Source organism: Podarcis tiliguerta (assembly GCF_965153285.1).
Source record: "Podarcis tiliguerta genome assembly, chromosome: 18".
NCBI lineage: Eukaryota > Metazoa > Chordata > Lepidosauria > Squamata > Lacertidae > Podarcis > Podarcis tiliguerta.
In genome coordinates, this window is record NC_139551.1 from 3,643,149 (window position 1) to 3,784,463 (window position 141,315).

Consider the following 141,315-nt stretch of genomic DNA (forward strand, 5'->3'; position numbering starts at 1 on the left):
TTCGAACCGCCGACCTTCGGATTGGCAAGTCCTAGGCTCTGTGGTTTAACCCACAGCGCCACCCGCGTCCCTATATCTTTCGATTTACATCTCCACAATTAATAGGGACTAGAGACTTGGTTGTTGTTTTGAAAAGAAGGGAGACTGGGCATCCGGACTGTCTGGCATCTCGCTGCTAGCAAGTTGGCGTCCGTTCTTCAGAGATGGCTGCTGGGCAATCGCCATGGGGAGACTGAGATTCTTCTTGGGTGCCTCATCCTTCACCCTGAAACAAGCTGGACTTCGGGTCTAGGTTCCTTTTAAAAGAGAGAGAGAAAGAGAGAGATCGGTGGAAGATAATGTATTGTGCATGCCAGGTGTGTAGCGGCTGGCTGTGTGTGCGCGCTCTAGACATGCTCAGAGGCACTATTGTTTATTGAGATCCTAAAATTATCTTCGCTATGATAGATGGAGAGCAGGAGGGGGAAGAATGAGGGCCCATATTACCCAGAATCCCTTTCCCCCTCCTCTATAATAAGAATACAGTGGTACCTCAGGTTACATACGCTTCAGATTACACACTCCACTAAGCCAGAAATAGTGCTTCAAGTTAAGAACTTTGCTTCAGGATGAGAACAGATATTGTGCTCCGACGGCGCGGCGGCAGCAGGAGGCCCCATTAGCTAAAGTGGTGCTTCAGGGTAAGAACAGTTTCAGGTTAAGAACGGACTTCCGGAAAGAATTAAGTACTTAACCCGAGGTACCACTGTAATGAATGAATGAATCTTTATTTGCGTCAGCCGTTGACCATAGCAATAAAAGAACAATACGATATACAAAGAACAGAAATAAAAAGTCGATTACCGTATTTTTCGTCCCATAGGACGCTCCGTCCCATAGGACGCACCTAGTTTTTTGGGGGGGAAATAAAGGAAAAAAAAATTTCCTTTATTTCCCCCCCAAAAGCAGGTCCGGGAAACCGAACCAGGTCGAGGAACAGCGGGGTGGCGGCGCTGCGCCTCCCTGCTGTCCCCCGAGCTTGTGGGGCTGGCCAATGTCTGCCCAGCGTGAGGGGCGCCCTGAAGCAGAGCGCCCCTCGCGCCAGGCAGCAGGCTGCTATCCGCAGAGTGGGGAGCGCTGCAGGGAACTCCTGGAAGGCTCCCCACGCTGCGGGTGTCTGCCTGGCGCGAGGGGCGCCCTGAAGCAGAGCGCCCCTCGCGCCAGACAGCAGGCTGCTATCCGCAGCGTGGGGAGCGCTGCAGGGAACTCCTGGAGGGCTCCCGACGCTGCGGGTGTCTGCCTGGCGCGAGGGGCGCCCTGAAGCAGAGCGCCCCTCGCGCCAGACAGCAGGCTGCTATCCGCAGCGTGGGGAGCGCTGCAGGGAACTCCTGGAGGGCTCCCCACGCTGCGGGTGTCTGCCTGGCGTGAGGGGTGCCCTGAAGCAGAGCGCCCCTCGCGCCAGGCAGCAGGCTGCTATCCGCAGCGTGGGGAGCGCTGCAGGGAACTCCTGGAGGGCTCCCCACGCTGCGGGTGTCTGCCTGGCGCGAGGGGCGCCCTGAAGCAGAGTGCCCCTCGCGCCAGGCAGCAGACTGCTATCCGCAGCGTGGGGAGCGCTGCAGGGAACTCCTGGAGGGCTCCCCACGCTGCGGGTGTCTGCCTGGCGCGAGGGGCGCCCTGAAGCAGAGTGCCCCTCGCGCCAGGCAGCAGGCTGCTATCCGCAGCGTGGGGAGCGCTGCAGGGAACTCCTGGAGGGCTCCCCACGCTGCGGGTGTCTGCCCGGCGCGAGGGGCACTCTGCTTCAGGGCGCCCCATCCGCCGGGCGGCAGGCTGCTATCCGCAGCGTGGGGAGCGCTGCGGGGAACTCCTGGAGGGCTCCCCACGCTGCGGGTGTGTGCCCGGCGTGAGGGGCGCTCTGCTTCAGGGCGCCCCACCCGCCGGGCGGCAGGCTGCTATCCACAGCGTGGGGAGCGCTGCAGGGACCTCCCGCAGGGCTGCCTAGGCTGCTGATGTCTTCCTGAAGCCTGGAGAGCGAGAGGGGTCGGTGCGCACCGACCCCTCTCGCTCTCCAAGCTTCAGCGAAAGCCTGCATTCACCCCATAGGACGCACCCAGATTTCCCCTTCATTTTTGGAGGGGAAAAAGTGTGTCCTATAGGGCGAAAAATACGGTATATAAAATACATTTTAGGGTTTTGAATCCTTAGTGGATCTGATTCTGATTGCCCCAGCTAAAAACCTTGCCACCTTTGCTGTCACCTGCTCATCTTGATCTGCCAAGAGAAATTACCGTATTTTTTGCTCTATAAGATTCACTTTTCCCCTCCTAAATTTATTTATACCCTGCCTATCTGGCTGGGTTTCCCCAGCCACTCTGGGCTACTTCCAACAAAATATTTAAAATACAATAAAACACCAAACATTAAAAACTTCCCTAAACAGGGCTGCCTTGGGATGTCTTCTAAAAGTCAAATAGTTGTTTATTGCCTTGACATCTGATGGGCCACCACCGAGAAGGCCCTCTATGGGGACATTCTGTGGGAAGGAGCCCAAGGGGTTAAAGGAAGTGGGGCATCATCTTCTCACAGGTCCTACTATTGCCCCACCCACTTTTCCCTTGACCCCGCCCCCTGCTGCTCAATACCTCCCTGTTAGCCCCGCCCCTCTCCTTCTGACCAGCGAGTCGTCAGGGTGGAGCTTCCTGTCCAGGCTAGCTGGGCGTTTTCTCGACTTCCTCTCGTTTCGCAGGCGGCGCTGCCCCCTAGTAGCAGGAGGGCAACACCGCCCCCTAGTGGCAGGAGGGCGACACCGCTCGATAAATGGGGCAAAGAACCTTGAAGTGTGTTTTAGGGAGGTGATGTGGAGATATGGGGAATGGGCGTACGTTGAGGAGAGAGGAGGGGGAAAAAGAGGGAGAGCAAGGAAGAGTTTTCAGAAAAGCCCTCAATAAATCCTACCCAGGGCGGCGAGTTTACAAGCATTTCACGGCGATTAGGCCTGGAAGAAGAGACCTAATTAATTTTAACAACAGGAGAGCATTACAAGCCCTTTAAGCTCCCGACTCTTCAGAGGCTGTCCGCAGAATTTCAAAAACCATCCCTCATCACCATTACGAGCAACCTTAAACCTTAACAAAACAAAATAATTTACTGGAAGACTAAACGGCTGCAGGTGGGGACATGCAGAGCGCCGTAGGCTGGGTTCAAAATAGCAGAAGCAATGGACCAGGAGGAATCTCGAGTTGCCAACTTTCCGTCCTGGGCTCTGCTCTCCCGGCAGGGCATGTGATTTTACGGAGCAAACCTTGTTGATGTTGTTGAGTCGTTTAGTCATGTCCGCCTCTTCGTGACCCCCTGGACCAGAGCACGCCAGGCCCTCCTGTCTTCCACTGCCTCCCGCAGTTTGGTCAAACTCATGCTGGTAGCTTCGAGAACACTATCCAACCATCTCGTCCTCTGTCGTCCCCTTCTCCTTCTGCCCTCCGTCTTTCCCAACCTCAGGGTCTTTTCCAGGGAGTCTTCTCTTCTCATGAGGTGGCCAAAGTCTTGGAACCTCAGCTTCACGATCTGTCCTTCCAGTGAGCACTCAGGGCTGATTTCCTTCAGAATGGAGAGGTTTGATCTTCTTGCAGTCCATGGGACTCTCAAGAGTCTCCTCCAGCACCAGAATTCAAAAGCATCCATTCTTCTGCGATCAGCCTTCTTGATGGTCCAGCTCTCACTTCCATACATCACTACTGGGAAAACCATAACTATATGGACCTTTGTTGGCAAGGTGTTGTGTCTGCTTTTTAAGATGCTGTCTAGGTTTGTCATTGCTTTTCTCCCAAGAAGCAGGCGTCTTAATTTTGTGGCTGCCGTCACCATCTGCAGTGATCCTGGAGACCAAGAAAGTAAAATCTCTCACTGCCTCCATTTAAGGGTCTTCAGGGAGGTGTCTTAAAAAATACAGTTTTGGGTGTAAGGAATGCAAATCTGCTATTATTTTTGTGATTGGGTGGCATTTTGCTTGGTATGTCCACATTTGACAAAGACGTACATAAACAGCTTTCGGGGAGAGAGAAGGCTTTTAATTTTACCTTCCTAAAATGTCACGTAATGCTAAATAATAATAATAATAATAATAATAATAATAATAATAATAATGGAACACGTACTTGGCAATCACTTTTAATAATTGCTATGCAATTTAACACACATTTTCCTTACCAAGGGAAAACTAAAGTACCATATTTTTCCGTGTATAAGACTAGGTTTTTTTCCTAAAAATAATGTCAAAAATTAGGGGCCGTCTTATACTCTGGGCCATCTTCCCCGTTTTCTTAAATCTGAGTCCCCCCAAATATGGGGCGTCTTATACATGGGGGCGTCTTATAGACAGAAAAATACATTTATGCATCTTATACAGTGGGGGCGTCTTATAGACGGGAAAATACAGTATATATTCATAGAATCATAGAATCATAGAGTTGGAAGAGACCACAAGGGCCATCGAGTCCAACCCCCTGCCAAGCAGGAAACACCATCAGAGCACTCCTGACATATGGTTGTCAAGCCTCTGCTTAAAGACCTCCAAAGAAGGAGACTCCACCACACTCCTTGGCAGCAAATTCCACTGTCAAACAGCTCTTACTGTCAGGAAGTTCTTCCTAATGTTTAGGTGGAATCTTCTTTCTTGTAGTTTGGATCCATTGCTCCGTGTTCGCTTCTCTGGAGCAGCAGAAAACAACCTTTCTCCCTCCTCTATGTGACATCCTTTTATATATTTGAACATGGCTATCATATCACCCCTTAACCTCCTCTTCTCCAGGCTAAACATGCCCAGCTCCCTTAGCCGTTCCTCATAAGGCATCGTTTCCAGGCCTTTGACCATTTTGGTTGCCCTCCTCTGGACACGTTCCAGTTTGTCAGTGTCCTTCTTGAACTGTGGTGCCCAGAACTGGACACAGTACTCCAGGTGAGGTCTGACCAGAGCAGAATACAGTGGCACTATTACTTCCCTTGATCTAGATGCTATACTCCTATTGATGCAGCCCAGAATTGCATTGGCTTTTTTAGCTGCCGCGGCACACTGTTGGCTCATATTAACTGAACCAAAGCGAACTTTGAACTCACAAGTCACGTTACAGCTTTTCTGCACTCCTTGCTTTTTGGAGTGGGAAAGTTGAACAATCCAATGCGCCAAGGGGATTTTCCAACATTTTTATTGATGGCTTAGCTCATGGGTAGGCAAACTAAGGCCCGGGGGCCGAATCCGGCCCAATTGCCTATTCAATCCGGCCCACGGACGGTCCGGGAATCAGCGTGTTTTTACATGAGTAGAATGTGTCCTTTTCTTTAAAATGCATTTCTGGGTTATTTGTGGGGTATAGGAATTCCTTCATTTTCTCCTTCAAAAAAGGTGACCCGGGGCCAGTCACCACCTCACAGGGTTGTTGTGAGGATTAAATAAAAATGGGGAAGAGAAACTTGAACCCAATACCTCGAGCTCCTTGGGTTTGTGGCACGGGAGGGGAGCGGATTATGAATGCAGGTAACAACAAATAATATTATTTGTTAAAAAACGAAGATCATGGCTGCTGGGCCCATCACCTCCTGGCAAATAGAAGGGGAAGAAATGGAGGCAGTGAGAGATTTCACTTTCTTGGGCTCCATGATCACTGCAGATGGTGACAGCAGCCACGGAATTAAAAGACGCCTGCTTCTTGGGAGAAAAGTGATGACAAACCTAGACAGCATCTTAAAAAGCAGAGACATCACCTTGCCAACAAAGGTCCGTATAGTTCAAGCTCTGGTTTTCCCAGTAGTGATGTATGGAAGTGAGAGCTGGACCATAAAGAAGGCTGATCGCCAAAGAATGGATGCTTTTGAATTCTGGTGCTGGAGGAGACTCTTGAGAATCCCATGGACTGCAAGAAGATCAAACCTCTTCATTCGGAAGGAAATCAGCCCTGAGTGCTCACTGGAAGGACAGATCCTGAAGCTGAGACTCCAAGACTTTGGACACCTCATGAGAAGAGAAGACTCCCTGGAAAAGACCCTGATGTTGGGAAAGATGGAGGGCACAAGGAGAAGGGGACGGCAGAGGACGAGATGGTGGGACAGTGTTCTTGAAGCTACCAGCATGAGTTTGACCAAACTGCGGGAGGCAGTGGAAGACAGGAGGGCCTGGCGTGCTCTGGTCCAGGGCATCACGAAGAGTCGGAAATGACTAAATGACTCAACAACAACAACATTATTATAATTGGAAGGGTGTGTTTGCGCGTGTGTGTGTTAATCACCAGCCCCCAAATTCTTGTTTGCCCTTGATTTCAGCATTTAAAGACTCCTTTAAAGAAAAGGATTCCGCCAGCACGGGATAGATTAATACAACACTGACCCCTCCTGGATTCCTTGATATAAGGCACGATTTCCCAGTTATCTCCCTTCCGCTTAAAAAATATCCTTCTGGGATTTTATTTTGGCAGTGGGGCTCCTATATTAAGCATTTAGTCTGGATCCACTACCCGTCTCCAACTTGCTTTTCCATGGTATCTTCATAATGTCAAAACTCTTTCAGGATTTCCCTGTGGTTAGGAGATGTGGGAGGTTGCGTTATTCTAGAGGTTAGTGTCTGGGATGGATGATGGGGGTGGAGACCCTCTGTTGGGGATACTGGACCTCAGGCCATTTAGGGCTTTCAAGGTCAGCACCAACACTTTGAATTGTGCTCAGAAACATCCTGGGAGCCAATGTAGGTCTTTCAGGACCAGTGTTATGTGGTCTCGGCGTCCGCTCCCAGTCCCCAGTCTGGCTGCCGCATTCTTGATTAGTTGTCGTTTCCGGTTCACCTTCAAAGGCAGCCCCACGTAGAGCGCATTGCAGTAGTCCAAGCAGGAGATAACTAGAGCATGCACCACTCTGGCCAGACAGTCTGCGGGCAGGGAGGGTCTCATCCTGCGTACCAGAGGGAGCTGCCCTGGACACAGAACTGACCTGTGCCTCCATAGACAGCTGTGAGTGCAAGATGACCCCCAGGCTGCGCACCTGGTCCTTCAGGTGCACCGTTACCCCATTCAGGACCAGGGAGTCCCCCACACCCAACATAATACTAAAATTAATATTAATAATATTAAAAACATGACAAAAGAGCAAACATTAAAAGCTTCCCTAAACACAGCTGCCTTCAGATGTCTTCTAAAAGTCAGATAGTTGTTTTTCCTTGACATTTGATGGGAGGGCGTTCCACAGGGTGGGCGCCACCACCGAGAAGGCCCTCTGCCTGGTTCCCTGTAACCTCACTTCTCGCAATGAGGGAACCGCCAGAATGCCCTCGGAGCTGGACCTCAGTGTCTGGGCTGGACGATGGGGGTGGAGACGCTCCTTCAAGGATACTGGGCCGTTTAGGGCTTTCAAGGTCGGCCCCAACACTTTGAATTGTGCTCGGAAATGTCCTGGGAGCCGATGAAGGTCTTTCAGGATTGTTCCTGTTTGTTGCTGTGTTGTGTCTTTTTGTGTTTCTACATTGCAAACCACCCCGTGGTCCTTGGATGAATGGAAATTAAGCAAACAAACGTCCAAGTCAATCATTCTCACATCAGGAATGCAGATTTTTTTTCCCTAAAAAAAATTGTTTAGGGGTACTCTCCTTTTGACACAAGTAAATCACCATTTTATAGTTCAAATTGGGAAAAATAAATACAGTAAAGAAACACAAAAATACACAAGACAGCAACAAGCAGAAACAATAATACACCACCCCATAGTTGCAGCGCGGTGTTGTAGCGTAAAACTTATTTTTTTGCAGCAAAACTTCACTCTCTCGCTCTCTCTCCCCCCCCCCCCTGAATAGTAGAGGTTTTGGGGGAGTTTTTAAACATTGTTTTTGAAGAACTGATGTGAGACCTCTCCCTCCCCCCCAACAACACCTCCCTTGAAGATTTGCCAGCGGAGCGGAAGAGTAAACCGCGTAAAATGGAAAGGCACCCGAGTGAAGCAAGGAGGTTTGCGAGGACTTGGGAGGTGTGTATTTTTTATTTTTTTGGGGGGGGGGAGGAAATAAGACCTGGACGAGCCCTGCTCACTCAGCAAGAAGCTGCAGCGGTGGAGTTAATCCACTTTGAATTGCAACAGCCGAATCGAGCCAGGAGCGCCTCGTGTCATATCTGACAGCCTGACAGCGCCTGACTGACAACCCCTCAAACGGAAAACAACTCAGATGGAGATGAGTGGCGGTATTTTAAAGCAGCGTCTTGACAGGATCGGGGTGTTTCTCCCCCTCTCTCCTCCTTTCCTTTCTTCTTTCGCGTGGCTTGGGAGGCGGCGGCAGAATGTGCCTTGCTTCGTTTCCCCCTCAGAGGCGGTTACAGTGTTATCTTGGTTCTCAATATCCTTCTGAAATTGTGGCGCCCAGAACTGGACACAGGATTCCAGGTGTGGTCTGAGCAATAATAATAATAATAATAATAATTTATTTATACCCAACCCATCTGGCTGAGTTTCCCCAGCCACTCTGAGAGGCTCCCAATCAAGTGTTAAAAACAATACACCATCAAATATTAAAAACTTCCCTAAACAGGGCTGCCTTCAGATGTCTTTTAAAGATAGGATAGCTGCTTATTTCCTTCACATCTGGTGGGAGGGTGTTCCACAGGGCGGGTGCCACCACCAAGAAGGCCCTCTGCCTGGTTCCCTGTAACCTCACTTCTCGCAATGAGGGAACCGCCAGAAGGCCCTCGGAGCTGGACCTCAGTGTCTGGGCTGGACGATGGGGGTGGAGATGCTCCTTCAGGGATACTGGGCCGTTTAGGGCTTTCAAGGTCAGCACCAACACTTTGAATTGTGCTCGGAAATGTACTGGGAGCCAATGCAGATCTCTCAGGACCGGTGTTATGTGGTCCCGGCGGCCGCTCCCAGTCCCCAGTCTGGCTGCCGCATTCTGGATTAATTGCAATTTCCGGGGTCACCTTCAAAGGAAGCCCCACATAGAGCGCATGGCAGTAGTCCAAGCGGGAGATAACCAGAGCATGAACCACTCTGGCCAGACAGTCTGTGGGCAGGGAGGGTCTCATCCTGCGTACCAGAGGGAGCTGCCCTGGACACAGAATTGACTTGCGCCTCCATGGACAGCTGTGAGTCCAAAATGACTCCCAGGCTGCGCACCTGGTCCTTCAGGCGCACAGTTACCCCATTCAGGACCAGGGAGTCCCCCACACCTGCCCGCCCCCTGTCCCCCCAAAACAGTCCTTCTGTCTTGTCAGGATTCAACCTCAATCTGTTAGCCGTGGGACAGTGTTCTCGAAGCTCCAGCATGAGTTTGACCAAACTGCGGGAGGCAGTGAAAGACAGGAGGGCCTGGCGAGCTCTGGTCCAGGGGGTCACGAAGAGGCAAACACGACTAAACGACAACAACCACAAAAGGCCAGGGCAATGGATGCAAGTTTTAGCTTTGCGCAATCGGCTGGCTGGTTTCGACACACACTCGCCCGCCTCCCTCTCTGCCCCGCTTCTGGGCAAGTGGGATCCGAGTTCGAGGAGATTGCAAAGTGCTCTGTATGTGCTTGAAATCTACAGTCTGCACATCACAAGGAGCAGGCTTCCTGAGGAGGCTGTGCCCGCGGGAGACTATCTCCTGCAGAGCTCAGTGAGCGATTGGGTACCTAAGCATTTAAATCTTAGCATTTATATAGCTTTTTTCCTCACCGCCGCAAGATGCAGAACTCTTCTTACACATTCTCTGATTGCAAAGTTTGCAAGGATAGAATTGTAAAAGCGGAGAGGGGAGTTAGAGGCCATCCGAACCCAACCATCCCATCATTCCACGTGGGAATCCTGCAAATTGCAGCGCCCCCGACAGGTGGGCCATGAGTCTGCAGCTTAACTGCCCCCGGCGAAGGAAAATCATCAGGCCCACAAGGCCATTGGTACTTTGGCTGGTTGTACTGTTGCAGGAAACTCCCCCGCCCCCATCATTCAGTTTGTACAAACTCGACACACACACACAAACACACAAACACAACATACGCGATGCTTCTGTTATAAATTCATAGAAAATCACCCCTACATCTGATCTGTAGCGTTCCACTTTTATTTTGCTCCACGAAGGAAGGATTTCTGATTTCCTTCCGAATGGAGAGGTTGGATCTTCTTGCAGTCCATGGGACTCCCCATAGTCTCCTCCAGCACCAGAATTCAAAAGCATCCATTCTTCAGTGATCAGCCTTCTTTATGGTCCAGCTCTCACTTCCATACATCACTACTGGGGAAACCAGAGCTTGAACCATACGGACCTTTGTTGGCAAGGTGATGTCTCTGCTTTTTAAGATGCTGTCTAGGTTTGTCATTGCTTTTCTCCCAAGAAGCAGGCGTCTTTTAATTTCGTGGCTGCTGTCACCATCTGCAGTGATCATGGAGCCTCAGAAAGTGAAATCTCTCACTGCCTCCATTTCTTCCCCTTCTATTTGCCAGGAGGTGATGGGCCCAGTGGCCATGATCTTCGTTTTTTTGATGTTGAGCTTCAGACCATATTTTGCGCTCTCCTCTTTCAGCCTTATTAAGGCTAAGCCTAACATTTTACCCATGCTCAGTTCAAAGCTTTCTATCGGCCCACCCCTCACTTTGGGTTTGATTTGTTCATAATCTCTCATTTTAAGACTATTATTTTCTTTTCCAGTTGTTCTTTTTGCAGGAATAAATTTGCGGCTCCGTTTAAATTCAGAGGCCTGCTAGCACCACCCTTCCTTCGACATCCCTTCCACACACCCAAAAAATACACCGTGTTTTAAACGTTGCCCCAAAAAAGAAGAAAACTCCCTCTGGCCTTCATTAAACCTCACAGTCCCGACATAATATGCAATAATGGAATCATTAAACAGAAAATATTGTATTCCTGAAGCGTCCGCCGGGGACCTGCCCGTTTTTCCTTGTCTCTAAATATAACAGCATCGTTCTTAGGCAAAGAGCTGCTTCCGATCCCGCGGGGCTTTGTTATATTTTCACGGGCCGGGTTTGTAATAGAGAGGCTCCTCCTGGATCCATGTGCCCCTGATTCCCTTACTCATCTGCGGGTGGAAAATCAAATCGGGTAAGGGGAGGTAATGGTCCCATCACCTCCTGGCAAACAGAAGGGGAAGAAATGGAGGCAGTGATAGATTTTACTTTCTTGGGCTCCATGATCACTGCAGATAGTGACAGCAGCCACGGAATTAAAAGACGCCTGCTTCTTGGGAGAAAAGCGATGACAAACCTAGACAGCATCTTAAAAAGCAGAGACATCACCTTGCCAACAAAGGTCCGACTCTTCATGACCCCCTGGACCAGAGCACGCCAGGCACTTCTGTCTCCCGCAGTTTAGTCAAACTCAAGTTTGTAGCTTCGAGAGCGCTGTCCCACCATCTCGTCCTCTGTTGTCCCCTTCTCCTTGCGCCCTCCATCTTTCCCAGCATCAGGGTCGTTTCCAGGGAGTCTTCTCTTCTCCTGAGGTGGCCAAAGTCTTGGAGCCTCAGCTTCAGGATCTGTCCTTCCAGTGAGCACTCAGGGCTGATTTCCCTCAGAATGGAGAGGTTTGATCTTCTTGCAGTCCATGGGACTCTCAAGAGTCTCCTCCAGCACCAGAACTCAAAAGCATCCATTCTTCGGCGATCAGCCTTCTTTATGGTCCAGCTCTCACTTCCATACATCACAACTAGGAAAACCATAGCTTTAACTATACAGACCTTTGTTGGTAAGGTGATGTCTCTGTTTTTTAAGATACTGTCTAGGTTTGTCATTGCTTTTCTCCCAAAAGCAGGCATCTTTTAATTTCGTGACAGCTGTCACCATCTGCAGTGATCATGGAGCCCAAGAAAGTAAAATCTCTCACTGCCTCCATTTCTTCCCCTTCTATTTGCCAGGAGGTGATGGGACCAGTGGCCATTATCTTCGTTTTTTTGATGTTGAGCGTCAAGCCATATTTCGCGCTCTCCTCTTGCTGTTTTAGGGGTTGTTTTTAAAAGTCTGAAACGGGTTAATCCGTTTTGCATTCCTTTCTATGCCTTGGTTTTGGAACGCTTTGGTTTTGGAATGGAATTTTCAGAACGTATTGAGAACCCAGGGTACCACTGTAGTATTCATTCTCTGCCATATTCCTGATCGTTACCACAGTTTGTATTCAAACCGTGAGGACTGGAGAGTTAATTTGCCTTTTGAGAGCATCTAGGAAATGCAAAACTGGCTCGTTTGGTTGGATCCTGCTGGTCACTTGCAAAAGTTGCATCTTTCGCACTCGTGTCCTGCTGGCCGACTTCCAACCGGTGCACCTCGTTGGCCACTGTTGTGAGAACAGGATGCGGGCCCAAATGAGTCCCCTCTGGCCTCATCCTGCAGTCCTTACGTCAGCCCAATGCCACGACGCTCCAGTTTCCTTTAAAGAAAAAACCCAAGTTTCTAGTCCGTATTAATGGAGGAGATATACAGCCAGGCATGTGGGCAGGATTCTACCCGATTCCTCAGTCAGTCAGATCCGACTTGGGGGCTTCATTTGGAGGGCATCTGACAAGCTTCCTGATTCCACATAAGCTCCACCTACATTGGGCAGGGCATGTCCTGCGAGGGGAGGGGCTACAACATAGCGCACAGTGTCGCCCCGCCCCTTTTGCAGCGCTAGGGTAGCGTTTCCTCTTCAAAAACCCCCCAAAAAGGTCTTTATTTAAAAGTGGGGGAAATAGGATTTTTGTGGACGGCGGTTCTGGGGCCGCCACCTTTGAATTACCGTATTTTTTGCTCTATAAGATGCACCAGACCACAAAACGCACCTAGTTTTTGGAGGAGGAAAACAAGAAAAAAAATATTCTGAATCTCAGAAGCCAGAAGAGCAAGAGGGATCGCTGCGCAGCGAAAGCAGTGATCCCTCTTGCTGTTCTGGCTTCTGGGATAGCTGCGCAGCCTGCATTCGCTCCATAAGACGCACACACAGGAAAACAAGAAGAAAAATATTCTGAATCTCAGAAGCCAGAAGAGCAAGAGGGATCGCTGTGCAGTGAAAGCAGCGATCCCTCTTGCTGTTCTGGCTTCTGGGATAGCTGCGCAGCCTGCATTCGCTCCATAAGACGCACACACATTTCCCCTTACTTTTTAGGAGGGGAAAAGTGAGTCTTATCGAGCAAAAAATACGGTATTTTGCTGCAGGGTCTCTGGGCCAGAAAGGCGTAGTAGCATAAAGCAGAATATAATAGCAGTTTAGCCTCTCAGCCGGGAAGTTATTTGACTCTAATAACCTTTACCTTTGTGCAATTCCACTTTGCGGGGGGAGATGAAAAAGTGTTAGCGGCCCAGGGGGGGCCGGGCGCGTTTTTTTCCGTAGCTCCGACTTCACAGGCTCATTACGACACCGCCGCAGGATCTGGGGCCCCCGGGGACCGGGTGCGAGAGAACAGCAGGCTCTGGTTCCTATGGCGACCGGGAGGCTGTGGATCTCTACGCCTGGGGCTGTGCTTTGGGTTGAAGCAGATCAAATACGGCCGGGGGGGGTTGGGGGGGAGAATGACATGTGAATATTCGCAGGCGAAAGTGCGGTGGAAATGAAATGGCTTGAATTAAGAGCCACGGTGCAGATAATGAGAACTGTAGTTTCTCGCCCACCTGGCGCTACGGTTCCCGGCGCCCGCTGTGAGCTATGGTTCCGGGGCGGCTCTGGCGGAAGCCACTGGTTTTTAAACGTAGGGCAGTGGCGTCCAAACTTTTTTTCAAAGAGGGCCAGATTTGATAAAGTGAAGCGCTGTGGGGGCTGACCAAAATTGTTGACTTTTTTTAGGATGCAAATTGAGCTTTTTTTAGAAAATAAATGGCCGGATAAATGGACTTTGGACATGTGGGTTTGGCCGCACAATGCCAGGAACTTTGGTTCATATATATATATATATATATATATATATTTGCTTTCGTAGATTTTCACGGGTACAGGAATGCAGGTTTTGGTGTCCTCGGGTGTCTTCCCGTGTAAAAGTTGGGGTGTCTCGGCGACGTTTCGACGAGGTCTCACTCGTCATCTTCAGGCTGGTGCTTTCGGCTTCTTGTTACTGGAACAGAGCAGGATCTCAGTGTTTGAGTTCCTATAAATACTGTTGAGGAGGTGTGGTGTATAGCCTCCAATGTTCTGGGCAGAGAGGAGGTTCCCAGGCTAGTGTGCCTTTTCTTCTTTTGTTCCTTAATTACTTGAGGGATATCTTGAGTGATTTCTTGAGTGATTTCCTGAATCCCACTTAGGTGGGTCATTAGGTGTGGATTAGTTGCTAAAGCCTTCGTGTCTTGAACTCTTGAACTTTGTGAAGAGTTTTTCTGAGAAGATGGCTGTACTGCACTTGGTTGTGCTCTGGCTTGGCTTCGTGTATAGGGGCGAGCTGTGGTTTTGTGGCCTGTGCCAGCCAGATCTGTGTAGGGATTGCAGGGGGGTGCAGCATCCGGAGGTGCCACCCTGGTTTGGCTACTGGATGGTGTCTGTAATTTATCTGTGGAGAGGGTCTGGGTTTGGGTCTGGTGTGGTTGATTGGTGATGGCGTTCTGTGTGCCTCTGGATCTGGTGTCAGATTTTGTGGGGAGGGCTAATTTCCAGATGTCTGGCAAGCGGGATGTGTCGTCACGCTTGTTCATGTTGTGAGGGTGTTTCTCTATCTCGATGGCTTCCATGATTATTCTCTTGTGGTGATGTTCCATGTTAAAGAGCAATTTGGAATCTGCAAAATTAATTTCGTGTCCTGTTTCTTTCATGTGTTGGAAAAGAGAGGAAGTTTTTTCTTCTTTTTTGACGGCATTCTTGTGTTCTGCGATACGTGCATTTATTCGTCTGTTTGTTTGTCCAATGTACGTGGCTGGGCAGACTTTGCAGGGTATTTCATAGACCCCTTGGTTTTCCAACTGAATTTTATCCTTGGGGTTTCTGAGGATATTGGCTATTTTTTGGTTGGTGCAAAAGGCTGTTTTGATATTGTGTTTATGGAGGATTTTGCTAATTTTATCTGTAGTGCCCTTGATATAAGGAAGGAGGGCTATGCCATTGTTTTCTTCTGTGTCTTGGTTTTTGGGGGGTGTTTCTTTTTGGATTAGCTTCGTAACCCTGTTTTGCTGGTATCCATTGGCAATTAACACATTTGAGAGATTCTGTAACTCAGTTGTCAAGTGGTCTTCGTCAGCCAGGCGTTTGGTTCTGGAGATGAGAGTCTTGGCTACGGAGTTTATTTGTGCAGGGTGGTGGTGTGATTGTGCATGTAAGTAGCGGTTGGTGTGTGTTTTTTTCCGGTAGATAGTGTGTCCTAGGGAGCCATCAGGTTTTTTGTAGATTAGGACGTCAAGGAAGGGAAGTTGGTTGTTGGCTTCTATTTCCATAGTGAATTGTATTTGAAACAATGAACACTTTGAAACCAATGCTTTAGACAAGTCAGAACACAAACCCAAACTTTGGCTCAGATATGTTGACGACACCTTTGTAATTTGGCCACACGGGAAGGAAAAACTGGATAACTTCCTCACACATCTCAACAGCCTACACCCCAAAATACAATTCACTATGGAAATAGAAGCCAACAACCAACTTCCCTTCCTTGACGTCCTAATCTACAAAAAACCTGATGGCTCCCTAGGACACACTATCTACCGGAAAAAAACACACACCAACCGCTACTTACATGCACAATCACACCACCACCCTGCACAAATAAACTCCGTAGCCAAGACTCTCATCTCCAGAACCAAACGCCTGGCTGACGAAGACCACTTGACAACTGAGTTACAGAATCTCTCAAATGTGTTAATTGCCAATGGATACCAGCAAAACAGGGTTACGAAGCTAATCCAAAAAGAAACACCCCCCAAAAACCAAGACACAGAAGAAAACAATGGCATAGCCCTCCTTCCTTATATCAAGGGCACTACAGATAAAATTAGCAAAATCCTCCATAAACACAATATCAAAACAGCCTTTTGCACCAACCAAAAAATAGCCAATATCCTCAGAAACCCCAAGGATAAAATTCAGTTGGAAAACCAAGGGGTCTATGAAATACCCTGCAAAGTCTGCCCAGCCACGTACATTGGACAAACAAACAGACGAATAAATGCACGTATCGCAGAACACAAGAATGCCGTCAAAAAAGAAGAAAAAACTTCCTCTCTTTTCCAACACATGAAAGAAACAGGACACGAAATTAATTTTGCAGATTCCAAATTGCTCTTTAACATGGAACATCACCACAAGAGAATAATCATGGAAGCCATCGAGATAGAGAAACACCCTCACAACATGAACAAGCGTGACGACACATCCCGCTTGCCAGACATCTGGAAATTAGCCCTCCCCACAAAATCTGACACCAGATCCAGAGGCACACAGAACGCCATCACCAATCAACCACACCAGACCCAAACCCAGACCCTCTCCACAGATAAATTACAGACACCATCCAGTAGCCAAACCAGGGTGGCACCTCCGGATGCTGCACCCCCCTGCAATCCCTACACAGATCTGGCTGGCACAGGCCACAAAACCACAGCTCGCCCCTATACACGAAGCCAAGCCAGAGCACAACCAAGTGCAGTACAGCCATCTTCTCAGAAAAACTCTTCACAAAGTTCAAGAGTTCAAGACACGAAGGCTTTAGCAACTAATCCACACCTAATGACCCACCTAAGTGGGATTCAGGAAATCACTCAAGAAATCACTCAAGATATCCCTCAAGTAATTAAGGAACAAAAGAAGAAAAGGCACACTAGCCTGGGAACCTCCTCTCTGCCCAGAACATTGGAGGCTATACACCACACCTCCTCAACAGTATTTATAGGAACTCAAACACTGAGATCCTGCTCTGTTCCAGTAACAAGAAGCCGAAAGCACCAGCCTGAAGATGACGAGTGAGACCTCGTCGAAACGTCGCCGAGACACCCCAACTTTTACACGGGAAGACACCCGAGGACACCAAAACCTGCATATATATATATATATATATGTGTGTGTGTGTGTGTGTGTGTATAAAAATAATGAATGGAAAATGTTGTTATATTTAAAAATCTTGGAATTATATTATATTATATTCCAAGATTTTTAAATATAACAACATTTTCCATTCATTATGACATCAAATTACCATGAGTAGCTTAAGGTAAAGGGACCCCTGACCATTAGGTCCAGTCATGACAGACTCTGGGGTTGTGGCGCTCATCTCGCTTTATTGGCCGAGGGAGCCGGCGTGCAGCTTCCGGGTCATGTGGCTATCATGACTAAGCAGCTTCGGGCAAACCAGACCAGCGCCACTTAAATATTAAGGCTTAAATATTTGTTCCAGATTTCTTCATATTTATCCATTCTTATTTTGCGTCGACATGCAATTCATTTGTATGAATGAATCTGATCTGTCCATGTTATCAATCCATGTGCTCAACGGAATCTTTTTGCGGCTCTTCCAATGCATGAAAACAAGTTTTTTTGCTTCCAATATAGCACGGTACACCATTTTTTTGACCCCTTGAAATCTCCCACGTTTCCGGAATATAATTTAGAATTAAATTCAGTTTCCCTAAATATCAATTTCTTTTTTTAAAGGTAAAGGGACCCCTGACTATTAGGTCCAGTCGTGGCCGACTCTGGGGTTGCGGCGCTCATCTCGCTTTAGTGGCCGAGGGAGCCGGCGTCCAGCTTCCGGGACATGTGGCCAGCAGGACTGAGCCTCTTCTAGCAAACCAGAGCAGCACACGGAAACAGCGTTTACCTTCCCACCGGAGTGGTACCTATTGATCTACTTGCACTTTGACGTGCTTTCGAACTGCTAGGTTGGCAGGAGCAGGGACCGAGCAATGGGAGCTCACGCCGTCATTGCGGGGATTCGAACCGCCGACCTTCTGATCGGTAAGTCCTAGGCTCTGTGGTTTAACCCACAGCGCCACCGTGTCCTTCTTTTTATTACTCTTGCTATAAATATCCTCACCTCGCACCAAAATGATCTTATCATTGGGCAGTTAATTGTTTTTTGCATTTTTACTCCCACATCTCCAGCAGTTGTCTGGGGGTGGGTTGGACTAGATGACCCTTGAGCCCCAAACACAAAACGCTCACAAGCACAAAACACACAAAACGCTCACAAGCACGCACACTTTCCATTCAACCCCATGTGCGTTGTTTAAAAAATAAAAAAATAAACCCTGGCTATGCTCGCCCCGTCCCCCCTAGGCTCAAAGCTTATTCTCCCAGCTTCAAAAGGTTTGCACTAATTACCCTAATGAGGTCAGGGGAGACCTGGGATTTCTGCCATTAAAAAAAGACAGGAACGAAAACGTGAGTGAGCGAGCGTTGGAAAGGGAGAGAGCAAGAGAGAGCAGTCTGATGGCTGCTTTTATTATATTTTTTAAAGCCACATCTGTCCGCGGAACGATGGAGCCTGTCTGAATTTCTTCACGCCCCCTTTTCACCCCAAAGCTTCTTACTTTTAACCTTTTCTAAAAAAAAAAAAAAACCATTGGCAAAAGGTAAATATACTTTTCCCCCCGAGAGAGCCAGACACACGCTTCTTTCCTTCCTTCGCAGAATTTCCTTTCTCCCTGTCAAATGCACAAATCGAAACCACCCCACCCACGAAGGGGGTCAGAAATTAGTGTCAGGGTAATTGCGGAGGCTCCGCAAGGTTAATGCACCATTAGCAACCGGGTCTGGCGTCGCTAAAAGCCGGAAAGAGACAGGTTGTCAAAGGCCGGCCGGGAGATTAAAGAGCTGCCCTCTTCACGGCTGTATCCCCTAGTGGGTGCTCTTTAAATAAGTGTGTGCTTTTGTCCAAGCGCGTAACTGTAGAAAGGAAGCCGGCGGCCCCCACTTTGTGCCAGAATTCCCCGCAAATTCCCCTGGAAAGAAAACAGCTCCGACCTCTTTAAAAGCGTCGCTTGTTTGGGGGTGTAGATTAATCAACCTGCAGCGGACTGGTTGCAGGTTGATTAACCGCTAAGATCACGGGTAGGCAAACTAAGGGCTGGGGGCCGGATCCGGACCAATCGCCTTCTCAATCCGACCTGCGGACGGTCCGGGGATCAGCGTGTTTTTACAAGAGTAGAATGTGCGCTTTTATTTAAAATGCATCTCTGGGTTATTTGTGGGGCATAGGAATTCATTCATTTCCCCCCCCCCAAAAAAAATATATATATAATCCGGCCCCCCACAAGGTCTGAGGGACAGTGGACTGGCCCCCTGCTGAAAACGTTTGCTGACCCCTGACTAAAATGTTTGCTGCTGCTGCTGAATATCCAGCGTGTGCAGGGCCGGATTTAGGTTTGATGAGGCCCTAAGCTACTGATGGGACGCGGGTGGTGCTGTGGGTTAAACCACAGAGCCTAGGGCTTGCCGATCAGAAGGTCAGCGGTTCGAATCCCCGCAATGACGGGGTGAGCTCCCGTTGCTTGGTGCCTGCTCCTGCCCACCTAGCAGTTTGAAAGCACGTCAAAAGTGCAAGTAGATAAATAGGTACCGCTCCGGTGGGAAGGTAAACGGCATTTCCGTGCGCTGCTCTGGTTCGCCGGAAGCGGCTTAGTCATGCTGGCCACATGACCCGGAAGCTGTACGCCGGCTCCCTCGGCCAGTAAAGCGAGATGAGAAAATAAGAATGGATAAATATGAAGAAATCTGGAACGAGTATTTAAGCGATAAGGCGGGTGGGTAGTGGGGGGAAGTGGGGGGGGGGAGAGGTGGGGAAATATTGTTTTAAAAAGGTGTGGTCCTATGTATATCAGTGTATTCAAATCTGAATTGTCAAATTGTGTTATTATTGTTATTGTGGTTTTTGTTGTATGTGTCTTTTGCGGTTGATGTTTGTATCGAGAAATTGATTAAACAATTTTTTTTTTAAAGGAAGCAAAAGTTAAAGGAAGGTTCGCTGGCTTAAAGAGGGTGCAAAAAAACGTCCCAAGGTAACCCCGGCCCATGCTCGGTTTTAAACAGTGAATTTTGAAACAGAGAAACACAGGCGAGGATAGAATGTTTATTACGTATCAGCCGGAGGGTTGGTTTTTCCAGAACTACCGAAAGAGGGAAATAACATCCCTGCAATGCATCAGTCAAGAGTTTTAATAAAATAATTGTTCTCGTATTTGTTTCTCAAACTGAAATTTTCAGGTTTGGAACCAGAGTAAAACTGCACGAGTTATCTTCCCAGAATTGTTTTACCAGGCCCCTCCGTACACAAACACACAGCTGCTGGTCCCAAATCGAAGGGCGAGCCCCGGTTTCGTTCTGACAGTCCCGTTTCTCAAATATTGCCTTGCCTTATTGGTCCCCAGGGAAAGGAGATCCGTTTCGACACAAAGACACCTGCGGCCCACCAAGCAAGCCGTGTTTTCTTGCCGGCTGGTTGTCCCATTTGGAAAACTCTTGGGCTATTACGGCCAATGTTAATCCTACCCAAAGTAGGCAAAAATGACATTTATGAGGGTTGGTCGACTCTGAACAGGGATGCATTTAGAAGCAGGCTGGTTTGTAGCATACGATGCCACAGGAAAGAGGAAGGAACTGCAAATCGTTTAGGGGGAATGCTGGCCTAGATTGACTTCCTGGGGTGAGGAAGGAAAGGGGGGGACGATTCTTCCTTCTCATCAGTAGCACGGAAGGGAAAGAACCAACGGCTTTAAATAGCCGCGGTTCCCCCCTTTTAGCCTGACCTGCGGCACAACCTACACCGTTAGGCGATATTGTCACGGAGCGGGCGGTTCTGTCGAAACGGCATTTCCCGGCTGCCGTTTTCCTTCGCCAGCGAACAATTGCGATCTGTTGCGACGCTGCAAAAGAGCTGTATGCGGCAATGCTACCTGCTTAAGCGGTAAATGGATGAGTCCAAAGTTAGGGTCATCGCTTGGATGTAAACAAAACAGAAACGAAACAAAAAACGGGTCTGGAACCTTTAGGACATCCAAACCCAAGTGGGTCTACAATTCCCCTCATCCTAAACTGACCGGGACTGATGGGAACCGGAGTCCGACGAAATCAGGCCAGTCCCTCGCACCTTTCCAAATTCCTTAAGCGCCAGCACTGGGTTTTTCAGCACCCCCCTGAGCTGCCACCAGTCCTTGCTGAGGCTGTATTTCGAAAGCAGTTTGTGGAACGCCGCTGCAGGGGACCCCACGAAAGGGCGAGGCGATACCGATGTCGGGGAGAGGATAGAAGAACCGCGTGGTTTTCCCGCTCGGCGGCGGAGGCAGGTGGCGGAGAAAGGGGGTGGGTTTAAACAGCGGCAATCTCGTTCCGGTTTGCCACATCTGGACCCAAGAATAGCAGCCGCAGCAAATGTCGCTGATGGTCCCCTCCTTCTCAAGGAGAGGAAATTCCTGGCCCCTGAGCTGCGGCGGATTGTTGACGTTACACCGGTGACGCGACCCCTGCCCGAAGCTGGAATTCTGATTGTCCTGCCTGTTTTTAGGAATGTGGAAGGAACACAGTCCTGGACGGCTTGGCGATTCGATCTCCAGAGTCACTACATTCGTCTCGTCGGCCGCGGGGCAAAGAGGAGACGCCAGCTCTCCTCTCCAAGAGCCCCGGGAGGGAAGTTTGTGTGGGGCAAAGCAGCGTCAAAAGCAGCTCCAGGTAACAGGTTTTTTTTAAAGTAACAGTTTTTTAAAAAGAAACAGAAAGGGAATTGATAAAAGTGGCTTCCGATGATGGCTCTCCACCTCCTCTGGTCACTTCAAGGCCGTTGGTCCCGTCATCACCTAGAAAACGGAAGGAAAATTACAGGGAATCTGCCAGTTGCTCTACGGGCTCAGGTAAAGGGTAAAGGGACCCCTGAACATTAGGTCCAGTCGTGGCCGACTCTGGGGTTGCGGCGCTCATCTCGCTTTACTGGCCTACGTGGGGCTACCTTTGAAGGTGACCTGGAAACTACAACTAATCCAGAATGCGGCAGCCAGACTGCTGACTGGGAGCGGCCGCCGAGACCACACAACGCCGGTCTTGAAAGACCTACATTGGCTCCCAGTACGTTTCCGAGCACAATTCAAAGTGTTGGTGCTGACCTTTAAAGCCCTAAATGGCCTCGACCCAGTAGACCCGAAGGAGCGTCTCTACTCCCATCGTCCAGCCTGGACTCTGAGGTCCAGCTCTGAGGGCCTTCTGGCGGTTCCCTCATTGCGAGAAGCAAAGCTACAGGGAAGCAGGCAGAGGGCCTTCTCAGTAGTGGCACCTGCCCTGTGGAACGCCCTCCAATCAGATGTCAGATAAACAACTACCTGACATTCAGAAGACATCTTAAGGCAGCCCTGTTCAGGGAAGTTTTTGATGTGTGATATTTTAGTGTTTTTTGGTTTCTATGGAAGCCGCCCAGAGTGGCTGGGGAAACCCAGCCAGATGGGCGGGGTACAAATAATAAATTATTATTATTATTATAGTATATTGTCAGGGAATTGGAGGCAGAGAAGGGGGAGAGAATGGGGACTTACGGAGATCAGGCTCCGTTAATTAGCAGCTGTTCTTCCTCGGACAAGGAAGGTGACGAAGGGCTGTCAGGAGGCAATGAATCTGAGGGGGGGGGCACTTCCAGGGCCCAGCCACTCTCGTAACAGAGGAAGGAAGGGGGCTGGGCTCAGGAAACGGATATGCTGGGGGAAACGGAAAGCTCCTTCAGTCGAGGCAACTGACTCGCCATGATGGAGACGGGCTTTTGAGCTCTTGTATATAGCAAGAAAAAAACCAATAAATCTTTGTAAATATGGCTAGATTCCCGGACTCATATCTCTACTAGCACCCACCAATCGTTCCTGACATATATATACATACATTATTTTATTTGCAGGCCGCCATCCCAGGCTCAAGGCAGCTTACTAAAGAATGAAAAAGAAATACACAATTGCAACATACGAAAGTTGGTAATAAGCAATCAAAAACACGCAACCGAATCAAACCGTTTCCACATAAAACATGGTAAGATGTAAAGATAAAAAGTTAATGTAGACGACAACCCCCAGTACCCCGACCGAACAATACCCCAGCCCAAGAGTGCTGAGGACCGAAGCGCTAATATCTGCACCGGCCCTTGTGAACTTGAAGATGGCGGTTCCCTCACTGTGAGAAGTGAGGTTACAGGGAACAGGGCAGAGGGCCTTCTCGGTGGTGGCGCCCTCCCTGTGGAACACCCTCCTGTCAGATGTCAAGAATATAAGCAACTATCCTACTTTTAAAAGACATCTGAAGGCAGTCCTGTTTAGGGAAGTTGTTAATGTTGTTTTATTCTATTATTAGTGATCTGTTGGGAGCCTCCCAGAGTGGTTGGGGTAACCTAGCCAGATGGGCAAGGTATAAATTATAAAATTATTATTATTATTACAGTGGTACCTCAGGTTAAGAACTTAATTCGTTCTGGAGGTCCGTTCTTAACCTGAGGTACCACTTTAACTAACGGGGAGTCCCGCCACCGCCGCACGATTTCTGTTCTCATCCTGAAGCAAAGTTCTTAACCCGAGGTACTATTTCTGGGTTAGTGGAGTCTGTAACCTGAGCTTACCATTTTATTATTATTATTAAAGGCTCAGGAGTAAACCCTACACAAATCCAGAGTCCCTAATATGGTTGGATAGCGCCTTGTACGCCTCCTTCCGGCATCTCCTGCACTTTTTAATGCTTAATGCTGTATTGTGTTTTTAATATTTGACTGGGAGCCGATCAATTATTATTAAAGATACACTCACCAGATGAACACACCCCATAGAAGCAGGGGAAGTTAAACACATCCTTGGCTGTTCAACCTTGATATACCGTATTTTTTGCCCTATAAGACTCACTTTTTCCCTCCTAAAAAGTAAGGGAAATGTGTGTGCGTCTTATGGAGTGAATGCAGGCTGCGCAGCTGTCACAGAAGCCAGAACAGCAAAAGGGATTGCTGCTTTCACTCCACAGCGATCCCTCTTGCTGTTCTGGCTTCTGAGATTCAGAATATTTTTTTCCTTGTTTTCCTCCACCAAGAACTAGGTGCGTCTTGTGGTCTGGTGCGTCTTATAGAGAGAAAAATACGGTAATCCTGCAGCAGGACTTGGGTGTCACCAGCCTAACACCCGCAACCTGAAGGGTCATTCGTACTTGGCACTCACCGTCTCAGATTCCGAGTTTCAAACAGGGTATCTTCGTCGCTCTCGAGGGAGGCCATCTCCATGGGGTCTTCCGAGTTGGAAAGGAGCCCGTACTTTTTCCGTGGCGGTTTCCTCGTCCTGCAAAAAAATGGTATGCGTTCAGCTACAGTTTGTGTGTGACGTTAAGCAAGCCCAGAGCAGAGCCATATAAATTTGCGGAGGCTTTCAGCAGGTCTACTCTGCAGTCTGGGACGCAGGTGGCGCTGTGCTCTAAATTTCATTCTGAGTGAAATCAGCCCTGAGTGCTCACTGGAAGGACAGATCCTGAAGCTGAGGCTCCAAGACTTTGGCCACCTCAGGAGAAGAGAAGACTCCCTGGAAAAGACCCTGATGCTGGGAAAGATGGAGGGCGCAAGGAGAAGGGGACGACGGAGGACGAGATGGTGGGACAGTGTTCTCGAAGCTAACAGCATGAATTTGACCAAACTGCGAGAGGCAGTGGAAGACAGGAGGGCCTGGCGTGCTCTGGTCCAGGGGGTCACGAAGAGGCGGACACGACTAAACGACTAAAACAACAATTTCCACACACCCCTGGAACGTACAGCCCTTCCCTCCAGGCGAGCAAAGAATCCTGGAATCACAGCGTTGGAAGGGGGACCCCAGAGGGTCATCTAGCCCAACCCATTGCAATGCAGGATTATTATTTTTGCCCAGACTTGAACTCATGACCCCAGGTCTAGTGCTCTGCCACCCGAGTGACCCAGGGTATTAAAGGGCAATGACAGTTATTGCGATAATAGGTAAAGGTAAAGGGACCCCTGACCATTAGGTCCAGTCGTGGCCGACTCTGGGGTTGTGGCGCTCATCTTGCTTTATTGGCCGAGGGAGCCAGCGTACAGCTTCCAGGTCATGTGGCCAACAGGACTAAGCCGCTTCTGGCGAACCAGAGCAGCGCACGGAAACGCCGTTTACCCTCGGGTCCCTCCCAACTCTACAGATTCTGTGATTTTACGAAAGTCTCTGCCCACAGAAACAGGAACGGGGGGTTTCATAGAATCATATAGTTGTAGAATTGGAAGACACCCCAAGGATCATCTTGTCTGTCTTGCGAAATAATGCACGTCCAAAAAGTGTGTCGCCAACATGGAAAGTTTGGATAGGTAAAGGTAAAGGGACCCCTGACCATTAGGTCCAGTCGTGGCCGACTCTGGGGTTGCGGTGCTCATCTCGCTTTACTGGCCGAGGGAGCTGGCGTACAGCTTCCGGGTCGTGTGGCCAGCAGGACTAAGCCGCTTCTGGCGAACCAGAGCAGCGCACGGAAACGCCGTCTACCTTCCCGCCGGAGTGGTACCTATTTATCTACTTGCACTTTGACATGCTTTTGAAGTGCTAGGTTGGCAGGAGCTGGGACCGAGCAACGGGAGCTCACCCCATCATTGCGGGGATTCGAACCGCCGACCTTCTGATCGGCAAGCCCTAGGCTCTGTGGCTTAGCCCACATCCCATTGCGATCATAAGCAAGGCAGAAAATGGAAAAGGTGGGGAGTGGGCGTGGCTTCGTGGGAAGGTTCTGGGGGCCGGGGGAAGGGGCCTGGGGGCCGCATCCGGGTCCCAAGCCGGAAGTGCCTTCTTGGGGGGGCCTTCCTCCTCCTCTTCCTCACCGCAGCGCTCTGCCCCCGAGGTAGTAGAGGAGGCCGATGCCGGCCACGCCGGCGATGACGTAGAGCGCCCGGTGAAGCGCCGGCATATGCAGGCCCAGCAGCCCAGAAGACGACGAGGAAGAGGAGGAAGAGGACCCGGATGTCGCCGCCGCCGTCGGCGCTGCTTCCGTAGCCGCGGGGTCCCCGGCCGGAGAGGTCTTGTTCCCCGCCGCCGTGAGAGTCAGCAGCGCCGCCGCCGCTACCCAGACGAGCCTCGCCGCCGCCGCCATCCGGGGCTCCGCGGTACGGGTAGGCCGCGCCGGAAGTGGCGGCGGGGAAGCGGTGCAGCGACGGACCGGCTTCCGGTCGGCCGACGAGAGAGTTTGGGAGAGCGGCGCTCCTCCGCTCCTGGTTTTTCCCCTATGGATCCGAGTTAGGGAAAGGCCGAGCAGAAGCTGGAATTTGCTTTAAGAGTAGAGGGGAAACCGGTAGAAGTCAAACAATAACAGTGTCTTTCGGGGGGGGGGATGGGACTACAGTTCCCATGTGGCATAGCGGGGGAGGCGGCGCCCGCCAAGAGTTCGGCCGCCGGCGCGGTGACTGATGGGAAATGCAGTCCTGATGCTCGCAGTGCATTATGGGGGGCAGCAGCGCCTGAGGAGAATGAAGGCGGCCATTTTTAAATATCCGCTTCAGGTGTGGTGGCTGACGGGAAATGGAGTCCGGAATTCGCGGGGTTTTTTAGCTGCCTATGAGGAGGCGCGGTGGCTTCTGGGAAGCTTTCCGTCAGCTTCCGCTCCGCGCGGTGCATGCCGGAACCTGTAGTCTCCGGCTTCTCCCGGCGCCTTCCTTCCCCGCTGCTCGTCTCCGCTGTGCCCTTGGCGTCGCCATGCTCCCTCTCGGCCGCTTCCTCGCCCGCCGCGCCTGGGCCCTGGGCTCCCGGGCCCACGCCAGGCACTATGCTGAGGCCGCCCCTGCCGGTCAGGCCCAGATGGCCTTCACCTTCGCCTCGCCCTCCCAGGTAGTCGCCATGGCAACCAAAGTGGGGGGGGAGGATTTTGGGGGGGACTTCTTTAAAGACTGGATTTTAAAGGGTTAACTTGCAGTAGTGGGGGGGGGGGAGCCTGTGGAACCTCCAGCTACGTGACAAGCTGCCAAATTGTTAGTCCACAAGGTCGCTTCATTGGAAGGGGGAAAGAGGTTTTAAAGGGTTAATTGAAAGAGGTTTAAAGGGTTAATTGAAAGAGGTTTCTTTTTTTTCAAATAATATTTATTATTTTCAGTAGATAAACATAATGAAAAAGAAGAGATTAACAATAATAAAGACAAACAAAAAACAGGAGAAAAAAGATACATACCGCATATTACCACTTAATTAATTTTAATTTAAAGAGGTTTAAAGGGTTAATTTAAGGAGGGGGGTAGTATGTGGCTCGTCAGCCTGCTCCAAGTTGCTACTCCACAAGGTCACTCATGACTTCAATTGTTTATTCTAAAGGATTTACATTATAATGATAATAATATTTTTAGTTATTCTAAAATAAAAAGCAGCAATCCCTCTTGCTGTTCTGGCTTGCTGTTCTGGCTTCTGGGATAGCTGCGCAGCCTGCATTCGCTCCATAAGACGCACACACATTTCCCCTTACTTTTTAGGAGGGAAAAAGTGAGTCATAGAGCAAAAAATACGGTAGCTTCTTGAAATGACCAGCAAGCTCAGGTGAGTCTGACCTCTCTGCTTCTTCTCACACGCTCCCTGTCCCCTTTTTTCAGGTTTACTACAATGCGGCCAACGTGAAGCAAGTCGACGTCCCCACGCTGAGTGGAACCTTCGGCATCTTGGCCGCCCATGTTCCCACCTTGCAAGTCCTGAAGCCTGGAGTTGTGACGGTCTTTGCCGAGGACGGCTCTTCCACAAAATACTTCAGTATGTTTGGAAACTGGGGCAGGGTTGCGGGAGGCGGTTTCGGGTCCTTTGCATCGAGACCCCCAGTGAACCATTGTGGCCGCAAATCTATAGGATTCACTTTTTCCCCTCCAAAAATGAAGGGGAGATGTGTGTGCGTCCTATGGAGCGAATGCAGGCTCCTTGGCTTCAGCGAAAGGAACCTAAAGCCTCCGGAGCGCAGTGGGAAATTGCGCTGCGCTGCGAAGGCTTCAGGGATAGCCACTACGCTCCGGAGGCTTCGGGTTCCTTTCGCTGAAGCCAGGAGAGTCTTGCTCTCCCGCTGTGCTCCGGAGGCTTCAGGCGGCTATCCCTGAAGCCTGGCGAGTTCATTCAGTCCAGAAACTGAGGGCCTTCTGGTGGTTCCCTCCCTGTGAGAAGTGAAGTTACAGGGAACCAGGCAGAGGGCCTTCTCAGTAGTGGCGCCCGCCCTGCGGAACGCCCTCCCACCAGATGTCAAAGAGAAAAAGAACTACCAAACTTTTAGATGACATCTGAAGGCAGCCCTGTTTAGGGAAGCTTTTAATGTTTAATAGATTATTGTGTTTTAATATTCTGTTGAAAGCCGCCCAGAGTGGCTGGGAAAACCCATTCAGCTGGGCGGGGTATAAATAATAAATTATTATTATTATGTGCACCATCTTTCAAGTTCCTTGGATGAAACGGAAGGAATAAAGAATGGTTCATGGCCCTGTTCTCAGCTAATTCTTTTGTGTGTGTTTTCCCCCACCTTCCTTGAAATTTTGCAGTTAGTAGCGGCTCTATCACAGTGAACGCAGACTCTTCGGTCCAGCTGCTTGCTGAGGAAGTGGCGATGTTGGATCAGCTGGATGCTGCGGTGAGTGGCGTGCCTGCCCTCTCTTTCCTCTTCCCCCAGAGACTTCCTAAAAATATCAGAAGTCTGCTCCACGCTTGTCAGGGAACTGCCATCAGTGTCCGAGGGAGAGAGCAAGCTCTGAAGGGATCCCAGAGAGCGTCCCAGGAGTGGGAGGGGCAGCCCATCTTCTGGGGGAGAGAATCAGCGTAGCTCCAGTGGAGAAGGGGGGCAGATGGGGGAAGCGGCAAGGCGGTCCCATGACTCCTTGCCTGGGACCAGCGGGGAGAGTAGGGGTCCTCCGCTGCCTACGCCCTCCTTGCGCAGAAGGCTTCCGCGCAGGGAGAGTCGGAGGAGACTAGGTGTCAAAGAACTTCTTTGCTGGAAGAAGCTTAAGAAACGTCCACTGACGGATTCTGCCAGCGATTGAGACGGTCACGGGCGAGTGGCTGCCCGGACAGGAAAGGTTCACTCAGGCAACCCAGCCAGACGTTGAGACAAGCTTACGCACGAGCAACCCCTAGAACCATTACAACGGTCATGCAGAGATTCTGCTAATTTGAAAACACTTCACATTTTTCTGTTCAGTGTGTGGCATCAGCGACATCACAGGCAGGAGCATGACTTATTCCCCATCTGTAGCCCAATTTTGTGCTGGCCCGGGAGGTTTGCCATTTTTAGAAGAGATTTTATCACTTTGACACCTTAGTTCGAAGTATACCCTGCGGGCGTGAGCTTAATCAGTAACGTAAACGGCGTTTCCGTGCGCTCTGGTTTCCGTCATGCGCCAGAAGCAGTTTAGTCCTGCCGGCCACATGACGCGGAAAGCTGTCTGCGGACAAACACCGGCTCCCTCGACCCGAAAGCGAGATGAGCGCCGCAACCCCATAGTCGCCTTTGACTGGACTTAACCACCCAGGGGTCTTTTACCTTTTCATCTGTAAGGTGAAATATTTTCCAAGTTTGTTTAGACGCCACTGGGATGACTGCATGCAGGACTTAACAATTGTGCGTGCATTGCTTTTTTGAAATTTTCGGCAGGGTTTGAAGTAAAAGAATACTTTATTATAAAGTAACAGTCCAGTAGGAAAGGAAAAAACCAGGGTTCACAGCCATTATTTCAAAAAACACAAGTGCATTCTCAAGAGGGAGCACATTGAATTAGATGTTGCCACAGAAAGAGACCCGGCGCAGAGAAAATGCAAAACAAACATTATAATTACAGAATGAAAATGTACTTGCCTCGGAAATTGCTATCCATGTGATTGGCCTGTCTTTTGCCTGCCAAACAGAGGCAAAGTCTATAGATATCCTTTATTGAAAAGTTACTGTACTTTTCCGTCTATAAGACGCCCCCATGTATAAGACCCCCCCTATTTTGGGGGACTCTAATTTAAGAAAATGGGGGGAGATGGCACAGAGTTGTGGAGGTTTTGCCTTTTTTTTCGGAGGATTACCCAGGGATGCAGGTGGTGCTGTGGGTTAAACCACAGAGCCTAGGACTTGCCGATCAGAAGGTCGGCGGTTCGAATCCCCGCAACGGGGTGAGCTCCCGTTGCTCGGTCCCTGCTCCTGCCAACCTAGCAGTTCAAAAGCACATCAGAGTGCAAGTAGATCAATAGGTACCACTCCGTCAGGAAGGTAAGCGGCGTTTCCGTGCACTGCTCTGGTTTGCCAGAAGTGGCTTAGTCCTGCTGGGCACATGACCCGGAAGCTGTACGCCAGCTCCCTCGGCCTATAGAGCGAGATGAGCGCCGCAACCCCAGAGTTGGCCACGACTGGACCTAATTGTCAGGAGTCCCTTTACCTTTACCTTACCCAGGTTGGTTGAGCAACCCCCACTTTTTAGCATGATTTTTAAAGGAAAGAAACATAGTCTTATACACAGAAAACTACAGTGGTTTCTCTGAAATGAGAACAAACATTCCCATGTGGAACCGAATCGTTTAAAGAAAAACCCAGACACCCTTTCAAGCCCTGTGACATGCTCAGATGATAGCATTTTGTCCCCATCACCCCCTCCCAAAATGGCCTCCCCGGCAACTGTCACATTGCACCTTTTCCCCTCTTCCGGGTCTGATCCCAATAACCTTTGTCCCCCCCTTCCATTCGCAGACAGCCAAGTCAAACCTGGAGAAGGCCCTGTCACAGCTGGCGTCCGCCTCCGACGAAGCGGCCAAGGCGGAAGCACAGATCAGCGTGGAAGCCAACGAGGCGATCGTGAAAGCTTTGGAGTGAGAAGGGTAAGCCCTAATAATAATAATAATAATAATAATAAATTTTATTTATATCCCGCCCTCCCCAGCTGAAGCCGGGATCAGGGTGGCTAGCAACAATACAATAGTACAACATTTTAAAATCATTTCATTGTAAAAGTAATTCAAATCAAATTGATGGCAACCATTGGGCCAAAGTTCTGTGAGGATTGCCAAAAGAGGGAGTCAGCCTGTGCCCTGGCCAAAAGCCTGGTGGAACAGCTCTGTCTTGCAGGCCCTGCGGAAAGATGTCAAGTCCTGCAGGGCCCTAGTCTCTTGTGACAGAGCGTTCCACCAGATTGGAGCTACAGCCGAAAAAGCTGGTTGAGGCCAGCCTAACCTCTCTGTGGCCCAGGACCTCCAAGATGTTTTTGTTTGAAGACCGTAAGGTCCTCCGTGGGACATACCAGGAGAGGCGGTCCCGTAGGTACGAGGGTCCTAGGCCGTAGAGGGCTTTGAAGGTTAAAACCAGCACCTTAAACCTGATCCTGTACTCCACCGGGAGCCAGTGCAGCTGGTATAGCACCGGGTGAATGTGATCTCGCAGCGAGGACCCCGTAAGGAGTCTCGCCACAGCATTCTGCACCTGCTGGAGTTTCTGGGTCAGTCTCAAGGGCAGCCCCACGTAGAGCGAGTTACCATAATCCAGTCTGGAGGATTCCACGCTCTAACCATCACGCCACGCTTTCCCAGAACTCCAGTTCCTGGCACTGAGGGTGGTTCGAAGCGGTGAGAGAGATTTGTTGCTTCAGACAGATTCCTGCCGCTAGGTGGCACAGAAGGGCTGGCGGACAAATCTATCTGGTGAGCTTTCAAGCTCCCTTTCCGAAGCCAGGGTGCATTAATTGGCTATTCCGTGACATTGCTTCTGTGCCGCTCAGCTGACATCTTCCTTTTTTGCCTTCCATCCTGAAAAGGGGAAATGATTGCTGCCTTCTTTTTTTGAGGCCCCCAGTGGGAGAAAGGCCACTGTCTCCGCAAATCTTTGCGTCAAGGAGGACCGAAAGAGTTCCTCTCTAGCCCCTGCCCACTGAGCTGCCTGCTTGCTCTCAGGAGTGAACCCTATACAAATCTGGAGTGGAGTTGCTAATGCGGTTGGACGGCGCCTCGTACGCCTCCTTCCCGCAACTCCTGCAGCCCGGCTTGTGCCAGATACCTTGCTCTGATTTCCTTTGGGCCATATCAGTGAGGCTGAGATGCAGGTCTTGTCGGCTGGGCAGCCCGGGACCTCCAGACACCCATCCCAGGCTTGCACCCCGGAGAGGTTGCTTCAGTGCTGCAAATTCAGCACCCCCCTTGGCTTCTCATTCTCCTTGTCCGCCTGCCAGGGAATCCTTAGCTGCGATTCCTGAATTGCTTGGTGGGGTGGACTGGATGACCTTTGGGGTTCCCCTCCAACTCTCTGATCCTATCGTTTTCTCTGTTGCAGGAATACCCCGCCGCTTTCTGGAAACGGCCCTGTCTCTCTTTTCCCTCTGGACCTCCTTCTCTTTGTCCGTGCAGATGGTTTGGGTAAACCCCGTCAATTTAGCTTTTGACCAATTAAAAAACGGGTGGAAAAATCTGCGAAAGGCCCCTCTGCACCTTTGTCCTTGTCTGCATTCTTGCCTGCGGCTTCAGAGCCCTTGCGCCATTTGCAAAACTGTGCGCCTGCTTCAGTTGAAAGCCCTTGTTAGCTCGGTAGAGCATGAGACACTCAATCTCAGGGCACGAGTTCGAGTCTCACATTCCTGCATTGCTGAGGGTTGGGCCAGATGACCCGCCATGTCCCTTCCAACTCTACAATTCCATAAATCAGGAAGGTTCCCCCTCAAAGTCGCCCCCACAAAATCCTCTGGAAATGCCAGCGAGCCTAATCTCCCAGGTACTGAATTCCCAGGTGAGCCCCAAAGGCCAGCTAAGCTGCTCATCCGTGGCAGGCTGTGGGGCGAGCTGCTGTTGGGGTCCAGGGAGGGCAGGGAAGCATCATTTTGAGAGTGTTTTAAGGCAGGAACCGGCCTGTGGGTTTAGGGAGAGCTCAGAGACAGGCCAGGACATTTGCAGTGGCGGACCTTTGGGCTCTCGAATACCGCCTCTGACATTTGACACCAGGGGTGGACGTCTTTTAGGATGCAGCTTACATCTGCGGTTGCATTCGAACTAACATTGCATTTTCATCGTCGTAACCCGCCCTGGGACCTTGGGGTGTGATCGCAGGTTAAAAGGTATAGGTACCCCTGACCGTTAGGTCCAGTCGTAACCGACTCTGGGGTTGCGGCGCTCATCTCGCTTTCCTGGCCGAGGGAGCCGGCGTACAGCTTCTGGGTCATGTGGCCAGCAGGACTAAGCCGCTTCTGGCGAACCAGAGCAGCGCACGGAAACGCCGTTTACCTTCCCGCCAGAGCGGTACCTATTTATCTACTTGCACTTTGACATGCTTTCAAACTGCTAGGTGGGCAGGAGCAGGGACCGAGCAACGGGAGCTCACCCCGTCATTGCGGGGATTCGAACCACCGACCTTCTAATCAGCAAGTCCTAGGCTCTGTAGTTTAACCCACAGCGCCATCCGCATCCCTGAAGGGCAGATAATTAATCATAATTATGATAACCGGGGGGCCCATCCAGGCACCGAGAGAAGGCTCTGCTGCCAGGTGGTAGCAAGGGTAGGTAACTGGGGGAGAGCTGTGTTGATTTCCCTGCTCTCCAGCGCCCCCGTCCGCTTATCTCGCTTTCTCACCCAGGTGTGTTGTTTGGCCGGCAAATGATCCCGCTCCCCTGCTTTGGCATTGAGCCTGGCAACTCCTACGTCACAGTGGGGGGGGGGGGGGGCGGGAAAGAATAATAAACCCACAAAAACAGCACCCAGCACAGCAGCAACTTGTCTAAATGGAACGGACTCCTTTGGAAAGGGGGGGAACTCTCCTTCAGTTTTTTAAGCAGAGGTTGGACAGCCACCGGTCACGGTTGCTTTAGTTGAGATTGGGGGTTGGACTGGATGACCCCTGGAGGTCCCTTCCAGCTGTACGATTCTGCGGCTGGTAGCAGAAGAGCTTGGCTGCTGGATCTGGCCGGGGGGGGGGGGGGAACTGTCTACTCCAACATCCTGCGCAACGGATTCCACTCTCCCCTCCGGTGATTGCCATCAGGGACCTTGGTTTGCCACCCGGGGCATCTGGAAGTCTCCTGTTGGGGCACAACTTTGGGGGCAGGATCGAGGAGGGTGGGGCAGCGCCAAGCCCCCTTCTGAAAAGCGCTGTTTCCCTACCACCAGTCGGAGGGAGCAAGTGCTCTTCGGATCTCAGCCAGACCCAGGACCCCACGTCTTCAGCCCCACTTCTTAACCCCTTGCCCCACCATTCTGCGTGCTGACAGGCCTGGGGGGCAGTTTGCGTCCGTCCCGGGCCTTGATGCATCCCGGTTGAGTGCCTGTTCCTCACTTGTGCACCGTATCGCTGTCTGCGTCCATCGTCGTCCTCTGAAACCGTCCCAGTTAACATATGAACGTAAGGAGAGTTTGCTGCCTCAAGCCAGTGGTTCATCTATTCCAGTCTTCTCTTCTCACAGGAACCAACCCGATGCCCCAATTTCGAAGCCTGCAGGCCGGATTACCCTCCTGCGGTTTCCAGGAACTGGGGTTCAGAATCATTGCTGCCTCCGACTGTGGGTGCGCAGAGCCCCACATTGGTCAAGAGATTTCTGCATCTCCAGGGATGAGCGCCATCGCCGTAGCTGCCTTGCCAGTAAAGTGGTTGCGAACGTGATCCCTGTGGGAAGCACGTTCGCAACCCGCAGTGTCCGCAGCGCCACGTCTGCGCACGCGAGGGTCGCAACTCGGCGCTTCTGCGCATGTGCAAAGCTCAATTTAGCGCTTATGCGCAAGTGCCAAAACCAGGAAGTAACCCGTTCCGGTACTTCTGGGTTTGACGCGGTGCGCAACCCGAAAATCGCACAACCCGATGCCTCTGTAACCCGAGGCATGACTGTACAGTGGTACGTTGGTACTCGAATGGCTCAGCTCCTGAACAAATCGACTCCCAAACGCCGCAAACCCGGAAGTGAGTGTTCCGGTTTGCGAACGTTTTTTGGAAGCCGAATGTCCAGTGCCTTGGTTTTCGAACAGCCGTGCCTTGGTTTTCGAACAGTTTCAGGAGTCAGAACGGACTCCCGGGACGGATTAATTTCGAGAACCAAGGTACCGCTGTACTCTGACTCATCTACTAATTTATTTTTTGAATGGCTTGAAAAAAGAATGTTTTCATCTGTTCCGATTGGATCCGCAAGCCATCTTGAGTCGCTGTCTCGGGGGGAAAGGCAGAATATACCGTATTTTTTGCTCTCTAAGACTCACTTTCTCCCTCCTAAAAAGTAAGGGGAAATGTGTGTGCGTCTTATGGAGCAAATGCAGGCTGCACAGCTATCCCAGAAGCCAGAACAGCAAGAGGGATTGCGGCTTTTGCTGCGCAGCGATCCCTCTTGCTGTTCTGGCTTCTGAGATTCAGAATATTTTTCTTCTTGTTTTCCTCCTCCAAAAACTAGGTGCGTCTTGTGGTCTGGTGCGTCTTATAGAGCGAAAAATACAGGGTGTGTGTATATAGATATATATCCGTAACAAGGGAGCTTGGGAGTTGTAGTTCAGCAAAATCAGGCTCCCCACACCCACCCAAGTTTCTTTGGGTGGCCTTCATTTCTGCCTCCTAGCCATCTGGAAGCCCCTAGACTCTTTCATACCCACCCACTGTCAAGCCGCCCAACTTGTTTCCCTGGGCCACGCTTTCAGAACAAAAAATGCCCTTGCGCCGCTCCGAATTTTTCAAAGGAAGGCATCGGGAAAGGAAGCAACAAATAGCAGTGCTTCGTTTGCAGCGTAGAACACGACTGCGTTACGATACCGTCCTTGCACTAGGCATCGCTTTTCCCCGTTTCGAAGAAAGCGCCTATCCGTATTCTGCAGATAAAACTTTAAATCGTTTTGATTTGACGCTGTGCTACTCTGGAATGCTTCTTTAATTGCCCTTGAACCCAGAGTTTAAAACAGTTGACTTTCTGCGTGAAAACGCACAGAGGTGTGTTCGGGTTTTTTTAATCCGCCCGTCCCTGGCACCGCATCTAACTAACTACATAATTATGGAGCGGCGTTGTAAAGGGTTGTGGACTAGGAACTTCGCTTGCGAAGCTGTTTTCGGACCTCTTTTCCCCCACGCAGCCTAGCTCCCGGCTACTGCTAGATTTCACGATCCAATAAGGCCGCTGCTCGTTAAATGTTGCTTCAGAGCTGCCAGGCTGAGTCAGGCACATGGGAAACTGCCTTCTATGCAGTTGCTCAATATATCCTTCACTGACCGGCAGAGATGGTTCCCAGATTGGGAGCTTTCTGCCCCGGCCTTACCCACAAAGCAAACTCCATGCATCCTTTTTCTTGGAAACAAAATAAGATCTTGGATTTTCCAGCTGCACCTCTCACCCTAAAGCTTCATATGAGATCCCAGTCCTCGTGGTTCTGAATTCAGGGCTGGTTTAAATTGGAAAATAACAACAACAACAACCAGTGCTTTTTCTAGGGGTTTGCAAGTGTACGCAATACCGGCACTGATGATAATAATCATATTTATCTGACAGGGTTGCTCCAGCCACTCTGGGCGGCTTCCAGCCAAATAATAATAATAAAAATAAAAGACTCTTAATCTCAGGGTCATGGGTTTGAGTGCCACATTGGGCATTTCATGGGTTTGGACTAGATGACAGCTCTACAATTCTGTTGCTCTACATTAAAAACTTCCCCATACAAAGGTCTTCTAAAAGTCTGGGGGGGAAATCATCATCTTGACATCTGGTGGGAGGGCGTTCCACAGGGAAGGTGCCACCACCGAGAAGGCCCTCTGCCTGGTTCCCTGCAACCTCACTTCTCGCAGGGAGGGAACCGCCAGAAGGCCCTCGGAGCTGGACCCCAGTGTCCAGGCAGAACGATGGGGGTGGAGACGCTCCTTCACGTATACTGGGCCGTTTAGGGCTTTCAAGGTCAGCACCAACACTTTGAATTGTGCTCGGAAACGTCCTGGGAGCCTTTAGGGCTGGTGTTATGTGGTCTCGGAGGCCGCTCCCAGTCACCAGTTTGGCAGCCGCATTCTGGATTAGTTGCCGTTTCTGGGTCATCTTCAAAGATGGCCCCACGGAGAGCGCATGGCAGTAGTCCAAGCGGGAGATAACCAGAGCATGCACCACTCTGGCCAGACAGTCTGCGGGCAGGGAGGGTCTCATCGTGCGTACCAGATGGAGCTGCCCTGGACACCGAATTGACCTGCACCTCCATGGACAGCTGTGAGTCCAAAATGACCCCCAGGCTGCTCACCTGGTCCTTCGGGGGCACAGCCACCCCATTCAGGGCCAGGGAGTCCTCCACACCTGCCAGCCCTGAAAGAGCCCTTCTGTCTTAGGAATCAACCGCAATCCTGGCAGAGACCATTGCACCCCCCTTGCTCTTCAGCGTGCAGCCCTACCCATGGGACATTCCTGCCTGCAAAGCCGGAGCTCTACCATGTGAGCTACTGACCTGCTCTTCAAAGCACCCATTTCGCAGGCGGGCAAACCGAGGCCAGGCGCCTTGAGCGAGCCGGGGGCCTCCCCTCCTCCTGCTCTTCCCCCTCTCCTCCTCTTCCACCTGCCCATGATCCAAACTCAGCTCTTCGCCTTCTCTCCTCCCTCCCGGGGGCCGTGACGCCTTCCCCACGTCATCCCTGGCTCCTTGCGGGTTATTTTGAGCCTTCGCCACCCAGGATGTCGTCTTTGCTGCTTTCGGTGCCAAGCGCTTCCCACCCCCCCTCCCCAACCAACTCTCTTTTTATCGCCGGCGATCAAAAAATAGATTCCCCGGCATTAAAAGACACAATAAAAGAAAGACAGCTTCCTTGCTTTAAGGTTTATTAATAGCCTCTGAATGGTTATGGGAAGCACTGCGGCTGCTTCCTCCGCCCTCCCTCCTCTCACTTCCACCCCACACCAAGGGGGGGGAGGAAAAAACAGCTATCCACTCTGGTCTTTTCCATCTTCTTTAAAGGTCAGCTGCTGCAGCATGCAATGGAGCCAGGATTGGAGCTGGGACTAATTTAAGCATCCGCAGGGATAACCAGCAACAGACCCAGTCTTCCGAGCCCTTTCCTTCCTCCCCAGTCTCTCTGCCCCCCCCCCACCACAGAAAAGCACCCCTTTTCTCCCTTGTACTTCCCACATGCGGGTTTTGATGCAGGCAAGGAGTGGGTCTCCTTATTTCAACATCTTTTTGCTGTCAATGTGTTTTGGGTTTTTTTTATTTAAACAACGACAACAACAAGGAAGCCATAAGCCGGCAGAATGGTAGAAGGGGAAAACCAGGCTTTCCTAAACTTAGGGAAGGCGCCGTTTTTCCTAAACCAGTATCGAGGTTCTGAAATTCTGCATCTCCGCAGTTTGAAGAACCCGGAGGCCCGGGGCGGGGTTAGACTAGATGAGCACGTGGGGTCCCCATACAGTTCTGTGAACCTTGGCCTTGCAAAGCTGGAGAAAGATTCCCACCCTCCCTTCCTCCTTGACACCCTACATTTCCAGGAGCGAGGGTTTTCCAACCAGCAACGCAACGCGAAATGATTTGTTCGATCCAGAAAATTCATACGCCGCTCGATTGCAAAATTGGACGACGACCCTCAAAACGGTTTGCAAAAAGATGGAAATCGGGAACGAGTGAAATATATTGAGAGGGTACCTCTGCGTTCGAAAGCTAGTGTATCTGCCCAGCAGCCTTGATGAGCTATGTTTCCAGGAGCAAGGATTCACCCCTCCCTCTCCACATGGAAGAATTTGATCGCATTTGCCCCCCCAAACCTCAGTGAGTCTAGACACAGTTCTGCCGCCGTGAAATAAAATAATTCTGAATGGGGTTACATCTACCTAAAGTTGTTTTCTATAAATATCCTACCTTTTATATCCTACAAGGAGCTCAAATGTTAGAATAATAAGACTGGAGTTTTAAAGGGACCCTAAAGGTAAAGGGACCCCTGACCATTAGGTCCAGTCGTGGCCGACTCTGGGGTTGCGTCGCTCATCTCGCTTTATTGGCCGAGGGAGCCGGCGTCCAGCTTCCGGTTCATGTGGCCAGCAGGACTGAGCCGCTTCTGGCGAACCAGAGCAGCGCACGGAAACGCCGTTGACCTTCCCGCCGGAGTGGTACCTATTTATCTACTTGCACTTGGTCGTGCTTTCAAACTGCTAGGTTGGCAGGAGCAGGGACCGATCAACGGGAGCTCACCCCGTCGTTGCGGGGATTCGAACCGCCGACCTTCTGATCGGCAAGTCCTAGGCTCTGTGGTTTAACCCACAGCGCCAGGACTCACAAAAGGAGCCCCGATCCAGACTGAGCCTCTGTCTGCCCCCCACCCAGAATATCTTTCCAGGAATCAGGCCTCTCCCCCTCCTCTCCACACTTCAGCTGATCTAAGATGGCTTTTCTCCGGCTAATGAGGTAGGAAGTTTGGAATGTGGGCGGCTGGCAACGGGGGGGGGGGGGGCCGAGAGGCCGGATGGGGCTTGGAAACAGCAGCTTCTTCCAAGCCCCACACGCTCAAAAACACCCCTCTCCTTTTCCTTTTAAGGCTTCCTCTCCCTGCCTCTCCGGCTTGGCCTATCTTCTTTGCAGAGACGGAGCCCCATCGTCTTGTGGGGCGGACTGGCAAATTCACGTTTGCGCAGGAATGCGTTTGTGTGCATTGCGGGCACGGAGGGGGGGAGTGGCGCTTAGCCGGGACGTCGCAGGCTGGGCTAGGATTTCAGCTTCCTGGCTCCTGGGCAAAACAGGAGGCTTTCGGGTTTGGAGCCGAGAGGGGGGGAGAAGCTGTACACATCTGCGGTTTTTTGATGTGGGGGGGGAGCAAACGCCGCCGGAGATTCGAAATGACCTGTGCAGAACGCAGTGCCCAAGCTAAGAAGGAAGAATTTTAGCCGGGGCAAAATGTCAGGTTCTACACTTGTTCAGGAAGAACCAGACGTACAAATATAAGATTGGGCGGGACACCGGGCTTACTGGCAGGACATGCAGAAAGGATCTGGGGGTCTCGGTGGGCCATGAGCCCGCAGGGCGATGCAGCAGCAAAAAAGGCTAATGCTATTCTTTCCCCCCCAAAAAATTTTTTTTATTGATTTTCCACATTTATCGCAAAAATGACATAACAAAACACTCAACAAAGAAAAACGCATTACACAACAATAAACTAAACACAGAAAAAAATGTTACATTGGTAACAGACATCCTTGAATCCCCTCAAACTGAAGTTCATTATATCACCTATACAACAGTTCTCCAAATTCATATTTCTAATAATATTAACTCCTTTCATTTACTAACCTCTTCTCCTTTATTAATATTTTAATCCTTAATGTTTACTGTCATATATTCTTGTTCTACCCCGAAGCCTATTTATTATTTCCAATAATTTTCTATTTATCTTATATCGCAATATTGAGCTAAATATTCTTCCAATCCTCTTGTATCTCCTTTCTGGTCGCAGATTCTTCCAGTCATGTCGGCCAGCTCCAAAAAGTCCAACATCTTCATCTGCCATTCTTCTATTATTGGTATTTCTTGCGATTTCCAGTTTTTGGGTAATAAATGTCTTGCCACTGTGGTGGCATACAAAAATAGTCTAACATCTGTTTGGGGAAATTTCAATCCTAGTATTCCAAGTAGAAAGGCTTCTGGATTAAGGCTAGGTAAAGGTAAAGGTACCCCTGTCCGTACGGGCCAGTCTTGACAGACTCTAGGGTTGTGCGCTCATCTCACTCTATAGGCCGAGAGCCAGCGCTGTCCGAAGACACTTCCGGGTCACGTGGCCAGCGTGACAAAGCTGCTCTGGTGACCCAGCGCAGCACACGGAAACGCCGTTTACCTTCCCGCCAGTAAGCGGTACCTATTTATCTACTTGCACCCGGGGGTGCTTTCGAACTGCTAGGTTGGCAGGCGCTGGGACCAAGAAACGGGAGCGCACCCCACCACGGGGATTCGAACCGCCGACCATGCGATCGGCAAGTCCTAGGCGCTGAGGTTTTACCCACAGCGCCACCCGCGTCCCTTTGGATTAAGGCTAATGCTATTCTAGTGTCCAGATCAGAGAACAGAGTCCTGCTCTGTTTTGCCTTCGTCAGACCACACCTGGAATAAGGTGTTCAGTTCTGGGCACCACATTTGAAGGTGGGTGTTGACAAGCTGGAAGGTGTGTAGAGGAGGGCGACCGAGGTGCTCAAGGGCATGGGTAGGCAAACTAAGGCCCGGGGGCCGGATCCGGCCCGTGGATGGTCCTGCAATCAGCATGTTTTTACATGAGTAGAAGGTGTGCTATTCTTTAAAATGCATCTCTGGGTTATTTGTTGTTGTTGTTGTTTAGTCGTTTAGTCGTCTCCACCTCTTCGTGACTCCCTGGACCAGAGCACGCCAGGCACTCCTGTCTTCCACTGCCTCCCGCAGTTTGGTCAAACTCATGTTCATAGCTTTGAGAACACTGTCCCACCATCTCGTCCTCCGTTGTCCCCTTCTCCTTGCGCCCTCCATCTTTCCCAACATCAGGGTCTTTTCCAGGGAGTCCTCTCTTCTCATGAGGTGGCCAAAGTCTTGGAGCCTCAGCTTCAGGATCTGTCCTTCCAGTGAGCACTCAGGGCTGATTTCCTTCTGAATGGAGAGGTTTGATCTTCTTGCAGTCCATGGGATTCTCAAGAGTCTCCTCCAGCACCAGAATTCAAAAGCATCAATTATTCGGTGATCAGCCTTCTTTTTGGTCCAGCTCTCACTTCCATACATCACTACTGGGAAAACCAGAGCTTGAACTATACGGACCTTTGTCGGCAAGGTGATGTCTCTGCTTTTTAAGATGCTGTCTAGGTTTGCCATTGCTTTTCTCCCAAGAAGCAAGCGTCTTTTAATTTTGTGACTGCTGTCACCATCTGCAGTGATCATGGAGCCCAAGAAAGTAAAATCTCTCACTGCATCCTAGCCAGGCCAGAACACACAGAGACAGTCCGGAGAGCCTGTGGCCTGGGGAGGGTTCCTGGGGCCACAGGGAGAGGTCCCGAGGGCCACATTGGGCCGAATTCTGCCCTGGGGCAAACTTTTGCTCAGGTCCGAGCAGGAAAGCTAACCTTGCATGGCCTCTGAAGGACATTTTCCACCCCCCACCCCATTCCTCTTCCACCTCCGTCCTGTTATTCCCAGCTTTTAATGAGTAACCCTCGGCTTGGCTAATTGTTCCGATCGCGCAACTTCCCCCCGTCCCCTGCCTCTGCCCGCAGTTTCCCGCGGGGGCGGAAAGGACATTATCCTGCGCCCTGTTGCCCTTGGGCTTAGATAACCTCGTTCCCACCAGGGCCCCTGCAGCCTCTGGCCCGAACCGGCTTTTCGGCCTCGATCCGCTGAGGTGGCGGCTCGTGCGTAAAAGCAGAACCTGTGACCCGCAAAGTCACCCATTCGCATTCTTTCTCTGTGCATTTTCCCTGCTGGTCTGTATGAGCATGGTTGTCCCCAACCCCACCCCCAAATCACCCAGTAGATGGTGTTTTTATGAATTTTCCAAATTTATAATAACTAATAATAATAATAGGGACGTGGGTGGCGCTGTGGGTAAAAGCCTCAGCGCCTAGGGCTTGCCGATCGAAAGGTCGGCGGTTCGAATCCCCGTGGCGGGGTGCGCTCCCGTCGCTCAGTCCCAGCGCCTGCCAACCTAGCAGTTCGAAAGCACCTCCGGGTGCAAGTAGATAAACAGGTACCGCTTACCAGCGGGAAGGTAAACGGCGTTTCCGTGTGCGGCTCTGGCTCGTCAGAGCAGCGATGTCACGCTGGCCACGTGACCCGGAATTGTCTCTGGACAGCGCTGGCCCCCGGCCTCTTGAGTGAGATGGGCGCACAACCATAGAGTCTGTCAAGACTGGGCAGGGGTACCTTTACCTTTACCTTTAATAATTTATTTATACCCCGCCCATCTGGCTGGGCTTCCTCTTTCCAGATGTTGCGAATTCCCCCACAAAATTGGCCTGTTTTCTTGGAATTGTGGAGTTGGACGGGACACTCCGGAGGTCATCTATCCCAGCCCTCTGAAATGCAGGAATCTCAGCTCAAACATCTGTGACCGATGGCCTTCCAAGCTCTGCTTAAAAACCTCCAAGTAAGGAGAACCCGCCACCTCCCGAGGGAGTCGGCTCTGCTGTCAAAATGCCAAACTTTTACGTTGCTACTGTTTTTTAGCCGGAATCTCGCTTTTTGGGCCCTGCCCTCTGGGGCAGCAAGAAAGAAGCTTGCTCTTCGGGTATTTGAAGATGGGCATCATATCACCGCTCGATCTCCTCGTCTGCAGGCAAAACACACCCAAAAAATGATAAAAAAGAGGAAACAGGCAGGAATCCAACCGGTGCAGTTTCCTGGACGCACCTCGATGTTTTCCGGGGAGTCGCCGTTTGAATTCCTGCCTGCTGCACAGACAGGAAGGACACAGGCGCCTTGGGGTTGGGGGATGGCTCCAACCAGCAGTTAAACCCAAGCGGGACCTGGGTTCGAATTCACACACACGTTCTTTTTCTCAGCTTACCCCGCAGGGCTGTCATGCGCCGAAAAGCCGCAGCGAGCCGCGCAAGCTCCGCCGGGCACAAACGAAACTGGGTTTTTTTGGCTCTGCTTCGTTCCACGAAGGGCCAGTCCGGATCGTGGGACCCGCCGGGGCGGGCGAGGGCAGCCTCTGAAGTCGCCGCCCTGCCTAGGCCGGGCCTGGGTGTGCCGCGCATGGCGCCCGGTTGGCGTGGCGTTGGTAGCGGCTGGCAGGGCCGTGCCCAGCCGGTACCAGGCGCGAGGGAGTGGGAATGAGAGCACACCCGGCGCAGATGCCTTATTAAGAGCAGGAGCGAGAGGGGGGCCAGATCAGGCCCCAGATAGGGCAGGCGGAGACGCGCAGTCGACGCCACTTGCGCAGGGCCTACCTCGAGGGGAGGGCGTTGGAGGCGCATGGCGGAGGCGCAAACGGCAGGCTTTGGGGAGAGAGGTGTGTGGGGAACATCTCTGCCGAGGCCTCTCCTCCTTTCTTGACAGCCAGCCACAGACGGGAGGGTGGCGCATGGAGTATTTGGCCACAGGCCAGATTCCCACAGAGGCATCCCGGGCTGGCGGCGGTTGCCGCGGCAACTGGCCGGCTGCCACATTCGGGAGTGCGCAGGAGGGAGGCCAGGGCCAGGTGTGCGCAGTGGAAACAGAGAGGGGGAGGCGCAGCCGTGCGCTTGTGGGGGAGAAACTGGTGCAGGGAGCAATGCGCAACCCCCACCAGGGAAGGGCGACGTCGTGCGTTCGAGGACAGGGCTGTGGCAAGGGGTGGTGGGTTTGCGCATCGCAGAGAGAGAACAAAAGGTGCACATAGCGTTGATTCCTTGCTATTTATTCCGCGGAATTGCAGCATCGTCAGAGTGGGAAGGGACCACTCCTTTAGCGCAACCCCCTTTGCGGGGTTCGCGGCGGCGCATGCACGGGCCTCCTTCACGGTTGAACGGCGGAACTCCCTGCCACAGTAGGCAGCGACGGCTTGATGGGCCATTCTCATGCGCAGAGGCCCTTTTAGGTCTGCTTCCTTGCGCATGCCGAATCAACATCGCTCTAGGAAAGGCGCCACAGCGTTTGAGCGAGACCTGCATTGTGGTCCAGCCATGCCCCAAAATACGACTTGGCTGCAGCTGAGCACGGGTTCGATTTCCGGCAGGTGGCACAGGGGAAACCCTGCCTAGTTGATGCTGCCAGTCAGTGCAGGCGGTGGGACTGTCTCAGCATAATGTTTAATAAATCAGCCCTTTGTTCTCCACCATGAGGACTACAGTCTTGATTTGAGGGATGGGTCGTATAGGCAGCGCACCCACTTTTGCAAACATCCTGGCTTGAAACCCCAGACAGCTGCTGCCGGTCAGAGCGGCCGATATGAGATGGACTGTGTGCATATGTCAGCTTCGTACACAAATCAAACTTTTCGCCAACCTCATGCTCTGCTTTTAAGGGCCATAATTCAAGGGTAAGAACGCTTTTTTGGCAGCTTCTGTTGGTCAAGCGTGAGACTAGTGAGGTCACGGGTTCGAGTCCTACCCCGGACGGAAGATTCCTGCATTGCAGGGGGTTGGACTAGATGACCCTAGAGGGCATCTAGGCGATGGCTTTGCACGTCCATGGTATACTGGCAACGCCTACGCCGGCAACCCTGTGCGGCGGCTGCCAGTCAGGGTTGGCATCACTGAACTAGGCGCACCCCGAGAGGTATAGGTCAGCTTCTCAGGGCAAGCAGAGCCTCGGCGCACCCAAACGCCTCTCTGGGGCTCCCAGCCAAAACTGGCAGCCGCCTGCCGCCGGGCCAGCAACGGGTTTAGGCGGGTCCTGTTCCCCGCGGGCAAGATGCCAAGGCTGTTCATTTTACAGCCAGTTCTTTTTCTCTTCCTCTCCTTCCACCTACTGCACCCAGCCTGCGATCCAAGAAGGCCAACCCGAGAAGGTTTGGGGGCAGGCGAGGTTGTAGGGCACCCTATAGACGTGCCATATGGTGCAGGAGATTTTCTGTTGTAGAGGCCACAAGACCTTCCTTCTCCCCAGCCATAAATGTTGTTGAGTCATTTAGTCGTGTCCGCCTCTTCGTGACCCCCTGGACCAGAGCACGCCAGGCCCTCCTGTCTTCCACTGCCTCCCGCAGTTTGGTCAAACTCATGCTGGTAGCTTCTAGAACACTGTCCCACCATCTCGTCCTCTGTCGTTCTCCTTGCGCCCTCCATCTTTCCCAACATCAGGGTCTTTTCCAGGGAGTCTTCTCTTCTCATGAAGAGAAGTCTTGGAGCCTCCGCTTCAGGATCTGTCCTTCCAGTGAGCACTCAGGGCTGATTTCCCTCAGAATGGAGAGGTTGGATCTTCTTGCAGTCCATGGGACTCTCCAGAGTCTCCTCCAGCACCATAATTAAAAAGCATCCATTCTTCGGCGATCAGCCTTCTTTATGGTCCAGCTCTCGCTTCCATACATCACTACTGGGAAAACCATAGCTTTTACTATACGGACCTTTGTTGGCAAGGTGATGTCTCTGCTTTTTAGGATGCTGTCTAGGTTTGTCATCACTTTTCTCCCAAGAAGCAGGCGTCTTTTAATTTCGTGGCTGCTGTCACCATCTGCAGTGATCATGGAGCCCAAGAAAGTCAAATCTCTCACTGCCTCCATTTCTTCCCCTTCTATTTGCCAGGAGGTGATGGGACCAGAAGGGCAGATATAAATAGACAGCCGTAAAAGGGCAGCCTGTGGTTCTTGAACTCGGCACTCTCCCCACCACCACCACCCAAAATTCCCCACTGGGGGAGGGCTTGAAAGGGGCCTTTGTATTCTCCCATCCAAAATATCTCCATTCCCTCTCCTCTGAACGCGGTTTCCTTTTTCCCTCAGCCTGGGTTGCTGCAAAGGCCGCTGAGAGCCTGTCGCTCTGTTGCTTTGGTGGCAAAGAGGGTGTCGCGGGTCACGTGCAGAGTTCCTTTCCTTCTTTTTTTAAATAATAAATTTTATTAGTGTTTTCCATGCAACATGAAAAATATCAAAAAATAACAAAACACACAAAAAAACCCCACAAATCCATATCTTACAAGTTAATAATATAAACACACACAAAAAAAAAAACATTGACTTCCGCCAATCCCACAGCACCACCTCTCATTGTTTCTTCCTGTTTTCTTGTTTTCCTTATCATCTCTAGCCTAGCCTCTAGATATAAATCCCTCTTTTGTTCCTTTCACTTCATAATAATAATAATAATTAAAATTTTATTATTTGTACCCTGCCCATCTGGCTGGGTTTCCCCAGCCACTCTGGGCGGCTTCCAACAAAACACTAAAATACAATAACCTCTTAAACATTAAAAGCTTCCCTAAACAGGGCTGCCTTCAGATGTCTTCTAAAAGTTTGGTAGTTATTTTTCTCTTTGACGTCTGGTGGGAGGTCGTTCCACAGGGAGGGCGCCGCCACCGAGAAGGCCCTCTGCCTGGTTCTCTGTAGCTTTGCTTCTCGTAATGAGGGAACCGCCAGAAGGCCCTCGGAGCTGGACCTCAGTGTCCGGGCTGGACGATGAGGGTGGAGATGCTCCTTCAGGTATACTGGGCCATTTAGGGCTTGAAAGGTCAGCACCAACACTTTGAATTGTGCTCAGAAACTGGGAGCCAATGTAGGTTTTCAAGACCGGTGTGATGTGGTCTCGGCGGCCGCTATGGCTTGCACGGGCTGGCAGCATCTCTCCCCTTTCCAGACAAGGGAGCTTTCTCCAAGACGCCAGCGGGGGTTGAAGGTGGGGCATTCTGCACGCTCCCTCTCCCCCTTTCTCTCCCCGCCCCCTTTTGCTCTGCCCTCTCCCTTCCGAGGCCCACAGGGTGTGGGTGCTGCCGGCTGAGCCCTGAGCAGCTGCCACCCAGTAGGAACTGGCTGGGAGAGATTCGGTGCTCCCCACCCATTTAACCCCTGCCCTGCCTCTCTCTCTCCCACCCTCCAACGCCTCTGCTCCAACTCGCCCTTCCGTGGGCGCTGCTCAGGGAGACGGGGTGTGCCTTCTGCAAGTGGCCTGCCCCCCAACAATTAACATTCCCACCCACCCCCACAAAAAAAGAGAGGGGAAAAACCAGCCGGGGCTGAATCACCCCACTCCCATCCCTAGAATTTCTCCTCCAGGAACAAAAGGAGAGTGTTGAGAATGTCGGGACAGCCTAGTCAGATGGACAGGGTACTTACTATTACCAATAATAATAATAATAATAGATAAAGGTAAAGGGACCCCTGACCATTAGGTCCAGTCGTGGCCGACTCTGGGGTTGCGGCGCTCATCTCGCTTTATTGGCCGAGGGAGCTGGCGTACAGCTTCCGAGTCATGTGGCCAGCAGGACTAAGCCGCTTCTGGCAAACCAGAGCAGCGCACGGAAACGCCGTTTCCCTTCCCGCCAAAGCGGTACCTATTTATCTACTTGCACTTTGAAGTGCTTTCAAACTGCTAGGTGGGCAGGAGCAGGGACCGAGCAACGGGAGCTCACCCCGTCATTGCGGGGATTCGAACCGCCGACCTTCTGATCGGCAAGCCCTAGGCTCTGTGGTTTAACCCACAGCACCACCCGCGTCCATAATAATAATAATAATAATAATAATAATAAGTGGAGAAATAAGGGGAGAAATAAGTCTGTTTTGGTGGCCTAATCATCCGGCCTCTGTGGCAATTTATTTCCTGGGGTAAAATCCTAAAAAAAAGGTCAACTCAACAACTTTGGTCGGCCCTCGCGGCCCTTCGTTTCATTAAATATGGCCCTCTTTGGAAAAAGTTTGGACACCGCTGAATCTTTGTACTTTTCTCCATTTACTGTATTCCTTTTCCCCGATTTGAACTGTAAAATGGCAATTTTCTTGAGTCAAAATGAACATTTTTTTAGGGGGGGAGGCACTAATAATAATAATAATAAGATGATGATGATGATGATGAGAGGAACTTGCTGGATCCGCCCAGTGGCCCAACCAGTCCAGGCCTCGCAGTGCCTAAGCAGGCGGCGGGATTCGAACCCACGGCTTCCAAGTTGCAAGAAAGGAGATTCCGAAATCAGGAAGGACTTTGACAGCGGAACGGTCTACCCCTCGGTTCCTTGTATATACACACCCCACCCCGTGTTTACTCTAGAGAAACTCCCCCTCCGGCTCGCTCTTCCTGCCAGGAACCCACAGCAGGACTGAAGGACTTTTTCCCTAGATCTAACATCCTGCTTTCCCCCTCTTCAGGAAGTCAAGCCATTGTTTGGGTCGGCGGATGGGCTATGGGGCGGGAAGCATCTGAGGGGGACAGGCGGCCCTGGGGGGGCAATCCGTCACAGGCCGCCAGGAGGTCAAGGCGCTCCTGCCGGGATGGAAAGAGGCGGTGTGGCTCTGGGTTCGAGAAGCGCGGACATCCTCCTGAGTCCCGGGCAGCGTGAGAAACTCAGATTTAGAAGCCCGTCATCAAATGGCACCTTAGACCATAGCTGTCAACGTTTCCCTTTTTTAAAGGGAAATTCCCTTATTCCGAATAGGATTCCTCGCAAGAAAAGTTGACAGCTATGCCTTAGACCTGGGTTAGGGTTGCTGCCAACACTAGACACCCTTTTTCTTTAAAAGTGATGGGGTGAGCTCCCGTTGCTCGGTCCCTGCTCCTGCCAACCTAGCAGTTCGAAAGCACCTCAAAGTGCAAGTAGATAAATAGGTACCACTCCGGCGGGAAGGTAAACGGCGTTTCCGTGCGCTGCTCTGGTTCGCCAGAAGCGGCTTAGTCCTGCTGGCCACATGACCCGGAAGCTGGACGCCGGCTCCCTCGGCCAATAAAGCGAGATGAGCGCCGCAACCTCAGAGTCGGCCACGACTGGACCTAATGGTCAGGGGTCCCTTTACCTTTACCTTTAACATATAGAATAAGAGAACATATGTTTAGAGAAGATTGGAAAACATTTATTGAATGTATGGGAAATAACTGTGTATAGCTGGCAGCATTAAGATAAATTCAACAGTGTAAATAAGTTTTCATGGATGCAATAATGGAAGGGGAAGTTCTTTTATACAGTGGTCTCTAAACCACTGAGCTACTAATCGTGTAGTTTTTGTAAAATATGCAGGGATTTATGATATGTAAAATGAACCATGGGAAGAGAAGAAGGGATGTCATGGATAGCTTAAGGATGCAAAAATGAATACTTTAAATTATAAAACAGAAAATTTAATTAAAAATTGTATACAAAAAAAGAAGGTAAAGGGACCCCTGACCATTAGGTCCAGTTGTGGCTGACTCTCGGGTAGCGACGCTCATCTCGCTTTATCGGCCAAGGGAGCCGGCGTACAGCTTCCGAGTCATGTGGCCAGCATGATGAAGCCGTTTCTGGCGAACCAGAGCAGCGCACGGAAACGCCATTTACCTTCCCGCTGGAGCGGTACCTATTTATCTACTTGCACTTTGACGTGATTTCGAACTGCTAGGTTGGCAGGAGCAGGGACCGAGCAACGGGAGCTCACCCCGTTGTGGGGATTCGAACCACCGACCTTCTGATCGGCAAGCCCTAGGCTCTGTGGTTTAACCCACAGCGCCACCCGCGTCCCTTAGAAAAAAGAAGGACCCCTATATTAAAAAAAATTAACTTTGTTAGCTCAAGGCAAGACATAAGCTTTGCAAAACATGAGCTGCCAGCTCAGGATAAAAGGCGTACACATTGCAAAACACCTCCGGCCTCCTTCTCCTCTCCCAGAGAAGCTTCAGGGCAATCTGAGAGTCAACAACTTTGTTTTTCCTGCCCAAGGTTCTCCATTAGCCGGACAGGGGATGGCCTTGCGAGACACCAGGAAGTCGGTTGCGCTTCTGTCATTAAGAGCACTTAAGCAAAGCGGAGGAAGATGTGTAGAGGTTGAGTCATTTAACAAGGCGGTTCTGGACCAGCGGGGCGGAGGAAGGGAAAAAAACAAACTGAATTGCCCAGGGCAATTAATCAGTGGAACATACTTCCTCAGGGTATTTGCCAAAGCGATTTCACGCCTTCTCCTCTCCTAGAGGAGTAGATGACGGATAAGGCTGGCGTCTTGTGAGGTGCCAATTATTCCCAGCATTGATATGCCACCGTTCACGTGCGAACCAGTCATCTCGCCGGGGCGGGTGGGTGGCAGAGGAAGATGTTTCATCGATTGCACCTTGAAGGTGCTTGGCTGATATGCAGAGAGTTGCCTTTTGATGTCAGAGCCGCTCTCGAGAAGGCAGGAAGGCGACGGAGTGGGAGGCTTCCAAGCATGTGCAGAGTCCAGGCTTCCGAGGCTTGAGCGTACGCAGAAAGTTTGGAACCGATAAAATAACAATAGGTAAAGGTAAAGGGACCCCTGACCATTAGGTCCAGTCGTGACCGACTCTGGGGTTGTGGCGCTCATCTCACTTTACTGGCCGAGGGAGCCGGCGTACAGCTTCCGGGTCATGTGGCCAGCAGGACTAAGCCGCTTCTGGTGAACCAGAGCAGCGCACGGAAACACCGTTTACCTTCCCGCCGGAGCGGTACCTATTTATCTACTTGCACTTGACGCACTTTCAAACTGCTAGGGTGGCAGGAGCAGGGACCGAGCAACGGGAGCTCACCCCGTCATTGCGGGGATTCGAACCGCCAACCTTCTGATCAGTAAAGTCCTGGGCTCTGTGGTTTAACCCACAGCGCCACCCGCGTCCCTAAAATAACAATAAGAATAACAATAATAATTTATTATTTATACCCCGCCCGGTACGTGGGTGGCGCTGTGGGTTAAACCACAGAGCCTAGGACTTGCCAATCAGAAGGTCGGCGGTTTGAATCCCCGCGGCGGGGTGAGCTCCCGTCGTTCGGTCCCAGCTCCTGCCAACCTAGCAGTTCGAAAGCACATCAAAGTGCAAGTAGATAAATAGGTACCGCTCCAGCGGGAAGGTAAACGGCGTTTCCGTGCGCTGCTCTGGTTCAACGGAAGCGGCTTAGTCCGGCTGGCCACATGACCCGGAAAAACTGCGGACAAACGCCGGCGCCCTTGGCCAGTAAAGCGAGATGAGCGCCGCAACCCCAGAGTCGCCCAAAACTGGACTTAACTGTCAGCGGTCCCTTTACCTTTACTTTTATGCAGTTTTTTTTTCAATTCATTATGGTTCATTTCCCAATACAGTGGTACCTTGGGTTACATACAGGCTCCGGTAACCCAGAAATATTACCTCGGGTTAAGAACTTTGCTTCAGAATGAGAACAGAAATTGCGCGGTGGCAGCGGGAGGCCCCACTAGCTAAAGTGGTGCTTCAGGTTAAGAACAGTTTCAGGTTAAGAACGGACCTCCAGAACGAATTAAGTATTTAACCCGAGGTACCACTGGAAATCAGCCCTGAGCGCTCACTGGAAGGACAGATCCTGAAGCTGAGGCTCCAAGACTTTGGCCACCTCATGAGAAGAGAAGACTCCCTGGAAAAGACCCTGATGTTGGGAAAGATGGAGGACACAAGGAGAAGGGGACGACAGAGGACGAGATGGTGGGACAGTGTTCTCGAAGCTACCAGCATGAGTTTGACCCGCTGCATGGCTCGGTGGATTGAGCGGACGAGACCAAGCGTGGGTCCAGCAGTCAAGATGGCAGCTTCAGCCCGTGCCGTAGAGGGTAGCGACAACAAAACATAGCTGTCAAGCGTCCCTTATTTGGCGGGACAGTCCCTTATCCCAGTGCCATGTCCCGCTGCTGTCCCTTATTGATGATGTCCCTTAAATTTCCTGGGTTTCAAAGGAAGCAGCTCCTCTCCCTCCCTCCCTGCCAGCCAGGGAGGAGGGAGACTCCAGCTGTGTTGCTTGGCTGCGTTGCTCACCCAATAAGGAGTCAAAGAATGACTGGGGGGTGGAGCTTGCATGCCTTGTGCCAATCAAATCGGCCGCGCTGCCTGGGGACCCGCCTTTGCTCAGCGCTTCCCAGCGGAGAGGTGACGGTGGTTTTCCTTGCTGCATCCCCTTTGCTGGGTTGCTGCGCTGTGGGAACCACCGCTTGAGGCTTCGTTTGGCTGCTGGCTGGGCTTTCTGCCTTTGGCTCGGAGGGGCTCAGAAGTCGAACATACCTGTGTCCGGAAAACCCCTTATTTTGGCTGCTGATCCCTTATTTTCGAGGCTGCTGGTCCCTTATTTTCAAATCTGTAAGTTGACAGCTATGCAATAAAAGCGGAGCAAGCGGCTGCGGGCACTCGGTGGGCCTCTCAAGGCTCATGCCCGAAGCGTGCGCCCAGCTAACGGGCAAGGGGAAGCCTGCTTAGAACAAAGTGTTCTCCGCGTGACTCACAGAAGCAGAACTGCCTGTACAGGAAAAGAGAGCGAGAGATTCGTCTCCGCAGACCTTGACTTCCACTTTGTGAGACCCGCTCTGGTGACTCAGACTCCAGCAGGGCGAGCGAACGAGGAGGCCAAGAGGCCTGCCAGGCGAGGCGCGGCGTGTGACAGCCTCCCGAAAAAATGACGGATGAATAACCGATCGCACATTCGTTAATTGCAAGGGCTCCCTCCAGGAGAATTGCCAAATGATTCTGTTTTTTCGTTCCGTTTTCCCCTGGGATCGCGGAAGGGATCTACTCACCTGGGCTGCTCTGGAGGTTTCTTCCTCCTGCGTCTCTGTCTCCTGTCTCCTCCTCACCTTCATAATTATTATTACTATTATTATTATTAGTAATACCCCGCCCATCGGGCTGGGTTTCCCGAACCACTCTGGGTGCCTCCCAACAAAAGATTAAAACATCAGTCATTAAAAACTTCCCTAAACAGGGACGTGGGTGGCGCTGTGGGTTAAACCACAGAGCCTAGGACTTGCCGATCAGAAGGTTGGCGGTTCGAATCCCCGTGACAACAGGGTGAGCTCCCGTTGCTCAGTCACAGCTCCTGCCAACCTAGCAGTTCGAAAGCACCTCAAAGTGCAAGTAGATAAATAGGTACCGCTCCGGCGGGAAGGTAAACGGCGTTTCCGTGTGCTGATCTGCTTCGCCAGAAGCGGCTTAGTCCTGCTGGCAACTTGACCCGGAAGCTGTACGCCGGCTCCCTCGGCCCGTAAAGCGAGATGAGCGCCGCAACCCCAGAGTCGTCCACGACTGGACCTAATGGTCAGGGGTCCCTTTACCTTTACCTTTAAACAGGGCTGCCTTCAGATGTCTTCTAAAAGTCAGATAGGCGTTTATTTCCTTGACATCTGACGGGAGGGCGTTCTTCAGGGTGGGCGCCACCACCGAGAAGGCCCTCTGCCTTGTTTCCTGTAGCTTCATGTCTCGCAGGGAGGGAACTGCCAGAAGGCCCTCGGAGCTGGACCTCAGTGTCCAGGCTGAACGATGGGGATGGAGATGCTCCTTCAGGTATACTGGGCCATTTAGGGCTTTCAAGGTCAGCACCAACACTTTGATTTGTGCCTGGAAATGTACTGGGAGCCAACGTAGGTCTTTCAAGACCGGTGTGATGTGGTCTCGGCGGCCGCTCCCAGTCACCACACCAAATCCAACATCATACCTTCGCTGCTTTGCACCCTGAGCAGCTAGGTCCCTGAACCACCTGGTCATCCGTTTTAGAGACAGGATATCTCAGAATTGCTGGGGGATTTTTGGGGTGTGGGGGTCAGCAGTGGAAAGTGTTCCCCACTGGTTTCCCCCCGGGGGTGGGGTGGGGTCAGTGTAACCCCCCACCCTGCCTAGCTTCAGGCAAGATGTAAACAAGAAAAAAAGGAGTGTTTCCTGAATGGATGTTAAATGCTGGCTTGTTTTGTTCTCCTTTAATGGATATTTTGCATCGATTTGCATCTGTTGTTTTGCAAGGATGCGACATCCCCCTCCGAGGCAGAAAGGTGATTCAGGGATTTGTAAAATAATAAAACAGAGCAGAGTTTGCATTCTTCTGTGTTTGTTCAAGGGGGTGGGCGGCTGCTGGACCTATCTGCTCCTTGCACACGCACACACACCCATCACCAGCAGCCCACCAAGGCCCTGCCCTGAATTAAATTAAAGGAAAGAATGTCAAAAGAGCCTCTGGGCAGGATCAGGCCAAAGGGGGGCACACCTAGTCAACAGCAGGCCAGCACTTGAATCCGGGGAGGTTTGCAGCTCAGCTTTGAATGTTCAAGGTCCCCGTAGAATCGTAGAGCTGGTGAACGGGGCACCCAGCGGCCATCAAGTCCAACCCAGGAATCTCAGCTAAAGCATCCCTGGCGGATGGACACCCAACCTCTGCTTAAAAACCTCCGAGGAAGGACAGGCTGGCACATTCCCAAGAGAGACCGTTCCACAGTCAAGCAGAAAGTCCTTACTGAGTCGGAATTTCCCTAAAACCCTAGGCTCAGTGGTTTTAGACCACAGCGCCACCCGTGTCCCTTTTAGCTTTCCCTTAAAGGTAAAGGGACCCCTGGCCATTAGGTCCAGTCGTGGCTGACTCTGGGGTTGCGGCACTCATCTCGCTTTATTGGCCAAGGGAGCCGGCGTACAGCTTCTGGGTCATGTGGCCAGCAGGACTAAGCCGCTTCTGGCAAACCAGAGCAGCGCATGGAAACGCCGTTTACCTTCCCGCCGGAGTGGTACCTATTTATCTACTTGCACTTTGACGTGCTTTTGAACTGCTAGGTTGGCAGGAGCAGGGACCGAGCAACGGGAGCTCATCCCGTCATTGCGGGGATTCGAACCGCCGACCTTCTGATCGGCAAGTCCTAGGCTCTGTGGTTTAACTCACAGCACCACCCGTGTCCCTTTTAGCTTTCCCTTAGAACATCCCTATTTTCATCGGAGAAATGTTGGAGGGGATGGAGTTATCTGACTCCCCCAAGCCGTCCAAAGGCAGCCCCGTGTAGGGAACTGGTTTTATTTTTTAAGTGTCTAATGATTTATTATGTCTTTATATATGTTGGAAGTCGCCCAGTATGGCTGGGGCAGCCCAATCAGATGGGTGGGGTGTGAATCACAAAAATATTATTGTGGAATCGTACGTCCCTCTTTTCATCGGAGAAACGTTGGAGGGCATGGTAACAAATTGGGTAACAAACTCCTTTTGAAACTGATTTCTGGTACAGTGGTACCTCGGGTTAAGTACTTAATTCCTTCCGGAGGTCCGTACTTAACCTGAAACTGTTCTTAACCTGAAGCACCACTTTAGCTAATGGGGCCTCCTGCTGCTGCCGCGACGCCCGATTTCTGTTCTCATCCTGAAGCAAAGTTCTTAACCTGAAGCACTATTTCTGGGTTAGTGGAGTCTGTAACCTGAAGCGTATGTAACCTGAAGCGTCTGTAACCCGAGGTGCCACTGTATTGTAAGGGAGTTCCGTTCAAAGAAAACAAATCGAGAATCCGCCCTGGCCGCAGTTTGGGTTTCAGCAGCATATTCCTGGATGGGCTTACTCGGAAGTCAACCAGCGGGCTCTCATTTGGCCTCAGGCAGCTGCTCCCTGATTTATGGTGGGTGTTGGTTTCCCCCCTACCCAAACCACCCTTAGGCCTCGCCACCCCCCATAACATTTCTGGGGTGAGTCAGCCTGCCTGTCTCCTCTCCCGCAACCCCCATCCTGCTTTTCGGCCCCCATCCTGCTTCCCCCCCCCCCAGTGACTGGAGACGCAGCAATTCCTCTCCCTGCTTCTTCCACCCTCTCCTCCGAAATAATGGCCCTCATTATCTCAATTTCGCAGGATTAGAAAGGAGGAAGAGATTCCTGGAGGCACCCGTCAAGGGCCGAGAATAGAAACAAGGCAGCCGGGATTCCTTTAACCACTGAGCCACACTTCCTGGGTGACCGGCGACGGGGCGGGCGGATCATCAGGGCTCCGATCCCGCAAACAGGGAGCTGGGTCAGGAATGGGGTTGGAGGTTTGGAAGTGACTCAGGTTTGTGCTTCTTGCACAACATAGATGCCCGGGGCATGTCTACTCAGAAGGGCGCAAGCCTCCTAGTCCTGAAGCTTCAAAATATGTGTTTGGGGTGCGTAAACAACCCAAATGGGAGGCAGAGAAATACAGATTTCCCTTCCTCTTTCCGAAGCTCTCTGAAAACCCATCTAAAGGTAAAGGTAAAGGTACCCCTGCTCGTATGGGCCAGTCTTGACAGACTCTAGGGTTGTGCGCTCATCTCACTCTATACTGAGCGCTGTCCGCAGACACTTCCGGGTCACGTGGCCAGCGTGACATCGCTGCTCTGGCGAGCCAGAGCCGCACACGGAACGCCATTTACCTTCCCGCTAGTAAGCGGTCCCTATTTATCCACTTGCACCCGAGAGTGCTTTCGAACTGCTAGGTTGGCAGGCGCTGGGACCGAACAGCGGGAGCGCACCCCGCCGCGGGGATTCGAACCACCGACCTTTCGATCGGCAAGTCCTAGGTGCTGAGGCTGTAACCCACAGCGCCACCCGCGTCCCTGAAAACCCATCTAGCCGGCTTCTAAAGACCACTTTCTGGAGAATGTTACTGATCCTGATTCCAGACCGTCCAAAGTGTCTCTGTTTCCCAGGGACAGTCCCCAGTTTACAGAAGCCGTCCCGGTTTGTGATTTGATCCCAAATTTCCTTGAAGGTAAAGGTAAAGGGACCCCTGACCGTTAGATCCAGTCTTGGCCGACTCTGGGGTTGCGGCGCTCATGTCGCTTTATTGGCCGTTGGAGCCGGCTTACGACTTCCGGGTCATGTGGCCAGCAGGACTAAGCCACTTCTGGCGAACCAGAGCAGAGCACGGAAACTCCGTTTACCTTCCCGCCAGAGCGGTACCTATTTATCTACTTGCGCGTTGACGTGCTTTCGAACTGCTAGGTTGGCAGGAGCAGGGACCGAAGCAAAAACTTCCAAGGCTCAATCGAAGGCTTTGTGGATCTTTTCAGCATATCGCAGATTTGAAGGTGACCCGGAAACTGCAACTAATCCAGAATGCGGCAGCTAGACTGGGGACTGGGAGCGGCCGCCGAGACCGTATAACACCGGTCCTGAAAGACCTACATTGGCTCCCAGTACGTTTCCGAGCACAATTCAAAGTGTTGCTGCTGACCTTGAAAGCCCTAAACGGCCCAGTAGACCTGAAGGAGCATCTCCACCCGCATCATCCAGCCCGGACATCTGGGTCCATCTCCCGAGGGCCTTCTGGCGGTTCCCTCCCTGCGAGACATGAAGCTGCAGGGAACCAGGCACAGGGCCTTCTTGGTGGTGGCGCCCGCCCTGTGGAACGCCATCCCATCAGATGTCAAGGAAATAAACAACTACTTGACTTTTAGAAGACGTCTGAAGGTAGCACTGTTTAGGGAAGCTTTTAATGTTTGATGTTTTATTGTGCTTTTAATTCTGTTGGGAGCCGCCCAGAGTGGCTGGGGAAACCCAGCCAGATGGGCGGGTATAAATATATTATTATTATTATTATTATTATTATTATTATTATTATTATTATTCCCGCCAAGAGCCTAAGAAGAGCCTTCTGGATCTGGCCATATGGGGCACACCTAGTCCAGCGTCTTGCTATTGCAGCGGCCGCCCAGATGCCTCTTCCGTAAATCCCGCAACCAGGATCCGAGCGCAAGAGCAAATTCTGCGCTCTGTAGTTCCAGAAACATTTCTGCCTTCAACCATTGGTGGCCTCCCTGTCTCTTGTGGCAGGGAGTTCCACAGTCTAACAACAGCCTGTTGAGCGATCTCCTGGCCGCCGTCCCGGGAATATTAAGAAAACATGTGTGCACCAAACACACACACATAAAGGCATGTTTTGTGTGTGTGTGTGTGCGAGAGAGAGAGAGATTTCTCAGCTCCTCAGGGCTGGGCGTGCAAGGTTGCATTCCTGGCCGCGCTCCAAGTGGGAGATCGCCGGGCCTGGCGTGGGAATGCGGAGGCTGTGAGCCTGCCCCCATGTTCCTGCGTGACAGTCATGGCACGTCACGGGCCTCTGGGGCCACACCTTTTGGGGGCGGAACGTTAACCCACCTGGACATCTGACTCAAGGTCATGCCATCCCATTGGGCTTAATCACTGCCTGCTCATCCTGCAATCTTGCCTTCAGTCAGTCGGAGTGTGTGTGTGTGTTTTTTTCTGCCACCAAAACGCCCTGCCCCTTCCCCAAAGCCAGCTCGTCAGAGGAGGGTTTTAAGGACTTAGGACTCTGCGCCCTTTTCCCGGCCACCCTCCCAGCTCTACCCAAAAGGCAAACAAGTCTGGTCACGTGGTTCAATATTTGCCGTTTCGACTCCTCAAGGTGCATTGGTTAAAAGGGCCAGATGAGTTGCCGGATAATGTCCAGAGCAGGGGTCAGCGAACTTTTCCAGCAGGGGGCCGGTCCACTGTCCCTCAGACCTTGTGGGGGGCCGGACTATATTTTGGAAAAATAAATACAGTAGTACCTCAGGTTACATACACTTCAGGTTACAGACTCCGCTAACCCAGAAATAGTACCTCGGGTTAAGAACTTTGATTCAGGGTGAGAACAGAAATCGCGCGGCGGCAGCTAGACTGGGGACTGGGACCGGCCGCCGAGACCACATAACACCGGTCTTGAAAGAGCTACATTGGCTCCCAGGACGTTTCTGAGCACAATTCAAAGTGTTGGTGCTGACCTTTAAAGCCCTAAACGGCCTCGGCCCAGTATACCTAAAGGAGCGTCTCCACCTCCATCATTCAGCCCGGACACTGAGGTCCAGCTCCGAGGGCCTTCTGGCGGTTCCCTCATTGCGAGAAGCAAAGCTACAGGGAACCAGGCAGAGGGCCTTCTCGGTGGTGGCGCCCTCCCTGTGGAACGCCCTCCCACCAGATGTCAAAGAGAAAAAGAACTACCAAACTTTTAGAAGACATCTGAAGGCAGCCCTGTTTAGGGAAGCTTTTAATGTTTAATGGGTTATTGTATTTTAGTGTTTTGTTGGAAGCCGCCCAGAGTGGCTGGGGGGACCCAGCCAGATGGGCAGGGTATAAATAAATTATTATTATTATTATTATTATTATTATTATTATTATTATTATCCAGCCCTCCGGGGAGCTGGCGCTGAGGTTATCCGTGGCCACAACGGAGGGCTCTCTCGAATCCTTTCCGCGCCTCTCTGGGTGTTCTGGGATTCGAGGCTGGTTTGGGAGGAAGGGAGCCCGGTGCCAAGGAGGAGGGCGATGCCAGTGCCAGGAGCATCTGCCATTCCCGATCATTCCAGGCCAAACAAGCCCAGCTAGACAAACACAACCATCTGCCGCGAGTCTAGAAACCCTGGCTCGCAACAACTTGCTGGCTGCGGGGTTTCTGCCGGCGCTGGGAAAAGGAAGAAGCCGGGATTTCTGGGTTTGCAGCCGCAGGAGGGAGGGAGGCGGGTACCTCCTGTTGCCCGAGGGCCGAATTCCCTCCTGGGCAACCTTCTGAGGGCCACCGGGCAGTAGTGGGTGGAGCCGGGGCAAAAGCAGGGCAGGAAACCCAACGTAGAGCTGGTTCGACGGGGGGACGGGCTGCCTCCGAAAGGAGAAGCCTCTCCGTCGCCCGAGATCTTGATGCCAGGAATTCTTCAACGTTGCGCCGGGGTGAGCTGGATGAGCTTTGGGGTTCCCTTCCAGTCCCAGTTTCTGCACACACACAGAAACCTCTCCATCCCCCTCCCTTTGGCACAGGGTTCAAAAAGAGCACATCCCATAGAATCATAGAATCCTAGAGTTGGAAGAGACCACAGGGGCCATCGAGTCCAACCCCCTGCCAAGCAGGAAACACCACCAGAGCACTCCTGACATATGGTTGTCAAGCCTCTGCTTAAAGACCTCCAAAGAAGGAGACTCCACCACACTCCTTGGCAGCAAATTCCACTGTCGAACAGCTCTTACTATCAGGAAGTTCTTCCTAATGTTTAGGTGGAATCTTCTTTCTTGTAGTCTGGATCCATTGCTCCGTGTCCGCTTCTCTGGAGCAGCAGAAAACAACCTTTCTCCCTCCTCTATGTGACATCCTTTTCTATATTTGAACATGGCTATCATAGCACCCCTTAACCTCCTCTTCTCCAGGCTAAACATGCCCAGCTCCCTTAGCTGTTCCTCATAAGGCATCGTTTCCAGGCCTTGGACCATTTTGGTTGCCCTCCTCTGGACACGTTCCAGTTTGTCAATGTCCTTCTTAAACTGTGGTGCCCAGAACTGGACACAGTACTCCAGGTGAGGTCTGACCAGAGCAGAATACAGTGGCACTATTACATCCCAGCTGAGCCAAAACACTGTGTGCAAAGGAGGGCGGGGAGTGTGGCCCGGGGATAGTTTCAAGGGCCACATAGAGCGGCATGGGGGCCACTTTTGGCGGGCCCTAGGCCTCATGTTCCCTACCTGTGAATTATAGGTGGCTGGCTCCTATCAAGCCATAGTATTGGTTGGGATATAGCTATTAATGATAAATTAACACGTGCCGTTAAGGTAAGATGGGGAACATGCAGGAGAAATGATTTTTGAGGAGATGTGGAAGGTGGTTTGTCGAAATTGTACTGTTAAAACGGAAAGGGGTCAAACCATCGCAAGAGGCGTCGAAATTTTGGGAGGTTAGATAGTTATGATGTTACAGTCTCGGTGGTGGTGTGCGTATTTTTATTCTTATTTATTTATTCTCATTATAATAATAAAAGCCATAGTATTTGTTCATCCGGGACGCGGGTGGCGCTGTGGGTTAAAGCCTCAGCGCCTAGGGCTTGCCGATCGAAAGGTCGGCGGTTCGAATCCCCGCGGCGGGGTGCGCTCCCGTTGTTCGGTCCCAGCGTCTGCCAACCTAGCAGTTCGAAAGTACTCTCGGGTGCAAGTAGATAAATAGGGACCGCTTACTAGCGGGAAGGTAAACGGCGTTTCCGTGTGCGGCTCTGGCTCGCCAGAGCAGCGATGTCACGCTGGCCACGTGACCCGGAAGTGTCTCCAGACAGCGCTGGCCCCCGGCCTCTTTGAGTGAGATGGGCGCACAACCCTAGAGTCTGTCAAGACTGGCCCATACGGGCAGGGGTACCTTTACCTTTTATTTGTTCATCCAGCCCGGTGTAGTTATAAAACCTACATACAGCAACAGTGCTTTGTGTTGTGTAGGCCTGCTAGCCTGCTCCCTAAAATATCACTGGTTTGCTCCTTTCTATATATAGGGGGCCTACATTCTGCATGGACTGGTTGCACGGCCACATGGGCAAATGGTTTGAGATACCTATTAGGTCCATAAATTTATCCTATAGCATATAGCTAACTTAGGGACGCGGGTGGCGCTGTGGGTTAAACCACAGAGCCTAGGACTTGCCGATCAGAAGGTCGGCGGTTCGAATCCCCGCGACGACGGGGTGAGCTCCCGTTGCTCGGTCCCTGCTCCTGCCAAACTAGCAGTTCGAAAGCCCGTCCAAATGCAAGTAGATAAATAGGTACCACTCCGGCGGGAAGGTAAACGGCGTTTCTGTGCGCTGCTCTGGTTCGCCAGAAGCGGCTTAGTCCTGCTGGCCACATGACCCGGAAGCTGTACGCCGGCTCCCTCGGCCAGTAAAGCGAGATGAGCGCCACAACCCCAGAGTCAGTCACAACCAGTCCATGCAGAATGTAAATGGCCAGGGGTCCATTTACCTTTACTATTTTAGTGTTTTATTGGAAGCCGCCCAGAGTGGCTGGGGAAACCCAGCCAGATGGGCGGGGTATAAATAATAAATTATTATTATTATTATCCTGCTAAGCAGGGGCGAGAGGGATCTCCAGGCAGCGTGGAAATGTCAGGGAGGGACTCCCCCCCCCCCCGGCTGCAGGTTCCCCCCCAGGCGAGAGGTGCCAAGTCCCTCTTGACTCTCTGTGTGGGAGAAACTCAGCCACAGCCCAGGAATAGCCAAGGGAGGTTTGCAGCAGGTCAGGGTGTGCTGAGAGGCGTCTTTTGAGCCAGGCAAGCTGTGTGGGAGAAAGCTGGAGCCAACCGGAGCCATCCCTTACCTGAGATTGAGGGATTTAAGAGGCATGTGTAGGAGACAGCTCCCGGCCTAGGAATAGCTGGAGGAGCCACAGGTCGGGGTATTAGCACAGCTGTGTGGGAGCGTGGCGAGAGATTGAGGGCATGTGCGTGGCCCATAGCTGTCAACTTTCAGATTTGAAAATAAGGGATCAGTAACCTCGATCAGTAACCTCGCTGTGGTTTAAAGCCTCAGCGCCTAGGACTTGCCGATCGAAAGGTCGGCGGTTCGAATCCTCGCAATGACGGGGTGAGCTCCCGTCGCTCGGTCCCAGCGCCTGCCAACCTAGCAGTTCGAAAGCACCCCTGGGTGCAAGTAGATAAATAGGGACCGCTTACTAGCAGGAAGGTAAACGGCGTTTCCGTGTGCGGCTCTGGCTTGCCAGAGCAGCGATGTCACTCTGGCCACGTGACCTGGAAGTGTCTCCGGACAGCGCTGGCCCCCGGCCTCTAGAGTGAGATGAGCGCACAACCCTAGAGTCTGGCAAGACTGGCCCGTACGGGCAGGGGTACCTTTACCTTTACCTTTTTAACCTCGAAAATAAGGGTTCAGCAGCCTCACCTGTCCTGGGGACAGTCTAAGGGATATCTAACAATCTGGGATATCAGCGGAAAACAACGCTGGAATAAGGGAATTTCCTGCAAAAAAAGGGAAAGTTGACAGCTACGGTGTGACCCTGAACAGATCGGAGATCTGTGCCTGAAATGAGCAAAACGAATTTCGACAGGGAGCGACGTGAGGTCCCGCGCTGGAAGAACCAGATGCGCAGATTTTAAGATGCCTGGCTCGTTAGCAGTACAGCGGTACCTTGGTTCCCGGACAGATCGGCTCCTGTTGACACTGCAAACCCGGAAGCGAGTGTTCCGGTTTGCGAACGTTTTTCGGAAGTCGAACGTGCGACGTGGGATCCGATTAAACGCAGGAACCCCCTGCAGTCGATCGGAAGCCCCGCCTTGGTTTTCGAACGGTTCCAGGAGTCGAACGTTGTCTCGGTATGAATTAAGTTAGCTATATGCTATATGCAAAATTTATGGAATAATAGGTATCTCAAGCCATTTGCACATGTGGTCATGCAACCAGTCCATGCAGAATGTAGGCACCCTATATATAAAGGTAAAGGTACCCCTGACCATTAGGTCCAGTCGTGGCCGACTCTAGGGTTATGGCGCTCATCTCGCTTTATTGACCAAGGGAGCCGGCGTACAGTTTCCGGGTCATGTGGCCAGCAGGACCGTAAGGACCGAGCAACGGGAGCTCACCCCGTCTTTGCGGGGATTCAAACCGCCGACCTTCTGATCGGCAAGTCCTAGGCTCTGTAGTGTAACCCACAGCACCACCCGCATCCCAAAAACACTAAAATACAATAACCTATTAAACATTAAAAGCTTCCCTAAACAGGGCTGCCTTCAGATGTCTTCTAAAAGTTTGGTAGTTGTTGTTCTCTTTGACATCTGCTGGAAGGGCGTTCCACAGTGCAGGCGCTACCACCGAGAAGGCCCTCTGGCTGGTTCCCTGTAACTTGGCTTCTCACAGTGAGGGAACCACCAGAAGGCCCTCGGAGCTGGACCTCAGTGTCCGGGCTGAACGATGGAGGTGGAGACCTTCAGGTCTACTGGACCGAGGCCGTTTAGGGCTTTAAAGGTCAGCACCAACACTTTGAATTGTGCTCGGAAACGTACTGGGAGCCAATGTAGGTCTTTCAAGACCGGTGTTATATTGTCTTGGCGGCCACTCCCAGTCCCCAGTCTGGCTGCTGCATTCTGGATTAGTTGTAGTTTCCGGGTCACCTTCAAAGGCAGCCCCACATAGAGCAAGCGAGATCAGTCCAGGAGGGGAAAGTCCACTCAACCTCAACTCCATACAAACTTTGCCTCCCCTCTCCTTCTGTTAGGATCCTACGGAGCTGAATGCTAGAGCGTTCAGGACAGAGGAAAAGAAAGCCCCTTCACTCAGACTATGGGACTCCCCCTTGCACAGTTTGTGGGTCTCTCCCACCTCGTCCCCTTGAACCCCACACAACTTTGCCTAGCGCAGATTCCTTAAAATAAAAATTAGTTTTTCGGTTTAATGTAAATTATCCAACAAACAACATAGAAACAAGATTCCAGAGAATCTCCTGGACTTTCCTCCTCCTCTTTGTGGGTCTTTTCGTTAACCGTTTCCTGCTGCTGTCAATTATAATAATCCAAATCTTTGACATTTCCGTCATATCCAGGGCTGGATTTAGGTTTGATGAGGCCCTCAGCCACTGAAGGTAATGGGGCCCTTTCTGTGTCCAGCTGTCCTTTGTCAACAACAAATGGCCGCCATTTTTTGTGTTGAATATATGCTATATGGTCATTTATGGACCTAATAAGTATCTCAAGCCATTTGCAAATCAGTCCATGCAGAATGTAGGCACCCTATATATAGAAAGGAGCAAACCAGTGATATTTTAGGGAGCAGGCTAGCAGGCGGGGCCCATGACTTACATCACAGGAGCCTACACAACACAAAACACTGTTGCTGGATGTAGGTTTTATTTAATTTTTTTTATTATCTTATATTGTGGAAATGTACATCCAGGTTTTTTTCCTTTAAATTTTTTTTGGGGGGGCCCAAGAGAGTGGGGCCCTAAACTATAGCTTGTGTAGCTTATACGTCAATCCGACACTGATTATAGCCAAAACTCAACATTAAACAACAAGTGTTATTCCAATCCTACTACAGGTTAAGAACTTAATTCGTTCCGGAGGTCTGTTCTTAACCTGAAACTGTTCTTAACCTGAAGCACCACTTTAGCTAATGGGGCCTCCCGCTGCCGCCACACGATTTCTGTTCTCATCCTGAAGCCAAGTTCTTAACCTGAGGTACTACTTCTGGGTTAGCGGAGTCTGTAACCTGAAGCGTATGTAACCCGAGGTACCACTGTAATGAAAAAACCTGTTTCAGTACTTCCGGGTTCGGCACAGTGGACAACCCGAAAACGCGCGACCTGAAGCGTTTGTAACCTGAGGTATGACTGTGTAGGAAAGAGCTTCGGATGTCCTCCCGGGTGCAGTGGCGAGGCGGCGCTCTACCGGTTGGATTTGTGCCTGTGGTGGTTGTTGTTGTTCGAAAGCCTGGGCCTGGAAACCAGGGCAGCGCCTCCCGACTCTCAGGGAAGGTGACTCAGGTTACGTAGACGGAGAGGGAGAAACGAAAGGTCACCTCTTCCTCAACTTGCCAGCGCTGTGATTGCTCTGCTGCCAGCCCTCTCACACACTGAACGCACACAAATCTATTTGTGATATCTGCACACAGCTCCCTCCCACCTTGCGACGCCGTTCCTGGCAGGGGCCCGTGTGCGTCGCCGAGCGTTTACACAGAGGAAGAGATAAATATATCTGCAAGCCTTGCCTACGTCAAGAGTTTGCAGGGAGGGGAGGCTGCTTAGCTGACAAAAAGCGTCCTGGCGGGATCGCGGTCCAAGGATCGGCGGAAGGGTTTTGAAGGCCCGATCCTGCGCCGCCGCAGCGGCACAGACCCTTCCTTTCAAAGGAGATGCGTCGTATTAGTCTCATTCATGAATGCATTTATATTCCAGCTTTTTCTGACCAATGAGGTGGCCGGCCTGGTTCTGATCTCTCTCTCTTCGACCACCTGAATCGGTACAACAACCTTGCGAGGGAGGTTAGGCCGGGTGAGGCAGCGACTGGGCGAAGGTCACCCGGCGAGCTTCGGGCCAAGGGGTGGGGATTCGAACCCTGATCTCTCCCCGCTCCTAATGCGATGCTCTAACCACTAGTGGGTTAAACCACAGGGCTTGCTGATCAGAAGGTCGGCGGTTCGAATCCCCGCAATGACAGGGTGAGCTCCCGTTGCTCTGTCCCTGCTCCTGCCAACCTAGCAGTTCGAAAGCACATCAAAGTGCAAGTAGATAAATAGGTACCGCTCTGGCCGGAAGGTAAGCGGCATTTCCGTGCGCTGCTCTGCTTTCCCAGAAGCGGCATAGTCCTGCTGGCTACATGACCCAGAAGCTGTACGCCGGCTCCTTCGGCCAGTAAAGCGAGATGAGCGCCGGAACCCCAGAGTCGGCCACGACTGGACCTAATGGTCAGGGGTCCCTTTACCTTTAATGGTGATAAACCTCTCCCATCACTGGGGAAGACAGAGGAACTAATACCAGTGTACTGGAAGAAGCAACGATTACCCATGTCGAAGCGATGATTCTTCAACATCAACTTCGTTGGACTGGTCATGTTGTGGGGATGCCTGATTATCGTCTTCCAAAGCAACTCCTCTACTCTGAACTTAAAAATGGAAAGCGTAATGCTGGTGGTCAACAAAAGAGGTTTAAAGACCCTCTCGAGGCAAATCTTTAAAAATGTAGTATAAACACCGACAACTGGGAAACACTGGCCTGCGAGTGCTCCAATGGGAGAGCAAAGTTGGCCAAAGGTGTTGTGGGCTTTGAGGACACTCGAACTCAGGACACAAGGGAGAAACGTGCTAAGAGGAAGGCATGCTTGGCAAACCATCACCGGGATCAACTCCCACCCGGAAACCTACGTCCCCACTGTGGAAGGACATGTGGGTCCAGAATTGGCCTCCACAGTCACTTACGGACTCACTGTTAAAACCGTGTTCATGGAAGACAATCTTACGTGGCTGAAGAAGATTGCCAAAGAAGAAGACGCATGCACAGTGTTTTTGCTCCCTGCCAAAGTCAACGCATTTTTGTAGTTAAGAGGGGAGGGCTCTGGGGCAGCTTTCCTGAGTCAGACCCCCCCTCATTTTGCCCAGGTATTTGTCTCAAAAGCCATGGTTTTCCCAGTAGTGATGTATGGAAGTGAGAGCTGGACCATCAAGAAGGCTGATGGCCGAAGAATGGATGCTTTTGAATTCTGGTGCTGGAGGAGACTCTTGAGAGTCCCATGGTCTGCAAGAAGATCAGACCGATCCATTCTTAAGGAAATCAGCCCTGAGTGCTCACTGGAAGGACAGATCCTGAAGCTGAGGCTCCAAGACTTTGGCCACCTGATGAGAAGAGAAGACTCCCTGGAAAAGACCCTGATGTTGGGAAAGGGTCGACGACAGAGAAGGGGACGACGGAGGACGATATGGTGGGACAGTGTTCTCGAAGCTACCAGCATGAGTTTGTCCAAACTGCGGGAGGCAGTGGAAGACAGGAGGGCCTGCCGTGCTCTGGTCCAGGGGGTCACGAAGAGTCGGACACGACTAAACGACTAAACAACAATTTGTCTCAAATCAGGAGTCTCTACTGGAGATGGCCTTGAGGACTAGCGCCTTGACTACCATCTGCATGCCAAACAAATGCCCAGCCGCCAAGCCCCTACACCTCTGTAAGGATACAAGGTGACCTGAATTCTCCCTCACCCTCCTTGCTACTATTTCCTCTTTCCCTGCCCGTATGTTTTCATTTCCCTGTCCTTGAGATCAGTGACTCAGCCCGCAGGGGAAAAAAACAGCCCTGATTTGTCATTTTCTGTTTGGACTTTTTGATTCACCCAGAAACACGGTTGGGCTCTGAGGCATCGGCTGAGTGTTCCTGGGCGAGGGCTGCAAACAAACAAAGGAAATGTTTTTCGGCCGGGCAAACAAGGGGCGGGGGGGGGGAGCTTTGCCTGTTGGATTTCTGCCTGCCTGGCCACCATTGTTATTTTAAAAATCCTTTTAAGGGCAGGGACCAACTCACACCGGGACATGGGTGGCGCTGTGGGTTAAACCACAGAGCCTAGGACTTGACGATCAGAAGGTCGGCAGTTCGAATCCCCGCAATGACGGGGTGAACTCCCGTTGCTCGGTCCCTGCTCCTGCCAACCTAGCAGTTCGAAAGCACGTCAATGTGCAAGTAGATAAATAGGTACCACTGCAGCGGGAAGGTAAACGGCGTTTCCATGCGCTGCTCTGGTTCTCCAGAAGCGGCTTAGTCCTGCTGGCCACATGACCCGGAAGCTGTATGCTGGCTCCCTCGGCCAATAAAGCGAGATGAGCGCCGCAACCCCAGAGTTGGTCACGACTGGACCTAATGGTCAGGGGTCCCTTTGCCTTTACCAATTCCCACCAGGCATCTCAGCCTCGGACGACCAAGAAACCTCGCCCGTTTTCAGGAAAGCCCTGTTGTGCAAACGGCACTCTGGATATGCTCAGAGGACGCTTCCCAGCTTGGTCTCTGCTTACACCAGGGGTTGGCAAACTTTTTCAGCAGGGGGCTGGTACACTGTCCCTCAGACCTTGTGGGGGGCCGGACTAGATTTTGAAAAAAATAATAATGAACAAATTCCTATGCCCCACAAATAACCCAGAGATGCATTATAAATAAAAGGACACATTCTACTCATGTAAAAACACGCTGATTCCTGGACTGTCCGCAGGCCGGATTGAGAAGGCGACTGGGCCGGATCTGGCCCCCGGGCCTTAGTTTGCCTACCCATGGCTTACACTTACTAGATTTCCTTCGCTCCAGCATGCGAAACAGAGGTGAGCTCTTCCTAAAGAACAGCTAAGAATCCGGCCCTCATTGTTCTCAATTTTTCAAAGGAAGCTGCATTCTGCGAAGGCAAACCACTAATCCATTATCTCAGTGTTAACTACACTGGGCCATTCTCCCTGCCTCGCCCTGATCTGGTGCCTTCTGGGTGGAAAACTCCCTCTTTTTAAAAACAAAAAGACAAGGCTGCAGTCCTCATGTTGATTAACAAAGGGCTGGTTTAAAGAGAAACAGAATCCTAGAATTGTGAGTTGGAAGAGACCACAAGAGTTCTTCCAATGCAATGCAGGAATTTTTTTTTGTTCAACTCAGGACTCGAACCCACAACCTTGAGTCCCTTGCTCTGCCAGCTGAGCTACCCTGCAGAAGGGGTCTCGTACAGAGTCAGACCATGGATGTGTCTAGCTCGTGATGTCGACGCTGGCTGGGATTTTGCTGTCCTGATGCAGAAGATGAGCTATTGGAGGCAGACAGGGGAGAAATCTGAGTAATGGGTTGGTGACGACTGAGTCACAGGGGGGTCAGAGACCAGCTCAGCGCATGAGCAATCCCCTCAGCAGCCTGACCCACCCGTGTGGCTTATGCGGCGACCAAGACTGCTTTGGGACACCTGTCGGCTCGCATTCGGCACACATTTCTCGTGATGGGGAGCCACCACTAAAAAGGCCCTGGTGGTGACTCTCTGGGGCTGGTGGACCCCCACTAGGCAAGATTCACAAGAATGGAACGTCTAGTTGCCATTTTGGGGCTAAAACAGCTCTAAAGTCCTATTTGTCGAAGGATCGGCTGACTGTGATTGATTCTGCTGAGCTGGGTTAAAGAGCTTTGAGAACTGAAAGAATAAAAGTCCCTTGATCCAGGGACAGACCACATATTTATTGACCTCTCTTTCTTAATGGTGACACGGCCCATTCATAACTTAAGAATATTCTTCACAACCCTGAGCAGGGCAGTGGGTTGGGGAAGCGAAGACAATTCGCAATAATGTCCTTTATTGCTTCTGCTCAGACTGCACAGAAGAAGCATTTTGGTTCCTGAAATTCGTTCCGACGGTGCAGATAAAATATAAGGGGTAGAATTCTACAGGGTGGGGTCTTAGCGTGTGAAAACGGTCCTGATCCAAGGATCCCCAGGCATGCGCCTCCAGATGGCAGAGATCTCACACGCCATCCTGGCACCCGGGCATCTTCACAAGTGGGCTGATATCTTGGCTTGGCAGATTTCAAAGGCTGGGTCCCTCTAAGTCTAGCATCCTGTCCTCACATCACCCAATAATTTATTACAGTGGTCCCTTGGTTCTCAAACGCCTTGGTACTCAAACAACTTGGAACACTGCAAACCCGGAAGTAAGTGTTCCGGTTTGTGAACTTTTTTCGGAAGCCGAATGTGCTCCATTTTGAGTGTTACACTTCCAACCTGAGTGTGACACTGAGGTCTGTCTGTTTTTGCTCTTTATTTTGCGTTTTTCTTTTTGCGGCTCTTTTTCGTTTTGCTTTTGTGACTGTGTGGAACCCAGTTCAGCTACTGATGGATTGATTGTGTGACTTGCAGTACATTGTTTCTTGCTTTCGTTTTATGGATCAATGGCCTCGTTAGATAGTAAGATTCATGTTCAACTGCTGTTTTAGGGGTTGTTTTTAAAAAGTCTGGAACGGATTAATCCGTTTTGCATTACTTTCTATGGGAAAGCATGCCTTGGTTTTTGGAACGCCTTGGTTTTGGAATGCGCATCTTGAACGGATTACGTTTGAGAACCAAGGTACCACTGTATTATTATTATTATTATTATGGGGTGGAATGGGGGACAGGGGAACTGCAATATCTGGGTTGGGTATGTTTAGCCTGGAGAAGAGGCGATAGCATATCTGAAAGGCTGTTGTCACATGGGAGATGGAGCCAGACTATTTTTCTGCCGCTCCAGAGGAGAGGACCCAAACCGATGGATTCTGACAACAAATGAGATTCCCATAAGAGCCACTCAGCGGTGGAACAGATTCCCTTGAAAGGCGGAGAGCTCTCCTTCTTTGGACAACAGAGGTTGTGTGGCCAGAGAGGGATTCTTTAGCTGCAACTCCTGCATTGCACATAACTGCATTGCATATAAGGGACGCGGGTGGTGCTGTGGGTTAAACCACAGAGCCTAGGACTTGCTGATCAGAAGGTCGGCGGTTCGAATCCGGGGTGAGCTGCCGTTGCTCAGTCCCTGCTCCTGCCAACCTAGCAGTTCGATGGCACATCAAAGTTCAAGTAGATCAATAGGTACCACTCCGGCGGGAAGGTAAACGGCGTTTCCGTGTGCTGCTCTGGTTTGCCAGAAGCGGCTTAGTCCTGCTGGCCACATGACCCGGAAGCTGGACGCCGGCTCCCTCGGCCAGTAAAGAGAGATGAGTGCTGCAACCCCAGAGTCGGCCACGACTGGACCTAATGGTCAGGGGTCCCTTTACCTTTTACCTGCATTGCACGGGGTCGGGCTGGATGACCGTTGGGGTTCCCTTGCAACTGGTAAGGTTGTCTGGTTTGGGGGCCTGTGGCAGGACGCCGAGTGGGAAGCATGGAGCGGCCGCCATGGGCAACTGGCCCAGAAAGAGAGAGGGAGGGAGAGATTGAGAGTGGCAGCCGAAGTCTGGCAAGCGGCCGTCTATGCTCAGTGTTGCGTCAGTGCCAGTGTGCAAATCCCTTTGCTGAGTCTGCAATGCTCAGCAGGCTTCTTTTCTCTCCCTCTCATTCTTTCCCTCCTCCCTCCCTCCCTCCCTCCTCCTCTTCCCTCTCCCAAGCCCCACCCAGCATAATGTGACTGTCAGCCCTTGGGTTCTGTGTGGGATAAAAACTTTTCGCGCACCTCCCGAACATTTCATTTAATAAAAAAAAACAACCAACGCAAAACCGCAGCGCTGCTAGCTGGAAGGAACGAGAGCCTCGGCTGAGCACCACAGGCAAAGCGGACGACGCCTCTGGAGAAGGATTACATACATATTTTTCCTCCCTCTTTGTAGGGAAGGGGCGAGATTCACCTTGTGCTTTTTTTTTCTTCCTCCTTGCCACATCCACTAGAAAGGATATTTTCTTCTCCCGAAGGGTTTCCCCGCCACGTGAGGACCTGCCAACCCGTCTGGAGACAAAGGATACAATTTTCCGCTTTGGGGAGAAATTTCCTGAAAGGGTTTTTTTTTTTATTTCGTTTTCGGGAGCGATTCGGCGGAGAAGGCGGCGTCTCCTGGCGGATTTTGGTGAGTCCCTTTATGGCCCGACGCGGTTTGCGTTCTCTTGTAAGGAGCTCCTTTTCCCCACACCCGGGCGGTGGGGCCCGTCCGTGCCTGGCTCTTGCTCCTCCGGGGTCGAATCCTGCGCCGCTTCGGCAGTTCCTTCCCCCACCCATTCCCACCCCCCATCTCGAAGGGAAATGCGCTCAAAGGGGCTTCTCTCCAAACCGGCTAGACAAAAGAGTTCCCAGGGAAACGCCTGGCTTCGCTCAAGCCCGTGGATCACATTTCAGAAGATCCCTTTGACATTTTCCATGTCGTCGCTGGGGCTTCTGTGAGGAGGGGGGGTGGGGGCAGGCAGGCAGAAATCAAAACCAGTCTTTCCACCATGAAAAATCCGTCAAGCGTTTGAGTTTCAGTTGCTAATGCGGCTGTGCGTTTTTACGCACGCACTGGTCTAGCGAACAGACAGGCTCACACGGGTCTATTGTACACGAACGCACGTCTGTTTCGTGCACACACGGGTCTATCTCTCTCTCACACACACACACACACACACACACACACACACACACGTCTGCCTTACAAGCACACAGACAGAGCGTCAATTCACACATACACGTAACCCATGAGACTTGCTTCACTGAGTAAGCTTGCAAAGCGCGCGCCGTCGGGGAGCTTACTCCCGAGTAAGCGGGGAAAGCGCCTCAGATCGGGCCTCCTGAAGTCCCACGAACTAGCAGCCCAATGGATCTTTGCATTCTCTCTCTCTTTCTGCTCCCCCCCTTTATAAAGAAATTTCACCGGGTTATCGGGAAGGCTCTCCGAAGGATATACCCTGTCATTTTTTTGGAGAGGGGGCTCTTGCGGAGGGCGGGGGGGGGGGAGGAGGAGACTCACACCATTCATCAAAAGCTCCTTTCTTTTACATCCGAGTCCACCCCACTCCTACCCGCCCTTGCCGTGTTAGAGAGAGCCAGAGACTTCTCAAGAATAATCTTCTGTTCTTGCGGATAAGAGACTCAGCCAAATTCCGGGGTGGGGTGCGGGTGGCCCCCTCCGCCCAAACAAGATTAACACCCCCCATACACACCACTAGAATATATATATGTGTGTGTTCGGCATCCATTTATCCTGTTTAAATGCAGATGCAGAGAGGACTGTGGTCATGAGACCAAAAGCATTTGAGATTTTATTGGGGGGGGGGCGCGAGAGAAATAATAATCGTCCTGGTCTGCTGGGTCTGTCGGGGGTGCAGAAAAAAAAGAGACTTGTTTGCTCTTTAGCTTTCCTAACACAGCCCAGCCTAAGCTCCATTCCTTGAGGGCTTAATTCACACACACACACGGGTGTTTCTCAGGAAGCTGCAAAACTGCAAAATTATTTAAACAATTTTTGGGTTTGTGTGGGTGGGTGTTTTCTTCATTGTTTTTTGGGGGGGGGTTGGTTTGTTATAACACCGCCTCCCTCCTCTTGTCTTTCCATGGACTTATCTGTCCATCTGCGGAAATGGAAGGCAAATTTGTGCCTTAAATTTGTGGAAAGAAAACCACTTTTGGAGAGAGAAAAAAATTAGATTTGGAAACTCGAGTCCGTAATCTAACTGGCTTATTTTTCAAGACGTTGCTCGATTCAGCTGTGGGGTTTGAGGGGGGGGGGCGGATTTTTGCTTTGCCAAAAACTGGGGAGGCGGAGGAGCCATACAGAAGACCCACACCCTGAAATGTATTCTGCCCACGTAGATATTCCTCTCCGTGCGTCTCCCACCCGCTCGCATTGTTAACGCTGCCCATTCATCTGGTCTCCCGTTTCCCCCGCCCTCTTCCCACCCCGCATTTCCATAACCCGATCAAAAGGGGGGGGGTCTACTTTAGCCTCCAAGGACACAAGACACCCCCCCCCCGAGCCCTTATGCCTCGAGGGCGCCGCTTCCAGAAGGGGGTTCCTGGGCTCGTATGTCACAGTGGGGAGGCTGGGAACCCGCAGAGAGTGCGGCAGCACCTTAATTTCGGTTCTGGAAATGGGCAGGGGCTCAGCCCCCACCTGGCTGACCTAAGCACCTTGCACTTTGAACCCCAGCCGCATGAGAACCACCATTGTTTGGTCCCTGGCCAAATGTAGTCTGTGTGTATTCAGAAGCCTGCAAGAAAAATAGCCCCGTGTTTGGATAGTAGTGGAGAATAGCCTTGGCCCTGTGTGTGCTGTGTGTGTGTTGTTTTCCAGACTTTATTTCTTATTTTTATTCATTGCACTTATATGGCACCTTTCTCAAGGTGACGCGGGTAGCGCTGTGGGTTAAACTACAGAGCCTAGGACTTGCCGATCAGAAGGTTGGCGGTTCGAATCCCCGCAATGACGGGGTGAGCTCCCGTTGCTCGGTCCCTGCTCCTGCCAAGCTAGCAGTTCGAAAGCACACCAGTGCAAGTAGATCAATAGGTACCGCTCCGGCGAGAAGGTAAACGGCATTTCTGTGTGCTGCTCTGGTTCACCAGAAGCGGCTTAGTCCTGCTGGCCACATGACCCGGAAGCTGTACGCCGGCTCCCTTGGCCAATAAAGCGAGATGAGCACCGCAACCCCAGAGTCGGCCATGACTGGACCTAATGGTCAGGGGTCCCTTTACCTTCTTCTCAAGGTGAGGCACCTAGTTCTTCCCCTCCTCATTTAACCCCCCCAAAACAACCCTGTGAGGTAGGTCAGGGCTGAGAGGCAGTGGCAAAGCCACCAAGGTGACCCAGTGAATTTCATGGCTGGGTGAGGGTCTCTCTCCCAGGTCCTAGCACTCATTTGATCTCCGCAACAACCCTGTGAGGTGGGTCAGTTTGAGAGGCAGCGGCTGCCCCCCCAAGCCCCTCAGCCTTGTGGCTGAGCCAGGATTCAAACCCAGGTCTCTCCCAGCCTAACCACCGCACCGCAATGGCTCTCCGTTGTTCCAGGCAACGACTGCCTCTTTCGCGAGCCTGTTGCGCCCATTTCACACACCTGTTCCACTGAGGCACCGGGTTTCCTTCCCCTGCTGAAGTAAGCCAGAGCACTCCCTTATCTAATAACCTCCGTGGGAGAAAGAGGAGAGGCTGGAGGCTGGGATCTCTTCGCTCTGAGGACTTCTGGAGGTGGGAAGTATCGCGTAAATCTTTCCCTGCGCCTTTGGTTAAGAAAGGAGGCGAGTGGGCGAGCCAAGAATGTGTCATTCGGGCAATCGGGTTCGTTTTATCCCCCCCCCCCGAAACGCCCAGTGTGGTTGGCAGAGTCTGTTGAGGAGTATGGCACAGGGCACCCTCCTGCCTCACTGCTTTCGGACCTGCGTACACCTCGAGTGTAGGGGGGCAAAACCTGCGACGGCGCTCTTGCATTTCACGGAAGGTCGTTGGCGCTGCTCCCTCGTAGGGCGAGGGAAGCCGCTGGCAAAGCCAGGGCTGGCATGCCCCTCTTTTGCCAGGCGTCGCAAGCTTCCGGGTGGCCGGGGACTCCTCGTCAGAGAAGGACGAAGAGCCCGGTGTGACCTAGAAGCTTGCTCTTAGGCCAAAGACGTGCCAATCTTCTAAGGAAGCTGAGTGTGGCCCTCGCAGCCTGCTAGGACTTACTGGGCCAAAGTTGGGGGCAAAGGGAGGGTCTCTAGAGTGGCTAGGAGGTTTTCCTCACCCGGTAACCAGTCCTGCGAGGTAGGACTGTGTGTAAGAAAACGCTCTCCCATGGGGAGAAGATTGGGTGGCATTTCCCGGCACCAGCGTTTTCCGCTTAACTTTTTCCACGCCTTCCAGCGGTGGCCGTGTGCATCCCATAATTCTCCTGCTTCCCTTTATTTTGCCGGAAAAGGATCTCTCTCTCTCTCTCAGGCCTGCCTTGCAGATCTGCACCCCACATTTAAAGCAGATTCGGTGCCCATTTAAAGCACCCCACACACAAAGAATCGTGGGAAGTGTAGTTCAAGGGCGCTGGAGATTGAGGCTCGGTGGCGGAGCAAACTGCAGTTCCCGGAATTCTTTGGTGGGGGGTGGTCAGGTGCTTAAAATGCACAGGGCAAGGGCCTTTGTTTTGGGATCTTTCCACAATGCCTTTCCTCAGCAGCAAACGGCACTCTGCACATGCCCCTTTTCCTTTCGCCCGGCTGAGCCTGCTTTGGGCTGAAGAGAGCAGAGTCCCTGTGACCTATTCAGGCGTAGATTTATTTGGGTAGGTGAGCATCTCTTGCTCCCAAACCCCTTGCAAGCCTCTTGCTGAAAGGGCACTTGCTACGTGTTAAACCCCAATACGCAGAGCTAAAGGTAAAGGTAAAGGGACCCCTGACCGTTAGGTCCAGTCATGGCCGACTCTGGGGTTGCGGCGCTCATCTCGCTTTATTGGCCGAGGGAGCCAGCGTACAGCTTCCGGGTCATGTGGCCAGCAGGACTAAGCCACTTCTGGTGAACCAGAGCAGTGCACGGAAACGCCGTTTACCTTCCCACCGGAGCGGTACCTATTTATCTACTTGCACTGGCGTGCTTTTGAAATGCTAGGTTGGCAGGAGCAGGGATCGAGCAACGGGAGCTCACCCGTCATTGCAGGGATTCGAACTGCCAACCTTCTGATCGGCAAGTCCTAGGCTCTGTGGTTTAACCAGAGTTAGGTTTAAGCAGAGTTAGGCCTGTTGAAATTAAAGGACTTAAACCAACCATGCCCGTCAATTTAAACCCGTGAGTAGGATTTAGATATATGACTTGGGTATTTTGGATCTTTAAAAAATCTACCTCCCTCTGAAAAACAGGTCAAAAGGGAGGGGGGGAAGGAACATTATTTTTTAAAAGAAATCTGCATCAAAGATGTACCGTTTTTGCTTATGAAACTCTTAAGCTGACATACAGCCCCCCCCCCAAATGCACCTATTGTTCCTGGGGCTTTAAAATTTCCTTTTTCCCCACCAGGGGGTGCCCTTGTTTTGCTGGCTCAATCCTGAGCCGCTCCAGATCAGGTCCCTGTTCCCTTTTGGCTGACAATAAGACAACAGAGCGGAATAAGGTCCTTGCCCGAAGAAGCACGTTCAGGACCCAAAGGGGCTTTGCTCAGAACGGACAGGGTCGGGCCACCCTTCCGCAGCTTCCCAGAAAAAAGGAGGAGGAGGAGGCGTTGGGAATAAAAACCCCAAGATCTCGCCATCACTGTACGTCACGACCTCAAAGGACCCCAGATTTTAAACCTGTGGGTGTCAGATTATAGATGACACGGCTTCGTAGGGGTTCCTCATCATCTTGTGCTTGCGTTATCCTCTCCCACCAAAACCCACCCTACCCAGAGAATAATATTCCCCCTGCTGGTAAAATTGTTCCGCTTGTCTCTAGATCACTCCAACTCAGTTTTCTTAAGATGTGTGCATGCGTACGAAAGCTCACGCCAATAACAAACTTAGTTGGTGGCACTGTGGGTTAAACCACAGAGCCTAGGACTTGCCGATCAGAAGGTCAGCGGTTCGAATCCCCACGACCGAGTGAGCTCCCGTTGCTCGTGCCAACCTAGGAGTTCGAAAGCACATCAAAGTGCAAGTGGATCAATAGGTACCGCTCTGGCGGGAAGGTAACCGGCGTTTCCGTGCGCTGCTCTGGTTCGCCAGAAGCGGCTTCATCCTGCTGGCCACATGACCCGGAAGCTGTACGCCGGCTCCCTCGGCCAATAAAGCAAGATGAGCACCGCAATCCCAGAGTCGGCCACGACTGGACCTAATGGTCAGGGGTCCCTTTACCTTTACCTTTAAGGTGTTACTGGAAGGAATTTTTGTTCTGTTTTGTTTCAGTTTTCTTACGCTATCCTGGGTGTCTGCAGAGCTGGAGGGGGGGGCTGCCATTTTATCTAAGACCCCCAGGGCCCATCTGCCCTCTGCGTTTAAAGTGGTTATCGCAACATTTTAAACAGTCCCCGCAAATACCTTATTTTTTGCTCTATAAGACGCACCAGACCACAATGCGCACCTAGTTTTTGGAGGAGGAAAACAAGAAAAAAAATTGTCTGAATCTCAGAAGCCAGAACAGCAAAAGGGATCGCTGCGCAGCGAAAGCAGCAATCCCTCCTGCTGTTCTGGCTTCTGGGATAGCTGCGCAGCCTGCATTCGCTCCATAAGACGCACACACATTTCCCCTTACTTTTTAGGAGGGAAAAAGTGAGTCTTATAGAGCAAAAAATACGGAAATTATGGGAGCTGTAGTTTGCTTAAGGCAAGCTTCCTCAACCTCAGCCCTCCAGATGTTTTTGGCCTACAACTCCCATGATCCCTAGCTAGCAGGACCAGTGGTCAGGGATGATGGGAATTGTAGTCTCAAAACATCTGGAGGGCCGAGGTTGAGGAAGCCTGGCTTAGGGTGCTGAGAGTTTGGAGACACACATACACACACAATTCCCCTCCCAATTCCCACAGTGGTTTAACGACCAGCCCCTTTTCCCTGGGAATTCTGGGAGGGAGAATACGCCCCTCCCCCCAAAAAACAACAACCCAATAACCTATCAGTGCCCTTAACAAACTGCATCTCCCAAAATTCTTGACTATTTAAAGTGGTATCGTATGGTGTAAATACAGCCATGGTCCCCTCCTGCAAAGGATTCTGGGAAGTGTAGTTTGTTAAGGATGCTGGGAGCTGTTGGGAGACACCCCTTCCAGAGCTGCCGTTCTCAGCATTGATTGACAGTTCATCCCATTTCCCAGGGAATTCTGGGAACCGTGACACTCTGAGAGGACCGGAGGTTCTCCTAAGGCAGTGGTTCTCAACCTGTGGGTCCCCAGATGTTGTTGGACTACAATTCCCATCATCCCTGAGCTCTGGCCTTGCTAGCTAGGGGTGATGGGAGTTGTAGTCCAACAATATCTGGGGACCCACGGGTTGAGAAAGGCTGGCTTAAGCTCAGCTTACACCACGCTTCCTCAACCAGATGTTTTGGCCTACAACTCCCATGATCCCTTGCTAGCAGGACCAGTGGTCAGGGATGGTGGGAATTGTAGTCTCGAAACATCTGGAGGGCCGAGGTTGAGGAAGCCTGGCTTATGCAAGTAGATAAATAGGTACTGCTCCGGCGGGAAGGTAAACGGCGTTTCCGTGCGCTGCTCTGATTCGCCAGAAGCGGCTTAGTTCTGCTGGCCACATGACCCGGAAGTTGTACGCCGGCTCCCTCGGCCAATAATGCGAGATGAGCACAGCAACCCCAGAGTCGGCCACGACTGGACCTAACGGTCAGGGGTCCCTTTACCTTAAACTGAGGATATGGTTGCCACAATGGACTGTCAAGGCGCCATTCCACCCCCATGGACATTATTATTATTATTATTATTATTATTATTATTATTCATTTGATGTATGTTTCAAGGGGGGGGGTGTCTCAAAGCCATTTAGAGCACATGAAAATATCAAAACAATCCAGAATACAACAAATTCAAGGAAAATATTTCAGATTCTTCTCTAAAGGACATTTTTGCTTTCCCGCTATTTATTTACCTACATAATTTATAGAGCTGCCCCATAGCAGACGGGCTCTAGGAAGCCGGTGGGGTGTAGTAGCGGTTAGAGCAGGGGCCAGCAAACCTTTTCAGCAGGGGGCCAGTCCACTGTCCCTCAGACCTTGTGGGGGGCCGGACTATATTTTGGAAAAAGAAAAGAACGAATTCCTATGCCCCACAAATAACCCAGAGGTGCATTTTAAATAAATGGACACATTCTACTCATGAAAAAACATGCTGATTCCTGGACTGTCCGCGGGCCGGATTGAGAATGCGATGGGGCCGGATCCGACCCCCGGGACTTAGTTTGTGTATTCATGGGTTAGAGGGTCAGACTAGTACCTGGGAGATCAGAGTTCGAATTTCCCACTCTGCTAGGAAGCTCACTGGGTGAACTTAGAGTCTTAGGAATTTCTAACGCTGTGTCACTGTAAGCAATATTGAGCTAGAATCGATGGACCTGTGGTCTGATTTGGTATAAGGTCCCTGTGCCCCTATTTGCGAAGGGTCGTAGAAGAACTGATGCTTTTGAATTCTGGTGCTGGAGGAGACACTTGAGAGTCCCATGGACTGCAAGAAGATCAAACCTCTCCATTCTGAAGGAAATCAGCCCTGAGTGCTCCCTGGAAGGACAGATCCTGAAGCTGAGGTTCCAAGATTTTGGCCACCACATGAGAAGAGAAGACTCCCTGGAAAAGACCCTGATGTTGGGAAAGATGGAGGGCACAAGGAGAAGGGGACAACGGAGGACGAGATGGTGGGACAGTGTTCTTGAAGCTACCAACATGAGTTTGACCAAGCTGCAGGAGGCAGTGGAAGACAGGAGGGCCTGGTGTGCTCTGGTCCAGGGGGTCACAAAGAGGCGGACATAACTAAACAACAACAAAAAGAGTTTTGATTTACTTAAAGCACCTCTTTCTGCCCCTGAACAGGAAGGTTTTCTTGGAAGTATTTATTGATGCAGAGCAGCCTGGTTTCGCCAAGGAGAAGTGCAAGCTTGCGGGTATTAACAGAGCACTGGCGACGAAGAGCCCTGTGAAACCGCCAAGCTTGCCTGTTCTCTACACCAATTAGTCCTAGCAAAGGAACCCCTGTGTTGATCTCCTTTGGGGATCTCAGCTCAGCAACCACACAGCTACTAGATCGCTTTGATGGCTTTATCAACACACTGGTGATAAGGTAAAGGTAAAGGGACCCCTGACCATTAGGTCCAGTTGTGGCCGACTCTGGAGTTGCGGCGCTCATCTTGCTTTATTGGCCAAGGGAGCCGGCGTACAGCTTCCGGGTCATGCGGCCAGCAGGACTAAGCCGCTTCTGGCGAACCAGAGCAGCACACGGAAACGCCGTTTACCTTCCCACCGGAGTGGTACCTATTTATCTACTTGCGCTTTGACGTGCTTTCGAACTGCTAGGTTGGCAGGAGCAGGGACGGAGCAACGGGAGCTCACCCCGTCATTGCGGGGATTCGAACCACCGACCTTCTGATCGGCAAGCCCTAGGCTCTGTGGTTTAACCCACAGCGCCACCCGCGTCCCAATTTGGTCCAATTAGCGATGTACAAACAGTATTGTTAATAACAGTAACAAACAAACTGATAATAACAGTAATATCTATTGGACTGGTCGTATGCAAGAAAAGCTATCCTAAACCCTTAAAAACTTGATACAATTTACTATTGTAAATTGTATGTTATTATCATGACTTATTGTTATTATTAATTTATCATCATCACTTATTAAATTTATATACCACTCTTCCCTGATGCTCTTTGTGCGTCTCAGGGCTCCAAACCTTCTCTTTAAAAAAAAGAAAAACCCACTATTTTCCTTTTTTTAAAAAAAACTTTAATTAGGACAAAAAAGACCAACCCTCCAGTCTCCTTGCAATTAACATCCTCCCCATTTGGGCTTCTATATAATCTATCTATTCATAAGGGATTTGATTTCGATTGTATCTTACCAGCCCTGTGGTTTTTCCTACTTTCTTCAGTTTAAGCTTGAATTTTGCTATAAAAAGCACGACTAAACAACAACAACATAATCTATCTATAAATCCATATATATGTATGTGTGTGTGTGTATATATATATATAGTTATATACATATATATCTAAATACATATATATTTATGAATGTGTATATATCTCTATATATGTTTATGTATATATATATATTTCTATTTTTATATCTATATCTATCTATATATATATATATATAAATACACACACATACAGTACAATCGATCTCACACACACGTCTCATTCTATAATACTGTAACGTTCTTTGTTGTAGGAAGAATATATTATGAATGGCCCTTTAAAAAAAAAATAAGACCGGGGCGGGGGAGGAAATACGGGGGCCGGCTCTTACCCCTCCCCCTCTCAAAAAGAAAAAAAGGCGTGTGGGCGGAGAGGGGGGGTTAAAAAAAACTCCATCTTGGCCCCTCCCCCTCTGGCTCGATGGCGCTGGTCTGCGCGGAGCATCCGGTCTCCCTTTCCACGTGGGGGGAGAGCCGCCCGCCGGCGGCCATTGGCCCGCCGCGGTGGCGTCTGGGCGTTCGGAGGGCTGGGATTGGCTGGGGGGGAGAGAGCAGGAGAAAAGAATGAATGGGGAGGGGAGAGAGGCTCCGCCCCCGTTTGGAACGTTGATACATTATAACTTTCGCTCGGCGCCGCCCCCCTCCCTTCCTCTCTTTCTCATTCTGGCTCTTCCCCTCTTTCATCTCCTCCTCCTTTCTTCTGCGCTGGTTAGTTTCACGCCAGACCTCGGGAGCAGCAGCAGCAGCCCTGGCGGCGGCGGCGGCGGCGCCGGCTGCTTCGCTGCTCCGTCTGTGTGGCCGCAGGTTCAAGCCTCAGGTGGGGAGGAAATAATTTAAATATATATATATTTAAAAACCTTTCAAACTACATTTCAGCCAGGAGACAGGTTTGGTTTGTGTGTGTGTGTTTTTTTTACAAAGTCGCCTCTCCATTGTCTTTTAAGTGGGAGGGGGGGAGCGTGAGTTTTGGAGGAGGACAAAGGACGTCGGCTCCCTACGCGATCTTTGCACGCGAGCGGCGGCGAGGTGGGGTGGGGGGATAGAGAGAGAGCGAGAGCGGAGAGGAGGACGTCTGGAAAGCTTGCATTCGGATTGACTCCGGCGTCCGTGTGAACGCTCCAAGCGGAGTCGCTCCGGTTTCTCGCGGGAAGGCGCTCCTTTTGTCTGATCCGTGTCTTTTCCACCTTAAAAAAAACTAGGTAATCGAATGGACCACCAACCCACCCCCAGGAGCTGTAGCCGGGGGCCCCCAGCCTGCGACGCCGTTCAGAGCGAGCCGTCCATGAATGTGCTCGTTCACACGACCACCGGGGCCCGGTATGAGCTGTCTGTGCCCGTGGAAGAGACGGTGGAAGGTCTGAAGCGGCGGTTGTCCCAGCGGCTGAAGGTCCCGCGGGAGAGGCTGGCGCTGCTGCACAAAGAAAGGTAATTACACGTGTACGCGCGCGTGTATTATATTGCTAATTCCCCCCCCTTCCTTTTCCTTTCTTCCTCCCCACTCCATCCCGAATACCCGTGTAGAGGAGTTAGGCTTAAATCGGGGGCTCGCAAGAAGTTCGGGTTGCAGCCTGCGAAGTTTTACTCGGGAGTAGACCCGCTGACCTTAACGGAGCGTCTCCGTGCCAGAGGGTGGTTGTGAACCCTGCTCGGGAGGAGACCCGTGGGAAAGGGATGTGCCCGAGTTCGCTGTGTTCGGGTGGGGGGGGGGTTGTACGAGCTCTACACGGGAGTAAACCTATTGGAAGGAATGGGCTTGAGGAAGCTGCGCGCCCTTTTAATTGCACAGGGTCAGAGCTTGGGATCCAGCGCCTCGCTTTTCGACCTGCATCCCGGACCCCGAGGCGCTGTTCTACTCGGGAGTAGGCCTCCGCAGCTGAATCCAGGAGGGCTTAATCCTAGTGCAAACAGGGCCTGGTGGGAGAGATGGTCGACTCGCGAGTAAGCTCAGCCGGGCAGCTTCGCCGTGCAACTTTTTAAGAAGGGCAGGAAAGTGTAGCGGATCGCGCTCAGAGTAGACCCGTTGAAATGAGTGGAAGTGAGTTGCAGACTTGGCTCCGTTCCTTGCAATGGCTGGATTTCGGGCCAAAATAAAAATAAAAACCATATCTGTTTGCTTTTGTGGGGTGGGTGTGTTTGCACCCGTGTTCACACGTATGACGCACTCGCGACCCTCCCCCTTTTTATATATCCCTGCTATAAACCTGTCTTTTGATACGGGTTGGTGCATATTTGCCTAAAATCGCCTAAAATGTATATATATTGTCATTTGCCTCGGGTTCCAGACTGGGATGTGTAAAAGGGGTGTGTTTATAAAAGAGATGCCTTCAGCTTAGATCTGGTGTGTCCCCAAAATACTTATTGTCCCCGAATAGCCCCCATTTCCATTTCTCCCCCTGTTTATGAACGGGAAGGGGGGGCCTTGAAAAAAACCACACTCTGAAATTACCCACTTAAAATTTGAGACATTTGGTGAGAATATTTATGTGGGTCCTTGCATGGGATGGCTGGTGTTTTTTCCGGGGGGGGGGCATATTATTCATACCTATTCCCCCCCCCCAAAAAATCTGTCCTGGCCTCTTTTTTGGGTTCCCACAAAAGGGTTTGTTTGGGGCATAGCTGGAAATTTTCAATGGGGCCCCCAAATCTACCTGCCCCCCCCCCAATTCTGGCCCTGCCCTCTCCCTCCTGTCCTTTGTTCGGAAGGTTGATTCTTTCAATTGCGGGACGCGCCCCCCCCCCCCCGCCCAGCATACTCCGTCTCTGTGCAAACCGTACCTGCTTAAAAATAAATAAATCAATATATGAGCATCCTTACGTTGCAGGGAATCCGAAACATTGTATTCTCATTTTATTTTATTTTTTGTAATTATGCAGAGGATTTGTGGAAATCTAATTGCAACAGTAGCGTCTATGGGCCAGGCTGGGGGGGGGCGTCCCTCCTCCTCCTCCTCCTCTCTCTCCCTTTGTTTAACAAAATCTCAGCTTTGTTAGGGTAGAGACAGATCACTTCCTAAGATGTAAGGAAACGTTGGCCTTTATGTGAGGAGCCCTTGAGGGGGAAGGCAATCTCCCCCCCCCCCTCAGATTTGTATCTCTTCCCTCCCACCCCCTGTGTGATCTGCTTTTTATTTTTTTTAATGCATAAATCCCAAAAAATGCATTTTTATGGTCTGCCTTCTTCTCACAACTAGGTAAAAACGGGGGACAGTTCAGACTTAAAAATCAGGTGCCCCCCACTCAAAGGGAATAGCAATGTCATTTTATTCTATATTTCCCCCTTTAGGTACTGGGCCTTGCATTATAATGTGTGTGTGGGGGGGCCTTTTGACAACCATAAATTTATCGCTTGCTGTTTCTCCCCTTGGAAAAATATGGCCATTTCTCTCTTCAGATACAATGGGGGTTTTTTTTTGCAATGAATGAATGGATACAATAATCTACCCAGATCTGTCGCTGAAATCGAGTGGGTTTGTGCAAAGAGATAGTTGCTTGACGGATGACTGCGGAATACCAGCTGCCCTGTGTCTGGGGGGGGGGAGAGAGAGTGACTTATTTTATTGTGTTTACATAAAAGGAGCGGAAAGGGGGGGGAGGCTAAAGAAAGACACACCCCATTGCCAAAAAAAGCAAATTCTGAAAAGATGAGAGGTTCTGTGCTCTGAAAGCAATTTAATTACCATTTGTATTTTTTTTAAAAAGTAACAATACTTTACCCCCCCCTCTTTCTCTCCCCCCTGCTCACCCCCCCCCCCAAAAAAATATACTTTTAGTCGACTTAATTCGGGCAAACTTCAAGATCTGGGCGTTGGAGACGGCAGCAAGTTGACTCTGGTGCCAACGGTGGAAACTGGCTTAATGGTAAATAAGTTTCATTTCTTATCTCCCTCAGGAGGAGCCCACCGGGTGCTTAGAACTATAACTCCCATCCGCTGCAACTGGGTGTGTGTGAATGGCCAATGATTATGGGAGGTGTAGCCAGAAGGCATTGAGTATGGCGATGGGTGCCTTTGTCATCCTCTAAGGCAGGCAAACTCGGCCCTCCAGATGTTTTGGGACTACAACTCCCATCATCCCTGACCGCTGGTCCTGTGAGCTAGGGATGATGGGAGTTGTAGTCCCAAAACATCTGGAGGGCCGAGTTTGCCTAGGCCTGCTCTAAGGAACCACAGCTGAAAGAATCCCTGGCAGACGGCTACCCGAACTCTGCAGAAACTAGTAAAATTCTGCATGCTTTTTAGGTCTGGCCCTGCACACCTATGCCATGCGGCCCCCGGAAGATTGGCTCTGGGCCCATTAGTCCCCCCAGCTAGAAAAGGTTCCCTAACCTTTAATTTAATTTTTGGAGCCGCTCTGCAAGCGAACAGGTCACTCAAGGGTGGGGTGGGGGGTTAAGTTAGCCTCCCGATGGGGTCTTTTCCTTCTTGCTTGCCTAGAGGCGATTTGGAATGCTCTGTAGGCGACTAATAATAATTATTATTATTATTTATACCCCGCCCATCTGGCTGGGCTTCCCCAGCCACTCTGGACGGCTTCCAAAAAAAATAAAATTAAAATGTTGTAATACATCAAACATTAAAAGCCTCCCTAAACAGGGCTGCCTTCAGATGTCTTCTAAAAGTCTGGTAGTTGTTGTTCTTTTTGACATCTGGTGGGAGGGAGGGCGCCACCACCGAGAAGGCCCTCTGCCTAGTTCCCTGTAACCTCACTTCTCGCAGAGAGGGAACCACCAGAAGGCCCTCGGAGCTGGACCTCAGTGTCCGGGCAGAACGATGGGGGTGGAGACGCTCCTTCAGATATCCTGGTCTAGGCAAAGTGTCGATTTTTGGAAAAAGGGATTTATCTTGTTTTCCTTGTTTCTCCCCCCCAAAAACCCACCTTCTGCAGTCGCAAGCATCCAGACCAGAGCAGTCCGTAATGCAAGCGTTGGAAAGTTTAACAGAAACTCAGGTAAGGACACCTTCGGCTCCGGACGTGTGTGTGTGTGTCTGTGAAAATTTCTCCCAAAATCTTATTTTGTTCCATTGCCTGAAATCGCCCTGCGAGGACTACAGAGCTTGGTCAGTGGCAGGCTGTCTCAGCCCTGGTGACCTCCAGATCTGGAAATGCCTGGTTTTCCTAAAATTAGGATCCCCCTGTATTTAAAAGAAGGATTTCAAAAGAAAAATGAGCTCCGCTTCTGCATTCTGTATTGACTTGGGATCTTTAGTACGGTTAATTTTGTAGCTGAGTTGTACATCTTCTCCTTTTCTTTTCCCCAATCTGTTGTCTAGGACATCTTTGGCCCCGTGTGTATTTTATTTATACATTCAACGTATCTTTAATACATCTTTAATTGTCGCCATTTCTCTTACTTCCCTCCCCTCTGTGAGGGTCTTAATTTATTCCTTGTTAAGTTGCATCTCCTTAATAACCTTTAATGTACATATTTTATGTACAGTGTGCTATTTTTATCTGTTAGCCGGCTTTGGCCGGGGAGGGAGGGATAAAAATAAAAAAATATTATTATTAAAGCGGTATCTTGACACTTTAAAGCAGCCACTCCCCCAGAGAATCCTGGGAGTTATAGTTTCAGGGTGCTGAGAGTTCCCAAGGTGGTTAAACAGCCCATCCCTCTTTGTAGAGGAATTTTGGGAATTGCAGTTCTCTGGTGGGAACAGGACGCCACCTAACAACTCTCAGCACCCTGAAACTACAGTTCCCAGAATCCTTTGTGCACCGCGACTGCTTTAAATGTTGAGGGATGGGACTTGAGAAGGGGGAGTGACTGCTTTGTATGATCTCGTTTTTTTGCGAGGCTTAAAGGCCATAGAGTTGAAGGAGGAAGGAGGAAAGAGTGCCGCTCTTTCCCACTTCCTCTTTCGTCTCTATGGGCTTTTCGAGGCTCTGGATGAATTGCACCAAATCTGAATTTTCGTTTTATTTTCGCCTGCTCTGGTGGAGGGACGGCAGAAGGGGCTAGAGGGAGGTGTTGCCGTGGGGCTTGCTCTAAAAATGCAGATGCGTCTGTGGGGGCCTGATAAGTTGGCAACCGCTGCCTTTAGAGAGAACCTAGAAGCCTAGTCGTTTGATGGATTTAACTGAATCCTGTAAGGGAAACTTGTGACTATTAAAGGTGTGGATTTGTCTCCCACATCACGATGGGCTTTCAGAGCTGGGGGGTTCAGGACCCTTGGAAAGCCAGGGTTGTCATTAATAATAATAATAATAATAATAATAATAATAATAATAATATTTGAGGAGTCTTCAAGGAAGGCTGCTTAACACTGATTTGGGTTGGTAATCCTTCAAAGCTAGAAGAAAAAGGCAGCGGGATGAGGGTCTCTCAGCTATAGGTCTACTCTGAGTAGGGCTAACATTGCACATGGCTCATGGCAGTCTAAATTACCTAAATGAGTCCTGGTCTGTTGGTCTTCCTTGGCGAATGAATCTAAAATGCTCTCAAAAGAAAATTGTGGCTGGCCAGGAATTGGGCCAAGGGGGTGGATGAGAAATATCTCCCTTTTATAGCCCCAACCCACCCCTCTTGCAAGCAAAGAAGTTCCCAGCTGCCCCTGTTTCATATCTCTGGCTCTGTCCCTCACTATTAGTCATGCCAGCCACAGAAATGAACAAACAGAACCGGCCACAATTTAAAACACATCACAAAAGGAAAAAGCATTGGGGAGGGAAGAGGAAAGCGAGCGGGCACCGATTCCTAAAATGGCTGTGGTCCCATTGAACTTAATGGACAAGGTGAACTGGAGGGGGGCGTCCATTAATTCCGGGGGTAGGGGCAGCCCACTCTGAGTCCAACATAGCTGGATGAAAACCGATTGTCTTTATAATTCTCATGTGATCAAAACGTGCATTTTGATAATGTGATTTAAAATCAAGGTGTGAGCCTCTTTCCAGTCCGTCCATCCCCCCGCAGCCCCAATAAGTAAAAAGAAGCAGGATCAGGCCAGCATTCTCACAATAGCAAACCGGCGTACAGCTTCCAGGTCATGTGGCCAGCAGGACTAAGCCGCTTCTGGCGAACCAGAGCAGCGCATGAAAACACCGTTTACCTTTCTGCCGGAGTGGTACCTATTTCTCTACTTGCACTTTGACATGCTTTCGAACTGCTAGGTTGGCAGGAGCAGGGACCGAGCAACGGGAGCTCACCCCGTCATGGGGATTCGAACCGCCGACCTTCTGATCGGCAAGACTTAGGCTCTGTGGTTTAACCCACAGCGCCACCTGCGTCCCTTAAAAAAACTAGGCCCACGTTTATTGTTTTAAAAAATGAATGTATACTAGGGCCATGTTGTGGGACAGCCACTTAATTATTATTATTTTGTCTCCTGCCCAAGTGCAGAGAGGCTTTTGGTTGGCGGGGGGGGGGCGATATTTGGGGTGCAGAGTAGCAGCAAGGGGGGGTTGAAAGAGTCCAATTTCTCCTTCCTCTCCCCCTCCACCCCACAGCCTGATCATTATATGGAGAAGAGAGGGGCGGGGAATTTTGATTTATTTGCTGCGCTCTCTCTTTCCCAGCCCCCATGGGAGTAGGAGCCCCGGGAAGAGGCAAGGGTGGAATTTGAGGGGGGGTGGGTTGGCCTATTGATGTCAAGGGGGGGTTCACGCCAAGAATGCATGCATTTTTTGTGGGGGGGGGAGCTGAGCCGAGTGGCAGCCGGCCATCTGTTTCTGGTGGGTCTGGCTTTGATTATTCTGGCTGCTGCTAAACCCACATTCCTTCCTCTTTGCGGAGACTTTTCTCTTGGTAGCAAAAAAATGTCTGGGGGGGGGTTGGGGGGGCGGAGGGTGGCCGGGTTTAAAGACTTGCCCTTGGCTTCCTCTGAAGTTTTGATGCTAGCCTGGCATTTATTTCAAAGTTCTTGTCCATTGAAGGGAATGGGTCTTAGTTGTGTCACGACGGCTGTGCTGAATCAGGCCCAGTGGTTTTGGCGCAGAATCCTGCCCAGCCACATGCTTTCCCTTTAATTTTGAGCCTGTGCTACTTGCAATCTTGTATGCATTTAGTGCACGTTATTTATTTTATTTTTTTTGCATGCCGGCTCTGGCTGGGTTTCCCCAGCTACTCTGGGCGGCTCCCAACAGAATATTAAAAACACGACAAAACGTTAAAAACTGCCTTAAACTGCCTTCAGATGTCTCCTAAAAGTCAGATAGTGGTTTATGTCCTTGACATCTGACAGGAGGGCGTTCCACGGGACAGGCGCCACCACCGAGAAGGCCCTGTGTCTGGTTCCCTGTAACCTCGCTTCTCGCAGGGAGGGAACCGTCCTATGGTCCCAGCATTAAAGCACAACTTTTTAAAACAACTTTGCAAGCGTGAAAATTACCATTTCGTGCATCTCTCTTCGTAAATATTCATTCTCTGTTTAGTAAATCAACATTATTCATCGCCATCTTCGTACTGTGAAATGTTGCGTTGTTTTTAATGTTGTGAACCGCTGGTGAGATCTATGGGGCCGTAAAGAAATTTAATAAGTAATAAAGCTCCCTAGAATCTGTCACATGTCCCCTGTATATGTGTGTATGTGCATGTATATACCGTATTTTCCAGCATATAAGACGACTGGGCGTATAAGACGACCCCCCAACTTTCCCAGTTAAAATAAAGTTTGGGATATACTCGCCGTATAAGACTACCCCTCTTCCAACGCACACCAAATAATAATAATAAAAAACCAGTTTCCAGTCCAGCTCAGAAATCCGCTCCACTTCTGGGGCCAATTTTCAAGCGTATTTCTGCTTCATCTAGAGAGCTTGGGGTCCTCTGATTTAATTTGCGGCCGTTTTATCCTTTGGTGGGGAGTTGCTGCCGGAGCTGCTGCTGCTGTAGCCGGCGTATAAGACGACCTCCGACTTTTGAGAAGATTTTCCTGGGTTAAAATGTACGCCAGAATATACAGTATATCTAAATATCTCTATCTATATGGCAAGCTCTGCCCCTGAAGGCTTGCCATCTTTATGAATATTATTTAAAAACACACACACACACGAGAGGAAAGAGAGTTGGGGAGGGAAGAGGAAACCAAGCAAGCTCAAGGCACCAAACTGCTTCTGTGTTCTTCCTAGGACAGGGAAATGGCAGGGGGGGGGGGTTGAGCCTCTCCACTCCCCCTAGCAAGCCTCTTCTTTGCCTAGCTTTTCCACAGAAGGGAACGCCCAGTTACTGTCCGGGTATTTACTTGGGGTGGGGAACAGAGAGACAAAACCAGGAAGCCCCACCTCTCAGTCATGCTGCGACTGTTCTGCTCGCCTCAAACGGCTGCCCGTCTTCTTTCTGCTAAGAGCAGAAAAATCTGCTTCCTCGAATTTTTGGGCTGGGTCTCACGAAAGATCTGACGCCCTTTCCTGAGATCTGGGTGGCTGAAATCTCTCGTTTCCGTTCGTTGAGAGACGGGTGGGTGCGTTTTATTTAATCACTGTTGCTGCGTTCTCCAAAGCTGCGCTCCCCCATAACAACTCTGCGAGGTAGATTAGGCTGGAGGGGGTGCAATTGCGAGGGGTGGGGTTTGAACCCCTGTCTGCCACGGGTTCCCCGCCCTCGATGAATCCCCTGCGAGGTCAGCCGGGCCGAGATAGCCAACGCCTACCCTGAGGTCACCCATTCAGCTCCATGGCCATGTGGGGACCATAGCTGTCAAGCGTCCCTTATTTGGCGGGACAGTCCCTTATCCCAGCGCCATGTCCCGCTGCTGTCCCTTATTGATGATGTCCCTTAAATAAGCTACTGAAGGTAATGGGGCCCTTTCTATGTCCAGCTGTCCTTTGTCAACAACAAATTGTTGCTGTTTTTTGTGTTAAATATGTGCTATATGGTAATTAATGGACCTAATAGGTATCTCAAGCCATTAGCATGCAACAAAATATGTATTTCGCCAAAGTAATTGTTGATACCTTATTTTGGCTGCTGATCCCTTATTTTCGAGGCTGCTGGTCCCTTATTTTCAAATCTGTAAGTTGACAGCCATGGTGGGGATTCGAACACAGAACCTAGTAGTAGTATTATTACCCTGCTGAGAATCTCCGCTTTTACAAGCCTGTGTGGATTTGCTCGGCCGAAATTATGACCTCACCTGGGTTGCGTTTTGGTTTTCGGGACGGGCGCCGTTTTTGGCGATGTTGTTGGACTACAACTCCCATCATCCCTGAGACCTGGCCTTGCTAGCTAGCTAGGGGCGATGGGAGTTGTAGTTCAACAACATCTGGGGACCCACAGGTTCAACAACACACAGGTTGAGAAAGGCTGGTTTGGGCTGAGCAACGCTTTGCTAAATTTCCTGTTCCTCCTTGACGGTGATTGTTGCTTTTTGTGTGTGTTTATTTGCTTTGCAAGGGGTGGGGTGGTCCGGGAAGTCTGTGGGGTGCCCCTTCAGTGATGCCTGCCACCCTCCTCTCAGGGAGGGCGCCAGCCGCCCGCCCGCCCCACCCACGGAGCGTGGCCGTGGTGCCACCCTCCCCGAGCGGCGGGGAAGCAGGCAAGCCGAGGGTTACCTCGGGCCAAGTTTTCTGAACACGCCGTCGGAGAAAGGAAGAATTCTGTGTACTCTGAGTCATCTCTAGTTTCTGGGAACTGGGGCTCAGCTCTTGAGCTGGTTTCAGAGGCAATCAATTTATATTTCTTCCTTCAGAAGGCTTTCTGAATCCTAGCAGGAAAATAATATTTTTTTCCCCCTTTTCGGATGGTTGGCACAGAAGTACGTCTCTATCTCTTCCTTTCTCTCCCGCCCTCAACCCAAACCCATTGCCATCTCTCTAGAGAACATGGAGTCGGGTTTTTGTGTGTGTGTATCTTTTTCCCACCCACCCAGTTCCCTCCCAGAAGACTGTGCGATTGTGAAACTTGCATCCTCCGGCGCAGATAACCCTCTGAGGTTGTGTTGCAATCACTGTGACTGCAGGTTGTTGTTTTTTTTTTAAAGTTCCCAGCCCCCCTCCTAGCTTGTGGAAAGGCTTATCGGCGGCCTTGACACGTTTGTCGAGGGCGGCAGGTTCCCTGAACATGTGCAGAGTGCATTCCCCACCCACCCAGGGCGGGTGTGCAGTTGTGCAACTTCATCCTCCAGAGCAGGTAACAGGTTTTGAGTTTTGATTTCCCCCTCTGCTGTGTTTCGCAGAAAGGTTTGTCTCTGCTTCCAGGGCAGCAGGGTTTCTGAGCTTGCGCAGAGTTTCTCCCCCCCCCGCCTCTGTCGTGAGCCTTTGGAGTGGCCGTTTTGCGTGAGGTGTGTATGTGTATTTCACGTTACAAGTTGAGAAGTTAAGAGACATTTTGACCAGAGTGTGGGCTCAGCCTAGCCGCAGCCGAGTGGTAAATCAGTTGTTTTGCACGTAGAAACTCCCAGATTCTGATTCCAAGCATCCTACAGGTAGACAAAAATGAGCCAGGTAAGAAAACAGCTTCCTGTCTTTAAACCAGGAAGTGGCAACAATTCCTTAGAGCGCGCGCAGAGTGCCTGGCAACCAGAACCAGACCTACAGAGCTACGGGATTTAGGGAACTGCATATCCACACTGGAAGGTGCGACCTCAAGCCGTGTTCCTTCCCATTTGTAAAAAAAAGCGGCATCTCTATGAGCCCGCTAACTTTCCTCTTCCCTCCCCAGCGCTCTTTCCTTGCGTGAGGCATATTTGAACGTATTCGTTCGTAGAATTGTAAAGTGCGAAGCATACTGCTAGGTTCCTCTGGTCCAACCCTTTGCAATGCCTCAGACCTGGGTATGCTCCCCCCCCCTTAAAATGCCCCCCCCCAATTACTTGCATTAGCGCTTTCTCTCTTTTAAACCAGGCCCAGTGAGGTATAAAGTTGGCATGTGAATTGGCCGACCTCGTCCTGGGACTCCCAGTTCCCACCCGCCCCCTGCCCCCAGGTATCAGCTGTGCTGGCCGGGAACTGTAGTGTGAAGCGCCCGGCGGGCGATGTTGGGCGGGTGTCCTCATGTGTGGTTCCTTTGTCCCATTGTCTCTGGTGCCAGACTGGCAGATCTATGCTTCTTCTGCCTATTTGTGTGTGTTTTTGTGCTTGCATACAGATAATTGGGCCTCTTCCTCCTTTCTCTCTTTCTTTCGTTCTCTCTTTCCAAAGAAGCGAGCACCAGGGGAAGATTTTATTTTTAGTCCTGCCTGGCTCCTGTGGCACGGAGGTGGCTGGTACTCAGGGCATCGTCAGCCTCCGGTTAATGACAGCGAAGGGCGCTCCGTCTTCAGCCTGGCCTCTGACGTCAGAGGAAATGCGAGGAGGAGGGCAGAGCGAGAGACGGGCTCTCTTCTGCGGCAGGGGCAGGGTGGCTTAATGGTTAGAGCGCCAAGCAGAAAACAGATGGCGGTTTAAACAAAAAACTGAGGAGGGGGCGTTGAGCCTTAAGGGGGCTCTGAGCTATGAGTCACGGGTGGGTTTAGTTTTCTCCCAGCTGGAGAGTCCTCCGTTCTTATTTCAAAGAGCTGTGGAACTGGCAGGGGGAACCCCAAAGTCCATCAAGTCTAACCCCTTGCAAGGCAGAATTCTTTTTTTTTTTTTTTTTTTGGCATCAAATGCATGTAGATTCTAAGCTATTTCCCCTGTACTGGTGCACAATCTCGAATTAATTGGTGTTTGCTTGGCTCATGCCTCCCTGTGCTATACCCTCAGTCGCAGAGTCTGTGAAATGGGTTTGCGATATCCTCTGAGGTTGCGATGATATAATGTGCGGTCGTTATTTCATTTGTTCTCCTACGGCTTCGTGTTATTAAAATGCTTTATGGTCAAGTTTATTGCCCTTGTGATTTGCCGGGGTGTGTGTGTTGCTTTTGTATTTTTCAACAGCTGGCTTTGGGGGGGGGGCCTTGCGAAATAGGTCTCTGCATTTCTTGACCTCCCACGTTCCCCTGGTGCCTAGTTTCTAAAATAAACAGATAATATGTTTACCTGGGGGTGGGGGGGAGGCAGAATAAACCCCCTCCACAAAATTTATCCCCCTTTTTGCCAGGGGGACAATGTACTTGGTCGCCACTGAAATCGCAGCAGAGGGGCTACTCATGAATTTACAGCAGTGAGGGGGGGCAGAGAGAATTTAAAGGCTCCCCCAGACCTTTTCTGCATATGGAAATTGCCATCTGGGCTGGCGTGAGGCTTTTGAGAACAAAGGAGCTCACTCCATTCATCTGGTGGAGCGATATTATTTGGGGGGGGGGGGGGGAGCCTAAAAAAAATGCATTTTTTTCCCTGATGGAAAAATTCTCTTCCAGCTGCGTGCGACAGACGCCCCTCCGCTGTTTAATCAAAATCAATAATAAATATTGCTTACTGCCTATTGCACGGTGATTGTTGTTTTTTGACCTGGCGGGGGTCCAGCGGTCTTTTGTGCCGCCGGTGGGGGCGGTTGCTGCAGAGACAGACCGGGAGTCGTGACTTGCGGCCGGCGGATGGGGGGGGGAAGGGTGCTTTTGACGGCAGAGGCTCCTTTGAGGCTGGGCTAGTTTTGGAATTTCGTGACTGGCGGAGGCCTGGGGGGGGTGAGGAATGCCAGATGCCTGGAGATTTGGAGAACGCGGATTCTCCCCTCTCTGCCCCCCCCCAGCTCTCCAGACTTGGGCGGGGGGAGCAAAGGGCAAGTTTCTAGTCCTGTAGATCTGCCGTGGGTCGCCTCAAGCCCTAGTCGGAGGGCACGAGGTTGTCATAGAGCAGGGGTCAGCAAACATTTTCAGCAGGGGGTCGGTCCACTGTCCCTCAGGGCTTGTGGGGGGCGGACTATATTTTGCAAAAAATAATAATGAACGGATTTCTATGCCCCACAAATAACCCACAGATGCATTTTAAATAAAAGGACACATTTTACTCGTGTAAAAACACGCTGATTCCCGGACCGTCTGCGGCAAGGATTGAGAAGGCGATTGGGCCGGATCCGGCCCCCGGGCCTTAGTTTGCCTACCCATGTCATAGAGGCAAGCATTTGTTCTGGCTCTGATGGAAGAGACCATCCTTTGCGCTTGCAGATAGACTGCCCTTTTGCATGGCTGTTCCATATACTAGCTCCAAATAATTTGGTTGGAGGGGGGGTTGTTTGTGAGTCGCCTCCCCCTCCCTTGCTTCATTCTTGCTGCAACCCTGGACTGGTATGTTTGAGAGGCTCTGAGCTTCATGGCTGTGGGGTGGGGTCTGAGTTCGAATTCTCCCTTCCAGAGGCACCATCTGGTCCAACTCACTTGCAATGTAGGAGACAGAGCCCCCCCCCCCCAAAAAAGATACCTGGGTTTCAGTGCAAGCAGTATTTCCACATACCCTTCTTGTGGCAGTGAGTTCCGTAGGGTAATTACCAGAACAGGCGTGTTTTGCCCTCTTCTATTTTGCCCCACATCCCTGGTAGCAATTGCGGCGACCAGGAAACCCAGTCTCTGCCCTCAAGGTGCTTACAGTCTTGGGTTCCGGCTGCGAACGAAGGCAGGAAGAGTGACAGAGGACTTACGTCTGCAATCTTCGCTTCCCTGGGGATAAGAATGCTCACTCTACACTAGCTAGCGGGGCTGCACTCTGCACATGCTCAGAAACCCCTTGACGTCACCATTCCTGGGTATTTCAGCCACTTCCATCCAAGTGTTGGTGAAGAGAGTAGAGAAACAGTTACCAGGTCTGAATATGCGTGGTTTGTTAAATATATATTTTTTAACAAACTGGCGGTTTCTTTGCTTGATGCTTTCGACATGTGTTTTGTTTACGGCGCTGTTCCTGAGAGCAGCGTTGAGGTCCGTCCCACTTCTTCCGTGTTTAGATGCCTTCTAACCTTTCGAAAATAATAATAATAATTTGCGTGCTAGAGGTGGTTTCAGGTCTGCTTCCTGCAGGTAGCAGCCCTCTAAACCTCGCTCGGCTCAACTTCCCGGCTGTCCGAAACTCAACTTCGCTGCTTTGCGCCCACTGCCTGCATCCGGCCCCCCTCAGTTCCCACGAGTTTCTCAGAAACTTCGAAGCCGGGGGGGGGGGGTTGTTGTCTTTCGTTTCTTCTCTGTGTGTAGATGGGGCATGAACAGTTGTGGGGAGGTCTAGGATGTCTAGAGGATCCCAGAAAGTGCTGGGGGGAGGGGGTTGGGGTCGATCAGGGTCACGGATGACGCAAGGAGCATTTTTTGGGTGCGCTTAGATTTTTATTATGGGACGCGGGTGGCGCTGTGGGTTAAACCACAGAGCCTAGGACGTGCCGATCAGAAGGTCGGCGGTTCGAATCCCCGCAATGACGGGGTGAGCTCTCGTTGCTCAGTCCCTGCTCCTGCCAACCTAGCAGATCGAAAGCATGTCAAAGTGCAAGTAGATAAATAGGTACCACTCCAGCGGGAAGGTAAACGGCGTTTCCGTGCGCTGCTCTGGTTCGCCAGAAGCGGCTTAGTCCTGCTGGCCACATGACCCGGAAGCTGTACGCCGGCTCCCTCGGCCAGTAAAGCGAGATGAGCGCCGCAACCCCAGAGTCGGCCGCGACTGGACCTAATGGTCAGGGGTCCCTTTACCTTTACCTTATCTCGGTGGTGGCATGGAAGGGAGGAAAAACCAGATTATTACTCAGTTTGCTTCTCATACCCTTTACCTTCTTAAGTTGGCGAGGATGAAATGCCTAGTTATGTCTTTTTAAAAGACTCCTCCCTAGACCAGCAAACCCCACCTCGTTAAGCAAATATTTACTGCTGTCGCCTCACCCCTCCCAAGAACCATGGCTTGTTCTGGGGCTTCCCCACCCAAATCCCGGCAGATCGCACAGGTGTGTCGGGTATTATGGTCTGCCCACGGTGCTGATTGACTGCAATGAGGTGGAAAATGGGCGGCGGGGGCCTGTGTTTTGAGAAACCCGGCCCTCCAATCTGCTGGCTTTCTCCACCACCCCAATGGAGCATCAGCCCCCGGCAGGCAGAAATCCGTCAGGTGCAGCTGCTCCCAAACTCGGAATGACGGGCGGCAGAGCTGCACCTGTTGAACGGGCTGCCTGCCATGGGACCCAGTCTTTGAACTGTGAGTGGTGTGGTTTTGGCATGAGGACTGTGCTCTCATCGTCTGCTGGAAACCTGGGCCAAGGGGAAACTGTTCCTAGGTTGCTGTTTTTGTAAGGACTGGAGGAGGCAAAATAATAATAATAATAATAATAATAATAATAATAATAATAATAATAATTATTATTATTTTAAAAATTAGTTGTATCCCGCCCCCCCGACCGAGGCCAGGCTCAGAACAGCTAACATCATAAAAACAACACAATATGCATAAAAACAGACCCCGTATTTTTCATTTTTTATTATAATTACTGTATTTTTTGCTCTGTAAGACTCGCCCTGATTTGGTTATACTATTAGAAATACATAGACAGGTAATTATGACATTATTGTGAAGTTTATTAAGTTAACTGTTTATAGTTGGACAACTTTTCAGCTGTACTTTATCGGAAGGAGAAAAATAATCATTTCCTTAATAACAATTTATACAATTTATTTAACCCAAACGGTAACATTATAGCACATGTATCCATGTTTGTTAATGGGTTTAAAAAGCAACAAGAAGCAAACTTGGACTGAGTTTTAGCACACATGAAAAAGTTAAAACGTTTCCTGATGTCGAAACAAAATTAAAAAATTCCTTCCAGTAGCACCTTAGAGAGCAACTAAGTTTGTTATTCTTCAAATTTCAGACTGGTGACTTCTGTTTCATTGTATCTGAAGAATTGTGCATGCACACGAAAGCTCATACGAAAAACAAACTTAGTTGCTCTCTAAGATGCTACAGGAAGGAATTTTTTAATTTTGTTTCAAATATGGCAAACCGACGCGGCTATCTACCTGTAACATTTCCTGATGAATAGCCTTTGGAGTATAATGTAACTTAAACAGAAAACGTATCTTTAGAAGAAGAAAAAAAATCCCCCCAAAGCATTTTATTTTAGAAATCTGACTGAAATAAAAAATAAAATCTGATTAAAATAAAAAAAAAATCCTATTTCTTTTGAGTTTTACCCACCCTGCTTGTCTGGAGGCGGTTGGAGGATGGGTGCGGCTAACAGATTGAGGTTGAATCCTGACAAGACAGAAGTACTGTTTTGGGGGGACAGGGGGTGGGCGGGTGTAGGGGACTCCCTGGTCCTGAATGGGGTGACTGTGCCCCTGAAGGACCAGGTGAGCAGCCTGGGAGTCATTTTGGACTCACAGCTGTCCATGGAGGCGCAAGTCAATTCTGTGTCCAGGGCAGCTCCATCTGGTACACAGGATGAGACCCTCCCTGCCCGCAGACTGTCAGGCCAGAGTGGTGCATGCTCTGGTTATCTCCCGCTTGGACTACTGCAATGCGCTCTATGTAGTGCTACCTTTGAAGGTGACTCAGAAACTGCAACTAATCCAGAATGTAGCAGCTAGACTGGTGACTGGGAGCGGCCGCCGGGAACACATAACACCGGTCCTGAGAGATCTGCATTGGCTCCCAGTACATTTCCAAGCACAATTCAAAGTGTTGGTGCTGACCTTTCAAGCCCTAAACAGCCTCGGGTCCAGTATACCTGAAGGAGCGTCTCCACCCCCATCATTCTGCCCGGACACTGAGGTCCAGCTCCGAGGGCCTTCTGGCGGTTCCCTCGCTGCGAGAAGCCAAGTTACAGAGAACCAGGCAGAGGGCCTTCTCGGTGGTGGCACCGGCCCTGCGGAACACCCTCCCACCAGATGTCAAAGAGAAAAACAACTTACCAAACTTTTAGAAGACATCTGAAGGCAGCCCTGTTTAGGGAAGCTTTTAATGTTTAATAGGTTATTGTATTTTAGTGTTTTGTTGGAAGCCGCCCAGAGTGGCTGGGGAAACCTAGCCAGATGGGCGGGGTATGAATAATAAATTATTACTATTACAGTGGTACCTCGGGTTAAGTACGTAATTTGTTCTGGAGGTCCGTTCTTAACCTGAAACTGTTCTTAAGCTGAAGCACCACTTAATGGGGCCTCCTGCTGCCGCTGCACGATTTCTGCTCTCACCCTGAAGCAAAGTTCTTAACCTGAAGCACTATTTCTGGGTTAGCGGAGTATGTAACCTGAAGCGTCTGTAACCCGAGGTACCACTGTACCAAACTTTTAGAAGACACCTGAAGGCAGCCCTGTTTAGGGAAGCTTTTACTGTTTAATAGGTTATTGTGTTTTCGTGTTTTGTTGGAAACCGCCCAGAGTGGCTGGGGAAACCCAGCCAGATGGGCAGGGTATAAAGAATAAATTCTTCGGGAAATTGAAAATTAAATTGTATTATGATAAATTAAAGATTAAATTCAAGAAGAGGGAAAGGGTTTGTTGAATTAGATAATTTGAACTAGAATACAAAAAAGGGAGGTGTGAGGAAGTCGAGAAAATAAGCTAATGAAAGATGTGGATATAAAATCTGGATGTGTGTTTTTACTTTTGTTTTTGTTTTTTATGTTGTATTGCTATATTTTTATTTCAGTTTCTATTGTGGATGTATTGTTTGTTGAATTTGTGTATTGTTTTTTCCCCTTTTATTATTCTTTATTGTCTTTCTTGATATAAGTATAAAATCCCTAATAAAATTTTTTATTAAAAAAATAATAATAAATTCCTCTTCTTCTTCTTCTTCTTCTTCTTCTTATTATTATTATTATCAATGGCGTAGCGTGGGGGATGCAGGGGGGGCCGGCCGCACCGGGCGCAACATCCGGGGGTTAGGGTTAGGGGGCGCAAATCCACGGGTTAGGGGGCACAAATTACTTGCCTTGCCCCGGGTGCTGACAACCCACGCTACGCCACTGATTATTATTATTATTCAACGAAGTGCTTGTGGGTTTTTTCCTCCCCTTTCTGCGAATTCCGAGATGTGGAAATGAATCTGGTTTGTTTTGCTTTCGATACCTGCCTCCTTTCCGCCTCCGCCTCTCACATCCTCCTCTTCTTCCCTCCCCAGGTAAACGACTTCCTGTCCGGAAGATCCCCTCTCACCTTGGCCCTCCGCGTCGGGGACCACATGATGTTCGTTCAGCTACAACTGGCGGCCCAGCAGAATGGCGGACAGCTGCAGCACCGCCACCTCATCGCCAGCCGCGGCGAACCCCCGGCCGCTGCGCCCCCGGCCGCTCCCGACTGCCCCGCTCTCCACGGGGCCGCCCATGCCCCCCACTTCGCCCGGGTCCCCACCTCCCCACCCGCTTGCCAGGAAAGCCCCGCCTCCCCGCCGCAGGCCCCGCCCACGTACTGTAGCTCCGCCCACCCGACGCCCGTCACGGCCGGCATGTTCCGCTCGCACGGGGCCCAGGCAAACGGTGCTTCGTCTTGTTCGGAGGTGAGTCTTGGTCTCGTCCGCGCCTAGTCCAAGCAAGCAGGAAACTCGAACCCGGAACCTGAGCCTCATGTCTGAGCTATTGCAATGGGGGGTTGTTTGGGGGAAATAAGGTTCTCACTTTCAGGGCACTGAATTGGGTGAGGGGTCTTATCGTCCATCGCCACAGGAAGAAGCACCGTATTTTTCGCTCTATAAGACGCACCAGACCACAAGATGCACCTAGTTTTTGGAGGAGGAAAAGAAGAAGAAAAATATTCTGAATCCCAGAAGCCAGAACAGCAAGAAGGATCGCTGCGCAGCGAAAGCAGCGATCCCTCTTGCTGTTCTGGCTTCTGGGATAGCTGCGCAGCCTGCATTCGCTCCATAAGATGCACACACATTTCCCCTTACTTTTAAGGAGGGAAAAAGTGAGTCTTATAGAGCAAAAAATACGGTAATAATAATAATTTTTATTTATACCCCGCCCTCCCCAGCCAAGGCTGGGCTCAGGGCGGCTAACAAGCAATAATAAAAACAAGTTGAATTAATACAACTTAGAAACAAGATTAAAAGACAACAGTAAAATACTGAAACAGTAAAATGTACTGTTTTGGTGCATCGATGCCAGAAAAACCAGGCAGGATAGGAAGCAAGGATGGCTCCGGTTGCAAAACCGCCATTGATTTCCCCACCCTGCCTTGGAAAAGGAGACTTCCCCACCAGTGTGCAATGAGCAAAACTAACGCAGACCCTCCCCAAGGGCCGAGTTCGGCAGCAAGACAGGAGGAAGTTGTGACAGAGTGTTCCACCAGTTCGGAGCTACAGCCGAGAAAGCCCTGGCTCTAGTTGAGGCCAGCCTAACCTCTCTGTGGCCTGGGACCTTCAGGATGTTTTTATTTGCAGACCATAGGTTCCTCTGTGGGGTATACCAGGAGAGGCGGTCCCATAGGTACGAGGGTCCTAGGCTGTATAGGGCTTTAAAGGTTAAAACCAGCACCTTAAACCTGATCCTGTACTCCACCGGGAGCCAGTGCAGCTGGTATAGTACCGGATGAATGTGATCTCGCAGCGAAGACCCCATAAGGAGTCTCGCTGCAGCATTCTGCACCCGCTGGAGTTTCTGGGTCAGTCTCAAGGGCAGCCCCACGTAGAGCGAGTTACAATAATCCAGTCTGGAGGTGACCGTCGCGTGGATCACAGTGGCTAGGTCAGGGTGAGAGAGGTAAGGAGCCAACTGCTTAGCTTGGCGGAGATGGAAAAATGCCGCCATCAGGGGGGTTTAGATGGAAGGCAGTTCCCAGATCTCCCTGGAGATTGAACTTTCATTCAGAGCAAATACTCTCCCATTTTAACCCACAGCTTCTCTTGCCCTGGCACCAGAAAGCCACAATTTTGGCCTTAATTCAAAATAGACTTTCTGGGGGTGGGGGGTTAAGAAAAAGCCTTTTCTGAATATGGTTTGAGGCAGGAATCCGCATCTCTATTCAGGAGGTTTCTAAGCAGAAGTTGGGCGGACATCCGTCAGGAATTCATTGCCTGTGATTCCGGGGTTGGACTAGATGACCGCAAGGTGTCCCTTCTGATTCTTCGCACAGACTTCAGTTTTTCCCCCTGCCCTCCTTTCACAGGTCGATTGCGCCACGCGGAGCAAACCTTCGCCCAGCGCCAGCCCCGTTCAGCCTTCCCGACCCCGCAAACCCGGCGCTGTGATCGAAAGCTTTGTGAACCACGCTCCGGGTGTTTTTTCGGGGACGTTTTCTGGTAAGTCTTTGTTGACCCTTAACTCCTCTTCCTCCGACCCCTCCGCCTTTCGTGGGAACAAAATACAAAATACAGCTTCGTGTTGCGGTGTGTGTGCAAGCTTCAGGAACATCACAGGGCGCTTTTGCTGGCTGAAGAAGAGCCCTGTGGAGCCCTGAAGCTGGCGCAGGTCCATGTGCCATTTTTACAATCGAAAATGGACCCGAATGAACTGTGGCAGCCAACTGGTGGGTTTCTGTACAAAGCAGATCTGAATCTGATCTGTGCTGGTTTTTGATAAGAGAAAACCAAGTGAATTTGCAGCTCAACATTTCTAAAAAAATTGTATCTGTTTGACTGGAGCCTTCAATATACACCTTTAGGCACCAGACAAAAATGTTCCCTTTTAACCAGGCCTTTGGTTAATCTGAATTACATCCTATGCCCTTCCAAAATGTGGTTTTTTTCCAGTGGGGGTGGGGGCTATTGGGTGGTTGTTTTTATTCTCATTAGTTATTTTGTGGTTTTATATCTTGATTTTATTAACTGCCCTGAGACTCCTGGGTATAGGGCGGTATATAAATTCAAATTATTATTATTATTATTTATTTATTTATTGGGCTTGTTGGTTGCAGTTTGGGAAATCTGTGATACTCCAGCCCCTTCAAAGGATGTTGCAGGACTCTGATAATATCCACTAGTGGTTAGGGATAAATTGGGGTTCTATTCTAGACTTATTCAACTTTTGGTCTCTCAAACGTTGTTGGCTAAATCTCTCACCATGCCTAACCACTGCTTGGGGGTCGTGGGGTTTGTAGTTTGGAGAGCCAGGGTTGGAGTACTCTCTTGTCGTCCGGCAACATTGAAGAGGGGGGTTTTAATCAGAGGTTGGGACGGCCACCTGCCAGACCACAAGACGCACCTAGTTTTTGGAGGAGGAAAACAAGGGGAAAAAATATTCTGAATCTCAGAAGCCAGAACAGCAAGAGGGATCGCTGCGCAGCGAAAGCAGCAATCCCTCTTGCTGTTCTGGCTTCTGGGATAGCTGCGCAGCCTGCATTCACTCCATAAGACGCACACACATTTCCCCTTACTTTTTAGGAGGGAAAAAGTGAGTCTTATAGAGCAAAAAATACGCTGTGATTCCCAATTTTCAGTGGGTTGGACTGGATTCTGTTGATTCGAAGAGGTACCCCAGCCAAGCTGCCTTTAAATAAAGCAAAAAACCAAAGAGAACACTGGAGAGTTTGCTCCCTGGTTATTGCCACTTCCTCTTCTCATGTGGACTAGAAACCTGCCCTTCAAAAGCTTTACCATTCACCCTAAGCAAGCGCGGGAAAGGGAAGTTAACAAGACTCTTTTCTGACAGTCTCCCTCTGCAAGCGGCGGCCTCTCCTTCTTCCTTGGAGGCTTTTTGGGAAGTTGAGATCCCCGAGTTGCCGGGGTTGGACTGGATGACCTTTGGGGTGTCCCTGCCCACTCTATAATTCCAAATTTTCCCTCTGCACCCGACCACAAACACAAATTCTGGGGGAGAGGCAGGAAAAACCAGCCAAGCAACTTCCTGTGTTTAGATTGTGAATCGATAACCTTGAGGGCTAGCGACTTGACTTTGCTTCTTTCTCGCAGGCACTTTGCACCCGAATTGCCAGGACAGCAGCGGGCGGCCCCGGCGGGACATCGGCACCATCTTGCAGATCCTCAACGACCTGTTGAGCGCCACGCGGCACTACCAGGGCATGCCCCAGTCCCTGACGCAGCTGCGGTGCCAGACTCAGTGCTCGCTTTCCTCGACTTCTTCGTCGCCGTCGCCGCCCCAATCCCCGGATCTCGCCAGCAACACTACCTCAGAGAAAATCGCAGCAGCTGCTAGCCAGTCCTTACACTTGGGCGCCCCCTGTGCCAGCCAAGTGGCAGCGTCTAAGCCTTCCGGTGAGTCCTGCCTCTAGTAACTTGCTTTGCTGTTGGTCTGTAAGGAAGCTGCTGCTTTCTCCATGCAAAGGGCCCGAGTTCGAAAGCCGGCCTCTCTGGGTAGTAGGGCTCTGTCTGAAACCCCTGCCGGCCAGCACTGTGCTAAATCGAGCGATGCACAGAATAAGCCCAAGTCCCAAATTTGGAACAGTGAGGGCTAGCGTCTTGACTTTTGTGACTTTTGTGACTTTTGCGTTGTACGTGGCCCCAAGGAGCTTTCCTCGCACAGTTCTCCCCTGGAGCGCTGCTGCCGATCAGTGCAGGTGGTATTGAATTAGATGGGTGCGATATCGGGCGCGTTCCTTTTTGCTCCTTTTCCCCATTCCTCCCTTCTTAAAAGGGGATGCAGGTGGCGCTGTGGGTTAAACCACAGAGCCTAGCACATGCCGATCAGAAGGTCGGCGGTTCGAATCCCCGTGTTGGGGTGAGCTCCCGTTGCTCGGTCCCTGCTCCTGCCAACCTAGCAGTTCGAAAGCACACCAGCACCAAGTAGATAAATAGGTACCGCTTTGGTGGGAAGATAAATGTCGTTTCCGTGCGCTGCTCTGGTTCGCCAGAAGCGGCTCAGTCCTGCTGGCCACAGGACCCGGAAGCTGTATGCCGGATCCCTCGGCCAATAAAGTGAGATGAGTGCCGCAACCCCAGAGTCGCCCGCGACTGGACCTAATGGTCAGGGGTCCCTTTACCTTTTACCCTTCTTAAAAAAGGGAGATGCAGGCTTGTAGGACCTCTTAATGTCTGCGTGCAAATGGGGCGCAGCAAAAGGAAAGGACTTGATATTTTATTTTATTTACTCTCCCCCACCCACCCCCCAAGTGATAAGTTATCCGTGCTGAGCTCGGTGGGGTGTTTTGTGTTACATGCAGAAATTCTCCCTGCAGAGTAAGTCTGGACGTTGGGGGGAAGAGAGAGCGCGAGGAATAGAAAGATGTACTCTTGATTTTCTGTTTGGCTCGGATATTCTCGGTCAGGGTGACCCCGTTTGTTGCCAAGGATGAAACGAACCGCTTCTGTCTGGATGCTAATAGATGACATTAATCCCTTCTGCAAACCCTTCCAGTTTTAGCCTCTTCCGTTCAGTTTTCGTGGGTGCACTTTGCATACTTTCTTGCCTAAAATCCCCCCTAAAACGGCTTTTTCTCCTGCATGCTTTTAATGGGCCACTTTGCATCCACAACCCGTTCTTCGCAGTTCGGATCGGCTAAATTGGGGGGTTCCCTTCCCTCTGGCAAAAGCAGGAATCTCCATTTGCGCTTCTGTTCAGTTATGTGTCCTCTTTACTCCCAAGGTCTCTGCCCCCAGGCGCTTACAGATTAAAACAGATTTAAACCACTCCAGAGGTTTTGAGCAGCGCCCGCCCTTGTCCCCTTCCTCCGCTGTAGTCGGAGCTGTAGTCCGAAGCGTTCAGAGGGCGCCGGGCTATGGGATTCTGGGGGAAAGTACGTGAATGACTTTTGAGCAATCCTATCCTACTTATCTAACGCGGGTGGCGCTGTGGGTTAAACCACAGAGCCTAGGACTTGCTGGTCAGAAGGTTGGCAGTTCGAATCCCCGTGATGGGGTGAGCTCCCGTTGCTCGGTCCCTGCTCCTGCCAACCTAGCAGTTCGAAAGCACACTAGTGCAAGTAGATAAATAGGTACTGCTCCAGCGGGAAGGTAAACTGCGTTCCATGCGCTGCTCTGGTTCACCAGAAGTGGCTTAGTCCTGCTGGCCACATGACCCGGAAGCTGGACGCCGGTTCCCTCGGCCAATAAAGCGAGATGAGCACCGCAACCCCAGAGTCGGCCACGACTGGACCTAATGGTCAGGGGGTCCTTTTTATCCTACTTATCTAAGTCCCATTGGACTGAATGAGTTATTTTGCAGCCGAGAAACACATAGGGAATGCCCTGTGAGCTCATAGTTTCATTGGGGGGGAATCGTAGGATTGTAGAGTTGTAAAGGGACCCCCAGAGTCATCTAGTCCAACCCCCTGAAATGCGGGGACCTGTCTTGCCCGACGTGGCTTTCAAAACCACGACCCTGAGGTTAAAAATCCCAAACTCAATTTAAGGATTAAACTTGACCAAATGTTGCACGCGGACCCCGTAGAACAGGCACCCCCAAACTCGGCCCTCCAGATGTTTGGGGACTACAACACCCATCATCCATGGCTAACAGGTCATGGATGATGGGAATTGTAGTCCCAAAACATCTGGAGGGGCGAGTTTGGGGGTGCCGGCAGTAGAAGAACATCTGGATTTGTTCTCCAGAGGTGCTGGGACCCCAGCACAATAGTGGCATTTACACGGTCCTTCCTCGCCACTCATTCCATCCCACACAACAACCGTGCGAGGAAGATTAGGCTGAGAGGCAACCAGCCCCAGCCCTGTGAGCTTCATGGGCAAATAGGGCGCGATTCGAACCCCAGTCCCCGCCAGGTCCTAGTCCGACATTTTAGCCGCTGGACCACCGTTGCCGCGAGGAACTATAGAACTCCTTGCTGCAGGAGAGCTGTCGAAATTGACATCCTGCTCCTTCCGGTGGGTCTACTCTTGAGTAAAACCCGCTTGGCCCACCCTCCTTTTGGGTGCTGTCGATTCTATCCTCGGTTGGCAGAGCAGGAGGCGCTCTTCGTCTCAGGGCTGCGGGTTCGAATTCCGCCTCGGGCGAACGTTTTCCCGCATCGCAAGGGGGTTGGTCTGGATGACCTCCAGGGTTCCCACGGACATTGGCACCTTTCCTCTTATCCGTGTTGTTTTGCAAGCCCCGTGGGGCCGAGTTAGTAGATTAATGAGGGGGGGCGGGCGATAGCTCCCTCTATCTTTTTTCTCTCTCTTTTTCTCTCTCTCCCTGCTTTCACGCCTCTTCCTCTCTGCAGCCCCGTAGGCTGTGTGTGGCAAAGGCCCCCGTCCCAAAAATAGCAAGGCGAGCTGGCGGGGGCGCAGCAGAAAAACCGACACGGTTCCTGCTTTCCTTTCTCCTCCTCAGCGGCCCGCTTCCCCCCTCCTCGCCGCCACCGTCTCTCTGTGGCACAAACAGAAAATTGGAGGCTCCTCTCTCGCGTCAAGAGGTTGACAGTTCCCTGTCTGGCAGCCAAGTTCTGGCAAGGCGGCAGTCCAGGCTGGGAGGACACGGGTGGCTCTGCCTCATCCACCCCCCCCCAAAAAAATCTGGCCATAACCTCCGAATTCCCATCCCTGCTCCTCCAGCCTCTCTCTGTGTCTCCACCAAATTTGGGTTATTTAAACAAAAAAAGCTATTGGGTTTGCGATTTTCCTTTCTGCGAGAATTGCGGGTGGGAGACGGGTGTGGGGTTTTTTCCTCCTCTCTCTCTCTCACCTGCCCTGCTCCCCTCCTGGACTTTTGGACCAAGCCGTGCTGGATTTGAACCCGCTTCCACTTGGGTTGATCTTCACCCAGCCAGGCTACCAAACAACAACAGCGACAAACTGCGCTGTGTTGCTGTTTCGGGAACGAAAGGGAACGCAGGCCGTGCTGGATTCGAACCCGCTTCCTCTTGGGTTGACCTTCACGCAGCCAGGCTACAAAACAACAAATTGTGTTGTTGTGCAGGAACGAAAAGGAACGCAGATAAACCTCGGCCGTAAGCGGTAGCTGTGAGGCTGTTCTTGCTGCCCTCAAGTCCTTAGTCCTCATTGAGGCCAGAGATGGCTCCAGGTTTAGAGACTCTGTACGAAAACACAAATTTGATGGGACCTGGGAACACCTCGCAAGAATCACTTTTCCCCTAGGGGACCTCAGAAACAGTGGCATAGCGTGGGTTGTCAGCACCCGGGGCAAGGCAAGTAATTTGCACCCCGAACCCGTGGATTTGCGCCCCCTAATCCTAACCCCCAGATGTTGCAGCCGGTGCGGCCGGCACCCCCTGCACCCCCCACGCTACGCCACTGCTCAGAAAGCCACCCCACGCCCTCCAGAAACCTTCAACTCCCCTCCTCCTCTTCCTTCCCCTCCTCGCATGCTGCCCTATATCCGTCGCACGACGCCTGCCAGAGTGGGCGCCCCCCAATCTGCACCCCCTGCAAAAAGACTGGCACCTTGCGACGTGTCTGTAGTTTTTTACGCTTGTGCATGAATCGTGAGTTCTGTGCATCATTCAGATTCCACCTTCCAAACCTGTTCCTCGCTTGCTGGCTGGCCCCGCTCCGCTGCCTATCTCCAGAGTAATTTTCTCGTCCTCTCCACCGATCCAGCCACTCTCCTTTCTGTTTCTTTCGGGGGGGGGGAGTTGGGTGGAAACTGGGTTTTTTTGGGGGGTGGCGTGGCTGTCAGAACGTACCGAACTGTGTCAAGCGTGGCTTTGCACCCAATTTCTGTGCGCGCACCTGCGGGTTGGCGGTTGTGTGGGCGAGGGAGGGTTAGGGTTAGCAAGCCCCCCCTCCGTTTCCTAGATTCTCTTTTATTTTTTCCTCCTCCTCTCTTTTATTTTTTCCTCCTCACTGCTTGAAAACAGGTCACCTTCCTTTCTTGCCCCCATAAAAGGTTTTGACGGCTGGTGTGTTGTTAGCTTTGGTGGGGCTGCGTTGTGGGGGGGGGGGCAGCCGCCAGTTGCCAACCAAAAACACGGAAGGAAGTGGGGCGACAAAAGAGCAGCCGTGCAGTTTTTTTTGGGGGGGGGAATGTCCCATTTAAATGGGAAACCCTGGCTAGTTTGCAGATGGTTTTTGTACCAGAGGGATTGCCCTGATGAAAGCATTTTTGCATGTTCTCTAGTAAGGTAAAGGTAAAGTGGACCCCTGACTGTTAGGTCCAGTTGTGGCCGACTCTGGGGTTGTGGCGCTCATCTCGCTTTACTGGCCGAGGGAGCCGGCGTACAGCTTCCGGGTCATGTGGCCAGCAGGACTAAGCCGCTTCTGGCGAACCAGAGCAGCGCACAGAAACGCCGTTTACCTTCCCGCCGGAGCGTTACCTATTTATCTACTTGCACATTGAGGTGCTTTCGAACTGCTAGGTTGGCAGGAGCAGGGACCGAGCAATGGGAGCTCACCCCGTTGTTACGGGGATTCAAACTGCCGACCTTCCGATCGGCAAGTCCTAGGCTCTGTGGTTCAACCCACAGCGCCACCCGCATCCCTTGCCAGGTTGATATGCAACAGATAAAAAAGCCGAATAGCGATCGTCCCTTGATTTAATTCAAATAGTGATCGTCCCTTGATTTAATTCTAATTTTAAAAAACAAAAATTGCAGGGAGAGTCGAGGCCGACTTGAAACCCCGTGGATTGTTGAATGTTGTTGTTGTTCTTGTTGTTGTTTAGTCGTGTCTGACTCTTCGTGACCCCCTGGACCAGAGCAGGCCAGGCACTGTCTTCCACTGCCTCCCGCAGTTTGGTCAAACTCATGTTGATCTCTTTGAGAACACTGTCCCACCATCTCGTCCTCTGTCGTCCCTTTCTCCTTGTGCCCTCCATCTTTCCCAACATCAGGGTCTTTTCCAGGGAGTCTTCTCCTGAGGTGACCAAAGTCTTGGAGTCTCAGCTTCAGGATCTGTCCTTCCAGTGAGCACTCAGGGCTGATTTCCTTCAGAATGGAGAGGTTGGATCTTCTTGCAGTCCAGGGACTCTCAAGAGTCTCCTCCAGGGATTGTTGAATAGACCTCCCCAATTATGAAACTCTTTTGCTGGGGGGGCGGGCATGTCTTGCCATCCTCATCCTGTCCACAGAGTCAGTCTCTCTCTCCCTCTCTCTCATCCGGAGGCGTTAATGCAGTCGTGGTCTCCTCGGATGAATTCCTCTAGAATAAATACCGCCCCCAAATTATGTCCTGCCTGTCACCAGCGCGGCGCATAACTTCCGCCTCCTGCTTCCCTTTCGTTCTCATTAGTGCGCATCGCTCAATCTTTTCTTCTCCTTTGGTCTCTTTTCCCCCACGTAATTTGACGCGGGGGGGAAACTGAGGCACGGGGTGGAATCGGCGGCTCGGCTACCCATCGGCTTTTGCCTTCCTGGTTCCGCAGAGGGGAGGGTGCTTTGATTCCTTTAAAGGGGGGGGGACAGAGAGAGAATGAGAATGTCGGACCCTCCTGGCAAAGTCGCTCGTGGGCGGTGGGTGGGATTCGAATCCGGGACTCTCCCAGCTCCTAATCTGGGACTCTTAGCTCCCTTGAGTGGGGTGGATAGCTCATTGGGTTTGAGTGTGTGCTGAAAACAACAAGGTTCAATATGTGCTAAATATTCCTGCATTGCAGGGGGTTGGAATAATAATAATAATAATAATAATAATAATAATAATAATAATATGACTCTCAGGGCCCCTCTACAGTGCTTTTTTTCTTTGAAAAAATGCATTCTCATCTCGATTCAAGAAAATCATTTGGCAGAAAATGAATACAGTAAATGGACAAAACTACGAAAGATCCACAAAACGTTTCGGGGTATTCGTACCCCTGTGTGTGTGTGTTTCCCCCAGAAAAAAATCACTTCCCCCCCCCCTTGCAAGGTAGGACCTGAGGATTTAAAAAGGCTTCAGACAGCCGGGGGGGGGGGGCGACCATTTGCACGCATGCACGAAAAAGAAAACCCTTGAGGAAAAGTGAGATATAAATGTATATAATGTTTTCGCAAGGCTCCCTTTTTCGTTTCGCTCCCCCCCTCCCAACCTCGCCGTTTTCTGGCGCCTCCATCTCTTCCCTCGCCCCCCCCCCGGCTCTTGCAAAAAAAAAACCCGCTCAATTGTTCTCCCGCCCACGGGCTGCTATAGCAAAGCCGCGGAAAAGGGAGGGGGGTTAGATAGAGAAAAGGGCCCCCTGTTGACGGCAGAGAGTGGGAGGCACGAAGTCAGAGGTGACTTCTTGTTCTCTCCTCCGAGACGGGAAGTGTTCGAAACCCTGAGGGGGGCGGGAGGTGGGGAGAGGCGAGAGAGCTAGAATGAGAAGAGAGAGAAAATATATTTTTTTAAAAAAGAAGAAGTGTGCAAGAGAGCCATTGTTTTTTTGATGCTTCTTGGGCATCCTGTCTCTGTTGCCATGGAGACGAGGTCCTGGTTCTCCACAGATGCTTCCCCCGTGCTGAGGTTATCGAAAGTCCTCCATTTCGAGGCTGGCGCACACCCGGCACGCCTGCGTTTCTGCTCTCCCCACAGGCACGCACCACCCCCTAGGGCATTGGGGTGTTGAATGCCCTTGTTTTATTTTTATTTCCTCCAATCTTGCTGGGAAAGGAGTTGCCAAGGCAAGCCATTTTGCTTTATTTATTAAATTTGTAGGCTACCCTCCCATCAAAGCATCCCGGGGCAGTGTGCAGTATAAAATACACAATAATAATAATAGGTAAAGGTAAAGGGACCTCTGACCATTGGGTCCAGTCGTGGCTGACTCTGGGGTTGCGGCGCTCATCTCGCTTTACTGGCCGAGGGAGTTGGCGTACAGCTTCTGGGTCATGCGGCCAGCAGGACTGACCCGCTTCTGGCGAACCAGAGCAGCGCACGGAAACGCCGTTTACCTTCCAGAGCGGTACCTGTTTATCTACTTGCACTGGTGTGCTTTCGAACTGCTAGGTTGGCAGGAGCAGGGACCGAGCAACGAGAGCTCACCCCGTCGTGGGGATTCGAACTGCCGATCTTCTGATCGGCAAGTCCTAGGCTCTGTGGTTTAACCCACAGCGCCACCGCATCCATAATAATAATGATTATTATTATTAATTATTATTTATTATTTATACCCCGCCCATCTAGCTGAGTTTCCCCAGCCACTCTGGGCGGCTTCCAGTTGAGTGTTAAAAACAGTGCAGCATTAAATATCAAAAATTTCCTAAACAGGGCTGCCTTCAGATGTCTTCTAAAAGTCAGATAGTTGTTTATTTCCTTGACATCTGATGGGAGGGTGTTCCACAGGGCGGGCGCCACCACCGAGAAGGCCCTCTGCCTGGTTCCCTGTAGCTTCACTTATCGCAGGGAGGGAACCACCAGAAGGCCCTCGGTGCTGGACCTCAGTGTCCGGGTAGAACGATGGGGGTGGAGACACTCCTTCAGATATAATGGACCTCAGGCTGTTTAGGGCTTTCAAGGTCAGCACTGACACTTTGAATTGTGCTCAGAAAGGTACTGGGAGCCAATGCAGATCTCTCAGAACCGGTGTTATGTGGTCCCGGCAGCCACTCCCAGTCACCAGTCTAGCTGCCGCATTCTGGATTAGTTGCAGTTTCCGGGTTACCTTGAAAGGCAGCCCCACGTAGAGCGTGTTGCAGTAGTCCAAGCAGTAGACAACCAGAGCATGCACCACTCTGGCCAGACAGTCTGTGGGCAGGGAGGGTCTCATCCTGCGTACCAGGTGGAGCTGGTGGACAGCTGCCCTGTACACAGAATTGACCTGCACCTCCATGGACAGCTGTGAGTCCGAAATGACTCCCAGGCTGCACACCTGGTCCTTCGGGGGCACAGCCACCCCATTCAGGACCCTGTCCCCCCAAAAACAGTGCTTCTATCTCTGGGGTCTCCTGATCACGGAGACCAACAGGATTCTGGGACCGCAGATAAAAGAAGCTGGTAGACTGGGAAATACAGTGGTACCTCGCAAGATGAATGCCTCGCAAGACAAAAAACTCGCAAGACGAAAGAGTTTTTCATTTTCTGAGTTGCTTCACAACTTTCCCTATGGGCTTGCTTCGCAAGACAAAAACGTCTTGCGCCTTTTTTTAAAACCACCAATGCATTCCTACGGGAAACCGTCAATGCACAGTGGTGCTTCGCAAGACAAAAAAATTCACAAGACGAAAAAACTCGCAGAACGAATTAATTTCGTCTTGCGAGGCACCACTGTAGCATTGTTGGGTTTTTTGCATGGATTTCTCCAAATTCCCCCCGTTTTATTTTGGCAAGCCCCCGTTTTTCCGACGCCTCGTTTAACGTCTCTGTGTCTTTTCCTCCGCAGGCGACCGGTTGCGGCAGACGGAGAACCGCGCCACGCGCTGCAAAGTGGAACGGCTGCAGCTTCTGATGCAGCAGAAGCGGTTGCGCCGCAAAGCTCGCCGCGACGCCCGGGCCCCTTACCACTGGCTCCCCAACCGCAAGTCCAGCCGCACGAACAGCAACAGTAGCATGTCGAGCGAAGGCAGCCTCGACCTAGACTTCGAAGACTCTGTGTGGAAACCGGAAGTCAAAGCGGACATGAAATCCGAATTTGTTGTAGCATAAAAGGAAAAACAAAAAACCAAGACCGCAGGGAGGGGACGACAAAGAGACTGAAGTTTTTTTGGGGGGGGGTGGGAGGGGGGCGTCGAACGGGAAGCCGGGGGTGTGGAGAAAGACCATTTAGTAATAATTAATAATACGTTTTTGGGTCCGTGCGAGAAAAGTCCTTGGGTGCTTTGATCCTTTTAGAAACCAAGATACACACACACACACACGAAAAACAACAACACTTATTGGATCGCGGCGGACGGACCAGGCCTACGGAAATCGCCTTGGGCTTATTGGAACAGTATTTTCTATTCTTTTCGAAACTCTTGGTTTTTTTTTCGTTTTGAGAACTGAAGCGGCTTGGGATGGAGCGAGAAAGAGACTTTGCTTCCCAGGAACTGGACTTGAAAGGAACTTTTTTATTTTTAAACAATTCGGTTTTCTCTCTCTCTCGGGTGTGTATGTGTGTGTTTCCCACCCCCCTCGTTTTCATTTCGCGGTTCTTATTTTTTAAAAAGGAGGAGGATCCTTCGAACAGCTAGCTGCCTTAGACCGACGAGTGGAAGGGAAGAGTGACCCCAACCAGGGAGGAGGAGAAAAGAAAAAAACAGTGAAGGGAGCTGGACTTTGAGATGTGCGGAGAGGACTTTACAAACCTCTTGTTTTTCCTGGTTTCGTTAATTTTGGGGAAAGATGGGGTGTTTTGGGGTGTGTGCCGAATGCTGCTCGCTTGCCTATGAAATTGGTTGTGCCTCCCAAAAAGTTGGAGACTGTTTCGTTCCTTAAAAAGCAAATACTGAAATCTTCCCTTTTTTTATTTTGAAAGTTTATCTCTCTTCTGAATGGACTGGGTGGTTTCTGTGCTAACGGAAAGAGCTGTGCATTTGAGAGGAGGGGAGGGCCCAGATTCTGGAATTTTTTGGGGGGTGGGGAGGGTTGGTTATTATTATTAAGAGGATGTGTGCATGTATGTGTGTCTATCTCTCGTCTCTCTTCCTCTCCCCCCGTCCCGCATCCTTAAATAATATAGCATTTCGGACCCCCCCCTCCCCAGTCCTGTCAAATCAAAGCTCTAGTCCTCCCCTCTCCCCCCCCCCCAACCATCCAGTCTGCATTTCCAGGAACCTCCCATGCACTTTAGAGGTGTGAATTGTGAAGTGGTAGAAGCCTGGGGTCTTTTTTCATATATATTTTTTAAAAACACGATCAGGGCAGGGAGAACGTTCCTTCTTGACCTCATCCCGGCTTCCTTTTCCTCTCTTGAGAGTTTCCTGTTTTGTCTTTTTTTGCATTTCTTTGCTGCTTTTTTTTTTTAAATTGCGCGCATTGAAAATTAGAGGCCGCCGGGCGTTTTCTCTCCCTCCCTTTATCGATGGAAGATAAGTGTGAGTTTTTGCAAGGCGAGATATCTGCCCGGGACCAACCCACTGAAGGGGGGAGTCAGAGGAACCTCAGAACCGTTGCTCAGTGTCGTCCAAAGCCCCCTCCTCACCAGTTTACACTCAAAACACTCCGCCACCATCCTCTGTAGCTCCTCCTCCTGGTACAGTCATCTCCCTGTGACTCCATCGCTCTGGGCTGTTGACCCACCCAATTCCTTCCCCATTTGAGGATGTGCCTGGGATATTAGCTTGGCAACACCCAGAACAATAATCCAGAACAGCTCCCGGAACCATAATCCGGAATATCCGCTTTCCACCGCGCGGCGGAAGCGCCCCCCTCCCTCCGCGGATAGAACTGCAATTCCGCGCACATCCGAGCGGGAATCGAAAGCGTAACCTCCCCGTTGTAGAGACCAATATTACTATTTTTTTCAGGATCTCCTCCCCCGAAAATCAGATTCTTCTGTGTGTGTGTTTGTGTGTGCGTGCGCGCTTTTGGAAATAAAGATTTAGTGACATGAAATAGTATCTAGTGATGCTTATTTAGATACTTGGGGGTTTTTTTTAAAGAAAAAGAAAAATATTATTTATAGACTTAACAATGATCTGAGCCAGTAATTTTTTCATAGGCTGTAGTGTGTGTTTTTTGGTCCCCCCCCCCTCCTTTTTTTGTGCAAATCTAGCAACCACAGTGTGTTTTTGTGTGTGTGTGTGAGAGAGAGAGTGAGCAATAGGAGCTTAACATAATATAAATGGGGTGGAGGGTGAGAATACACTTAGGATAATTTCGGATTTAGGCCTTAAAAGTTTCCAGCAATGTGGATGTAAAATAAAGGCTTGCATCTGCAAACCCTGATCTGTGTTCTGCCCCATACATCTGAGTACGGCCCATTGCAAATCACGGAAATGCCTGCTTCAATAATTTCAGGGGGTCTTTAGACTTTGCAGGGGTTTGCCTCCATTTTACAGAACTGGACATCCGAACCAGCTGAAAGCTGGTCGCGCCTTGCAAAGTTTTCTGGGGAATTTTGTACTGAAGGGGGACAGCTGGGAGGTGATTTTTTTACCCTCTTGCAAAGGGTCGGACTCTGATAACAATGGGGCAGTTACGGACAGACCATTGGAGAATTCCCCCTTTTATTTCACCTTTCTTTTCGAAGTGTGTATGTCTCTGTGTGTCCGACGGAACCATTCCCACGTCCTTGAATCGAGACCTGTGTATATGTGTGTGTTCACACAGTTACGTTAGGAGACACTTGGAGGTTTTTACTGAAGCAGCTGAATTAGGTTTTAATCCAGGGACATTCTAACACTACCTTGTTGCCCCAATGTACATTATAATAATAATAATAACCGGGGGGGTGGGGGGAATAAAAAGCAGACTGAACTTTAGAAGCAAGTGCCTCATTCTGGAATTGTTTGCACATAAGTTTGGCCATTTTTGGTTTTTCTTTGCCTTACACCGAATCCGTGATGTTCCGGTCAAGCCATCAAATTGGCGCCCTATTTAAAAAGGTGCCGTCTTAGCCCTTACCACTGCTTTGGGAAATCCAGAGAGACATTGCGGGGGGGGGGGGGCGGGAATCGTCGATTTGTAAAGGTACCCTAAAGGTTACCCCTGCAATGCAAGAATATACGGCTGTCCCATGCGGGGATTCAAACCTGCAACCTAGCTAGCTGGTGCGGGTGGCGCTGTGGTCTAAACCACTGAGCCTCTTGGGCTTGCCGATCAGAAGGTCGGCGGTTCGAATCCCTGCTCCCGTTGCTCTGTCCTGGCTCCTGCCAACCTAGCAGTTCGAAAGCACACCGGTGCAAGTAGATAAATAGGTACCACTTTGGAAGGAAGGTAAACGGCGTTTCCGTGTTCTCTGGTTTCCGTCACGGTGTCCCTTTGCGCCAGAGGTGGTTTAGTCTCACTAGGCACATGACCCAGAAAGCCGTCTCTGGACAAACGCCGGCTCCCTCGGCCTGAAAGCGAGATGAGCGCCGCAACCCCATAGTCACCTTTGACTGGACTTAACCGTCTAGGGGACCTTTACCTAACCAGCTGAGCTATATGCATGCTGCGATGTGGGCAAGGATGTTTTTGGCCCCAGAGGACTTACTGAATTGCCTTTCTGTGTTGGTTGCCGGTGCGTTAAATTTGTACGTTTTTAATTTTCCCAGCCTCTGAAACCGAACCCTGAAATGCTGATAAGCTGGGATTTTTTGCACTGGTTCGGCCCGTGAGCCGCTAAATGCCAACACACTCTGGGGAGAAAGAAACCCCAGACTATATGGCTGTGACCTCCATCGATGGGCCTTCTCTCCAAAAAGATCTGCATGGGTCATTTTTCAGTCTAGCGTCCCTTAAAAAGGGAGAAATGTATATCTTCCCCTCTGCCCGCAAATGAAAGAAATCCAAAAAACGCTTCCTCCAGATATTTTTTCCCAGCCAGCCTAGGCTGATCCTAAAGAGTTAGCCCCAAAATACCTCTGCAAAAGGCAATTTTGGCAACGCAACTTGAGTTCATTGCCTTCCCCTTGACCCTGCCCAAATCATTTGTAGCTAGCTAGGGATACTCCCCCCCCAAAAAAAATACAACTTTCACGTCTCTAAAAAGGTGCACAGCCGCCCTCGAACCCACCGCCATAACCCTCTAGCCTTTTCGCGCACCATCCGGGTGGTAGAGCTCCCATTGGCTGGAGGGAAAGGAAGCTGCTCCCCCTCTGGCGAAAAAGTGTCGCTACACTTCCTGTTTCCTTCCCCTAGATGTGAAGTTCCTTTTGTATGTGACGCTGTAGCGGGTTTTTAATTTTTTTTTTTTTTAAAGAAAGAAAATGTGTTGTTTTTTTTAATTATATATTTAAATGTTACTACTTTTTTGTATGGTGTGTGAATGTAATCTTATCGATTCCCCACCTCCCCCCATCGTCATTTCCCCACCCCCTCTCCCTTGCGTGTTTCTGTTTTTTGGTTCAGGATTTTTTTTTTTATATAAAAATAAAGTCTATATAATAAAACAACGAAATAAGAGCCAAAAGCATTACAACATAACTCTCTTCTGTGTGGTTGAGTGTGTGTGTGTGTCTTGGAAGAATGTGGGAGGGGGGGAATACGTAGACCTGTTTTATCACCTCATTTAAGTTACCTGTATTAAAAAAAAAAGAAACTTTTAAAAATGGTTTAAAAATAATAAACACAAAATAAAGATTGCTTGAGCCACACTTTTTAGCCTAAATCACCTTATTTCATGTTTAAAACGAGATGCAAGTTTGGGGGCTGGGAGACAACAAGCCAAATTCACCCGAGATTTGGGGAGGATTGCAAAATTCGCAATTTTTTCATCTGTCTTGAGCGCTTAAGGATGCCAGTACATGTATATATACATGTAACTGGAGTTAACCCCCTTTGACCTCACTGAGGCTATGTATATATTAGTGGCTTAAAATGCAAGGAAGTTATTCCCCACACTCCCCCCCCCCCGCCGCCGCACCACAAGTTGAATTTTCATATTTTATAGGTGACAGGGGTGGTTTGGGGGTGTCGTCACCCCACCTGAGCATTACCTGTTTGGTTTCCCTGTGCTAGCAAATCCTCTGAACCCCAATTCACCGAAACGGTCAACTGAGCATGTGCAAGAACTATCCTGGGTGTACACACCTCAGCTTAACCGGAGTACGTTTTCAAATGGTTCTGCACCTCTGGCATCAATCCTACGTAGATCTATTTGACGGCTGAAGTCCCTGGGGCAGACCGCTGAGTAGATATAATAATTATTTATTTTTGTTACATTTGTATGCTGACCTCCATCTTGCAAAAATCCAGGAGTTTCGCAACATAACCGTACAAAAGCCACATAATGCATTGCAAAAAATAACAGCAAACCAATAATCGGCCATTCCCCTCCGACAACACATTTAAGAGGCCTGGTTAAAGAGGAATATTTTTGCCTGGTGCCTAAAGGTGTATAATGAAGGTGCCAGGTGATTCTCCCTGGGGAGAGAATTTCACAGACGGGGAGGCACTGCAGAGAAGGCCCCGCTCTTTTGTTTCCACCCTCCAGCCCTTTTTGTGGAGGAGGCACATAAAGAAGGGCCTGTGGATGATTTCGGAGTCCAGGTTGGTGTATACGGAGAGAGGTGGTCCTGGGGGTATTGTGGTCCTGAGCCATTGAAGGCTTTCAAGGTCCAAACCAGCACTTTGAATTGGGCCCTGGAAACTGTGGCTGGGCCAGGATGAGGGAATATGGTCAGACCTGAAGCAGCGCCTCCACCCCCATCATCCAGCCCGGACACCGAGGTCCAGCTCCGAGGGCCTTCTGGCGGTTCCCTCCCTGCGAAAAGTGAGGTTACAGGGAACCAGGCAGAGGGCCTTCTCGGTGGTGATGCCCTCCTCAACTTATCTGACTTTTAGAAGACATCTGAAGGCAGCCCTATTCAGGGAGGTTTTTAATGTTTGCTGTTTTGTCGTGTTTTCAATATTCTGTTGAGAGCCACCCAGAGTGGCTGGGGAAACCCAGCCAGATGGGTGGGATATCAAAAATAAATACTACTACTACTTTGGCAATCCCTTGCAGCCGAATAAGATTGTCTTCCATGAACACGGTTTTAACAGTGAGTCCGTAAGTGACTGTGGAAGCCAATTCTGGACCCACACGTCCTTCCACAGTGGGGACATTGGTTCCCGGACGGGAGTTGATCCCGGTGAGGGTTTGCCAAGCGTGCCTTCCTCTTAGCATGTTTCTCCCTTGCGTCCTGAGTTTGAGCGTCTTCAAAGCCCAGGACACCTTTGGTCAAAGCTGTTCTCCAACTTGAGAACTTGCAGGCAACTGTTTCCCAGTTGTCGGTGTTTATACTACTTTTTTAAGATTTGCCTTGAGAGAGTCTTTGAACCTCTTTTGTTGACCGCCAGCATTACGCTTTCCGTTTTCAAGTTCGGAATAGAGGAGTTGCTTTGGAAGACGATAATCGGGCGTCCGCACAACATGGCCAGTCCAGCGAAGCTGATGTTGAAGAATCATTGCTTAAACACTGGTGATCTTTGCTTATTATTATAAACAGTCTTGCCCCTATAAGCAGCCCGGCTTCCAAATTCTGACCCAGCTGGAGTTTCCGAACCATCTTCTGTGGCAGCCCTATGAATAACAGGTTGCAGCAATCTAACCCGGCTTTTTGGGGGCCTGTGGACCTGCCGAAAATGTGAAACCTGCCAACTTTGCTGTTTCTCATGGGGCCCAAATGACTGTTTTCTTGAGATGTGTGGGCAGAGCCAAACTCTTGCATTTCCAGTAAGGCGAAGGAGAACGTGAGCTGGAGGAGTTACACACATTTCTCTGCAGTTTGGGGTTTTGCAACCCGTGCCTGAACGCTTCTGGTCGATGAACATGTCAAACAAGAGCTGGGGGACGTTGGGGGGTTCTCCCAACCTCATCAGCACCCGGCCAGAGACATCACCCCAGAATTGGCCCTACTAAACATCTTCCAAGACAACAATGCCCATTTACACCACAAAGAACTCATAACCCACCTACTCTCAGCAGCCAGAAGCATCATAGCCAGACACTGGAGAGACCTGTCAGGAGGAAGCATGGACCAATGGTACCAAAAAGTATGGGAAACAGCCCTACTAGAAAAATTAACTAATAAACTGAAACTGACACGGGGACAAACAGAAGAAGACGCCTTCACCCCGGTATGGCTCCCCTTTATCACATACACAGCCCAACAGGACAAGGACAATAATCCACCAACAGCATACAAATCAATATGGCTAACCTGATCCAAAACACCCACTCCACTCACACGAAAACAAAGATCACCACAGCCAATCACAAGCAAACAATCACACCCTAGGCCAACCCCAACCTCTCTCACCACCAAAGGAACACAAGTGAACAACACAAGCAACGCTGACCCCAAACTCTACATACATTAGACACAATAGAAACACCGAATCCCTGCAACAGGGTGAGCTCCCGTTGCTCTGTCCCAGCTCCTGCCAACCTAGCAGTTCAAAAACACACCAGTGCAAGTAGATAAATAGGTACCACTGCAGTGGGAAGGTAAACAGCATTTCCATGTGCTCTCGTTTCCATCACAGTGTCCCATTGTGCCACAAGCGGGTTAGTCCTGCTGGCCACTTGACCTGGAAAGCTGTCGGCGGACAAACGCCGGCTCCCTCGTCCTGAAAGTGAGATGAGCGCTGCAACCCCATAGGCACCTTTGACTGGACTTAACCATCCAGGGGTCCTTTAAAGGTAAAGGTAAAGGGACCCCTGACCATTAGGTCCAGTCGTGGCTGATTCTGGGGTTGTGGCGCTCATCTCGCTTTATTGGCCAAGGGAGCCGGCGTACAGCTTCCGGGTCATGTGGCCAGCAGGACTAAGCCGCTTCTGGCGAACCAGAGCAGTGCACGGAAACGCCGTTTACCTTCCCGCCGGAGCGGTACCTATTTATCTACTTGCACTTTGACATGCTTTCGAACTGCTAGGCTGATAGGAGCTGGGACCGAGCAACGGGAGCTCACCCCGTCGCGGGGATTCGAACCGCCAACCTTCTGATCAGCAAGTCCTACGTAGCTCACCAATGTCTACGCTGACCATGCAGAAATCTGGTGCTCCAGACAGAGGTCTTAATTAACAGGCACCCTGGCAGCTGTTGCCTTGCCGGTGGGTTTTTCTGTTTGCCTGCTGAAAGAAAACAGGATGCAAAACGGGCCTTCAGCCGAGCTGAGACGGACGTCGGCAAGAGATGCCTTGGAGGCTCAGCCACCGAAAGGTGCGCCGTCGAGTGTGAAAACCACACAGAGCCCCTCGCGCCCAAAGAAGGGAAATCCTGGCGTCTTGTTTCTCAGAAGCCAGGGCTGTGGCACCCACGCACAAATGCTGTGGCAACCACCCACAGGCCTGTTTGCTCAGGGCCTCTGGTTACGAGGAAGCGCATTTTTCATGTCCGCCCACCTCGTCCCTTCCTCTTTTCTCTTCCCCGGCACGGGATATCCTCTCTGAGGCTTCGTGGCCTCGGCGTCCCTCCCAGACCTGCGGTTGAGGTGAGGGAGAGTCGGCGCCCTGTACATGCTCAGGGGCACCCTTGTCCTTGAGCACCAATGCTTTGTGGTTCCATGTTGGTTGGAGGATGGATGGCGGCTAATGGATTGAGGTTGAATCCTGACAAGACAGAAGTACTGTTCTTGGGGGACAGGGGGCGGGCGGGTGTGGAGGACTCCCTGGTCCTGAATGGGGTAACTGTGCCCCTGAAGGACCAGGTACGCAGCCTGGGGGTCATTTTGGACTCACCGCTGTCTACGGAGGCACAGGTCAGTTCTGTGTCCAGGGCAGCTCCATCTGGTACGCAGGATGAGACCCTCCCTGCCCGCAGACTGTCTGGCCAGAGTGGTGCATGCTCTGGTTATCTCCTGCTTGGACTACTGCCATGCGCTCTCTGTGGGGCTACCTTTGAAGGTGACCCGGAAACTGCAGCTAACTGCGGCAGCTAGACTGGTGACTGTGAGCGGCTGCCGAGACCACATAACACCGGTTCTGAACGACCTACGTTGGCTCCCAGTATGTTTCCGAACACAATTCAAAGTGTCAGTGCTGACCTTGAAAGCCCCAAACGACCTCAGCCCAGGAAACCTGAAGGAGTGTCCCACCCCGGACACCGGGGTCCAGCTCTGACGGCCTTCTGGCGGTTCCCTCACCGAGAGAAGCAAAGCTACAGGGAACCAGGCAGAGGGCCTTCTCGGTGGTGGCGCCCACCCTGTGGAATGCCATCCCACCAGATGTCAAAGAGAAAAATAACTACCAGACTTTTAGAAGACATCTGAAGGCAGCCCTGTTTAGGGAAGCTTTGAATGTTTAATAGGTTATTGTATTTTAGTGTTTTGTTGGAAGCCGCCCAGAGTGGCTGGGGGGACCCAGCCATATGGGTGGGGTATAAATAATAAATTATTGTTATTATTATTATTAAGGAATATCTAGCTAAATATTATAATATAAGTGGAAATACTTGCAAGTATTAAATTGGTTTAGGATTAAAGTATGTTGAATTGTATAATACTATGGGTTGAGGTTATGATGAAAAGAAAGGAAGTTAGTAATTTGGAGTATTAGGAAGTGAATATTGGAAAATTGCTAAAATGAGATTTAGTGAAAATCCGTTAGGAAGGATTCGAGGAAGTCGCTTAATAATGGAAATTACTTTGGATTTCAATTGGAATAAATTTCATTTGTTTGTTTTTCTCTTTATATGTTTTGTGTTGTGTTGTATTTGTTACAAACTTGGAAATTTAATTTTAAAAAATTGGAAAATAAAATTATGAATGTGGCAGCAAATCCCCCACAATGCCCATAAGCGCCTCATCGGGGCATGCTGGGAAATCAAAACGGCTGAGCCAGAGCAGCTTTCCAGTTAACCCTGTCAGAGCCAGAGAGCAGTTGGCATTCAGGGGTGTGACAGCAAAGCTACCTAACCTGTTTCCTTTTCACCTGACTGCCAGGTGACCTTTTGGTGCTTGGTTTGACTCACACCTTTCTTGCAGGGCGGAAGTTGAAAGCAATAATTCTCCCCAGCTGTCCCTGGCCAGTGTTTCCTTGAGAGCCTAAATCACACCCAAAAATTCTTCCATGCCATGTCGGATCATGGGGAGGAAAGGCATGTGCTTGGAAAATACCGTATTTTTTGCTCTATAAGACTCACTTTTCCCCTCCTAAAAATTAAGGGGAAATGTGTGTGCGTCTTATGGAGCGAATGCAGGCTGCGCAGCTATCCCAGAAGCCAGAACAGCAAGAGGGATTGCTGCTTTCACTGCGCAGCGATCCCTCTTGCTGTTCTGGCTTCTAAGATTCAGAATATTTTTTTCCTTGTTTTCCTCCTCCAAAAACTAGGTGCGTCTTGTGGTCTGGTGCATCTTATAGAGCGAAAAATGTGGTATTTTCCCTGATTTACAGAAGCCGTCCCGGTTTCTGATTCGATTCCGCAATGTCCCATTTTTCCTTAGAACATCTCTGTTTTCTTTGGAGGGTATGGAGTTATCAGACCCCCCGAGACGTCTGAAGGCAACCCTATATAGGGTTTTTAAAAAAATGTTTTATTATGTTTTTATATATGTTGGAAGCTGCCCAGAGTGGCTGGAGCAAGCCAGCCAGATGGGTAGGGTAAAGGTAAAGGGACCCCTGACCACACGGGTCATGTGGCCAGCATGACTAAGCCGCTTCTGGCGAACCAGAGCAGCGCACGGAAATGCTGTTTACCTTCCCACCGGAGTGGTACCTATTTATCCACTTGCACTTTGACGTGCTTTCGAACTGCTAGGTGGGCAGGAGCAGGGACCGAGCAACGGGAGCTCACCCCGTCATTGCGGGGATTCGAAACGCCGACCTTCAGATCGGCAAGTCCGAGGCTCTGTGGTTTAACCCATAGCGCCACCCGTGTCCCTTGATGGGTAGGGTATAAATAGTCAAATGGAATGGGACATCCCTATTTTCATCGGATAAATGTTGGAGGGTACAGGCCGCTAGTCCTCATGGAGGCAGTAATTTGTTGAAAAAAACATCCTGGCTGGCTTTGTTTCACCCGGAGACTGAGCGGAGATTGGATACAAATATCCCTCTTTTCGTCCGAAGGCTGTTGGCATTTTATGCTGCCAAGGCAATTGGGACTGCAAGGGAAGCCCCACAGAGAGCGCATTGCAGCAATCCAGCCTAGGAGTCGCCAATGTGCATGAACTTCTTTGGCCAGCTTGGTTTGGGTGCCTTCGGATGGCTGCGACGGAACGTCCACCAACATCCTAACTGGCGCAGGCGAGTGAGGGAAGAAAGGTGCGAGAGAAGAGGGAGGTTGTTTGGGGCTGAATGGAAAATAGCAGAAGCAGAACGACGGGGGCGAATGTTACGGCAGGAAGTGGAGTGAAGACGAAAGAGAGCGGTTGCGAGCTGGGGGCAGGCGAAAACTTAACACAGGGGCCCGAAGGGGCCGTAGGTGGTTTCTTGCTTTCTTCTTTGGCAATCCCTCGCAGCCGAGTAAGATTGTCTTCCATAAACACAGTTTTCACAGTGAGTCCGTAAGTGACTGTGGAGGCCAATTCTGGACCCACACGTCCTTCCACAGTGGGGTCGTAGGTTTCCGGGCGGGAGTTGATCGTGGTGTGGATTTGCCAAGTGTGCCTTCCTCTTAGCACGTTTCTCCCTCTTGTCCTGAGTTCGAGTGTCTTCAAAGCCCACGACACCTTTGGTAAAGGCTGTTCTCCAACTGGAGCGCTCGCAAGCCAGTGTCTCCCAGTTGTCGGTGTTTATACTACATTTCTTTAGATTTGCCTTGAGAGAGTCTTTAAACCTCTTTTGTTGACCACCAGCATTACGCTTTCCATTTTGAAGTTCGGAATAGAGGAGTTTCTTTGGAAGATGATAATCAGGCATCAGCACAACATGACCCGTCCAACGAAGTTGATGTTGAGGAATCATCGCTTCGACACTGGTGATCTTTGCTTCTTCCACTACAGTGGTACCTCAGGTTAAGTACTTAATTCGTTTCAGAGGTATGTACTTAACCTGAAACTGTTCTTAACCTGAAGCACCACTTTAGCTAATGGGGCCTCCTGCTGCCGCCGCACCGCCGGAGCACAATTTCTGTTCTCATCCTGAAGCAAAGTTCTTAACCTGAAGCACTATTTCTGGGTTAGCGGAGTCTGTAACCTAAAGCGTATGTAACCTGAGGTACCACTGTACACTGACATTAGTTCACCTGTCTTCCCAAGCGATATGTAAAATATTTTGGAGACGCCGTTGAAGGAATCTTCCGAGGAGTTAGAGGTGGAATTTTTTAAGTGGTCCCTGTTTCACAAGCGTACAGTAAACTTGGTAGTGCAACAGCTTTGTAAACAAGCGTTTTGGTTTCCCGGCGAATGTCCCAGTCCTCAAACACTCTGCCATTTGATCGGGAGAAATCTGAACTCGCAGAGCTCAGGCAATGCTCGATTGTGGTGGCAGGTGATTTGAGAAAGGAGTTAGGGAAGGGACATGCTCTGTAAAAAAGTTGCTGGAGTGGCTTGAAGGGAGATGGGGAAACCTCACACAGGGCAGCGTGTAGTTGGACAGTGGAACTCCCTGCCACAGGACACCAACACGAGTGGCTTTGAAATAATATTGGACACATTCATTGCGGGAGGGAGGGCTGTCGATGGCTACCAGCCACAAGGCCTCTGCTCCTTAGCTGGAAACCGCAAGAGGGGAGAGATGCTCTTGTGGCTCAGGGAGAATTAGAGAATTGTGTCTCTAGTCCTCATGGGCTAGGATACGCCGGTTGTCAGCTGCGGCGGCAAATTACTCCCTTTCCCTTTGTGTGTGTGTGTGTGTGTGTCTCTTTCCTTCTTTCAAAAAGGTACAGCGTTTTCTGCAACATCTGGCGGCAGGTAGCAGCAAAACCCCACACACCTTGTGGCTTACCAGTGAAGGCTTGGACTGCAATTATCTGAAAGGCTCTGGGTTCAACCAGAAGCTGAACAGCTGGGGTGCTGCAAAAGCAGAGACCTCACCTTGCCAACAAAGGTCCATATAGTTAAAGCCATGGTTTTCCAGTAGTGATGTAGTGATATGCAGAATTCATCATGCAAAAGGCTGGACTGGATGAATCCCAAGCCGGGATTAAGATTGCTGGAAGAAATATCAGCAACCTCAGATATGCAGATGACACAACGTTGGTGGCAGAAATTGAGGAGAAATTAAAGAACCTTTTAAAGAGGGTGAAAGAGGAGAGCACAAAATATGGTCTGAAGCTCAACATAAAAACAACCCCTAAGATCATGGCTGCTGGGCCCATCACCTCCTGGCAAATAGAAGGGGAAGAAATGGAGGCAGTGAGAGATTTTACTTTCTTGGGCTCCATGACCACTGCAGATGGTGACAGCAGTCAGGAAATTAAAAGACGCCTGCTTCTTGGGAGAAAAGCAATGACAAACCTAGACAGCATCTTAAAAAGTAGAGATATCACCTTCCCAACAAAGGTCCGTATAGTCAAAGCTCTGGTTTTCCCAGTAGTGATGTATGGAAGTGAGAGCTGGACCATAAAGAAGGCTGATCGCTGAAGAATGGATGCTTTTGAATTCTGGTGCTGGAGGAGACTCTTGAGAGTCCCATGGACTGCCAGAAGATCAAACCTCTCCATTCTGAAGGAAATCAGCCCTGAGTGCTCACTGGAAGGACAGATCCTGAAGCCGAGGCTCCAAGTCTTTGGCCACCTCATGAGAAGACAAGACTCCCTGGAAAAGACCCTGATGTTGGGAAAGATGGAGGGCACAAGGAGAAGGGGACGACAGAGGACGAGATGGTGGGACAGTGTTCTTGAAGCTGCGAACATGAGTTTGACCAAACTGCGGGAGGCAGTGGAAGACAGGAGGGCCTGGCGTGCTCTGGTCCAGGGGGTCACGAAGAGGCGGACACAACTAAAGAACAACAACTTCTGATGGAACCTTCCAGGCCAGGGGCAGTCTACCTCAAATTCAAGGTTTTTTGGGGGTATCCAGCCACCGTGAGAATGGGGTGCTGGGCTGTGATGGCCGCAAGCCTTTGGCCTTATCCAACGTCAGGGCATTCTTACGGGGGAGTAGAAGAACATGGGGAACCCTCAGCTAAGGAGGCGATGGTTTGCAAGGCCTCCGAGGCAGCTCAGCTCGGCTGAAGCGGCAGCCCCAGGGTTTCTCGAGAAGCGACAATTTTGTGGCCGGCGAGAGGAAGCAGCCTTGCGCAGGCAAAGGCCCCAGAGAGAGGGGGTGTGGAAGAGGCCAGCTGTCTGCGCACTGCAGGTGTTGGCATGGTTGACGTCACTGGGAGGTCTTCTCCGGTGCCAAATGTGGCGAGGCAGAACTGAACTAAAACAAACAAAAGATGAGAGCGCAAAGGGAGGGCCCCAGCCGCAAAGCCCTCCTTTTACGGCGGGGGGGATGTGGGATCTCCCCTGCCTCTGGCACGCTTAGAGAAGCGCGCACGTGCGCGTCTCGTCTGTGCGCATGGAAAAGTTCTCTCGCACACGCCCTGTGATAAATCGAAGGAGGGGAGGGTCCGTTTGTTCCCGGAAATTATAAAATCTGCCACCGAAACCACATCAGACCGCAGGGGGCACTCCTTTCCGGACCAAAAATAAAATAAAATTTAAACCCCGCCTTTAGAAATCTAGCTGTTCAGGGCCTTCCCCTAGCTTTCTTCTCGACATGCCATGACTAGATTATTTGTATGGTTTAGTGTGGAAGGAGGTGCACTCAAATACTTGAGGCCTCCTCGCAGTGGTCTGAAGTGGTGCAATCTAAAGATAGGAGGAGCACCTCAATAAGGACTAGTGTCTTGTGTCCAGAGCTTAGTGAGAGACCTGATGTATGGTCGCCCTTCATCATTTTATTTCTCATTCTTTCTTTTATAGAATGTATACGTCTCAGGATTGCAGCGAAATCACTAAGCTGATTACTAGAAATATTATAACGATCATTTTTGAAAGGTCAAGAGTCGTTCTCAGAGTAGAGCCGCAGAAATTATAGGACATGATTGACTTAGGTCCGTTCACTTCAATCGGCCTGCTCCGAGCAGGATTTAGCTGGCAATAACCCAAGGCTAGGGACGCGGGTGGCGCTGTGTGTTAAACCACAAAGCCTAGGACTTGCCGATCAGAAGGTCGGCGGTTCGAATCCTCGCAATGACAGGGTGAGCTCCCGTTGCTCGGTCCCAGCTCCTGCCAACCTAGCAGTTCAAAAGCACATCAAAGTGCAAGTAGATAAATAGGTACCACTCCAGCGGGAAGGTAAACGGCGTTTCCGTGCGCTGCTCTGATTCGCCAGAAGCGGCTCAGTCATGCTGGCCACATGACCCGGAAGCTGTACGCCGGCTCCCTCGGCCAATAAAGCGAGATGAGCGCCGTAACCCCAGTGTCGGCCATGACTGGATCTAATGGTCAGGGGTCCCTTTACCTTTACACAGGTCCACCACATATGATAGTATGACCCGCTCCTCTTTTTTACATCTCCAACAGGTCGATGTTTTCCAACATCCTTCTTAAAATGTGGCGTGCGATGAATTGAGCTGTGCATTCTTTTCCCACTCCTCCACCCCCATTTCAAGTGGGGCGCCAGGTTTGCAGACCATCTGACACGAGGCAGGAGAGGAGGACAGCCGTCTCTCGCCTGCCCACACGCTCACACACAAAAAACATGGGACAAACAGAAGTGTTCTTTTTGACGCCCCCCTGTATACCTAGCGATCGCCCACCCGTGTTCACATCTCTCTCTGCTGCTCTCAGCTCCAAATCTTGGCTTGCGAGAAAATCCCAGCATTACAGCCCCCTCGAGGGTGGCGCTGTGGGTTAAACCACAGGGCCTAGGACTTGCCGATCAGAAGGTTGGCGGTTCGAATCCCCGCAATGACGGGGTGAGCTCCCGTTGCTCGGTCCCTGCTCCTGCCAACCTAGCAGTTCGAAAGCACGTCAAAGTGCAAGTAGATAAATAGGTACCACTCTGGCGGGAAGGTCAACGGCGTTTCCGTGCGCTGCTCTGGTTCGCCAGAAGCGGCTTAGTCATGCTGGCCACATGAGGAGATTCTGGCTAAACATTTGGGGGTGGGGGACGACTTTCCCGTAGTAAGAGCTTTTTCGCAGTGGAAAGGTCTCCCTCGGGAGATGGTGGAGGTTATCAAGCAGAGGTTGGGTGGATATCTGTCAGTGATGCTTCAGCTGAGATTGCTGCCTTGCAGGGGTCAGACTGGATGACCCATGGGATGCTAAGGGAGAAATCTGAGGGCTCCCTTAGACAAAAAACAAGGACACCAGCCAGGAATACCAGAGCAAAACAGCAGCCAGGAGGCTTGGTCTTTATTGAAGACTGTTGCAACCGGACTCCCACCTGCCACAAGGTAAAACAGGATGGATGGCCCGAACAAAAGAGAACCCAAATTTTTATTAGCTGATAATCCCCATGTTACACCCCCCAAACTACATCACTCATACATCACGGTTACATCATGAAAGGGGTGGTCTGGTGGCCGTAATCTGAGCATCCTGGACCATGCCCCATGGTTCCCCTTGCCCTCCACCAAACACCCATCAAGTGTAACAAAAGAGATCTTTACATTTCCCTGTTTCCCAGCCAAGTGAATCACACCCTTTTGTCTTCATCTGGGTTTGTTATTTCTGGAATGGCTACCTGTCTGGCACTCAGGTATCAGGAGGCCAGGGATCATCACTCAGGCAGAGGGGCTGCTGAGGAGCTGAGCTCACAGGTCTATATGAATTTCTGAAGTTTTCCCTGTGAGCTGGTACATAGATACATTGATCAGTGAATTCTTACATTTGGTATCGTGCAGCAAAGGCCCTTTGAATAGACAGGAAGAAACTGCGATGAAGTGTTTTGTGGGGACAAATTGCAAAAGTCACAAAAGCGATTGTGCTGGTTTTGGTAGTGGGCTGCGTGTGCGTGATATCTGCTGGAGGGGCAACCCCCCCCCCAACCAATACAGTGTTACCTCTGGTTACAAACAGGAGGCCCCTTCGCAACATGAAAAGAGCGCAACCGGAAACGCCGTATCTGCGCAGGCGCACTGTGCGATTTAGCCGAGAGGCGGCCTCACTGGCCCCCAAGGACACCCCCCCCCCCGAGATTCTTGTCCGCTGGACCCTGAGCTGCCTAATGTGGATAAAATGGGGTTTGTTTGTTTTTGCAGGGGGCATAAATCGTGTGCCGGTGGTAGAAATGCAATTTATAATGCAAGCAAATCGCCGTTGGGGAGTTATCAGGGACCGGGGGGGGGGTTGCAGGAGGGTTGCCCCCCATATGATGGCGGGGGGGGGTTGGGGAAAGGGAGGCAAATTCAGCAAATATCAGTGGAGAGGGAGAAAGAGAAAGATGCCCACGCCATGCTTCTCTTCCCGGCAGTTCCTCAGACACAGCACCTGGTGTCTGTGCCAGCCAGGGATTTCAGGATGGGGGCAGCCGTTCCTTGCCAGACGCCTGGTGGGCGGCATTCGAATCGCCTGCAAGGAGAACGGCGTGTGCTCAGGAACTAGGGTGCTTGGGGTGAAACCGGGCGTGTTAATAATAATAATAATAATAATAATAATAATAATAATAATAATTAATCAATAATAACAACAACAACAACACAGCTCTGGTTATCTCCCACTTGGACTACTGCAATGCGCTCTCCGTGGGGCTACCTTTGAAGGTGACCTGGAAACTACAACTAATCCAGAATGCGGCAGCCAGACTGGGGACTGGGAGCGGCTGCCAAGACCACATAACCCCGGTCCTGAAAGACCTACATTGGCTCCCAGGACGTTTCCGAGCACAATTCAAAGTGTTGGTGCTGACCTTTAAAGCCCTAAAGGGCCTGAGGTCCAGTATATCTGAAGGAGCGTCTCCACCCTCATCGTTCTGCCCGGACACTGAGGTCCAGCACCGAGGGCCTACTGGCGGTTCCCTCATTGCAAGACATGAGGTTACAGGAAACCAGGCAGAGGGCCTTCTCGGTGGTGGCGCCCTCCCAGTGGAACGCCTTCCCACCAGATGTCAAAGAGAACAACAACTACCAGACTTTTAGAAGACATCTGAAGGCAGCCCTGTTTAGGGAAGCTTTTAATGTTTGATATATTACAGTATTTTAATATTTTTTGGAAGCCGCCCAGAGTGGCTGGGGAAGCCCAGCCAGATGGGTGGGGTATTAATAATAATAATAATAATAATAATAATAATAATAATAAACGACGTCCCGCTCAGCTCCCGAACTGGACAAGTAGGAGGGGGTGAGGAAGCTCAAGGGCCCAATGTGGCCCTCGAGACTTCTCTAGCTGGCCCTCGGGTCTCCTCCCCAGGACACAAACACAATCCATTCCTCAGACCTCTTCTAGGATGGCATCCACTGCGACAACTTTCCAAGACGGAAACCCGACTTTCCTGGAAACGTTTCTGAATCGAGGCCTGATCTGGGCTAGGTCAGTCAATGGAGCGTGTTGAGGATCTGGGGCCGTGGGTTCGAATTCCGGTTGGGCAAAAGATTCTTGCCTTCCACCTCTATAATTCCCCGAACTTCCCCAAGGAGGGGTGCGTCTGCGAAATGCGGAAATTTTGGCATCTTGCATCCGCCTAGCCTGCGGAAGGTTTGATCCCTGATGGTTTCTCCAGGTAAGTCTCACCTGTCTCACCTGTGCTCCCAATGAATGAGCCAGCTCAGTTGGAAGAGCAATGAGGCTCTTAATCTCATTCCCTCCAACATTTCTATGATGAAAATAGGCACATCCTATTCAGCTGTTGTTGTCGTACTCATTGTCTACCCCACTCTCAGCAGCTTCCAACATATATAAAAACATAATAAAACATTAAACATTAACACAAAAAACTTCCCTATAGACTTGGGAGGTCTTTAAATGTTTTGTTGCTACTTCTGTCCTTGACTCAGGGGCCGGATAACTCCATCCCCTCCAACGTTTCTCCGATGAAAATAGAGACATCCCCTCCAACATTTCTCCCCTGAAAATAGGGACGTCCTATTCCATCCCCTTCAACGTTTCTCCCCTGAAAAGAGGGACGTCCTATTCCATCCCCTCCAACGTTTCTCCTCTGAAAATAGGGACGTCCTATTCCATCCCCTCCAACGTTTCTCCCCTGGAAATAGGGACGTCCTATTCCATCCCCTCCAACGTTTCTCCAATGAAAATAGGGACGATATTACATCCCCTCCAACGTTTCTCCCCTGAAAAGAGGGACGTCCTATTCCATCCCCTCCAACGTTTCTCCCCTGAAAAGAGGGACGTCCTATTCCATCCCCTCCAACATTTATCCCATAAAAATAGGGACGTCCTATTCCATCCCCTCCAACGTTTCTCCCCTGAAAATAGGGACGTCCTATTCCATCCCCTCCAACGTTTCTCCCCTGAAAATAGGGATGTCCTACTCCACACCCTCCAACATTTTGCGACGAAAATAGGGGCGTCCTAAGGAAAAGCGGGACGTTGCAGGATGGAATCAGAAACCATGATATAGACAGTGTCATTCTAATTATTTCACTTGCGCATCTACAATTCTAGGATTCCAACCTCCCGCCAGTGTCATCGGTCAAGGAACAAGAAAGCCACGCAGATTTCTCTAAGGGGCTTGCGGGGGGGCAGGTTGCTACTGTAGAGGGCAAGGGGGGGGGATCAGGGAAATTAAAAGCAGACCAGGCCCCCCCTCCTTTTCAACAGTCTGGGCTAAAGTGGGGCTTTCAAAGCAGGCCTCTTAACCTCAGAGGAGGGCAGCCAGGCTAGGATGCCTGGCTGATGAGATCAGAGCGGGGGACGCCTAGCCTCCCCACCCACCCATTCGTCTCCCCACCCTTCCCCACATTCCCGGGGTTAGGAACAAGTTTAAACAGCTTCCAGAGCAAAGCCGGGAACAGGCTTCTCATTGTGCCAGCACAGCTGAGCGGCTGACTTGGAGCAGCCTCGAAATCTAGGTCCACCGTCCGCCCCCCAAATCACAGAACTGCAAGTAAAATCTCAGAGGATGCTTTTGTTGCAGGAATTTATGTATAGGTTGGGGAGGTTTGCCCCTCCAGCAGATATCACGCACATGCAGCCCACTACCAAAACCAGCACAATCGCTTTTGTGAGTTTTGTGATTTGTCCCCACAAAACACTTCATCGCAGTTTCTTCCTATCTATTCAAAGGGCCTCTGCTGCACGATACCAAATGTAAGAATTCACTGATCAATGTATCACTGGGAAAACTTCAGAAATTCATATAGACATGTGAGCTCAGCTCCTCAGCAGCCCCTCTGCCTGAGAGATAATCCCTGGCCTCCTGATACCTGAGTGCCAGACAGGTAGCCATTCCAGAAATAACAAACCCAGATGAAGACAAAAGGGTGTGATGAACTTGGCTGGGAAACAGGGCAATGTAAATATCTTTTTTTGTTACACTTGATGGGTGTTTGGTGGAGGGCAAGGGGAACCATGGGGCAGGGTCCAGGATGCTCAGATTACGGCCACCAGACCTCCCCTTTCATGATGTAACCGTGATGTATGAGTGATGTAGTTTGGGGGCTGTCCTGTCGCGACAGTCTTCAATAAAGCCTCCTGGCTGCTGTTTTGCTCTGGTATTCCTGGCTGGTGTCCTTGTTTTTTTGTCCAAGGGAGCCCTCAGATTTCTCCGTTAACACTTTCAGAGAAGGGCAGGGCAGTTTTTGCATCCCACCCGAGATACCAAGCAAGCTTGGGTTTTGCACAAACCGGAATTGACCCCCCCCCCCTTTCTCTGCTCGCTTCCTCTTGGGGGGAAAAAGGTGTTTTGAAATTTCGTTTTGCAAGGCGCTTGAAACGGAAGGAGCTGTCGCAACCGCAGGCCCTGTTTTTCAGGGACAGCTCCGGATTTGCAGAAGTACGTCCCACTTTTCCTTAGGACGTCACTATTTTCACCCGAGAAATGTTGGCATGTACAGCCAGTGCTTTTTTCCTAAAAAATAATAATAATAAATGTTTAGGGGTACTCTCACTTTGACTCGAGAAAATCACCTTTTTATAGTTCAAATAGGGGGAAATAAATACGGTTGAATGGACAAAAGTATAAAGATTCACAAAATTTTTAGGGGTGTGCGTACCCCCATAAAAAAGTACTGGGTACAGTTATGTGACGCCCAAATAAGGAGATAAGTAGTTATATAAATTTTGGAAGTTGCCTGAAGGCAAACCTGTATAGGGAAGTTTTTTAAAGTTTAGTGTTTTATTATGTTTTTAGATATGTTGGAAGCCACTCAGAGTGGCTGGGGCACCCCAGCCAGATGGGCAGGATATTATTATTATTATTATTATTATTATTATTATTATTATTATTATGCCCCTATATTCATCAAAGAAATCTTGGAGGGTATGCAAAGGTCCGTATCGTAAAAGCTATGGTTTTCCCAGTAGTGATGTATGGAAGTGAAAGCTGGACCACAAAGAAGGCTGATCGCCAAAGAATGGATGCTTTTGAATTCTGGTGCTGGAGGAGACTCTTGAGCGTCCCATGGACTGCAAGAAGATCCAACCTCTCCATTCTTAAGGAAATCAGCCCCGAGTGCTCACTGGAAGGACAGATCCTGAAGCTGAGGCTCCAAGACTTTGGCCACCTCATGAGAAGAGAAGACTCCCTGGAAAAGACCCTGATGTTGGGAAAGATGGAGGGCACAAGGAGAAGGGGACGATGGAGGACGAGATGGTGGGACAGTGTTCTCGAAGCTACCAGCATGAGTTTGACCAAACTGCGGGAGGCAGTGGAAGACAGGAGGGCCTGGCGTGCTCTGGGCCAGGGGGTCACGAAGAGGCGGACACAACTAAACAACAACAACAATGCAAAGGCAATCAAAAGTCTATCAGTTCTCAGGACCCTGAATGAACTACAGTTCCCAGAATTCTCTGGGGGGAGTTGTGAGTATGATACATTTAAATTAAACGATTTAATGCCGTCAGGTATGGGTGCTTTTCGAAGTACGTCTCTGTTTTAATGAGGCTGTGTTAAGGTTCTTCACACACACACAAAAGTTGTATGTTTTATATACCACTAAGAGTTTTCAAAAGATTAAGCCGTTGAGAAATGCTTTTAAATAAAAGAAATATAACTTTATATAACTTTTTGAAAGGTTTGAAAGAGGCACACAGGTGAAGATACAAAGTCGAATGGTGAATATCAGTGTTGTTCTGGTTATCAGGTCTAGTTCCACACTGACCAGGTTTGTGACAAAGTTTGCCTCGAGAACGATGTATAATCCAGATCATATAAAACGAGTCTGGAGGTTCTAAGTCCTCATTGAAATCGCAGACCACCCGTCTTCTCGCGAGCCCTGCATGAAGATTCTCTTAGTTTTAAATTAATTTATTAAAGCCTTGTTATTTTTTTAAAAGGTGCCCGTTCGCACACACAGAGGATTCATCTGCAAATGAATGAAAATTGCGTCAAACAGCCCGATTCGACTTTTTGTACGTTTCAAAACAATATTGCAGAATCTCCTCTTCCCAGACGAGTATAAATTCTGCTTTGCAGAAAAAAGTAAAGAATATGATTGGAGGGTGATCGGAGAAGAGGGGCTTTAAAGTCACACCAAGGGAGGCTTCTGTGCCTCTGAGGATACACAGAGTGCCTTTCCCTCTGCCGCCGAATTGATGGGAGGGATTTAAGGGCGACGCTTGAATCGTCAATTTGGAAGAGACCTTCAGGGTCATCTAGTCCAACCCCAATTTTTCATGCAAGGCCGGACTCGAACCCACAACCTTGAGAGTCTCACGCTTTCGCTCAGGATTGGGCAGACAGGAAAAGCAGAGATTCCCCCCTTTTTTTAAGAGAGAAGCTCGCCTTCTGTAAAGCCTTGCGGGGGGGGGGGGGAGACTGTCGCTTCGCTTCTGAGATGTGCATTAAAAAGAAGGAAAAAAATCAGCATTTTTGGGCCCCCAGATGGCTCTTTTCAGAGAAGCTGGGGAGGTTTTGCAGCTGCTGCTGTTGAAGCGCCGTCAACCGGCGTCACCTGCCCTTCGCGTTACCTCCTCCTCGCCCCCCCCCTCTTTGCCCATGCGCCACTCGGCTGCCATGTGCCCATTTAGAGCACATGGAACGCAGCCGCCGCTGTCACCGGGGAGCCCACACATTTGGCACACTGACGCAGCTGCTTGGAGGGGGGGTGGGCTCGGCTCTTACGCACTCCGTCGTCTCTCTTTCTCTGCACTGCCCCCCCCCAAAATCAGCATCATTCGGGGAAGCAAGGGGGGGGCGCCTGGGAGGAGGGGATGAGAACTGCGTGTGGCAGAGAACAATGTGCCGCTTGGAAACCTGGCCTGGGGAGACGAGAACAGTGATGGCCCTGGCTTGGCAGAAGCCGTCTCTCGGTTTAAATCGGAACATTGAGGACTAGCGTCTTGAGCAGGCACCGCGCTCCCTTCTAGGGGAACGGGGGCAATGGATGCGCATTTCAGCTGTGGCGAATTTGGCGGAGGTTTCAAGCAGGCCGTTGGTCCGGGTGCTTTAGCTGAGAGTCCTGCGTCTCAGAAGGTGGGGCTAGATGACCGTTGGGGGTCCCTTCTATAATAATAATAATATAATTTATTATTTATACCCCGCCCATCTGGCTGGGCTTCCCCAGCCACTCTGGGCGGCTTCCAAAAAAATATTAAAATTCTATAATACATCAAATATTAAAAGCTTCCATAAACAGGGCTGCCTTCAGATGTCTGCTAAAGTCTGGTAGTTGTTGTTCTCTTTGACATCTGGTGGGAGGGCGTTCTGCAGGGCTGGTGCCACCACCGAGAAGGCCCTCTGTCTGGTTCCCTGTACCTTAGCTTCTCGCAGCGAGGGAACCGCCAGAAGGCCCTCGGTGCTGGACCTCAGTGTCCGGGTTTAGGGTTTTCAAGGTCAGCACCAAAACTTTGAATTGTGCTCAGAAACATACTGGGAGCCAATGCAGATCTCTCAGGACCAGTGTTATGTGGTCCTGGCGGCCACTCCCAGTCACCAGTCTGGCTGCCGCATTCTGGATTAGTTGCAGTTTCCGGGTCACCTTCAAAGGTAGCTCCACGGAGAGCGCATTGCAGTAGTCCAAGCAGGAGATAACCAGAGCATGCACCACTCTGGCAAGACAGTCCACGGGCAGGGAGGGTCATTCAGGACCAGGGAGTCCCCCACACCTGCCCGCCCCCTGTCCCCCAAAAACAGTCCTTCTGTCTTGTCAGGATTCAACCTCAATCCATTAGCTGCCATCCATCCTCCAATCGCCTCCAGACACTCACACAGGACCTTCGCCGCCTTCACTGGTTCTGATTTGAGAGGTAGAGCTTCTAGACACACGCACAGACCCGACCCCCCCCCCCCTCGTGTCCTCTGTCTGGACAGGTGAGAGAGGCATTTCTCGAGGATGCGTTTTTGCAGCCGGGGGGGGGGGAGAAAATGAATTTGGAGGTGGGTGTAAAACAAGGCCAGCGAGGGGGTGTGGCCTGAAGGGAGGGTGTGGCCTGAAGGGGGAGGAGTGGCCTGAAGAGGAGATGTGGCCTGAATGGAGGGGTGTGGCCTGAAGAGAGGAGGAGTGGCCTGAATGGAGGGTGTGGCCTGAAGAGAGGAGGAGTGGCCTGAAGAGAGGGGTGTGGCCTAAATGGAGCGGTGTGGCCTGAAGAGAGGGGGTGTTGCCTATCGACCAAGTAAAGGTAAAGGGACCCCTGACCGTTAGGTCCAGTCGTGGCCGACTCTGGGGTTGCGGCGCTCATCTCGCTTTACTGGCCGAGGGAGCCGGCGTACAGCTTCCGGGTCATGTGGCCAGCAGGACTAAGCCGCTTCTGGTGAACCAGAGCAACGCACGGAAACACCGTTTACCTTCCCGCCAGAGCAGTACCTATTTATCTACTTGCACTTTGACGTGCTTTCAAACTGCTAGGTTGGCAGGAGCAGGGACCGAGCAAGGGGAGCTCACCCCGTCGTGGGGATTCGAACCACCGACCTTCTGATCGGCAAGCCCTAGGCTCTGTGGTTTAACCCACAGTGCCACCAAGTAGAAAGGACCACATTTGGCCCTGATATTCTCCATGGGGGCCTCTGCTGAAAAACTTGAGAGCGCTTTAGAAGCCCCCTGAACCCCAAATTCTGGAAATCGCAGGAGGGGGAGCATTCCTCTTCCGCTCAGACTTCCCCAAAGAGACATCTGGTTGGCCGCTGTCAGAAGAAGACGCTGGACCGGATACAGCTAGGCTCTTTTGTCCTGATCGAACCTCCAGGCCCAGGCACAGTCTATCACCATTCCTAGGCTTTGAGGGGTATTTGGCCGCTGTGAGAACTGGACGGGTCGTGGGCCTCACCCCACAGCCAGAATCTTCTGGTGTTCTTCAGAGAGGGTGTCTCACCAAGCAGAAATCCTCTGCCCACCCGCAGCTGGTGTTCGCCAGGACTTCTCCACCCCATAGCGCTGTGGTGTGGGGCCAGGCCAAGCCGCCCCCCAACCAGCTCCACGCCAACAACCGCTGTTGGCTCAAATCCCACCTAAACTGCCCCACCTTCATCGTCTCCTCGCTAAACCCGGCCTGTTTGGAAGATGTGTTGGCACAGATCCCAGGCAAGACCTTTGGGCGCATGTTGGGCGTTGCGCCGCCAAACCGGCAGGCGCATAGCCCTGCCCCACGTCGACCCCACACCCTACAACGCCCTTGACTCTCTAACCAGAGTTTTGTTTAGTCAGGCAAACTTGGGGGGGGGGGAGGAAGAGGAGGAGGTCCTGGCACTCTAGAGAGAGATATATATAGCTGCGACCCACAGGTAACAGTGCGTCATGCGCCGGGTTGACGCAGCTGGCAACGCAAGCCTGAGCTGGGTGTGTGTATGTTTGTGCGCCGCCGTTCCCTCTGAGAGCTGTCTCTCCCTTTCCCCCTTGACACTGAAACCCAGGAACGGAGTCCCCAGGCTCTTCACCAAAGGCCTTTATTCCGCTATCCTCCTCCCTTCCTCTGCCCCAGATTTAGGGTTGCCAACTCTCTCCTCCTGGCTCTGCTCCTCTGCTTGAGCCGTCTCTCTCCAGTGAGGCTGACAAAGTCGATCTCTTTCCCCAAAAAGGCTTTGTTCTGCTTCTCTCCCTTCCTGTGACCCAGATTTAGGGTTGCCAACTCTCTCCTCCTGGCTCTGCTCCTCTGCTTGAGCCGTCTCTCTCCTGTGAGCCTGACTGGCACCCCCAGATTCGATCTCTTTCCCCAAAAAGGCTTTATTCTGCGTCTCTCCCTTCCTGTGACCCAGATTTAGGGTTGCCAACTTTCCCCTCCTGGCCCCGCTCCTCCGCCATTTTCTTCTTGCCGCCGTCTCTCCCCCACCCCCCATGACCAAGACTCAGGAATTGCAGCCCCAGATCTCTTCCCCCCAAAAAACTGCATTCTGTTTTTCTCCTTCCCCTCCCTCCCGTGACCTAGATTTGGGGTTGCCAACTTCCCCGCCGGTAGAAAAACGGCCTACAAATCCTAAGCCACCGATAGATCTGATTGGCTGGGAACCCTACCCAGACCACCTCAAGATCCTCCCAAGCCAATCCGATAGTTGTGATAGGGTTGCCAACCTTCCCACCCGCTACCGCTCCTCCGCCTTTCGTGTCGGCGCAATCTGTGGATGCAGACAGGAGGCCTTGCTCACCTCTGTGCCCGGAGCGGAATCACCTGCTGGCTGCTGCTGCAGCAGCTAGGCCCACCTGCTAAAGGCGCAGGAGCACACCTGGCTAGGGTTTTTCTGGTCAGTTGGCAACCCGACCAAAAAAATAATAATACAGAGATCTGGGTACCCTATTCCTGGAAGAGTTCTACCCCCACAGTTTGGGAAGCCTTGCTTAACCTGTGTAGAAATCTTTTAAGGGGTTGCAATGTGCTGTTTGGATGTTCTTGACTGCCTTTGTACATTGTGTAATTTTCCACTCTGTCCTCCCCGGTCTGTCTCAACACAATGTTCTTCCTGTGCTGTGCGGCAATTGTGTGTGTGTGCGCGCACAGGCTTTTAGGGAGGTGGTGGGATCGCTGTCGCTCACGACACCCCCGGGCCCGGGGTACAGGATGTCCTCAATCGGAGCCACACCCATCCCTGCCGGGAAATCGAGCTTCTCTCCAGCTCTGTCCAGACAGATGCTGGCAACTTGGGAGCAGGCAAAGCTCAGGGCTTGGAGCGTGGCCCACCACATGTTGCCCATTGGGCCTGCTGGCGGCTGTAGTTTCGCCACATCTGGACGGCCCCCATCCCTGGAAGAGAAAGATGCCCCAGGGAGACCCATAAAATGACCTGAACAGATTGGAAAACAGGGCCCAAGTTTTAAAAAATGAATTTCAGCAGGGACCAATGTCAGGTTCTGCACTTAGGTAAAGGGACCCCTGACCATTAGGTCCAGTCGTGGCCGACTCTGGGGTTGCGGCGCTCATCTCGCTTTATTGGCCGAGGGAGCCGGAGTATAGCTTCCGGGTCATGTGGCCACCAGGACTAAGCCGCTTCTGGCGAACCAGAGCAGCGCACAGAAACACTGTTTACCTTCCCGCTGGAGTGGTACCTATTCATCTACTTGCACTTTGAGGTGCTTTCGAACTGCTAGGTTGGCAGGAGCAGGGACCGAGCAACGGGAGCTCACCCCGTCGCAGGGATTCGAACCGCCGACCTTCCGATCGGCAAGCCCTAGGCTCCTAGGTAAAGGTAAAGGTACCCCTGCCCGTACGGGCCAGTCGTGTCCGACTCTAGGGTTGTGCGCTCATCTTACTCTAGAGGCCGGTAGCCAGCGCTGTCCGCAGACACTTCCAGGTCACGTGGCCAGCGTGACGAAGCTGCTCCGGCGAGCCGGCACCAGCGCAGCACACAGAAACACCGTTTACCTTCCCGCTATAAAGTGGTACCTATTTATCTACTTGCACTTAGGGGTGCTTTCGAACTGCTAGGTGGGCAGGAGCTGGGACCGAAAGACGGGAGCTCACCCCGCCGCGGGGATTCAAACCGCCAACCATACGATTGGCAAGTCCTAGGCACTGAGGTTTTACCCACAGCGCCTATTGATCTACTTGCACTTTGAGGTGCTTTCGAACTGCTAGGTTGGCAGGAGCAGGGACCAATCAACAGGAGCTCACCCCGTTGCAGGGATTCAAACCGCCGACCTTCTGATTGGCAAGCCCTAGGCTCTTAGGTAGGAAGAACTAAATGCACAGA

The 141,315-nt window shown here is 50.9% G+C and overlaps 3 protein-coding genes and 1 long non-coding RNA gene across 5 annotated transcripts; 3 read left to right on the forward strand and 1 right to left on the reverse strand.

The window, feature by feature from the left end:
* Positions 1–19,921: 19,921 nt before the first annotated feature.
* FAM174C (family with sequence similarity 174 member C) lies at positions 19,922–25,991 on the reverse strand. Its single transcript, XM_083422002.1, has 3 exons — positions 25,665–25,991; positions 24,025–24,141; positions 19,922–21,654 (listed from the first exon to the last, which is right to left on the reverse strand). The coding sequence occupies exons 1-3, from the start codon at positions 25,931–25,933 to the stop codon at positions 21,651–21,653; spliced, it is 390 nt and encodes a 129-aa protein (XP_083278128.1). The 5' UTR covers positions 25,934–25,991; the 3' UTR covers positions 19,922–21,650.
* LOC310668656 lies at positions 21,616–26,027 on the forward strand. Its single transcript, XR_014506761.1, has 3 exons — positions 21,616–21,715; positions 24,810–25,541; positions 25,984–26,027. It is a non-coding gene; the product is annotated as an uncharacterized lncRNA (long non-coding RNA).
* A 441-nt stretch (positions 26,028–26,468) lies between these two features.
* On the forward strand, positions 26,469–32,235 carry ATP5F1D (ATP synthase F1 subunit delta). The gene is made up of 5 exons (XM_083421953.1): positions 26,469–26,664; positions 27,414–27,567; positions 28,335–28,423; positions 30,515–30,642; positions 32,084–32,235. The coding sequence occupies exons 1-4, from the start codon at positions 26,533–26,535 to the stop codon at positions 30,635–30,637; spliced, it is 498 nt and encodes a 165-aa protein (XP_083278079.1). The 5' UTR covers positions 26,469–26,532; the 3' UTR covers positions 30,638–30,642; positions 32,084–32,235.
* Positions 32,236–71,208: 38,973 nt separating this feature from the next.
* On the forward strand, positions 71,209–117,878 carry MIDN (midnolin). 2 transcript variants are annotated; one of them, XM_083421645.1, is made up of 8 exons: positions 71,209–71,767; positions 82,428–82,653; positions 84,999–85,086; positions 86,113–86,175; positions 100,108–100,482; positions 102,090–102,222; positions 103,831–104,133; positions 113,042–117,878. In XM_083421645.1, the coding sequence occupies exons 2-8, from the start codon at positions 82,436–82,438 to the stop codon at positions 113,302–113,304; spliced, it is 1,443 nt and encodes a 480-aa protein (XP_083277771.1). In that variant the 5' UTR covers positions 71,209–71,767; positions 82,428–82,435; the 3' UTR covers positions 113,305–117,878. The 2 variants fall into 2 exon arrangements, with proteins under 2 accessions (XP_083277771.1, XP_083277770.1); XM_083421644.1 differs by lacking the exon at positions 71,209–71,767 and adding an exon at positions 81,778–82,045.
* Positions 117,879–141,315: the final 23,437 nt, after the last annotated feature.

Coding starts and splice junctions, on each gene's coding strand:
- MIDN (XM_083421644.1), top strand. CDS start 81,793: ATGAATGGGGAGGGGAGAGAGGCTCCGCCCCCGTTTGGAACGTTGATA. Junction 82,046..82,427: donor GCCGCAGGTTCAAGCCTCAG/GTGGGGAGGAAA, acceptor AAAAAAAACTAG/GTAATCGAATGGACCACCAA. Junction 86,176..100,107: donor AAAGTTTAACAGAAACTCAG/GTAAGGACACCT, acceptor TTCCCTCCCCAG/GTAAACGACTTCCTGTCCGG.
- ATP5F1D (XM_083421953.1), top strand. CDS start 26,533: ATGCTCCCTCTCGGCCGCTTCCTCGCCCGCCGCGCCTGGGCCCTGGGC. Junction 26,665..27,413: donor CCTTCGCCTCGCCCTCCCAG/GTAGTCGCCATG, acceptor CCCTTTTTTCAG/GTTTACTACAATGCGGCCAA. Junction 28,424..30,514: donor TGGATCAGCTGGATGCTGCG/GTGAGTGGCGTG, acceptor TTCCATTCGCAG/ACAGCCAAGTCAAACCTGGA.
- FAM174C (XM_083422002.1), bottom strand. CDS start 25,933: ATGGCGGCGGCGGCGAGGCTCGTCTGGGTAGCGGCGGCGGCGCTGCTG. Junction 24,142..25,664: donor CTCGGGGGCAGAGCGCTGCG/GTGAGGAAGAGG, acceptor ATTTTTTTGCAG/GACGAGGAAACCGCCACGGA.